Source organism: Emydura macquarii, unplaced genomic scaffold (genome assembly GCF_026122565.2).
Source record: "Emydura macquarii macquarii isolate MOO-44397 ecotype Brisbane River unplaced genomic scaffold, CSIRO-AGI_Emac_v2 contig_320, whole genome shotgun sequence".
NCBI lineage: Eukaryota > Metazoa > Chordata > Testudines > Chelidae > Emydura > Emydura macquarii.
In genome coordinates, this window is record NW_027130457.1 from 4,509,030 (window position 1) to 4,653,208 (window position 144,179).

Genomic DNA, 144,179 nt, shown 5'->3' on the forward strand with positions numbered 1-144,179 from the left:
TAAAACACCACCTGATCGGGAGTCTGCCCTGGTTTTCTAACAGTCTACCCTGAGATACTCACTCACATTGGTGAGCCACTCCAGACAGCATGACAATGATATACTTTTGTAGAAACCTTTCATTAGTTTGGAGAGGTCTTTTTTCCTGGACAGCTGGATTTTCATAGACATAGAGGTTCAGGGAATAATTAAGTACATTTCAATACTTACATACATACTAAATTCAGGATAAGGACAGAAATTTCTGCTTCATAGGTACATGGGCCTCTGTTGATCTGTCTATATCACACTCACTGACTCACACACCCCCACACACCCCGAATTTTGTGTAGCATATAAAAGAATTGAGAGTTTAACATACTAAAAATCATAAAAAGTTAATATTTACTAACAGAGCACAATCTCTGTGATGTGTTCATCTCGCGTCATCTTGCGGGTCAGCTCCCCTAAATAACCCACCCAGGGAACGGTTCCAATCCTCTTCTTCACTCACAAAGCTCACAAAATCAGTACCATGGTAAAGACTCTGCTCCTGTAAACAATCTAACAACCAGTGGAGCAGTAGCTTAGCATAAGTCAATGGTAAATCATGCTATGAATACATTAGTGTTGCTGGTAAGGGTGCAAAGTTCTTTTGCATATTCCCACCACACTGAGGCTGAATCATAATAAATAAACTCACAAAAAGCCACAAACATCATACTTAAAGAGGTTTTCAGGGTCTGTCACTATCCTGGCATTAGTCAAGTTAATCTTCTAGATGACTGTTCTCCACAAGGAATTTAAAAACAACTTTGAGATTTTTCCTTTTGTCCATTTGCAGGGTTTTTGCTTAGACGTAAATACACACCTTCTCTTTCATAGTACTAGGATGTACTGTTTGTTTTTTTCCAACTCATTTGTACTCCAGTGAGGGACTGTTGAGGCCAGTTGTTTCCAGCTGAGGTTCACATTATTGTTTTCTGAAAATAATATCACAAGAGTGGTTAAAGTGCCAGAGTTCGTAAATCTCAGTGATCCCATCCTCTTTGTCTAAAGTCTTCACCAGTTCTAGCATGCTCTCTCTGTCTGACAGTCTGTGCACGGGTCCTGTTGACTTATTTCTGCACAATGTGCACATAGGGAGTGCATTGATTTACGCTCTATGCTGTACAGTAAGACAGGAAAATAGAGGCTTCTTGGAGGTTACACTTTAACTTTGGATATACCAAAGTATTGTCTGATATCCCCCAAATTCTCATACATAATGATGGTGTGCTCCACAGGTACTTTTTAGTCATGTTAACAAAAGGGTAGAGACTAATGAAATCATAGTACTGAATCTGCTCCCTTGCTGTGGTTTGTAATACAGACAAACAACATTTATATTATCCCCACAAAGGGCATCTCTAGGAGCCAAAGGCAGTAGCAGGTTTCTTTCCATGTAAAAAATCACACATGCAGCTATCATTAGCTAATGGTGCTTTCCATTCACATTCCCATATTACCCTCACCTCATAACCCTGTCTTCTGAGAATGTAGTCCTAATTAGGGTTCAATTGCACAAATGTCCATCCATCACATTAAGCAACATGTAGTAATCATTCTCACAGCAGCAGATGGAACAGCTGTGAAAAAAGCAGCCATTGAACTCATTGGCTGCGGGCTTAACAGAAATGATGGCATAACTGGCCCAAAAAGTAGGACCCCACTTTAAGCTCTCCTCCATGCAAAGCATGTTGGATGTGAACTGTCTCTGTACATGCCATGTACATCAACCATTGAATGGAGAGAAAGTAATCTCTCTTCTGTTGATTATGGTGACATTTAATGGCAAAGGGTTATGCTTTGTGATTTTCCAATTAAAACCAACACTTTTCCATGCTCAGTGAGGCTAATGTCATGTATTGAAAGGGTTCTATACATTTAGTCACTATCTCATCATTATCCTCACCTGGTTTTTTAAATGGTCTGCTTCTTTGAAAATACATTTTCATTACTTCTCTTCTGAATCATTCACAAGCCTCTCACAAAATTTCAACATCATTCTGGCAATAATAGCTCAGTTCTTTCTAGAAATCAGTTTCATTCTAGTGATTGAGCTGGTACCATTTCAGAAATGCCTCTTTCTCTCTGGACAAGTGCTCTGCCCCCATCATGGAGCTCACATAATTCTGTGTTGAAAAAAAAAAGTGGAAAATGCCCCGTGATTCCTTCAAATCCCATGGCCTTGCGTAATTTGCTAATTTTTTGGGCACAAAATATAAAGAAACAATAAATCTGATTTCTATGCCCTCCCCCCCCCATTGTCACACAAATTAGTTTTCCACTCTGTGCTAGCACTCCAACTTGCATTTTTTCTTTAATCAACTGTCTAAGGATGAAATAAATGTCCTAACCTTTAGAATTATGGGTAATAAAGGTGAACCCCTTAAAACACTTGTCTATAAAGGTTTGAACAAACTCACTGACACATTCTCCTGCCTTAAATTCTCAAGTGGGCATTTAGATAATGCATGGCATAGACATCATTTGACACACTTACTGCTGTTTCTTGAAGGAATTCAAAGTAATAAAAGATATAATCATCACCCTCTTCTGGAGAGCAAATATTACACATAACATTTGTGGCCATATATGCTGTCAGTCTCCTCGTAACACTGGGGACACATCTTGCTTTTATATTGATTTTTTAATGTTGTAGAAACCATACTTATCACAAAAACTTCTAGTTTCACAGTCAACTGTACGAATTGCTGCCAAAGCTCTGCGTCTTTCTAAACAGGTTTGGTATCTGCAAAATAGCATACAGTGGGGACATCACATTCTTTCCCTGTACACTTCAATGCATTCTGTGCTAAAACATGAACGCCAGCAGTGTTTTTTACAGGCATGGTTGTGTTTTGTTGTGGTACACTTGTACAATTATGCTGTGCATGCTTCGATAGTTAGGACATTGTAATAATGTTTGTTGTGTATCAGATAAACATGATTTTTGGTGCCACTCCCCACTCACTGTAAAAATGGACCATTCTCCTCTTTCGTGATAATTTACTTTAGTAGTCAGGCCTAAATGTCGAAAGATCACACCTCAGACCAAAAAATGTTCAGTTTCACTAACCCCAGCTGCTAATGCTTAGCACCCCCCCTCAAATAGTTGGATATCTGTGGGTTATTAATTTGGTAACTGGGCCAGGGTGCAACTGGCAAAACAAAGTAATTACCCTTGTTATTTAAATAAATAACATGTTTCCTCCGTCTCCTCCCACCCATATACTTTTACTGAATATGATAGTCTTTAAGAGCCTAGAAAGCCTTCCATCCTTGTTTCTAATAATAGTCACAACCAGCCTTAGGGTATCAGTACCCACAATCTTTGCATTGCTCTGAAAAAAATTGTTAATGTTATTTAAGAAATCTGCAGCAAAATGATGGAGGTCTATATTAGCTGTTACCACTCAATAAAGAGATGTTGGAGTCATCATGGGCTATGTCTACACTGACGGCGGCACAGTTGCCACCATCAGATCGACTTATCTGGATCGACTAAGCAGTCAGTGAAGACCTGCTCAGTCGATCCAGAAGTTGACTTACTAAAACCACCTCTAGTGGTGTAGTGCTGCGTCAATTGGAATGCGGTTCCCGTCGGCACAGTGCAGTGAAGATGGTGCGCAGAAGAGAAGCACAGAAGTTGACAGGAGTTAAGCAAGTTCTTTGTGTACTTTGCGTAACTCCCATCGACTGCTGCCGAATAGCAGAGGTAAGTGTAGACCAAGCCATGGATAGTTCTCTAAAAATATTTGCCCACTTTGCAGCAGCAGTCAAAAAAACTAACAGAATGTTAGGAACCCTTAGGAAAGGGATAGATAATAAAAGAAAATATAATGCCACTGTGACACGTTGTACCCTATGTATACCCTTATGGTGTGATGTATGTATCATTCATGTTCACCTTAGAGTGCAATTGTGTATTGTCCAATGAAACATATGTTATGTAAGGTGTTTTTGGAAAACTCATGACATATTAAATATTATTTTTATGCTAGTATATTTCCCGTAAAGCCATATGTATGGATAAGGAACTCTGTCATGTAATATTCCCAAATGTGTGTCTCACATGGCTAGAATAGATCCAGGCAATCACAAAGCTGAGTGAGAGTGCACACCTGGCAGAGACATGCAAACAGGAACAATGGACTGGCCTGAGCACCTGAGAAGGCAATGCTCATTTGGCTCAAGTGGAGGAAATCATCTCCATTGCCGGACAGGGCCAATCACCTGATCCCACAGGGTCTTGAGGAAACTTGTTAAAGGCAGAGGCATCTTCGTCTCAGGAGTTCTTCCTTGGAATCCATCTGCAATGCAACATCAAGGACACTGACAGACCGCCCACAGGAGGGATGCCTGGCTGCAGGAGTCATCTCAGCCAGCCTGCGGGGTAAGCTAACATCAAAGACTGGAAAGCTACTAAAGTGTTGAGTTTAGTTTAGGATACAAGTTATTTTTTAGTTAATTGTGATCGTATCCTTGATTCATATTAATCTGATTTATAATCACTTAAAATCTTACTGTAGTCACTAAACTTATTTGTTTGTTTTATCTAAAACAGTGCATGTGGACTGAGTTCATGTAGAGACTTCACATAGAGTGACAGAGCTAGTGCATATCAATTTATTCAATAGACTGACGGGCAAATGTAATGAGCTTGCAGGGTGCAGCGAACAGCACTGAATCCTATAAAATGGCAGTTCCCAGGGTTGCATCTGGGACTGGGGGTGATTACTGGGGGTCAATCCCATGAATGGCTGGCCAGAAGTGCTTCTTCACTAGGTCAGGGATTGATTACTCGCAGAGGCTGGGCATGGGCTGACCCAGGAGTGGGGGGGGGGTGGGTCCACACAGCAAATCAGAGTAAGTTGGGGCCTAGGAGGGAAGGATCAGGGTGACACAGCTACAGACCAGTCCAGATTGCAGGGGGGGGGAATGTAAAAGTCATTATATAAAGCCATAGTATGCCCACATTTTGAATACTGCATGCATTTCTGGTTGCCCCATCTCAAAAAAAGACAGGTCACTGGGCTAAATGGACCATTGATCTAAACCAGTATGGCCATTCTTATGTTCTTATACAGCATTTAAGTCTTCCTAAAGTATTCTCTAAGAAAAGAGAGTGTGGTTTAACCCTGGAGCATCCAATCATAGCTGTAAAAAATCTTTGGCTCCTACTGGCGTTTCCTGAAGTTCTGGATTATGCAGATTTATTTATTTTTCTTGGATGGGGAAATTTGTGAGCATACCCTTCTCCATGTGCTTTTTACCTTTCTTAAAAGTATTTTTGCTTTTTTATGTTTCTTTGCTAATCTCTCCTGAAATATTTTAGAGACATTGTCCACCTTTTTTTCCTACCCTGTTACCCGGGGTTCTGCCAACCCAAAGCTCTTGGTAACTTTACTCTGTGCGAGTTGGTGTCACGAAATAAATCAAATGGAGACACGGCTGTCCAGCTGATAGATGGACTGGTAGACACAGTATAACACAAGAGTGCTCTCTTGTATACTATACTTTACTTAGTCTAAAGAAGTTACACATATGTGCAACAGGTCAGCAAAAGATCCCCAACTCTCAATAATTACTGAAATTTTGGGTGGCTTTTGAGAGGTAGAGCAACAGCTTTCCAATTTGTCAGTCTTACAGTTGCCGTTGGGGGGAGTCTCAAAATCTGTGTCCAAGAAGAGATCACAAAGAGTCCAAACCTCTCCCCCCCTTTTATCCTTGTTAGTAGACAATAACTTGTCAAGAGAAAAAACTTCTTGGGCAAGCAGTTTCAAAAGCTAATGAAGAGGTTGCCTCAGAGCACTAATTAACTATATGTGTTCCTGCAGAATCTGCAAGTCTTGGGGCCCTGACAAACATCTCCTAGAGGGCATGCATAGATAAGCTTCTTGCTTTTCTACTAAAAGACAGATCCCAGCATGCCCACCAGAGATTTCATGGGGCGGTTAGGGGCAGAGTCAGATAAGGTTGAGAAAAAGGCTCCCTTTCCCTCCTGTTTTAGTCATGCAAAGGCTGCATAGGCCTGAAGAAAGGCCTATCCATTTGGGCTGCTGTTAACAACAAGTATGATATCAATGTTACACTATCAAGTGGTCTCTGGCCCTTTTACTGGTCTAACAAAATCTCCCTGTACAACTCCACCCCTACTACATTTTCAGGATTCATGTCTAGTAAATGCTGCTCTTTCCCATGCACAACTTTTCCCAACCTTACAAACAATTCCTGACTCCTTGTTACCTTTTGTTTTAAGGCATCCCTCTTATTCAGTGAATTTAGTTTTTAAACACTTCAAAAATTAGCTTCTTAATCTTTTCCTCTATTGAATATCTAAGCACTACAGATGCTCTGACCATCTGTTAACAACCATAAACAGGAGATCTTTGCTCACTTGCTACAGTACCCTGGCCTCCTTTTGTAACTGCTGAGGAGTTAGAAACATTTAACCCTCTAGATATTGTCAATTGAACTGTGAATCTGAGTTCCTGAGGTTTATGTGTGAGGAATTCTCCAGAAGTACTGGGATGTTCAAAATCAGTATTATTAACTCCACTTAAGAGCAGTCTATACTTATCCGCCACCTAGCTACCCCCAGAAACCATTGCTGGTTCTGAGTGATTTTCTGTGACTCTTGAATTTCTTAAAACTGGGATTATCTTTGCCTTTTTTTTTATAGAGTGCTCCTGTGAGCTTTCTTCTTATTGTTGCTGTAGTATAGCTAGATGAGCTAAATAATATTCATCAGCTGTTTTAGCAAAAAATTATATCAGTTTAAACAAAATCCTAGTGCTAGTGTTTCTTTACTATGTAAACCCAAGCAGAGTTGTAAAAACTAACACATGATCTTCTCTTTTAGTGTAAAATAATTATCTTTTTAAAAACTTGCCATAATTATTTCAAATTAATTTTGAGAGAGACAAAACCCAACTGTGAGGGAGGTGGGTGGGCAGGGGCTTCTACCCACACTAACTTATTCCTCATCTCTATATAAAATAGCTCCCTAATTACACAACCTGGTTCTTCAAGTAAAAGACAGTAAAGCTTTATATTAAGCAAAACTTTATATTTTAACATATAATACTAGAATATCATTAATTAATAATGGCAACAATTTTTAATGCACTTTCATTTATTTAAATTAAAAACAAACATTACAATACAGTTATTTCAGAAATTAATCAGCATTGGGCTTTATCAGGAACAGTGTATTGTTTTGAATTTGAATGTTGGCTTGCCCAAATCCTAATTAAAAAAGAGAAAAAACAAAACTTTATGATATAGTTCTTTCAGAATTGCAATATTAATCATGTTAGTACACACTGTTTTGTGAGATTCTCAGGAATAATTTGACCAAAACATAGATCTATTCGCATTGAAAAGAGGAAAAAAAAACCTTTACAATATCATTTCAGAGATGCCATATTAGTAAGAACTATAACACATACCAGCTTGTGGATTAACAGGAATAACGAAAATGTCTTGAGTTTGACTTCTCTGTTGGCCTAAATTAAAAGGAAAAACCTTTATCAACAACTATTTCAAAGATAAAATATAATTCTGTAAAATATTAAATAACTTATCAAAATTTGTCACAGCTCCTAGCAGATTTTTGTGAAAATTAAAGGATGATCTCATTATACTATTTAACATAAAATGCAAATGAGTGTGGGATGGTAATGGAAGTGAGTGGAGCTGCGAGCAACTGGAATTAGAGGAGACATCTTAGCCCAGGATGGAAGTATCACGCTGAGCCAAGAGGTACTGGTTAGTGGCTAGGAAAGTCCCTGGGTGAAGAACTTGGGGGGGGCAATTTGTTGATGGGCTGTGGGATAAGTGGGGAGTGTTGGGGAGCTGCAGAGTGGGACTAAGGGATGTTGGGGGGAGTGAGATAGAATGGGGGCATGCAAAATTTTAGATTTTGGAACTTGGAAAGTTGCGCTAAACCTAGTTTTGCAGTAGGGCAGGAATATGTGATGCAATTTAATATTCTGTGATGTGTGATTCCACAACAGGTCCCATGGTTAAAAAGGTTAAAAAGGCCTTTCTGATTGGTTTGACCAGTGAGATATGCAAATTCCTAGGACAGGGGTTTCTGCCATTTGGCTGGTGACAGTCTCTGGGGTGAGATACTTTTTCTCTTATCTGTCTTTTTTTTCTTTCTTGCTTTTAAAAAAAGAATTTCTTGCTGTTCTCTGAAAGGTGGTTGTAGAACATCTATATTCTGCACAATGTCACTAATACTATGGTTATATTTTCTCCCTCTATCACTTATACTTTGTGGCCTTTGTGCAATTGTTTAATCAACTTCAATTAAAATTGTATTAACTGCAGGGTTTTTTTTAAATGCATTGTTTATTTATATATATATAGATATGTCTTTTTTATTCCTGTCATTAATACTACGCACAGTTATTTATAATTCTACTAACTACATATTTAGAATTGTACTAACTGCATTAAAAATATTTTCCTCTTAAAATGAGAAAAATGCATATTGATATATATGTTACACTTCTTTATTCTGCTGTTACTAAGATTTTGTAAATTATTCAATGACTTCATTTTAAAAATGTACTGGCTGCATAACATTATCTAAAAATTCTTTATCTGTATATAAACACTTTTCCTTTATTCCTCTGCTATTAAGTCTTTGAATAGCTGTTTATTAAACTTTATTTAGAATTGCATTAACTGCATAACATTTTTTGTCTCAAATCAAAGAGCCATACAGTCTCTATTTACTTATTTATTTTAAATATCCCTCCTCCCCCATTAGGATAAAATAAGTTACAAACAAACAAAACAACTTTTTTTTTTCACAAAATGGCTAATGGTACCAAAAATGTATGTGTTCAAAAATGAGACCTAGTAGATCATAAAGCAAAAAGAGGCTGTGGATACCTGTCACAAATTATATGATGAGTGAAGGTATAGCTTTTAAATTTTTGTTTACTATATTGACTTCATGAAAGAGTAGTAGATCTGTTCAATAAATCTGTTTGCTTTGTTTCAATTAGACATCAAAAAAACAATATTTTTTACAATAAATCATGGAACAAACATTAAAAATATTATAATGGGATAAATCAACTGGGTGCTACTGTACTAGATAAAACCCTCGGATACTGGAGATATAACAACCCACTTGCACATAATAGATATAATAGATTTATTTCTTATACATGCTTATGGGCTACAGTTTTGTTTCTATAATGTATACTTTCATGGAAGCATTGCTTCCAGTTCCGTAATTTAATTTGAATTGAGTTTTGCCCCTAAGTCAAGGATTCAAACTCTTTTCAACATAAGAAAGCAGCAAGGAATAGCAAAATTTAAATGACTTACTCTTTCAGCAGAGACTTCATTTTCTCAGAATTTACGGGTAAATCATTTAATTAATTTTAAAATGGAAATTAAGAAAAAAGTACCACCCAGTGTCAGTCTTTATTTTTACTTCCAAATATCTTTAAAATTGAATAACAGACTCTTCCAATTTACCATAGGGCTAAAAGTCATTGAAGTCTCATGCACTGGCTACATATAATTTTAGAATTTAGTTTATTAAAAGCTTGATTCTGTTACCCCCTCTTAAAACTGAGTAGAACCTTACTTTATGAATAGTGCTGTTGAACACAATATGACTAACTGCAGCATAAGATTCTGCTTAAGATGAACAAGGCAGGTGAAATCTGACCCTATGAGATTAGAGGATATAGATAACTACATTTTAAGTTTATTTCTCTGACACTACTTCTGTTTTCCCTAAAGGGTTCTGGATCCTGCATTACTTACAAAAGGGGAAACGTTAATTAAATTCAGTATGAGTTTGATCTGCCTTGGCCTGTAGGATTGGGCTTTAAATCAGTAAAGAATGGTTTAAAAGAAAGTAGTATTAAAAGATGTGTACTAAATCTTATTGCCACTTAGCTATCACAGAGTGAGAACATCATCTTTATCTGAATTTGAAAAAAACTATCTTCACACGATCTTTAAACTATTGCCGTTAGAATAATGTGCTCTGCAGAATATTACCTAACTATAGCATCTGTCCTGTTTTCCCCTCCAATAATTATATGGGTTATATTACTTGCTAAATTATTTTTGAAGTAAATTACAGAGGTCTCCCTCATGATCACAGCCTCATTGCATTGGTTATAATCAAAGCAGAATAAAATTATTGCCCCCAAAATTTTATAATTTAGGTAAAAGAAGATGCAACAAACAGATGTTGAAAACACTTTAAAAGAATAAGCGAGGAAAAATAAGGGAAATATTAGTGAAATCATGCACACCTCTATGTTTTCAAACTGTTTACATTTTTAATATAAATTGTAAGATAATATTAAACAAAGATGAACATCAGAAGTCCCTGCTGTCCTACCTATAATCTTCAATTGATTGTTTCCTATAAGCATCATGGTAGAAGTGAGTCTTGAGGAAGGATTTGAAGTACAGGGTATGTGGCCTTAGGACTCACTTGGGGAAAGTGTTCCCTAGTTAATGCATAGCAAGGAAGAAAACATAAAGGTGATGTTGAAGGAGCTGACAACAGAGGCTGTTATCATTGAGGTTGTGAGGGATGCATTAAGGAAAAATAGCAAATTTGTAAGGAGAAAATAATTTGTGAAAGATATTAAAGTTAAGGATCAGAAGCCTGTACCTGATGTGATAAAGAGGGATGCTGTGACGGAATCCAAGAGTGAGAGAGACATGGTCTGGAAGATGAAAAAGAGTGGAGTGAGGTAGATACCAGGAAGGCCAGAAAGGAGGCAGTCACAGTGATTAACTTGGCTTATTAAATACAAGGACAAGAATTTTAGTGATGTGGACAGAGAAAAAAGACTGTATCTTAGAGATGCTATAGAAGAAAAAATGGCAAGATTTGGATACAGCCTGGACAGAGAAGAGGAGAAGAAGCTAGAAAAGCTGGAGAAGAAGAGAGACAAAGATGGCACCGAGATTATAAACATAGATAACAGAGGATATTGGGGATATCAAGAGTGATGGAGCAAGAGGGGAATGGGGTGAGTTTGGTAAGCAAGACAAGGTGTTCAGTTTGGGCTATGTTAAGTTCAAGATGACTGTGAGATATCCAGGAAGAGATAAGAGATTCAAGCTGAAGTGCAGGATTGGATGGAAGGAGACAAGTCAAGAATATAGAGATAGATATTTGAGTCATCAATAGAGATTTATGCTTAATCTTACTTTGTTTTAACAGTAGCATCTATTTAAATTACTATCACCATAGTATCTGGACACTCATCCTAATGCCTTAAATTGTAGATTAATTTGATCATATTTCTATCAGTTCTTCAAAAAATGGGCTTTCCAGGGGATACGAGTCTGTGGTGAATGACTGCCACACAGTAATGAGAGAGTAGGATATCTTTAATGTTGAAGGAGAATTGCCTCAAGAATTGTCCCAGGATGATGAGAGACTCAAGCACAGTTATGGAAATGGAAAAAAGAGGTGCAGATTAATATAGAACTCAATTAAGATAGATAGGAGTGACAAAATAATAAGAAAAAGAAAGGAAAAGTCTAAACAAGACAAGGAATAGACAGAGAAAGATCCATTGTAGGGTATACAAAGATCAAAAACTAAAGCACAGAAGTCTTGAACAAGAAATCAAAACTTATGTAAGTAAATAAAGATGGGACATGTATAAGCAAGGAAAGAGTATATCCAGTAAATATCTCAAACTGAGGTTAAAGAGAGTGAAATATTTATTTGGTAACTGTGTATAATGTCAGTAATGGAGATACCTCACAGGGTTGAGGGGTTCAGTTTAATTCTGATAATCACCCAACTGTCAAGTTTCTTGACTAAACATTTTCCCCAAGCATCCAAGTCCAGAAACCTTTGATGAAAAACTCATAAATACAGGGTCTCATGAATTTGCTGCTACTCCTTTGTTTGGCACAGAATGAAAGCACTACAAGAAAGGCCTTTCTTGTGATATTTTGGTCTTGGCTGAAATGGAGGAAGTGGATCTGTAAACAAAAATGAATTATGAAGAGAAAAGAATTTCTGTCTACTTCAAAACCTTTACAAAATGGTGGTGATGATAATGGTTTGGGGTAAGCTTGTGTGGGTAAGCAAAGCTGAGTATGATGGTCTGCCCTAATGTAAGGGCAGCTCTGTTTCAAAGAGGTTTGAAGTTGGGGGTAATTTTGGATGCCTGATTTCTCGTGGAATCACAGGTGACATAAATATTCTTTAAAAGCCTGTTTTTTGTTCTCCAGGGTCATCTATAGATAAATAATTCACTGAGAATTTACCTCAATTAGAATTAAGCCATTAAAAACAATATTAGTTCTACCATGGTCTGAATTTAGTGGTAGGTATGGAAACAGCTTTTAGAACTGCTAGATGCTGAATTGCTGAGAAACAATCAAATATTAATAAGAAATCCTGCTGAGCCTAACAGAAATAACACACTAAAAATGTGTTTGTAATGATAGTATTAGGTAAGTAGACCGCATAGAAAGTACAATAGTTCCGTTCAAATTCCCCACAGCATCAGACAGGGAGAGGAACAATATACATCTAAGCACTTAAAATGAAAACAGGGACAAAAGATTAGCATTTTTTTTAAAAAAATGTTCAGCAAAGCTACCAGAGTTGTTCTCTTCAGGCACCTACAGTAACAAATAGGTAGCCTGTTAAATAACCAGAAAACCTCATCTATTACATTGGATGTCTTTGGATGAGGGTTTGGAATTCTTTGTATTTAGGTTGGCCCCCTACATGCTTCATTCAGAACATGCTTATCCTGCTGTGTAAGATTATGAAACTTGTCTGGTGAAAGCGACAAAGGAAAGATGATCAGAAATGGTCTGATGGTGTAAAGGTCAGCAATGGATAGCAAAAACTAACATGACCAAAATATCCCATGCTACTGTATTATATACCTTTCATCTTGTCTCACTGAGGAAGAGTCTCTGCCCTTAGAACTGCACTGCCTCTCTAAATCTGTGGAAGGATCTCTAAGTGAATTTCTTACTCAGATATTACAATTGAGGTAGGGGTTCTTACTCATTATTTATAAAAGGCAGAAATCCAAACTCTGTAGAGGAACCTGTATTTCTTCACTTTTTTTTTAAATCTTTCCCATATTTATTTCATTGTCTGTGCACACGAGTGTGTGCCACTGGGTACATTTTATAAATGAACCACCCTATTTAAATAAAGGTGACACAAAACCCTCACAAATTAACACCAAGTCAACTATTTCCCTTCTGCCAGACAACAAAAGAGATGAGGCCTTGAGTATTATAAAAGACCAACAAACTAGGCTCTTGGCTAAGAATGTTCTATCCTGTTTTTCAGTGCCTTTAATGTGTTTATCCCCACAACACCCATGATAACGTACTATCATCCCCATTTTACAGATAGGGCACTAAGATACAGATACATTAGGAACTTTGCCCATGGTCACTCAGGAAATTTGTGGCACTGTGTGTATGTATTGTTCAAAAGAGCAATTAGGCACAGGTCCACAAAGGGACTTGGGCAATGTGATACTCAGTAATCCAATGTCTAACTTTTAGGCTCCTAGGAAATCACAGGAACAACATTGCAATCCACTCTGAGACAGGTTCCTGTACAAAGAACAGGGAGAGAGGTGCCTTAGATTGCGATACAGAAAGCCAGCAGGCTAGAGGAAACACTGCCTAAGCTAGTCAATGGCAGATGCTGGAAAGAGGGGTGTGTGCTAAGCCCCTGCCCTCACAGAGACAGGCACCTAAATCCAGGCTTCAGGGAAGTGCCTAGTTCTGGTAAGAATCCATCAACCAGGGGAAGATAAGCATTTGGCCACCCACGTCAAGTGTGCAGCCTGAAAAAAATGGGGGCTCACTTCCCTTATAACCTTTCACCTAGTGGATAGGCTCTCACCCAGAATGTGGGAAACCCCTGCTTCAACTCTCCTTTCCTCCCTGCCATGGAAAGAAGGTGACTGCCCTAATCACTAGGCTATGGAATATTCTGATTTTTGCTCTCCATTGAAGTTCTTCCATTTTAATTGAATAATTTAGTAGTATGTTGGCCAGAGAAAGAGGTAGAGACACTGTGACGTTGGCTGGATTAGGGGGGTCCTTGAGGTGTATTCAGGAGCTCTGATTACTCCCTTCTACACCAATCTCGTGTTGGGGGGTGTCACACTGGCTGGATTGGGGGGGCATTTATTATATTATTTTACATCAATATGTCAAAATCATAATAATTCATATGAGATATGCCATGTCAGGTACTGTTAGAAAGGCTATAATGTGCTAAGTAAGATGATGATGTTTATGTTCATGTGTTATATGTGTAATGGAAGTTATGGATATGGTTGATATATCTGTATTTCAAATTGTGCTGAGTCTGGGCGACACCCCAGACAGGATGGCTGCAGCACTAGCCTGCTTAATGGCCCATTAAGGAAACTCACAGGTACAATGGCCCAGGGGGAGAAGCCAGGGATATACCTGATGAGTCACCAGGATTTACTCATGTGACTCTGGACTTCAGTTTATTCCTGTAAATTTCCACAAGCAGCATGGCAAAGGCCAAAGGACATAAAAGGCAGCTGCACCACATCCATTTTGTCTCTTGTCTGTCTTTGTCTTCAGTCTTCACCTATCTCTGGATCAACTCATCTACAACTGAACTGAAGCTGTGAAACAAAGGACTTAGACCCATCCAGGTACTGGATGTACACCAGAGGAACCATACAAGCCTTCAAAGTGCACAATTCTAGAAACCTGATATATACAAATGATTTGAAAGTCCATATATATCTGATTGCTTTAATCCTTTAACATTTCTCTTATAGTTTGTTTCTTTCCTTTTATAATAAACCTTTAGTTTTATTTACTAAAGGATGGGCTGGCAGCGTGGTATTTTGGGTAAGATCTAAACTTATATTGATCTGGTACTGTGGCTGACCATTTGGGGTCAGGAAAAACCTTTTGGGTAAAGAGCACAGAGTTTTAAATAACTGGTCTCTTTACTGGACCTACTGGCCGATTGGGAGCCAGAGACTGAAATGCAGTAGAGGGGGCTGTGTATATTTTTATTTTGGCTTCTTGATAACCAGTGTGGGGAATCAAAAGTGCTGGTTGGGAAATCTGACTTCAGTGTCACCCACCAGTGTTGTGAGAATCTGCTCTCCTTTTACAGCCTGCCCTAACCTGGGCATTTTCAGGTGGCTATCCTAGGCACGGACGGGTCACAGACACTATATCCTAGTAGTTAGGGTACTAAGAGAGATGGCTGATCCCTATTCAAATCCCATACGTCCCCCTCCCAGCATATAGGGGCATTTAAAGTTGGGGTCTGTTTGTTAAACTGGAAATCTCTTATATGATTTAGTTCAAATGTGGTAAAAATATTCTATTGCACCCGCAAGCCTCACCTGCCAATTTTTGAGGCTGATATCCCATATGAAATGGAAGTGAAATATTTCACAATTAAAATGGAACACTCTTCCTCCTTGTCTAAACTAAAGACTTATACCTGGAAATTTTAAAATGTCTCCCACCCGCCTCAATGGGTGGGACATTTTATTAGACCAATGATCATTGGCTCAGCTCCTGCAGAAAGCAGGAGAGGAGCATTTGTTAGCGGGGGATGGGGTGATGTAGGAGTGCTCTCTCCCCCCCCAGAGTCTCTAGCCTCTCACTGGCCAGCCCTGGGAAGAAGGGAGCTGAATGGGTCCTCACCCTCCTCTTTCATTAATTTAAACCCTAGCCTTGGACTAAAACTGAAGTCTTTTTCGCTCCATTGCAGAAGGCCTTCCCTCCCCCTCCCTGGGCTGCTAGCTTTGAAGCTTTGTTTTGTGAATTCTGAGTGTCTGAGGGATTGATTATTTTGGAGTCAGGAAGGATTTTTTTTTAATTCCTGTGGGATCCAAATTGGTATAGGCCCGAGGAGTTTATTCACATTCCTTGCAGCACCAGGGAGGCACAGTTAAAATTGAATAGGAATAGGATCTAGTAATAATAATCTAGTAGTACTCGATGTCAGTGTGTCGCAACTTGAGGCTGCTTTCCAGTGCTGTTAAAAGGAATGGGTCCCAGAAGTACAAGACCTGGGATCTTTTTGATAGGGCTTCTGCTCATGGGTTAGAGGAAGATGTTGTGGCCTTCACAGGTTGACATTCCCCCCTTGAGTACTCTCTGTCTCCTTCACAGGGAAGTGTGTATGTGTGTGTGATAGCTTGCTCATCTGAGTCCCAGGGGTAGGCAGAGCAAAGTCTACCCTGAGTTATGGCTTATGTGGTAGGAACTCTGTAATCTCTGCAGTGGAACCTGTTAAAATGCCTGGTATGTGAGACTATGGGTGACAGAATAGGTAGCACGGTCCCACTGTCCCATCATGGTCAGAAAGGGCCACCGGAATCATCTAGTCTGACCTCCTGCACATTGCAGGCCACAGAACCTCACCCACTCACTCCTGTAATAGATGCCAACCTCTGACTGAGCTACTGCAGTCCTCAAACCATGGTTTAAAGACTTCAAGTTATAGAGAATTCACCATTTAGAGTAGTTTAAACCTGCAAGTGACCCATGCCCCATGTTGTAGCAGAAGGCAAAAAAACCGCCATGGTCTCTGCCAATCTGACCCAGGGGACGATTCCTTCCTGATCCCAAACATGGCAATCAGTTAGACTCTGAGCATGTGGGCAAGACCCACCAGGTAGATACCTGGAAAAGAATTCTCTATTGTAACTCAGAGCCTTTCCCATCTAGTGTCCTGTCTACAGCCATTGGGGAGTTTTGCTACTGGCAGTCACCAATGGGCCAAATGCCATTGTAGACATTCCCATCATACCATCCCCTCCATAACTAATCAAGCTCAGTCTTGAAGCCAGTTAGGTTTTTTTGCCCCCACTGCTTCCCTTGGAAGGCTGCTCCAGAACTTCACTCCTCTAATAGTTAAAAACCTTTCCCTAATTTTGAGCCTAAACTTATTTACTTGTTTAATAACATTGCAGCCTGCCCCTGAAAACCCACTCCTGTATCTGTCCTCATTTGCCACCATACCCACATCAATATCCTCAGACTGGATTTAATCTTGCAGTCCAGGACAAAGGCTCAGAATGTGATGAGACTACATAAAATTGTACAATTCCCACTTATTGAAGAATGGGGTTTTTATTCCTTCCCTAAGATTAATAGAATTCTGATATGAGTTATGCCATTTTGATTCTAGGATTTATAATTAAGGAAAAACAGCTGTTTCAGTTTTTTCTGAACCTAGGAAATACAACTAACATAATCCAAAATCCCTGAACCAAAATTACCCCCACTTCTTGGAGAATTTGAAAACCCTATTCTACCCAATGCCAAATGGACAGGACATTCACATCTCTCCATTCCAAATTTTAGCATCTTATGAGATCAGTTGGACAAAAATGGCAACCATTCATTGGCTCCCTGCCCCCATGCATACTCATTCTTCCATCTGTTCCACACAATGTAGGGAAAAATACAGTCTTTAGATACTAGGGCCTTGTCTACATTGGCAATTTGCCACACTTAAAGCTCTCATTAGCCAGCCACTGGTGCACTCATGAATTTTACACTGCTTTCAAGCTGTGGTTACCTACATTAATGCAAATGCTGGCTGTTTACAGTCTGTAGGGGATTGCACCGATGCAGCTACAACGGTGGCTAGTTCTTGATGGCTGAAGTTGGGGCAACACCTCAGTGTTGTGGAGTGGGCATACAGCTACTAGGCCAGATACTCACCCAGCATAAATTGGAATAACTTAATTGAAATGAATGCAGTAGCCTTGATTTACCCCAGTTGAGAATTTGGCCTGGTACAAAGAGTTGAAGACTGAGTGCAATTTAAGCGTGGCTGGCTATCCCAGATGTTACACTCTCAAATACCATCAGTATCAATGCATTTATGATCATATTATAGTCTATCCTGTACATTCTATTCCCATACACAATTCCTTTTATGGAACTTATTTTCTCACTATATCTTGTGCAACCTGCCCGTACATATCTAATAGAATTTCTCTCGTATTCCAGCTTTGCCTCTATTTAAAAGATAACATTTTACCCTGTTCACTTTTAATATATACTACATCTAGTCATTAATCCTGATGTAAATGCTGAGAAATTACTGTCAAAACAATATTTAAATAAGTTGTATGCATTAACATTCTTCACAAGTTTTATAAGTGTCAGGATATAATTAGAATGTGATTTATGTTTGTTACTGAAAAATACAAATATTTACTCTTAGTATGTCTGACTTCACTATTCATTTATAATGATTATGTGTTGATATCAAAGGCAAACTTGACAATGGCATACAATATGATGAGAGGGAGAGAGAGAAGAAAAATGTTTGTATAAAGGAATCCAGCCTCCAATAAATAAACATATCTTCTTGTGATATGTCCCAGACAAATGCAAAAATGACAGCTTCTTTATCACTATGGAAAGGACTCAACATTTTGATTGCAAGGGGAAATATTAGTATGCAGGAAAAGATTGATTAAAAACTCAGTATAGAGGGATTTAAGCTTGTGTAAGATGCCAATATTGATCTCACAAATGCAATTCAGCTGGTCAGATAGGAAATCAGCTGTTTTCTGTGCAAAGCACAACATTTAATTTTTTCATGTTAACATTGTACTGTATATCTGGGCTCTCTGGACTTGATTTCTGTTTTACATAATAATTGGAAGGTAAACACTTTGCATAAATTGTTAAAAGGCCTTTAAAAAAATACAGCCATACATATGGTGGAAAAGCACTTTGGATCAGATTCTGATTTCATTTGCAGTGGTGTCAATCCAGAATAAACCTACTAGAGCCAGTGGAGTTCACCCTTGTAACCAATACACAAATCTGTGTAACTGTGCAGTGTGGCATGGAATATTGTATGTCATTTTGTACTAAATAAATTATTTTAAAGTAGCTGTGGCCATAGGAATAAATGACTTGTGGGAAAAAAAACCCCCAAAAACAGCATTGCAGAAGTTAACATAAAGTTTACATAACATATAAATCTGTATACAACGTAACACATCACAGGGCAGGCCAGGGAACTGCTATTTTTTTCCTAAACTTTCTAAAGGTTGTTAAACATTCTAGATGTGTTGTACTAAAAATTCATTGGTTTTGCAAAAAAGCATTATAGATGAGTACGTATAGCTAACGCAGTGCAAGATTAGCATGTAACCACCCGAAGCTATCATTTAAAAAATAATTGTGATTTTTTTATAGTTACTTGTTGCAGAGGATTTTTTACATTAACGTACTGGAGTTTTTTGCTCCCCTGTAAAGACCATACAAAAATGCTATTTTTCTTTATTCATTTTGGATTATTTAAGATAAGCCACTTGTCAATGAAAATTTTAATTTTGTTTTTTATTTGACAAATGACCATACTGTTTTTGATTCTTAATGCCTCCATGTGCAGGCTAAGGGCAAAACATAAACTAAATAGCATGCCTCTATCCTGCAGGAGATGATCATCATCAGTTTCTCCTCATTACTTCAAGATATGGGTCATTTACAAAACAAAACTGGAAAAATTCTTAGGAGGCTTTGTTAAAATCCACTAAAGGGGATTGTTTTTTTCTGGAGAAAGTAGACAAAAATATTCTCTTTTATGGAATTGTATAAATATAATGATAATACAACATGTCTTGTAGCTGGTGAAAATAGTGCTTAAGACATGCAAAATTAGACTGGATAAATCAGCAGGAAATGTATGATACAAAACAATTGTCCATTGCGTGGGAGATGGATAACCCAAGAATAGAGATACCTGAAAAACTTCCCCATGAACTTGGCCCCACTTCATGTTAGTGGGGTCTGCATTCTCCTCCTACCAGTGAAAAACTAATGCATGGCCACAAATGTTATGTTTTCAAAGCACAAAGAGCAAAACATGTACTTAAAGTTAGGGGAATTTTTTTTTTTGGTTTAAAGAAAAGAACAATACGAAATTTCTGTCTTAATCTGTAAAACCCTCTTTTTCTTGAGTCCTCTTACAGCCCTGTCCCCAAGCAGAGAAGCAGGCAGATTTCTTGTATTTAGAGGTGCAGTGCAAAAAGTTATAGCTATATGTACCCCCACACCAATCAATCAGTCCTAAGAAGGTTCTGTAGAGGCAGAGCTGCTAATTCAGTGATTTTCAACTTTTACCATTCCAAGATCCTCTTTTCCATATCCCATTATTTCATTTAATCATTTTGTTGTGATTGTGGGGGCCTCAGGTTATGCTGCACTTCAGTCCCTGCTATTCCCTGCCTGTGGCACATAATAATCTACTTTCCTGTGGATATAACACTTTGGTTTCATTTTGATTGTTGGGTTTAGTGTGGGGTTGTAAGAGTGGTCTGTGATAAACAGTAGATCAAACTTGAAGATCTGGCTGTCCCTTCTGGCCTTAAACTGTATGACTATATCCCTAATCTGACCAGGACTTCCCTTTCATTTAACAATATGTGAAGCCTCTGATACTTGTCTGGGAGCTCCCAGATTGAAAATCCATGATCTAACTCTGTGTCTCCACCTTTACAGGGTGGCAACCCTTACTTGATAAATCTTAAAGCCAGATGGGACCATTATGATCATCTCTTCTGACATCCCATACAACACAGGCCAGAGAAATTGAAGTGAAACATTTTCTCAGCATCCCATACATTTACTGTAACAGTAAAAGAATATATCAATGATAAGAGTGATAAGTCTATATCATTTGTCTGTATTATTTACTTTGCTATAGATTGTAATACCACTCAGTGTCTTCTGACCCTCCTGGTTGCCATTCATGATCCCCCTGGGGGTTGCAACCCACCACTTGAGAAACACTGCTCTAACTGAAGCAGCAGGGACTGGCCCAGTGTCAACTCCAGAGAGTTGATTCTGTGGTACCTGATTTATATAGGCCTCATGAACCAAAATCAGCAGGGTTCATGCACTCCTACTTAATGGAATTTTAACTGCTATCTTTTAGGATTCTGTTAAGAAAATTATAATTTGGACTGGTAATAGGTGTCAGGAAGCATTTGTAATCTGTCTGGAGTATTTATAGGGAAATGATCAACTTGGTATCTAGGTGCCATTTGTGTTTATATATTCACCATGCTAAAACTAAAACATGATGAAGCAGGCAAAGTAAATTGTATCAAAATTGTTCAATTAAATGGCTTCTTTATAATCTGTTAGCAGATGAGCATTTAAATCAGTCTTCCATCCGATTATTGTTGATGGTGTAGAGGTAAGTTATTTTTAGTGCTTATCGTACTTTTCAGGACATTTTCTAACTTATTTCCAGTTTTTACAGCAGAGTTGAATATCACTTAAGGCAAAAGAATACTCAATGAGAATCCATGTGGAGATGGAATATCCTAAACTCAATTAATAAAATTAATGCCTGTAGGGAAATCATCGAAGTCGGTAAATTACATTAGGAATTAAGTTGGCCCATTATCTTGAACCAAAGTTCTTGTAGCAGGCAGCTTTGATTGATGTCATGAAATGAGAAAGAACTCAATCCAAAATTCCCATGTGGAGAGTAAATATGGCAAGAGGAAATCAGTAGTCCAACAAGCTCAGCTCAACACTTTGTTCTCTACACCTAAGAAAATGCTGTTGGGGGGGATGTAAGGTCTTCGATCCCTCAAGGTTCTGGAAGAAGTAATATAAAGCTAATTTACGAATATGTTTCAAAGTCAAGCTTCAATCTTTTTGCTAACAAACAGTCCAAATATAGCAGGCCTAAAGCAACAGTGTTATACCAAAATATCTCCCAGTCAAACTGCTCAGGTTCCATGCTTTTATTTTTCAACAAGACATTCATGTAGAAGTCATTAAAAGGAGCTAATTAAGTTGTGGTGCTCATTTTTAATATGACTTTAGTATTGGATACAGACAGAAATCAAATTAAGAGTTTCATTAGGAGTAAGTTGGACCCAGGAAATTAAAATATTCAAGTCTGTGGTAACTGGGGAATGTCGTTGCATTCAGATAACACAGACATCTGTTTTGCAAATATTTGTAGCTTTATTTTATGAGACTACACATTAGTAATATTCACATAATGAACATTAATAATGTGCAGCAATAAAAGTTCTCATGTGATTAATTTGATTTACTGTATCCTCTGGCTTCATAATAGTGGAAAATTCATTAAAAAAAACACAGTACCCATTCTATACAGTACTGTATTCAGAGAAAGTTTCCAGTTTCAAAACAGCTCAACATGTCCATTTGACTACACACATATGAAGATGTTGTTGAAACTCGTAATTTACATTCCATGGGAAAATCCAGCATTCTGAAAATTCCTTTTGTCCTGACAAAGAACAAAAAAAGGCATAATTTCCAAAATTTCCTTTTGGAAATACTGAAGGGACCATTATGATTTTACTGTTTTGACTATAATATAATATAGTCAAGACAAAGTGGATTAACTTTGTTGAAATTAAGCACTACATAAATCTTCTTAGAAATTTGAACACAATTGATACATTCCTCTGAAACATTTTGATTAAATCAAATCCCAGTGGAACAATGTTTCATAAGAAATTTTTCGACCACCTGTACTTGTAAATCAAAAATCACAAATCTATAATGCTGAGGCACAGCGAGGATTACAAACACAGCAGAAAAGTGGCTTAAGGAAAAAGGAGACAGAGCATACTTACAGTCGATACACTCAAACATTTCTATTTCTATAATATGGAATTCCTCTAGGAACAGCAGAATATTTTGAAACAGTAGAAGATTTTAATAGTTCCCATTGGTCACCTGACTATAGTGAATTTCTAGCCCTCAGTATTGTGGAGAAAAGCTTGAAAATGTAACCCAAGGGCTGGTCTACACTGGCAGCGGCAGTGAACAGGAGATATGCAAGCTAAATAATGTAGCTTACATGTCTCCCATCGACGTACTTACATTGACGTACTGCAGCATCTTCACGTCTCCTGTCGACTCAGTTGCTTGATGGACGTGAAAGAGAGAACTAGCAGCCAAAATCTCCCCTTTTTTAACATCTTCCTTTGCCCCCCCGCCCCAGGGTCAGGTGACCAATAGTGTCTAAGCATGGATCCCTCCATGTCCTGAGTCACATAAGCATCCCCTTAACAATGCTTAGGCTAGTCCATTGTTCCTGCATGAGCTGGGTTGTTTTATGCATAGCTTAGTGAGGTGTGAACAACTTCTCTGCATTTGGATGGTTTTACTTAGATCTGCCTCAAGCCATGAGAAACATATTTGGGAATATTATGTACGAGACCTTCATAATCACACATCTGGCATTGCAACAAACATACTACTATAACAATAATGTTCAGTATGTCATGAGAATTCCTAAAACTCCTTACCTGACATACTTTGCAGTAAACAATACACAGTTACACTATAAAGGTGAACATGAATGATACACAATCACACCATAAGAGTGTACATGGGCTGCAGTGTGTCACACACACACTTGAGTTTTCTATCACAGAAGGATGAAGAGTTAAGATCTGAATCTGTGGTACCAGAAGTCTAGGATTGCCAAATCATAAGTGCAGACCATAGGACTACCTAAATTTTCAGGATACTCATTCTGAAGTAGGAATCCATGAAGTCTGCATGGTGTCACGGGGCCAGCCCTGATGGCTATAGGAGGGTGCTCGAAGGCATATATATCAGTCCCAGGCTTACCAAATCCCTGTTCCCTGGGTAACACAGCCAGGGTCACTCCAGGTTAATTGGGTCACCTGAAACCAATTAAGGAGCTTGCCAGAGCAGGTAAAAGCCTCTGTTTCAGGCAGGCAGGGGCAGCTGAGAGGGAGTTGAGTGGAGGAGCAGAGCTGCTACAAGGCTTGGAGCTAGTGCAGGAGCGGAGCGGAGCGGCTACAAGGCTTGGAGCTAGGGTGGGTGTTGTGACAGCACCCAGCCATGGAAGTGAAGGAGAAGCCATCCAGGCAAAGCCAGGGAACGCTGGCCCTAAAAGTCTGAAGGAGGACCACAAGCAGGAGGGCCGTGGACAGGCGACCCAGGGAAGATAGTAGCCCATAGACTAAGCTGTTTGAGGCTACTCCTTGCAGGGTCCCTGGGTTGGGGCTCAGGGTAGAAGGCGGGACCCCCCCCCCCCCCCCCCCGCTCCCACCCAGCCACACACCGGCATAGCCAAAGGGAATGCAGACCCATGGGGCCAAACAGGCCCACCTCGCCACAATGGATATAGATAAAAGAAAATGTATTTTTTGTAAAGAAAATATTTTTAATAAAGAACAGATTTGGGAAACCTTATAATGTATGGATTATGAGCCCAGTCTAACAAGTCATACTAAATTTAACAACCTTTTCCCAAGAAAAGTTATCAGCCAACAATGATGTAAATGATGGATTTCCTTGTCTGGCAGTGAGAAAACAGAAGTAGCACTCTAAAAATGTATGAATTGGTGAATGGGCATGGAAATTGCATATACCTGTATGAACAATAATGATAATAAATACAGCCAATGTTTTCCTGCACTACAATCCTTTTCGAAAGACATAGAGTTGCTAAGAAAGGAGAACTGAATCAAAATTAAAGCACATACATACACAGATGTTTATACAAGAGAGCAAAAAATAGCACATATTTATCCAGACTAGGGTCAGCAGATAGCAAGTGTGAAAAATGGGAACGGGGTGGAGGGTAATAGGTGCCTATACAAGAACAAGCCTTGAATATTGTGACTGTCCCTTTAAAATATGGTCATCCCAATCCCACCCCAAACAGGGGGACACTGTGACTTTAACCACACACACACACACACACACACAAAGGTTGAGTCCTTGAAATCTATCACAAAAGGTGTTCTTATCAATTCTGTGCTTCTGATTTCTCCCCCAAAAAGAAAACAAAACATAGCAACACATTGCAGTGATACAGTAGGAGAAAACTGACAGCCAAATAATTACAAAGTTCTGTTGAACTGATAACTGAAGCTCTGTTTCTTGCTGAATCTTATAATCTCTCCAAACATATGGGGTATTGTGCTGTGCCTTTTCCAAAATGGATAGACCGCATTCTATTGCATAAACTTGCATTGTAATAATGCATAGCACAAGGTAAAAAAGGACAATACCAGGATTAGTCAACTAATTCACTGAAAAACATTAGGAATACATTTGCAAAATTTGTGCTCACAAAGTGCATGCACATGAGAAAACAGGCAATGCACAGGGAAAATACATTTTGTGCAATTACCCATTCTGCATAAGTAATATATATTTTGCTCGTGCAATTGCCATTTGTTAAAATTTTCTTAATTTATGCTAAAAATATACATTTATTGGGCAACAATGTTGACTTTCATTGATTTATATATAGTAAATGTACAGGTCTTCTAAAATATCAATGATTAACATTACTCACTCAGATTATCTTCACACATTATTTAGTTGTTTTCTGTATTATCTTTAGTTGGAAATAAGTCACTTTAAGAAAATGGCAGTACATAAATAGTGATGTGCAAACCAATTACTTTTTTTTTCTTAAATGCATAAATTAGAGTTGTGAAGAGATCAGAAATTATGTTTCATGGAGGTTTTAGAGATTTAGCAATTTGTTTTTCTGCCAATTTGGAATGAAATCTGAGTATTGTGAAATTCTCTGTAAAAATAAAATTGTGGAAAAAATTGATTTGGATCAATTGAAATGTGTTGACAAAAATGTTCCATTTCATATTTTGACTTTTTTATTATAATTTAGAATACAAAATAAAAATTTCCCAACAAAATTTCATTTTGAAAAGGAAAAAAAATCAAAATGTTTCATTCTGAAAGAGTTGAAATGGGATGTTTAAAAATTGTCACCATTTTCCCCCCATTTTTTCTCCAGACCAAAAATTTGCCATATTGCACACAATTTCACAAATCATTTGAAGTCAACGTAACTGCTTTCTCCAGTGGACAATGGTTCCACCTAATTTTTATGACCAGCTGTACTCATCTGACAGAGGACATTTATTATCTCCTACATGGCAAAGTCCTTTCCTAAAACCTGGCAAACACTTTATACACATACAACAAATTCTGTTCAAGAAACAAGTAATTAAGTCATTCCTGATGTCTGGCTGTCTGGAATGGCTTACAACCGAGAGTGCCAACCTCAGAGCAGACTTTCAAAAGCAGACACCACAAAGTATGGTGCCATGGTGGCTAAACAACAAAGTAAAAGAAGCAGTTAGAGGCAAAAAGGCATCCTTTAAAAAGTGTAAGTTAAATCCTACTGAGGAAAATAGAAAGAAACATAAACTCTGGCAAGTGAAGTGTAAAAATATAATTAGGCAGGCCAAAAAAGAATTTGAAGAACAGCTAGCCAAAGACTCAAAAAGTAACAGCAAAAAAAAATTTAAGTACATCAGAAGCAGGAAGCCTGTAAATAACCAATGGGGCCACTGGAGGATTGAACTGCTAAAGGAGTACTCAAGGAAGGTAAGAGTATTATGGAGAGACTAAATGAATTATTTGCATGAGTCTTCACGGCTCAGTATGTGAGGGAGATTCCCAAACCTGAGCCATTCTTTTGATGTGATAAATCTGAGGAACTGCCCCAGATTGAGGTGTCATTCAAGGATGTTTCAGAACAAATTGATAAATTAAACAGTAATAATTGACCAGGACCAGATGGTATCCACTCCAGAGTTCTGAAAGAACTCAAATGTGAAATTGCAGAACTACTAACTGTGGTGCGTAACCTATCATTTAAATCAGATTCTGTACCAGACAACTGGAGGATAGCTATGGTGTCGCCAATTTTTAAAAAGGCTCCAGAGGCTATCCCAGCAATTACAGGCCAGTAAACCTAACTTCAGTACCAAGCAAATTAGTTGAAACTATAGTAAAGAACAGAATTATCTGACACATAGATTAATATAATTTGTTGAGGTACAGTAAATATGGTTTTTGTAAAGGGAAATCATGCCTCACCAATCTCCTAGAATTCTTTGAGGGGGTCAACAAGTATGTGGAGAAGGCTGATCCAGTGGATATAATGTACTTAGATTTTCAGAAAGCCTTTGACAAGGTACCTCACAAAAGGTTCTTAAGCAAAATAGCAGTCACAGGATAAGAGGGAAGCTCCTCTCAGTAACTGGTTAAAAGATAGGAAACAAAGGGTAGGAATAATTGGTCAGATTTCAGAATGGAGAGAGGTAAATAGTGGTGTCCCATAGGGATCTGTACTGGAACCAGTACTGTTCAATGTATTTATAAATGATCTGGAAAAAGGGTTAATCAGTGAGGTGGCAAAATTTGCAGATGATACAAAACAACTCAAGATAGTCTAAAGCAGAGAACGACGAGTTACAAGGGGATCTCACAAAACCAGGTAACAAAATGCCAGATAAAATTCAATGTTAATGAATGCAAAGTAATGCACATTGGAAAACATAATCCCAACTATACATATAAAATGATGGGGTCTACATTAATTGTTACCACTCAAGAAAAAGATGTTGAGTCATTGTGGATAGTTCTCTGAAATCATTCACTCTGTGTACAGTGGCAGTCAAAAAAGCTAACAGAATGTTGGGAATCATTAGGAAAGGGATAGATAATAAGGCAGAAAATATTGTATTGCCTTTTTATAAATCCATAGTAAACCCACATCTTGAATACAGCATGCAGATCTGGTTGCCACATCTCAAAAAAGATATATTGGAATAGGAAAAGGCACAAAAAAGAGCACTAAAATGATTAGGGGTATGGAAAAGCTTCCATATGAGGAGAGATTAATATGACTGGGACTTTTCATCTTAGAAAAGATATGACTAAGAGGGGATATGATAGAGGTCTAAAAAACCATGACTGTGGAGAAAGTATGGAAGGAAATATTATTTACTACTTAGAACACAAGAACTAGGGGGGTCACCCAATGAAATTAGGCAGGAGATTTAAAATTAACAAAAAGGAGTATTTCATCACACAAGGCACAGTCAATCTGTAAAACTCCTCGCTAGAGGATATTGTGAAGGCCAAAACTAAAATGAGGTTCAAAAAAGAACTAGATAAGTTAATGGGGGATACATCCATCAATGGCTATTAGCCAGGATAGGCAGGGATTGCTGTTTGCCAGAGTCTGGGAATAACCAATGGGATGGTTCACTTGATGATTACTTGTTCTATTCATTCCCTCTGAAGCACCTGGTATTGGCCACTATTGGAAGATAGGATATTGGGCTATATGGATCATTGATCTGACACACCATGGCCGTTCTTATGTTATATAGTCTATAAATACATTTCACCAAGCCAAAAAACAAATGTCAACTTCCAAAGTACTAGAATAGTCTTATAACAGACAATCCACTTGGACACATCACTCTATCTTGCCATCCAGGCAAGATGGACTATGTGATACATGGTCACTTCCACCAAAGATGACAAAATATTCAGGTTGCTCCCAGTCACAAGAGACCAGTCACTTAATCCAGATCAATTTGTACCTTAGAGGTCACAAAAACAACTCATGTAGCCAATCCTGTAATAAACTAACTAAAGGTTCGTTAACTAGGAAAAAGAAATAGAATTATTTACAGGTTAAAGCAAGCAGGCGTATATATGCACAAGTTTCAGTCTGTGATTGACAAGTATTGTTTAGATAATATTTAGTACTGGCTTCATATATGTATAAACATGAATAAAGTAATACATTTATGTAAAAGGCAGACAGGGAAGTTTTCCTGTCCCTGGAAAAACTGATATTTCAAACAGTTTTCCCATCATGAATTGGGACAAATATAGTCTTAAAAATATTTGCAAAGTGACAAATGAAGGGAAAAAAAGCCAAAAAAACAAGCAAACAAAAAACAAGCCTCACTTTGGATCAAAATATTCCTTTTTTATTTTAACCTTTATTTTTTCATTTGCTATAATTAACTTACATTTTGATTGGAAAAAGTTGTTTTGTCCACCCCAAAAGTGGAATTTTTCATTTAAAAAGTGTCAGACTACAAGGCTAACATTTCTAAAGCTTTTTCAACAAACTTTTGAACCGAGAAATTCGTCAAATATCAACTCTTTCCCCACATATTACAATTTCAATGAATCTGCATTTTCTGATGAAACACTTTAAGAAAACACCCCTGACTAGCTTTAGTTGTCCTCAGATTGCAGTATTATGCAGGAACATTGGATCTGAGAGAGCGAGAGACAGACATTCATATGCTTGATTAGCATAGCCAACAGACTGATGCCACTAGCCAGCCAAAGAGCTATCACCTTCTTGATGATTAGACCCTGTGTAAATCATGTAGGAATGGATCTTGTCTGTTGATTCTATTCTTAAGGGGGAAATAAATCATGTGTGCAGTCATCAGAAAAAATCCTAAATTTATTACTCCAGTAAAAAAATGAAGAAGCTATCGGAGCTTGAATGGGAAAGTCATCAGTGGGCAATTTACTGTGCTGCTTTTTGCAGTGATTGACATTATATAGTTTGATATTCAAAAAGGAATGTTCAAAACAGAATTTGTAAAATAGGATTTGGTAAAACAGGGAATGTTTGTTTACTTATACAAGATTAAAGCTGTTACCTGCAGCAGAGCATTGTCCATAACAGAAAAAAAGGAGGAGAGAAAACTCTGATATTAATGTGGGTATAAGAAAAATCTACACACTTGATTTTTGTTAAAATTGAGAATAGAAAAGGAGTTTCATTGTGTGACCTACCAAGAACCATCCTCCAAACATCAGGGAATTAGCAGTCAACCTAGCAATGAAAAAACGGTTTAGTTCATTAGGACAGATTTGACTCAGTGCACCAGCACCTTCTACAAGGAGAGGAACACAGTTCTGGACGCTTATGCTGACCCAGCAGTGATCCATATTATAGTTGCTTCTGAGAAAGAGGAACATAAGGATATAGGAGGGGCTTTAAAGCCACTTCTAAAGCTCCTACTGCTGGACACCATGTGGGATGGGAAAAGAAACTGACCTTATTTCAGATCAAGGTATATAAATTATAATTTATTTACTTCAAGCAAATGCTATAGCTATTACTGATGACTATAATAGGTATTTAAAATATAAGTGGCAACTGTAATGTCAGAAACACTGCAATAAGAATGTAAAGAAAGTTTGTTTGTTTGTTTTGAATAAATAAAAGTGTCTTGAATGCCTCGAGGGGATAGATAATGGGATACCAAGCCTTTATCTCTAGTATACCAACTAAAATCCAGCCCGGGTATTGGTGAGTCCATATCATCCAGGGAGAGCTCACCATACATTATCCAAAGTGATAAATATATTCCTCTCTCTATATATATTCCTCTGAAATATATTCCAGCCAGCTTTTGGGACTGAAATGTGGATGGGAATAGGCCCAAAGGGATATGTGGATTGTGTCGAAGAGAGGAAGCAATCCTTATGCTTCTCTGGACACAGAATGATGGTGATTGGTAGAACTTGCATGGGGGAAGCAAAGGTAAGGAAAGTTCATTGCATTGTCTCCCCCTTTGCACCCACAAAAGAGGCAGAGATTGGCCCTTAATGAATGACAGAAAATAACTAGGAATGTACAGAAAACAGAGATGTACACAGCTGACGTCTGCAGTGTGTAAAATACCAGAATACTATTCAGAAACAGTGTGGTGAGAGATGGTGTACTCCACTGAGATGGAGGGTTCGTGGTTTGAGATCTCGGTGGCGAGAAAAGAGCAGTCAGGCGAGCCAGTGCCCACAAGATCTGTTTATTTAAGCTGCTAGTAATACAATTCAGGTGCTTACCACAATGAGCGAGGGAAGCCCCATTTCTCCCTAAAAGTGAGCTGCACCAGGCACGGACCTACCATGTAGCACCGTTGCGGCCAACGGGTCTATGGAGAGCTTCACTGCAGTGTGCCATCTCTTACCCTGATATAACCTTCTCCCTCATTCTAACAATCTGCCCATTGGTTACTTCTTAATTCGTTAAGAAATTGGTTGCTGGCACCTGTTTTCCTTTTTACTATTGGTGTTTTTTCAGTGCCCAATCCATTATAAGCTGTGGTTACTTGTTTTTGTCTTTAGCTACTTCAAACCAGTTTTGTGGTTAGCACACTTCTGCTTTATCTTAAGTTCATATCTAGGACATCTAGGATATCTAGGCCTAGTCTTGCCATTATGCCGTATTCATGTCACGATGTCTTCCGGGCCCTACAGATGGAAAGTTACGTATGATCTATATATTTAGATAGACAAGGTGGGTGAGATAATATCTTGTATTGGACCAGTTGCTATTTTTTTAAGAAGATCATGTCTTGCAATCGTTACAGAACATTTCTGAGGGAGAGAAGGGAGGCAGCAGTTTTGGACTACTTTATCCAGATTTTAGGAACAGTTTGAAATGGTACCACAATAAAGATTACTCTAGGAGGTCAGTAAAAGGGCTGGTAGATAAGTGGCTGAAAAAAAAAACTTGTTTCAGAGATTGAAAGTAGAGGATATTTTGAGTGGAAGCAATTTAAGATGGAAGGAGCCAGGAGGCAGAATTAGTTGTATACCAGATCAGTGTTTGAAATAGGTGTTGTTCACTTTGGGTATCTAATGACCTGGAAGAGAGATTCTTCAAAGAAATGACCAAATTTACTAATAGTCCACAATGGTGGGTTGAAAGTCATTACACAGGAGTAGAACAATCACGTTCAGCATAACTTGGAGATAATAGGAGCTGAACACAAAACAATAGAAGTCATTCACTTTCTTCTACAGTAAGATCATTGAGAATAAGTCTACACTGCAATGTAAGCCCAGGGTCCGAACTCAGACTCAAGCTTAACCCACCTCCCAGGGCTTGGACCCATAGCTCCAGAACCCCACAGGGGTAGATGATCCCAGCCTAAGTCAAGCCAGGACCCAGGGCCCTATTGCTTTGTAATATAGATGCAGTTGTACTGAACTCATGCTCTGGTAGTCTGCCAAAAGTATTTCACAATTCCATGGTCTAACTTTGTCTTCTGGACAGTCAAGTTTCCTCCACACTGCACCATGAACAAAGGGCCAGAGCAACTACATTTTGGGAGGGCATTAGGAAGACTGGGATATGGGTGGTTGAACTCAGTTTAGATTCTGGAGCCCCAGGATTCAGCAATTCCTAAGTGGGGGATACAAATGAGTGTAGACACTCAAGCTGTAGGTTAACAAACTCAAGTTCTACTAACTCTGGGCTTGCTTTGCAGTGTAGACATATCCTGAGACTAGAGTTGAAAAACCCAAAAAAATACACTGTCCCCAGGTATAAGCATTTAGCTAAGGAATAACCCATGGTAAATGTAGATACAATTCTAAAACCTTCAGTGTTTTGGGCAGCAGTAACACAAGTAATGACAAAATATATGCTTTTATTACAGTAGGCCTTGATACGTATATGGAGACTGATCTTATGTTAGGGGCTGTACAAACACAGTCCCTCTCCAAATTAACAAGGCAGATAGGAAGTAGCATTAACTCCATTTGCAGAAGGGGAACTGATGCGCAGAGATTTAGTGACTTTTTCAGTGGCACACACAGTTGATGAGCAGTGTCAGGAATGGAACCCAGGCCTCCAGAGTTGCTGTCAGTTCATGAATTGTCCAGCTATCCTTCCTTTTTTGAAATACAAAAACAAAGCAGAATTTTGTTATAAGGCTAGATTTAGGAAACACTTGTTTTCATTGTTATATCTGATGGGTAATTACTTCTGCAGCCACAAATATTGTGCTTATGCACAGAGCAAAAACTTCATCCTGCAAAAACATAGGAAGCCTACTGGTCCTTTTAGTACTCTTGCAGTGGCCATAAGGGTGCTGTTCCTCCTAAGGACATAGGAATGATTTCCTTAACTCTACCACCACTTGCTGCTAATCTGTTGCTGAAGGAGGAACTAATATACTCTCCCCCAATAATGTGAGCAGAGATGTGCAAAATTCATCAGTTTCAACCCACAGGGTGAGAGTGGGAACCTCTTTATAAGCCTACACACTTACAGGTTTGTATTGTTTTGAGCTTCAAGCTTGAACAAAACCAAGACACTGAAGACCCCACTTTGTCACGATTGTAATGTCCTGTCCCTTTAAGTGGGTGCTCTTATTCCTCCCTTCCCAGTGAAAAACTTCACCATTTGTTTTGGTGTCAGAACAATAAAGCCATCCCAGCAAATAGATACAAATGGAGCTGATTTAAACATAGCTATCTCCTTCTCTGTGAGGTCCAAATATAACCTTGGTGACACGGATTTTCTATCTCATGAGTGTCCAGTGCCTCTATGGCCTGTACAAAAAAAAAAAAGCAAATGTATACATTAAAAAAATTGTGTTTTGGGGGGAGATCATCTAGAGGCACAAAGTGGCATATTCCTGCTTTTTGCTTCAGGTATAGCCTGCATTTAGAGAGGGAAAAGTAGGCAACCAAAAGCTGAACAAGAGGAGGCTGCTACAGACTATTGCTGGTTCAATGAGACAGAGCAAGTGAAGTGAGATGAGCAATTTTTGTTCTCATGCAAGTTAGGAAGAGAGACAGACTTTAGCCTATCCCGAGGGTCTACACCCACCAGAGGGAACCCAAGTACAGCCAAAAGGAGTGATTCTGCAGTGAAGTATAGAGCCAGCAATGGGAGATCAAGCAGAGATAATTCACTGTAAACAATTGCAGACAAAAACTGCAAGACAAGTGGGGGGTGAGAAAAGGGGGGGAAATTTCCCTATCTTAGAAAAGACATCCAGGAGAGAAAAAGTTCAACAGCAGAGAAGTGAAATGGTACCTTTTGTTGGGGAATTCGATGAACACAGAGAATCATGGGTGGTATACCTTGAATGTTATGAGCTATTTGTAATTTGCAATTCCATTCCAGATCATAGAATCATAGAATATTAGAGTTGGTCATCTAGACCAACCCCCTGCTCAAAGCAGGACTAACTTCAGCTATATCATCCCAGCCAGGGCTTTGTCAAGCCTCAGCTTAAAAACCTCTAAAGATGGAGATTCCACCACCTCCCTAGGTAACCCATTCCAGTGCTTCATCACCCTCCTAGTGAACTTTTTCCTAATGTCCAACCTAGATCTCCCCAACTGCAACTTGAGACCGTTGCTCCTTGTTCTGTAATCTGCCACCACTGAGAACAACCTAGCCCCATCCTCCCTGGAACCCCCTTTCAGGTAGTTAAAGGCTGCTATCAAATCCCCCCTCATTCTTCTCTTTTGCAGACTAAACAAGCCCAGTTCCCTTAGCCTCTCCTCATAAGTCCTGTGCTCCAGCCCCCTAATCATTTTTGTTGCCCTCTGCTGTACTCTCTCCAACTTGTCTACATCCTTTTTGTAGTGGGGGGCCCAAAACTGGACACAATACTCTAAATGCGGCCTCACCAATGCCGAATAGAAGGGAATAATCACTTCCTGGGTCCTGCTGGCAATGCCCCTCCTAATGCAGCCCAATATGCCATTAGCCTTCTTGACAATCAGGGCACACTGCTGATTCATATCCAGCTTTTTATCCACTGTTACCCCCAGGCCCTTTTCTGCAGAACTGCTGCCTAGCTCGTTGGTCCCCAGTCTATAGCTGTGCATGGGATTCTTCCTTCCTAAGTGGAGCACTCTGCACTTTTCTTTGTTGAATCTCATTAGATTTCTTTTGACCCAATCCTTCAGTTTGTTTAGGTCCTTCTGTATCCTATCCCTACCTTCCAGGGTATCTACCACTCCCCCCAGCTTAGTGTCATCCGCAAACTTGCTGAGGGTGCAATCTACCCCATCCTCCAGATCATTAATGAAGATGTTGAACAAAACCGGCCCCAGGACCGACCCCTGGGGAACTCCGCTTGTGACCGGTTGCCAGCTAGACATGGAGCCATTGATCACTACTCGTTGAGCCCTATGCTCTAGCCAGTTCTCTATCCATTTTATAGTCCATTCATCCAACTCATACTTCTTTAACTTGCTGATAAGAATACTGTGAGAGACAGTATCAAAAGCTTTGCTAAAGTCAAGGTATATCACATCCACCGCCTTCCCTACATCCACAGAGCCAGTCACCTCATCATAGAAAGCAATCAGGTTGGTCAGGCATGACTTTCCCTTGGTGAATCCGTGTTGACTGTTCCTGATCACCCTCCTCTCTTCCAAGTGCCTTAAAATGGATTCCTTAAGGACCTGCTCCATGATTTTTCCAGGGATTGAAGTGAGGCTCACCGGTCTGTAGTTCCCTGGATCCTCTTTCCTCCCTTTTTTGAAGATGGGCACTATATTTGCTTTTTTCCAGTCCTCAGGGACCTCCCCCTGTTCCCACGAGCTTTCAAAGATAATAGCCAATGGCTCTGAAATTACCTCAGCCAATTCCCTCAGCACCCTCGGGTGCATTGCATCCGGCCCCATGGACTTGTGTATGTTCAATCCTTCTAAATAGTCTTGGACCTGTTCCTTCAGCACTGAGGGATGTTCGCCTCCTTCCCATTCTGTGCCACCCAGTACAGTAGTCTGGGAGCTGATCTTGTCTGTGAAGACAGAGGCAAAAAAGGCATTGAGTACCTCAGCTTTCTCCACATCCTCTGTCACTAGGTTGCCTCCCTCATTCTCTAAGGGGCCCACACCTTCCCTAATCTTCCTCTTGTTAGCAAAATACCTGTAGAAACCCTTCTTGTTCCCCTTCACGTACCTTGCTAGCTGCATCTCCAATTGTGCTTTGGCCTTTCTGATTTCATTCCTGCTTGTTCGAGCAGTGTTTTTATAATCCTCCCTAGTCATCTGACCAAGCTTCCACTTCTTGTAAGCTTCTTTTTTGTGTTTAAGTTCGCCAAAGACTTCTTTGTTAAGCCAAGCTGGATGCCTACCATATTTGCTATTCTTTCTGCACATTGGGATGGTTTGCTCCTGTGCCCTCAGAAAGGTCTCTTTAAAATACAGCCAGCTCTCTTGGATTCCTTTCCCCCTCATATTAGCCTCCCAGGGAAACCTGCCCATCAGTTCCCTGAGGGAGTCAAAGTCCATTTTTCTGAAGTCCATGGTCCGTATCCTGCTGTTCTCCTTTCTTCCTTTTGTCAGGATCCTGAACTCGACCATCTGATGGTCACTGCTGCCTAGGTTGCCACCCAATTCTACTTCCCCTACCAAATCTTCCCTGTTCATGAGCAGCAGGTCAAGAGAAGCACGGCCCCTAGTTGGTTGCTCCAGCACTTGCACCAGGAAATTGTCTGTGACACTCTCCAAAAACTTCCTGGATTGTTTGTGCTCTGCTGTATTGCTCTTCCAACGGATGTCAGGGTGATTGAAGTCTCCCATGAGAATCAAGTCCTGTGAACTGGAAACTTTCCCTAGTTGAGTAAAGAAAGCCTCATCTACCTCATCCTCCTGGTCTGGTGGTCTATAACAGACAACCACCACGACATTACCCTTATTGTTCTTGCTTCTAAGCTTAACCCAGAGACACTCAACTGACTTATCTCCAGTTTCATACTGGAGCTCAGAGCAATCATAGTGCTCTCTTACATACAGTGCAACTCCTCCGCCCCTTTGCCCCTGCCTGTCCTTCCTGAACAGTTTATACCCATCCATGACAGTGCTCCAGTCATGTGAGTTACTCCACCAAGTCTCAGTTATTCCAATCAAGTCGTAGTTCCTCCTGCTTGTTTCCCAGGCTTCTTGCATTTGTGTACAGGCACTTGAGATAAGTAGCCGATTGGCCTACTTTCACAGTATGAATCGGGAGGCCTCCCCTGCTGCACCCTCCTCCTTCTGCTTCCTTGTGGTGTCCCTCTTCCCCACTTACCTTCAGGCTTAGGTCTCCATCCCCCGTTGAACCTAGACAAAGAGTTTCAACTTTGCCAATAGTGATGGGCCTGAAGGCATCCAGACTTGATCGTCTCCAAGTATGCCTGAAATTGCCACATACACGGCAACTACTGCAACAATGCAGGAACATATTTATCCTACCCCATCAATGATAGCAGAACAATATTGATTCCATCAGTGACAACAGGAAAATGGAGAGTCAGTAGCACAGTTCATTGCTACTCTAAGGAAATTGTCAGAGCATTGTCTATTCAGACAAACATTAAGTGATGCTCTGATTGACCAGTTTGTCTATGGACTTCACAGTGATCAGAATCAGGAAAAAAAGGAATCAGAAAAAAAGAAAAAGATTGTATCAGTGCTTACATTCAAGAAGGCTGTTGAAGTAGCTATTGCCATGAAAACTGTAGAGTAGGATTCTTTGGAACTTAGTGCGAGCTAAGAAGTTAATCTCCTGGATTGGGGACAAAGAGAACCATGGTAATATAAGAAATTTGTGTGGCCATTTTGCACAAAAGATGCTAAGAAGGACTGCTGGGCATGCCAGATCATTTGGAGGAAGTGCCAGAAGAAAGGATACATCTATATTCTGTTGCACAACTCAATGGCTGTCCATAACTGTACACCCAAGAAGACACCTATGAAGACTGCATCTAATAAAAGGACAGAAGTTGGAAATTCATAACATGGAAAAAAAACCAAGAGCTTTAGTGCCACTGACCGGGACATAGCACTGCACATGTTTTCAGAAGCTGGAGTCAGGGATGGCATCTGGGTTACACCCTTGATCAAAGGAGTTCCTACAAGAATAGAGCTAGATACTGAGCTGGCATCTCACTGATTTATGCATCTGCCTATCACCTCTGGAAGTTCCTCCACAGTTTTGAAGCCTTATATTGGAGAAAAATTAGTTCCAAAAGAGATACTCTAACTTAAGTTCAACTAGATGGACAAATACTCATTTTACCTTTGTATGTGATTAAAGGGACATATCCACCATAATCTGGCAGATCTTGACTTGAGAAACTGAAGATGAATTAGGCTGAGAGGAAGGCAATCACAAAAGCCCCTCAACATTTTCAAGAAATAGTGAACAGCAACTCCAAAGTTTTTGAAAAAAGAACTTGAACAGATGAGCAACGTGTCAGTTAATCTAAGTGTCAATTCTGACAGCCAGCCAAAACATTGCAAGCCCAGAATTGTGCCTTATGCTTGGAAGCCTCTGGTAGAAGCTGATTTGGACAGTTTGGTGAACATTTGAGTCTTGTCACTGGTTTCACACAGCAAGTGGGTTATACCCGCCATACCAGTGATCAAGATGTTTGACTCCATCCAAATTTGTGAAGATTTCAAAGTGACACTCAATGCTGTTTTATGTGCAGAGCAGTGTCCACTACCTCATATTGAAGGTTTGTTTGATACTCTTAGTGGAGGACAGTATTTCAGTAAATTAGATTTACTCCTATAAATGGAGATTGTGAAATTTGTGAGATGCTTGCTCATTCAACAAACAGAAAGGCTTATTTTCCTACAACAGGCTGCCTTTCAGTATCACATTGGCACCTGTCCTGTTCCAGAAAGCCTTGGATGAGATTCTGAGGGAACTGAAAGGAGCTCTGTGCTATTTGAATGATATCTTCGTTACAGGAAAGGATAAAGGGATCATCTTCAACATTTGGAGGCTGTCTTGCACTGTTAGGAAGACCATGGACTGAGAGTACGTTCAGACAAATGTGAGTTTTTCAAACATTCAGCTGAATACCTTGGATGTGTAATTGATCCTGAGGGCTTAAGGAAATTGCCAGAGACAAAAAAACAATTATTCAAGTGCCACCTCCAGAGAAAGTGTCACAGTTCCATTCATTCTTAGGACCGCTTACTATTACTGTAAATTTCTGCCTAATCTAGGGCCAGTATCGACACCTATAAATCAACTGTTACAAGCAAAAAAAAGAAGTTGAAATGGTCTAAATAATATGAATGTGCATTTAAGGAAACAAAGACACTGTTGACATCAGCCAAAGCTCTTACATACTTTGATGTCTTGTCACCATTGCAACTGGATTATGATGCTTCACCATATGGAGTTGATACACTTCTTCCCCATATTTTTCCTGATGGAATGGAGAAACCAATTGCCTTCACAGAATTAACACCCACCACACCTGAAAAGAACTATGTGTAAATAGAATGAGAACTTCTAGGCATTACTTTTAGATTTTGGAAGTTCCAGACATATATGTATGGCAGACATTTTACCTTGCTGATAGATCACCTCACATTGATTTCACATTTTTGGACCAAAACATGGAATTCAGTCATTAACTACTGCTCTTTCCCCCACACTCCAATAGGAGTCTTAGTGAGGACTTGCAACTATTGATGTGGACTGAAATGGGTACCTGGAAAACTTTTAAAATGTACAGGACCTGTTTCGTCCAATGATATATGGACCAGTTTCAGCCTCGACAAGTACTGAGATCTGGGCGTGTTCCAGTAGGACTTTTTGTTCCTCCAATTGAGCCTCCTCCTGTTGCAATTCCTAATTTTGATGACTTGTTTCAAGAAATTTTGATACCAGATCCAGTTGATTCCCTATCACCAGCTATTCCTGTTGTTCAGGACAATGCCTCACCACCATCACATTATCCCAAGAGAGTACAAAAACCAGTGGTGTGCATGAACATAAGTTGTTTAGTTAGCAAGTTGCTATTCCAGAGCAAAATAATCTCTTGCAATGTAAGGGTCTGCAATAGTCCATCTGCAACATTTAGTTAGGTTATACAGTGTTTTATGTGAGCCATGTAAATGATAATACATGAATATTTGGAAAGTATTTTCAAATAGGGTGGAGGAATGTTATGTTCTGTCTCTTTAAATGTTTAGGTGATCTAGCTAGGAGCCTCACATTCATTTTGGCTTCTGTTTTTCAGCCATAAAAAAGCCACAACAATACATAGTTATATTTAAATCAGCTCCTCCTGTGTCTATCTCCTCTGCTGGAAACAAAAACCACAATGCCCATGTGAAGCTTACTAAGGAATCCTTGCACCCTTGAGGAGTAATTTGGGTATCATTTACATTTCCTATCTATATATACTGCATCCCTTGTCTCTACCCTCAATTTTTAGATTGCATGCTCCTCTGTGCAGGGATCAGACCTTCTCATCTCATGGGCACACTGCTGAAAATAATAATTCAACATGAAATTTGGCTTTGTCTGATTTGGAGTCCAAACAGCACAGAGTTGGAGTTTCACAAGATTTTCACACAAAGCTATAAAAACATTCCAAGACTGCACGTAAAGCTCAGCTCAGGTGCAATGAAAAGTTTGCAAGTTTCATGTGGTGTTTATCAAAAGATCGGCATAGTTTTGGTTATGAAGAAGGGCTGTCTGGCCTATAGCTGCATTTGATTAGAAGACAGTATGGCTAAACTTGCTATGGGAGAAGTGTGTGTGCGTTTAAAAATCTCCTTATAATATTGTGATGTATATTTTTTTCCCTTTAGAAATCTGAAATTAGTTTAGTTTTTGTGCTTTTTAGGGGATGTGCTTGATACTAGACTATGGCATTTTCAGTACAGTTGTGCTAATGCAGGGAAAGCTCTGTTGCTTTTCTCTTTGTTAACTTAGGTGTGAAGGAAGCTTTAATTTCCTTTACAGCATGCTCTTGTGATTCCATAATGTGGCTCAGGCTTGAAAAGGTCAATAAAAAAAGGAGAAAAAAAAGTTGTTTATTTTTGTAAGTGCTATAATGTCTTAGGCTAGGTGAACTGATTTCATTTGTGCTGCATTTGCCAGGCCGGGGCTGCAAAATCATTTATCTTCAAGTTAATCAATAGGAGAGAAAAGAAGAGAAAGAAAACATGTTACTGTTTGAAATTTCTGTAGGGCCTATGGCTGGGCATAAGGCACAGTTGGGAACATCAGATGCTATCTGCCACCAGTTTCATTTCACTGCCAACAGTGTAATTTAGCCATAAGTTAACAAATAAGAATGACTAAAGCAGTATACATATCTTCTGCATGTGATCACTAATTTCATTGCACCTTGCACAGCAAATCACAGCAAACAGGCATGACTGCTAAACCTGAGCAAACTGTCGGACCTTAACAGCCAAGCCAATAGAAGTTTCTATTCAATATCACATCTTTTTTCTTGTTTTGTTTTTTCTGTGTCCTGTTGAAGTCGTCTCTGATCAGCTCACTCCCATAGGCTAATAGTTTGCAACAAAGTCCAACCGCAAAAAGAGCAGAAAATTATGAACGAAGTAAGTTGCTACAGCCACTCCTGCTGGTCCTAGTCTCAGAGGCTCTCCATATTTCTCTGGTTCACAAAACTAACATTATTAGTAGAATCACTTTGGATGCCACTGATGCTCTGCTGCACATATCTGAGAAACTACATTGAAAGACGACCACCAAGAACAGCAGGCATATTGGTGTTGAGCTGGCTAACAATCTGAAGAAAACCTGTTATGTTGTTGAAAGCCACAACTGCTAGACCTACACACTTGTCCTTTTTTACTTCATGGAAGGAGCTCCTAACAACAGGAATTGTAGTCCAATGGTTATGTAGTAGCTTAGCAGCCAGGCTATTATGGTGCAATTCCTCTGTAACACTAAATAAGTCACATAGGCCTAGATCATCAAAGGCATTTAAGCACCTAATACTTATTGATTTTAGTGGCAGTTAGGTAGCTAAAACACTTATGAGGAACTGGGCCTTAATGTCTGTCTGCCTCCGTACCTCATCTGTAAAAATGGGGATAGTAGTATTGCTCTACCACACTGGGGTGTTGTGAGGATAAATATATTAAAGACTGTGAGGAGCTTGGAAACTATGGCAATAGGAGCCAGATGACCCATAGATAGAACAGGATAAATATTAGTTGTGATTATGCCATCAAGAATTTACAGTAGATTATATTATCTAACATATTTGGAGTTCAACTGAATAACTTTCACAGTTCTTGCCAGAACTTCATTTCAGTCAATGGGAAGAAAAATACTATTAATATTAATTAGTACAAGATTTCATGGTAAGTCACACCAGAACTTCTTTAGCAACTAACTGGGCAAGTGATGTGTGCCATTATATATATATATATATAATATATAGTATAGTCAGGCACAGACCCAGAAATCCTGTATGAATTGCTTGACATAGTGCATATGTTCAAAGGAAGGATCTGCAGCAGCAAACAGCCATTGCAAGAACTATTACCTATGTTCCATAGTTTGTAGATGCTCAGATATCACCACAATGGATGCAGTATTAAAAAGTAAAACCTAAATAGAATAGAAAATTACAGCTGTACTCTCAACATATCAGAACTGATCCTGCTGAAGAATACATGATATGTTGGTTGCTTGACTGAGGGTTGCTCTGTATTTCTGATGTTGTTCTTTAGAAATAAAAGGGAAAGAATATTGTAGTCAAACAGCATTTCATTCTTCCCTGCTTGCTTTCACTCATATTTCTGTGCTTGTGTTCTCTCTTGCTATGGCAAAGGTGTTGAAAGCTGACAAAACCAACAAAAGCTCAATCCTGCACCACTGATGTTCATGAGCTAAATTCTGATCTATTACACTTTTGTAGATTCACAGTAACTGCATTTGCTTCCAATGATTTACACAGGTATCAAAGCATAATTTGGTTCAATGAGAGCTTTGCTGTCAACTTGAATATGGACAGGATTGCATAATCTAAAGTAGGAACTGCAGAAAATACATGTGGGTACTAAAAACACAAACTTAATTGGTTTTCCAGATACACAACTCTTATTAGCTATTTGGCTGTGAGCATATTAGGTTACTATAGCCAAGTTGTTTTGGAATAGTATATGTTCATGCTTAAGGAAAATACTATTCTAGCTGGCTCCAAATCTAAGAACCAAGGGGCATGAACTTTATATAATGAAGAGTTACTCAGGATTGATAAACTCATTGTCACTGTACAAAATATGAGAGAACAGTACATGTACGCAAGGGTAGCTGAGCGGGGGATTACTGAAGAACTGAGCCCATGGAGTGGAACATGTAGCAGATACACGTGCTCCATGGCCAATATTGCAGCCACCAAACTGATCCCAGACAATGGCTGTGACCATTGGATCCATTTTCATGTGGACCCACTGGCTATGCCTTTGCTCCTCCCTAGCCTGCATGAAAACTCTTTTCTGTGTTGGCTCATGTAAACAAGGAGCAAAGCTCAGCTCCTCAGTCACCTTCCCATCCACAGAAGTTTTATTCTACAATCTGCTTTTGGCAGAACATATCCCATTTCCTATCAAGAGCCTGACATCATCATTTGACACCATTCAACGTTAACCATTTAAGCTACGTAAGCACTCTGAAACATTCAACCTGCCCCCTCCCCCCCAAAATACTGCCCATATGTCCTTCTGGATGTCTGCCAAATACCCTCACATTTCAGTTACATCTTGCATTGTACCACAGCCACTACACAAAGCCTTGTGGCCCTGCAGTGCACACTCAACATTGTGCTACCCCAGGAGCAGTTAATTCAATTTGCCTTGATTTGCTGCTTTCACGCTTCTATCTGAAATGTGTTAGAACTGCTGCTATCACACTTTCATCTGTTAGTTGCGATACTGAATACCTGAAGTTTACAGTTTTAATTAACACTGCTACTATATTTGAAATTGAGGGAATACCAACTTAAACAGCACTGTATACGGTCTTTAGTTTTATAGCATGCACCATGCTGTACAGTTGTTTACACTTCATGAATCCATTTCCATGTATGTATCTATCCAGCTATATAGTACAGTATAAATATTGCTCTAGTAAAATGTAACACAAATAATTTAGAGAGCACAAGCAAACATAAGGATTCACTATAATTGACAAATGTTCTAAATGAGGCATGGGACAAATTCATGTAAACTTGTGTGAGCCTCAAGTAGATCTTGTAAATTTAGTTTGGATAAAGATTTCTTAGAACAGGAGAGAAGGATTTTAGCCATTTTCACACAGGCTAAACTTCAAATAATTGCTGTGGCCTCTTTTGGAAGCCATCCTTGAAAAATTACTCCCTGCCATCTCTTCAACAAAATAACATCACTGTCCAAGACAACAGGAGAAATTTGCATCATGACACAAGGAAAACATTCTGCGTTTAGTTTTCATGCTGTGAATAACTGAATCTTCATTTGTCATGGTATGCAAATGAATCAATGGTCAAGTTTTGGAGTGTAATGTATACTCACAACAAAACTTCTGCTGTTATCAAATATCTCAGGCTTTGTTTTGTTCTTGAGTTACCTACAAAAGATACTTATTTCTGAGCCACAAACATTAATTCCTTTTATATTTTAAGTATAAAGACATCTTAACATCAGGTTGGGCTTTTAATTTTTTTTTTTTTTTTTTTTTTTTTAAGAAAAAACAATAAAAAAACCCAATTAATCTTGACATATCTTGTTAAATAAATATTGTACAAACACTATTTCTTGCTAAAAGTTCCATGAAAATGCTACTGAAAAAATAGTAAAATCTGTGATATTAACACCAAAAAATAATGTTTATTAAGGCAGGAGAAAAAAAGTTTACAGGACTTGGAGAGAATAAATGTTAAAAATAAAATAATGATCATGGGCAACAAAAATTCCAGTTTTTGTTAGGTATACACATTTCAATTCAGTGCTTTAATTTCACTGAATGGTTAAGGCACATTTTTATATGTAGGAAAGTGTACATTAGGATCTAATTTGTGAAGAGAAATATTAACACACTAGGAAAAGAGACCAAAGTTATTCTGTGTGTTTTTATTTTGGAGCTGCTGTTGGAGAGAGGTAGAATACAGTCACAGCCCTCAGATCATATTCTGACACCAAGGTATAGTTCTTTAAAATAAATCATATATTCTGTTTTCTTAATAGATAGGGCTGTAGATGAATATATCGGTTGAACACAATATAACAGTTGGGAAACTTTTCTAGTGTTTAAGTGTTCTGCTAAATAGAAAGCTTTAAAATGTTTCTGCTGGCAGAAGGACATAACACTCATTACTGTTTCAAGGATTATGGAGAGCAGTAAATAAGTGTAAATGCACTCTTTTTGGCAAATCAAACTCCTAATTCAAATCCAACAGAAATTTATGGAAAACTAATTTATTTTAGCAAGATTTTCAGCCTATACTCTATATAGATATCTGGAAAGCACTGGTACCTTGATGACAAGCATTAATGGAGTGTTTATCAGATGATAAAACACCATCATTAATGTGATCCTCTTCAGGGTAATTCTGCAATTGTATTGTTTTCTGCAAAAACAATATCTTGCAATAACTCAGCCAGAAGTAAGAATTTGCGAAGGTCATGCAATTTACATGTGTCACAATCTGAAAATATGTTATAATGGTGAGAAATTCAGTCCATAAAATCAGCCCCTAAAAACTGCAAAGGTCAGTTACATATTTAGATATGTAGGGTCCAAATTAAAAGGTGATGGGAGATACAGTTTACTTATACAGTTTACTTACTTACAGTTTACTTAAGCTGATAAGCTTCCAGTGTAGACATCAGCATAGCTATATCTCTCAGGGTGTGAATGCTTTCATTGACCTAGCTACTGCCCCTCGGGAAGGTGGATTAACTATATTGAATGTCTACACTGAAGTGCTACAATGTGCCACTGCAGCATTTTTAAGTGTAGACATATAAGTTAATTTAAGGAGTTTAAGATGGTGTAATTTAAATGCTGAGCAGCAGGAAGAATGTGTAAACTAGAAGAGGGTGTAATTTATAAATTGCTACCACTCCTTGAAGTAAACTGGATTTCCCTGTGCCCCTCCTGACTGCAGTTAGGCGTCATTTCTAAGGTCATGTCTACATTACAGAGTTATGTCGACGATCATAAGTCACTTTAATAACATTAGCTGACCACATCCACACACCCCTCCTTTTGTCAGCTAAATAAGTCCACAGTCATTGCTCTTGCACTGACAATGAGAGTGTTTCATCGTGAGTGGCTATCCCACTGTACAACTCGCCTCCCTCTGTCATCCTGTGCTGCTCAGAGATATAGGAATAGATCATGGTGCATCAGGGGGACATGATCACCATCCCATGATGCAGTTCTTTCCATCACATCATTTTTATGGGCATCTGACTTCATTTCATGCCATTTTTGAATAGCTCCTGTAAACTGTGCACCCATCATCTCTGCTTGACAGCATGGATACTGAGCTGCTGACCATTGTGGTGCTGAGCATTATGAACACAACATGGTTGGTCCTGCAGTATTTCAGGAGCTGCAAGACAGAGAGTGAATCAGTGATGCCTGCCCTGCTGTCTGCCATGGAGTCAAATAACTCAAGATTTCTGCTGGCATTCACGCAACAGTTTGCTATGGCAGACCATCTGTACTGTGTTTAGGAAACAAGCATTGAGTGGTTGGATCCCATCGTGATGCATGTATGGGATGATGAATAGTGGCTGCAGAACTTTCAGATGCGCAAATGCACATTCCTGGAACTGTGTCAGAAGCTCGCCCCAGCACTGCGTCACAAGGACACCAGAATGAGAGTTTTCCTCACTATGGAAAAGCAAGTGGTGATCACTGTGTAGAAGCTGGCAACTCCTGACTGCTACCCATCAGTTGCAAATCAATTTGGAGTTAGAAAGTACACTGTGGGTGTTGCCATGCTGCATGTGTGCGGAGCCATTAATTGCCTCCTGCTAGGAAGAACTGTGACTCTCGGGAATGTGCAGGAAATAAATGATGGCTTTGAGGCAACTGGATTCCCTAACTGTGGTGGGGCACTAGATGGAATTTATATTTTAATTCTGATCTTGTGACAGAGTACATCAACCAAAAGGACTATTTCTCCATGGTCTTGCAGGTGTTTGTGGGTCACTGGGACCATTTTATTGACATCAGTGCAGGGTAGCACATGATGAATGCAACTTTTAGAATGCTGAACTGTATAGAAAGCTTTCTTTCCAGACTAGAAGATTCCAATGGGAGATGTGGAAATGCCCATTGTGATCCTGGGAGACCCCACCTACCCCTTGTTCTGGTGCTTCATGAAGCCTTACACCAGGAACCTGGGAATCAGCAAGGAGCACCTCAACAACAGGCTGACCAGGTGCCAAATGACCACTGAATGTTCCTTTGGTGGATTAAAAGGTCACTGGTGCTGTCTTTTTGGCTGCTTTGACCTCAATGTGGAAAATATTTGAGTGGTCATTATGGCCTGCTGCACTCTCCATAATATTTGTGAAGCAAAGGGGGAAATGTTTCCCCAGAGGTGGACTGCTGAGGCTGATTGGCTGGCTGCTGATTCTGATCAGCTAGATACAAGGGCATTAGAGGGGTGCAGTGGGAGGCTATTTGAATCAGGGAGGCTTTGAAGGAGCATTTTGACAATGACTCCCAGTAATGTGTTTTTATATGATGAATTTGGCCAGACAACGTTTACTTGCAACCTTGAATAACCCCTGTAGTGCTTGCTTCCTGAGCATTAATTGCAAGGAGCAAATATTCCTACCTATAGCCACTGTTTTTCAATGTTAGCACTGAGCGAAGTACGTATTTCACAAATAAAGACTCTTATTTTCAAAGATTAAAGTTTAATAACAGGATCAACCACAAACTTTTGGTCAACCAGGGGACATGATAAAGAACAGTCTCGTGGTTAGGGCTTTCAGTGTAACTCCAGTTTTCATTTGGCTTACTGTGGGGGAACAGGAACACGCCAGGAATGTGATGGCAACATTTGGGGAGGGCATGGGCCAAAGTTTTGTAGTGGCTGAAGGGATGGCTTGGAATGGATGTGCTCAGATTGAAGCTTAGTGAGGGACTTCAACATTTCTGTCTTGCCCTCCAGGAGCTTTATCATCTGCTCCTGCCCGTGTCCTTTGCTGACTATCCATTCCGAGTCTCTCATTGATTATGTCCCTTCATGGTCTTGTTTCGCTATGTGCTGCATCTGTTGACTGCAGCACTTCGCAAAACATATCTTCCTTATTCCTCCTGGGTCTGCACCTTATCGGTCAGAGGTGCTCCATCGGTGTGGAGGAGTGTATCTTCAAGGGCACATCTGCAGAAAGCGAAGTAAAACAACGAACAAAGACAGTATTGTGAGTGCGCACACAGCTGTGAATCACAAAAGTTACAGACACCTCTTTCTCACTGTTCCTTAGCCAGCATACAGGTCAGTGTGAGTCCCAAATAGGGAGAGTTTGTGGAAACAGAGGGTGCACAATGGGAAATGGGCAAGAAGGGACAAAGGGTGATTTGCAAAGGGAGTTACTATAAGTGGCTAGGAGCCTATTCTGAATATTGGTACCCTTTTCCACAGGCTAGGGCAATCAAACCCGATCTCTCAGTCGTAAGGGTAACCCAGGATGAAAGGTTGCATCTCCTGAATGTGTATGGCTTAAGACTGGCTCCATATGCCACTCATCTGTGTGCAGCTCTGCTTTCTTCAGAAATAATTGTCGGGTGTCATAATAAAGTTTCCTACAATGGGGGAAGAAATAAAGCAGCTCTCCCAAGGAATCTTCGGCAGAGGATTGCAGAATACTTACAGGAAAGTTTCCTAGATATCTCTATGGAGGATTCCTGGGACATCCCTGTGTACATTAACAAACTTTTCTCCCATGGCCCCAAACAGGCGCTGTTCTTAATTTCTGTCCCTTATCCCTCCTGTACCATATAAGAAAGTACATGAGAGCTCAAAATCCTCTAACCTTGCAGTATCAAAGCAAAAGAAGCACTTATAAGAGCTATCTTCCTCTCCTGCATCATGTATACCAGAGCCGGAGTGCAGGGACTGGCTAGACCGTTCCGGAGTGGAAAAGAAGTCCTGACTCACTGCACACAGATGACCCTGCAGTGTGCTCCAAATTGTCCTCCAGCTCCACTTCTTTATCCAACACTTCCTTGTCTAGGTTGAGTCCACTTGCTGCTGCCTCCAGTCCTCCTGAAGTATCCATGGGGCTTCTGGCAGTGGAAGTGGGGTCACCACCGAGGATGGTGTGCAGCTACTTATAGAAGCAGCATGTCTTTGGCACCGTACTAGAGCAACAGTTGGCCTTCCTTGCATTCTGGTATGCCTGCCTCGGCTCCTTGATTTTAGTACAATGCTCCTGAGTGTCCCTCTCATGCCCCTTCCTTGAATACCATTTGCAATCAGCCAATAGATATCAAAATCCCTATGGCTGGTGCAAAGCTGTGACTGCACAGCTTTTTCTTCCCATATACTCAGCAGATCCAACAGCTCTGGTGTGCTCCATGCGGGACAGTGTTTGGTTCATATAGACAGCATGGTCAGCTGAAAGATGCTGTGTAAACTGTGCGCATCAATCAAACAGGAAGGGGAATTTCAAACATCCCTGGGCCTTTAAATGGGGGAGGAGTGCATACCTTCGGGGCAGCAGAGTTCAAATTGCTGACCAGAGCGGTCACGTTGGGCATTGTGGGACACTTCCTGGAGGCCAGTTAGGGTGACATAATCAAGCATAGTGTCTACACTGATGCTGCATCAATCTAACTATGTCACAAAAAGCTCTATGCCACTTGTCAAGGAGGTTTTATTTTGTCGGCATAGCAAGGAAGTTACATCAGCAAGAGGAGTATTTCAGTGTGTACACCTCCACTGTTTTGTCAACAAAATGTATAATAATTCTGTAGCATAGACAAGGCCTTAGAATCCGTAACTCTAAGAATCAAAGGCCTGAAGGGGCCATTGTGATCATGTAGTCTGACCTCCTGTATAATAAAGGCCATAGAACTTCCCCAAAATAATTCCTAGAGCAGATCTCTCAGAAACACATTCAATCTTGATTTAATTGTCTGTGATGGAGATTCTACCACGACCCTTGGTAAATTGTTCCAAAGTTAATTAATCTCACCATTAAAAATTTATGCCTCATTTCCAGTCTCAATTGTCTCACTTCAGCTTTAAGCTACTGCATCATGTTATATCTTTCTCTGCTGGATGAAAAGCCTGTTATTATACATTTGTTCGCCATGTAGATACTTAACAGATTACAGTATATAATCCCTAAGCCCTCTCTTTGTTAAAACAAACAGACTGAGTGCCACAAAAGGCTTGTTTTCTAATCCTTTAATAATTCTTGTGGCTCTTTGAACTATCTCCAATTTATCGACATCCTTCTTGAATTGTGGGCACTATAACTGAACAAAATATTCTAGCAGTGGTCACAGAATGCCAAATACATAGGTAAAATAAATTCTTTATTCCTATGATAGTTTCCCCTGTTTATACACCTAAGGACTGCATTAGCTCTTTTGGCCACAGTGTCCCATTGGGAGCTCTTATTCAGCTGATTATCCACTACAACAGTGGTCTCCAAACTTTTTACCACACACCCTCTTGCCCCTGTCTGTTCCCCCATGGGAGCTGGCCCAGACCCTGCTGTGTCCCCCAGAATATTCTTCTGCACCCCCCTAGGAAGGCGCGCCCCATAATTTGGGAATATCTGCATCACAACTGCAAAATCTTTTTCAGAGTCACTGCTTCTTTCTTCCTAGATGTACACATTTACATTTATCTGTATTAGAATACATACCTGTTGCTTGCACCCAGTTTACTAACCAATCCACATCATATTGAATCAGTGACCTGTCCTCTTTGTTATTTACCTTATTCAAATGCTCCAGGATAATGTAGCATTTTCCTATCATGCCTTCCTTACACCTTAAATATTCTTTCATAGCTCCGTAAAGTGAATGTAAACTCCTACTGAATCAGAATGGTAGTGTTTTACAGCTACTTTGCACAGGTGTGAATGATAAGACAATGTGAAAGAGAGAAGAATCCATCCCCATTTGTATCATGCATGTCATTTCTCTTATGCTCCCCCTCCACATCCATCCTGAATAAATCTTGTTATTCATAAAACCATTTGAATCCTAGATGGTTTGGAGGTAAAGTTGCCACACAAAGGTTAATGTAGATAGATGTCATTGATAAAGTCACAATGAGGAAGAAAGACACATTTCCCTAACTTACCCCATTCTTCTCTACTTGTTCTTGTACAGTAGCAACTTTGAGAGACACAAGCTAAAATCTCCCTGTGGGTGTTATTGGTTATTGAGCGTTCAGGTTATCCTCCATGAATTACATTTTTCAGGTTACTTTGATCTGCCCACTGTGACTATCCCACATAAGATGTTACACATGTGCCTCCCCAGTCACTGTAACATCTTGCATCTTGTCAGTAACTGTCTCTCTTTCCTAAACCTGTCCAGGATTCTAACTTAAGTACTTTTCACTCCCCATCACTGCAGTAGCCAAATAACTAACAATTTTTAAATGTATTTCTTCCCATAACACCCACATAGTGATATATTTTACAAGTGGAGAACTGAGGCACAGAGAAACTAAGTGACGCAGGACATCTGAGGCAGAGCAGGGAAGTGAACTTGGGTCTCCCAAGTCCCAGGCTTGCACTGGGCCATCCTGCCTCTCTAATGACCCTTTTTACATCTTATTTCTCCAAGACTTCCTTGGCAGGGTTATCTCCATATAAATTGTTTCTCAGTCCAACTCTGCTCCCCCCTTAATCTCCAAGGTAATTGTCTGTGGGTTGAAGACATGAATTTGTGATGCTAATTAAGCTTCTGTATTGTTCTGTTTAAGGTGTCAATTTGACTTTTTACTGTTCCTAGAGTAAAGTGTTTCCTTTAAAGAGCTGATTTCAAGGGAACATACAGTAACTCATACTTTTCTGTAATTCCATTTGAACATTCTTTCTACCTCTGTATCAAATATGAATTAATGACAGATTAAAATCAATGTCATCTACTGGGTGTCCTAATTTTATGCACGTACTGCACCCTCTGGCTTATTGCTTTTCTTACTATACTTCTGTCTTTTCAGCAAATGAGTTACACAAGCATAGACTGTCTTACATTAAGGCTTAACTTGCCAAAATTAGAAGTAATGTGGTGGGGAGGGGATTGTAAATTACATAGTAAGGGCATCTGAGGGTATGTCTACACTGAAATTATCACCCACAGTTGGACTGTGTCACTCATGGGACTCGGGCTAAGGAGCTGTTTAAGTGCAGTGTTGATGTTCAGGCTTAGGTTGGAGCCTGGGCTCTGGGACCCTACTCACAATAGCATCAGCAAAAAGGTAAAACTGGGTAGTATAATTTTATGTGCAATACTCTTTCTACAGCTCCATTTTCTCTGTACTCTAAAGGCTCCTTTATCTGAAAAGAGGGGAAAGAAATAATTTACAAATATAGCTCTAAGGGAAGAACATTTTCTGCCACATGTCCCTCTCTTTGGGCCATATTTAGCCATGGTATAGGTGTCTTTAACGCCATTAAAATAATCAGAAATGTGCCATTTTACTCCAGGGTTCCATTTAGCCCTTTAGCTTTTGCAGATCTGTTCATGTGGATCTGGCTCTGGATGGGGTTATTGACAGACATATTGCTGGCATATGATTAATCCTTGACTTCTAAGTATGATCCACTATGAGTTTATGTGACTAGATCAGAGATGCACCTCTCTCTTTTTGGTAGCCAGAATCAGGATGGATTTCATAGTCACTCCTATACTGGATATAATCATAGATCAGCTTAGTTACTGAGATAAGCATCATGAAAGAAATAATACTTCGACTGAAATTACAGGCTCCAACCAGCTTAACCAACATATTAAATACAGAATACACTGACTTGTATTTCATATTTGCCCTTATTTCTCATATAATATACATGCCTATTACAATCACCCAACTGTGATATAAAGTACTGGATGCTTAGGCATCTGTAAAATCTCAGCCAGCTGACTTGTCCTGAGAGCAACAACTTTGAAGTCTATATCCCTCTCAGACTCAAGTACGTACCACTCCCTACCCTCCATTGCAAGGAGCCCTCAGTCCATTTTATTGAATAAAAATCAATAGAGTCCATTATTATATAAGACTTATAATTACACATAGATTCAGTAATATCAGGTAAAGGATATACACCTCATTGATAGGAAGGATGGTCCAGTGTTTACTATCTGAGTATGTGATTTGGGAGATCTGAATTCCGTTTCTGTTCTGTCACAGACTTCCTGTGTGACTTGGGATGGGATCCACATAGGCACTTAAGTGTTGCAATGCTGAGTGTCATGAGGCCTGGAAAAGGTCACAGGAACATTGCAATCCCCAAAGCCTGAGTTAGGCATCTAGGCTTCCCACACAGTGAATGGGGAGACATTCAGACTCATAGATTTTAAGTTCAGAAGGGACCATCATGATCATCTAGTCTGACATCCTGCACATTGCAGGTCACAGAACCTCACCCACCCACCCTTTAATAGACCCTTAACTTCTGGATGAGTTATTGAAGTCCTCACATCATGGTTTAAAGACTTCTAGTTTACAGAGAATTGACCGTTTACATTAGTTTAAACCTGCAAGTGACTGACTCATGCTGCAGAGGAAGGCAAAAAAAACCCTCAGGATCTCAGCCAATCTGACCCAGGGGAAAATTCCTCCTCCTCTTCTTCTTCTTCTTCTTTTTCTTTTTGTTCAAGTACGGGGTCTGCCTCTGGACACCTCTATCCCTCAGTTGGTGGAATTTTATCCCACATGTTACAAGCCACTCGGAGAATGGCATTCACCAGAACGTCTTGTGGCATTCTGGTGCCATGTCTGAAAAGCATAAGATGCCGTCTTTGGACAATGGCCCCAGTAGTCTGTAGACTGGAGCCACCATAAGTGTCTGCATTATGAATGAAGTTGTTTCACTTTATGCCAATATACGACATTGAGATTTTGTGTAGGAAGCCTCCAGCTTTGCCCACTCTGAGCGGCATAATATCCATGTTTCACAACCATACAACAGTGCAGTGAGGATACAGCTCAAACAGATCCTGAAGTAGGTTGTCTTGCCAAGATGATGTTGATTCCATATTCATCTCTGCAATACCAATTGGGTGAAGAACCTCCATATGAGAGTTGGTGGAAATGGTGAGTATAGAACCTAAATCACAAAAGCTGGAGACTGCTTCATTATTAAAAGAGATTTGAATTGTGAATGTACCCTACCCTAGGTTTTGCAGCTTTTTCTTTGACCACGAATCATGGAGACCGACTTTGGCTAACTGTTCCATTTGCTGGCGTGCCTCACAAAACCTGTTGGGGCTCTATATTAGGAGAGCAATGTCATCAGCACAGTCAAGGTCTGTGAGTGAGAGATCACCAATCTTAATGTCTATGGACCTGACGGAATGCTGCATTATGAAATCCATTTCCCGAAAAAAGAGTGCATAAGCCAAGACACAACCCTGCCTGATATCATATACTGATTTAAAAGGTGCCAACATCCTATTCCCAAGAGGTACATTGGCAGTGATTCCATTATACAGCATGCTAATCAAGTCCAGCAAAGTGGTTGGGAAACCTATGCCATTTAAGGTCTTTCATAGCGTGACTTGGTCAACTGAAACAAATGCAGCCTTAAGACTATGCTATGTGCAGGGGATTCTTATGCTCACAATGTATCTCCGAGAACAAACAGTGAGCCAAAATGGTTCCAGTGTGGATATGTTCCTTGTAAAGCCTGACTGTTAGGGCTGGTACTTCTGATGTAACAGGAGCTCCAAACATGCCAGAAGAACATGCACCAACACCTTCCCTGCCACGGACAACAAGGTGATCGGTCCATAGCTCTTATATTCACTGCACAGTCCATTGCCCTGATAAAGCAAGATCACAATACAGTCCTTCCAAGTGTTGAGAAGGTTCCAGTTTTACACACAAAGTGAATGATGGCCAGAAGTGATTCCGCTACAAGGTCAAAAGCACATTTTAGCAGCTCAAGGAAGAGAGGGATGCCAGCTATGCATCCATTTTTCAGTTTTCAAATGGCACTCTTCACTTCATCCAACATTGGTATGCCAGTACAAATGTCTGCATCCAAAACCAACGGCTGCCAAATTGTCCAACTCTGAGCAAGCAGTGGCTGGAGTGTGGTTCAGGGTGCCTGTCTTAATGTTCCACCCAGCATGAGAGGATGTCATCATCCAATTTACAGGACAGCCTTGGCTGTCATTCAGGATGCCATTCATAGTGACTACCTCGACTGCTGAGATTGCAGATTGCACAGCATGCCAGCTTTAAGTCTTCCCTGGCTAAGTTGAGTTCAACTTCATCAGCCATTTGTTTATAATATGCCTTGCGATCACAAAGTGCCAGAGCATTGAGTTTTGGCTTCAGCTGATTATGAGTGCTCTTATTGCTGCATTGGTGTGCTATGGCCTTCAATTAAATTGTCTCTGATAGGCTCCTCTGATAGCCAAGGTCAATGTGCTGGGTGCGTCATCTGTTTGGTGGATTGGTAGAGGATGGAGGTGAACCGAGACCAGGTGACCTCGATGTCATCTGGCAGGTCAGTTAGAGATGAGAATCTATTTTTGACATTGATACAATTCCTTCCGACCCTAAATATGGCGATCAATTTACCCTGAACATGTGGACCAGACCCACCAGGCAGATATTACAGAGAATTCTTTCCTGGGTAGTTTCCCAGAGCTCTCCCCATCTAGTAGCCTATCTCCAGCCCTAGGGACTTTTGCTACTGGCAGTTGCTGATGGGGCACACTGCCATTGTAGTCCGTCCCATCATACCAGAGACAGACATCTTAGAATGTGATCCAAGCCAGCACTCTAGGCAGAAAGCTGCCTAAGTCAGCCACTGAAAGCCATGTCAATGAAAGGGATGTGTGCTAAGCTCCACCCATCTCTCAGAAATAGGGAACTAACTCTGGGATGCAGGGAGGTGCCTAGTTCTGCTATCAATCCATAAACCAGAGGAAGATAGGCATTTGATAGTCTCCTAAAGTGTGTATGGGCTCCAAAAAAAAAAAAAAAATGGCCTGGAGGAAGAAGGAAGACTTGCCTTAAAATGAATGGTTAGAGTAATCATCTGTTATGTAGGAGACACCCCCCACACAACATTTTAGGTCCCCCACCTCCCAAGGGAGAAAAGGAATTTGAACAGGGATCTGCCACCTCTCAAAAGTGCTGTTTTGTGTGAACTCCCTAGAGGGGCCCAATCTGGTAGGTGTCCTCCATGTAGTATCTTCCTGCCTCCCTGCTGCCTTCTCTGCCACTGATTCCAGCACCCAGGAAAGGCTCTGGCAGTGAGGAAAAGGCTGAGCATTTCCTACTGCCTTCTCCCTGCCAGAGTCTTTCCTCACTGCAGTGAAAGGCTTTGGCAACAGGGAGCTGCTGAAGCCTTTCCCCTCAGCCTTTCACTGACGTGTAGCTACACACTGCAGTGTGGACACTGTGTGCTTGTCACTATGGTATGTAGTTACAATTAAACTACACATGATGGCCAGCAGTGGATAGTGTAGACACAGCCATATTAAAAACAGTAAAAGAACCTGCATGCATGCTAATAAGTTTACCAGAGTTCAGCCCAATTCCAACCAGGGCTCCGGCAGGTGAACAGTTCTTTAAACCCCACATAGGGGTTTTCTTGTAGTCACAAATTCATAACCCCCTTAGCTTGCAACAAGAATGTCCATGAATCTGCAAGTCACTCTTTTACACAGTTTGGGTCTTCACATCACAGGTGATAAGCAGACAAAGGTCTCCTCCTCTGGGCAAAGTTTTAAAAGGCTGAGTATTTGCATAATGGGGGGAAGGGGTAAAGAAGGGCAGGAGAGGAAGGTTACATTTGCATACACCTACCTGTAGAGATTTCCTGGGAAACTCACTTAAGAGTTCACATTTTTTTAAATAGTCCTTTGAAACTCATAACACTTCCTAGGATTTACATTAGTGAGATCTCTCCTCTAGAGGTGTTGCATTAATCCCACAATAATACATAAATATTTGCATTTTTAAGGCAATGAACTCCCAAGATATTTACACTTAATTCAATAAGGTTTATCCAGGGTATTGCAGGAAATTGCCACATCTGTTACTCCTGATTTTCACAGGTATAACTGAAAGGAGAAACAGGTCATTGTTTGCAGCGTTCCTCTTTGATTTCTGGCTAGGATGCTCATCTCCTGTCATGCACATACTTTAATTCTCACAATTTACTAGAGAGTTTAATGTAAAGATGAATCAAAATGCATTTCCTGGGGAATTTCAATACCTATTACCTTGAAATTCTTGTCCTTGTCACAGTGATTTTGTGCAATTCTCCTCAACTGAATGACTCCTTCCACACAATAGGTGATATTGCAACTATATATTATATATGATTTTGCCTTACTAAATTCCTTCCCTTTTTTAGAATTCCTGTGAACAAAGGATAATTCAGCTTCCCAACATGCTCTAGAGGGTCCTTTAGAGACTTCTCGATTCATTATTCTCAGAAGGAGATTTGCTTAACCTATTATAAACCATAGAAGAGTATTATATTTGCCCAGAATAATCATATTGCCCAGCAAGCATAAAGGACTAACTTCCATGTGACTTTTTATACAAATAGCCCCAGTGAAGTCTGTAGGACTACACAAGTAAAACAAGTGGAATTTGCCCAACAGTGCAATGCAGGATGACATGATAACCTTAGATGTACAAAAATGGGAAAGTAGATGCTAAGGACTAGATTGTGCCTTTAAACCAAAGTCCTGAGCAAGGGGTATCACACCCATGGTAGCTCAGGGAGGAATTTGTGCATCAGTTAGACATAAATCTCCTGGAGCTTTCCAGGCTGCACAAGCTACACCACTCTTTTGGGATGTTTCTGGACAGCTGGCCTGGTGTAAAAACTGGGACCTATCCCAGTTGTAAACTCAACTGTTGTAAAGTAGGTGAGAGTCTATAAAAATGTTCCAATCACCTATAACAATAAATGTAGATAAGGAAAAAGGTACAAAAGGGAGACTGCCTAGATTAATCCAAACAAAAAGGTCTACTGACATCACCCAAAGGCTGTGTTGTCTGTAAAACAAGAGAGGATTGGAACCTGAAATGAATGGACCAAAACTAAGCCTAATCGGTGAACAGAATAATTAGGGGATGGGCTATTCTGCCCACCAGACCCCCTTTTGGGGTCCATAAAAAAAGAGTTGAGGGGGATCGAGTGGGGAACAGATTTTAGGGGAAAGGCCAGCAGGTGTATTTTTCACTCCAGAGACCCTGTCCTTCATTTGTAAATTACAAGGATTATATCATGAAACCCAGATCTCAGCACACCAGTGGGGATGCCTGGCCATCACTTCTGCACTAACGAGGACCCCAGCCTGATATGTGTAAAATCTTGCTTTGTCTTCCCTTCCTTCATGCGTTCCCCTCACCCGCCACAAAACATATAAATACTGTTCTAATTCTATCCTATTTTCCTTGCCCTTTCACCTGAACCCGAAACCAACTGCACTGCACAGCATTAGCACCATTGTATGAGATGGGCCATCCAGCAAGGCCCAGCCTGAGAAGGACTGGGGAAGAAGAGGGACCTGACAAGACCAGGCAGATATCCCAGACTAAGGAAGTGAGCCAGGCTCCTAAGTAACAACTGCTGTGACCAACCTGCCAGCCCAGAGCATCCTGAGAATATCAACAAAGTCATATTTCTCCCACCTTGACTACCTTATCTCTTCTCTTCCTTTGTGTCTCTCTGGTAGTCACTTTTCCTGTCTTTGACAAAACGTGCACAACTCAGAATTCAATAGTCTAACCCGGTCTTCCCCACTAAGAAGGATCACTTGACAAAAAGAAAATAACCAGTGTCCTCTCTGGAAAAAAAAAAAAAAAAAAGGTTTTGATTATGTTTGTTTTGCACAACCACACTATTTCATAATGCTTTATGAAATTCTCTGTCCTGTGTATCCTAATCAATATGCTTCCAAAGTTTGGCATGAAGTTTCTAGTGTTTGCCATGGAACTAAGTATGTTGATGTGTCTGTGTCTGAAAACTCCAGACCATATTTAGTGTTGTACAGTGACAGGTAATTAGCAGTTAGCACCTTTGACTCTCTGGGTCCATTTGCTCCATTGAAATTAACACAACGGGTCACAGGTTGCAACCTCTTTAGGGACATCATGCATTCTTTCTGAGGGAGCTAGAGAGTAACTGGGACTACAATGGTGAATGACATTTGTTCGCCCCTCCGTGGCATTTCTCCCCATGCACAGGTCAGTCACCATCAATGGATTTGATTAATCTCCTATTGGAGCCATGGGAATTGTGCATGGGAAAATTCAGACGCAGGTTGTTTACTTAATGAATCAGAAAATTCTATAAGAAAAAATAGCATTAGGTTCCAATCCTGCTGCCATTTAATAACAATGGGAAAAAAATCTCATTGTTGAACAACGGCTTGATTTGGCAGTTATGTTTATTTTATATGCAATGTTATTTTACTGCAATGTAATAAATCAAACAACTTGGGAATTAAAAATGTCTAATAATAAAAATTGGACTGTGACTCAGGTCTGTATTCAAATTCCCAGCTCTGCCATAAATTTATGGGCCTCCCAATTAAGTCTCAATCTCTGTGCCTTGGTTCCTTATTTGTAAAATAGGAATGATACTTTCTCTGATCCCCTGCATGTCTAGTATATTTAGACCAAGTCCTTCAGGAGAGGGGTTGTTTCTTACCGTGAGTTTAGTACTAGGACAAACATAATGGGGCCCTGATCCTCTGTTTAAGCTTCTAAGCACTACTGTAATATAAATAATAAGTGATCCTGAAGTACTACTGTAGTTTCAAAGAAGGTTTCTCTGAGTCCTGTGTATAAAGAGTAGTAACAGCAAGAGTGGAATTGATTAACTCAGAGGTGCAAGCATAATCATCATTATGTATTAATTGAGACAAATATTTCATGTACAGAATATAGCAAGGTTTGGGGGACTATGATTTTAGGTCAAATGTAAGAGAAAATATACAATCTTAACAACTGGTCACAACACAACAAACAAAATAAATCTGTTAAGATCATGTTTTGCTTTCACTATCAATGCATCAGATACAGGAAATGCACATATACAGACAACACATCATAATCATCAGCTATAGTCTCAGGACCTTCTGTTCCAAAAAGACCCAAAAAACCAAAAACAAACAAACAAAAACCACCATAGGCTAAAAGAGTATCACTAGTTGGCACAAGTAAAGCTTTCTTCTTCTCCTATAGGCCTGGCAATACAAGGCACTGGTGAATGCACACTGACATAGCTAGAGCTATGTGACTTTTGTAATGAAACTAAGTCCCAGGGACCAGGGCTGGCCCTAGACCACATGACACCCCAAGTGAGGAACGTCTTTGGCACCCCCCTGCTCCATTTGTTAAACTTTTGAATACCTTATTTTTTGTTGCATTTGAGCCCATTTCACAACTTTGATGCACAATTTGTATGCATGATTTATCCCTGTGTTATAAGACAATAAATTTGCACGCTAGGATCTATAAATCTGTATTTAACAACAAAAACAGCACTCTAAGCCTGGTGGTCTCCAAACCTGACACCCCAGGCAGTTGCTTGTCCCTAAATCTGGCCCTGCCAGGGACTTTGCTTCTTGCATGTGCTTAACCTGGCACCTATGTGCTGTCTTGAATAGGTAGTCTTCCTGAAATAGGGCTGTGGTGATCAAAACCATAGAAGTATTATATTGAATATTTTATGTCAAGGGATCATTAAATGTGACCAAACAATTAAAAAAACACATTAAGAGTTTTTTTAACCAATTATACCCTAGCAATGCAAATATAGTTTAACTAAGTGTGGACAGTGATTTATTTAGGAAAATAAACCAAATAAAATTAGCTTAAAATGCAAATGTGCAGTGAATACCACAGTTCAGATCACCTAGCAGCAGCAGCATGATGGCTGTGTTTATTGAAGTCAGTTATTAAAATTATGATTTTGTTTGGTTTTGATTTACCTCTTAAGTACTTTGCATGTATTTATCCTTTTTATAGTGTGTACACAAACACACACACACACATACACACACAATATCAAGGATACATTGTTATAATGTTGAAAATGGTGTGTTTTAATTAGTTATCAGCATGAAATACAATGATTCGCAGGAAATAGTTTGTCACTCTTTTGGCCCTGGAGTAACCAGGGTTGCAGTTTGTGCTTGATTGGATTAGTGTTAATGACTTTGTAATGCTTGTTTGCATCTTCCTTCATTTGCTACGCTTGTCAGGAATGCCTCCTTCAGATTCGTTATATCGCTCTATTTTAGGAAGATTACTTTCTGCCAATTAATTTGAAAAATTGTTGGGTGCCTTCAAATGTGGGCAACTTGTATCTACAGGAGAACAGGTTTAGTTATAAAAAATGAGTGTCTCAGGATAAATTTCAAACGCAGTGAAACTATGGAAAATCTATAGCCACCTATGACTTCACAGTTGTCAATATAGTACCTGCTGTGGCCACTGGGAATTTTTAGACTCTTGCAGAGAGAGAATCCCAGAGCAAGCCCTTACTACTCAAGCTGTAGGACACCCTCAATTCAGTGTTAGCAGAATAGGCCCTATGACACAGATGGTCAGTTCTAATCAGCCCCTGTAGAGGGCAGTGCTAGGTAGTACCAGTTTCACTTTAATACTATGGCACGGTGGTGTCCCAGAGTTGCAAAGATTGCTTTACCTGTGCACAACTCATTTCTGGAACACAGTTTCAGATTGGAAGACTTTTTAATGCAACCCTGATTTCCACTCCACACAACCCACATTTCTGAATAAAATCCTTGAGTCAAAATTCTCACAAGTAACCTCTATGCAGATTCCCTCACCAGTAAATCAGACGTCATATTTCAGTTGTAAGACTTTGAAAAATTGTGTGCATGTATTTGTAGGGGGAATTTATTCTTTGAACATTGTTCTAACTCTTTTCTCCACTCAAACCTCAGGAGCCATTTACTACATAGTACAAACTTAAAATGTTTTAGACTCTGGTCCTCAATAAGAACTAGTACATGGGACTCTATTTACTGTATTTGGATATGAACAACATTTAGTTATCAGTGAAAAGATTTTTAAGTTTCCATATAAAACTTTGGTGGGAGATTCCACAGATATTATGACTTCTGTGAGAGGACGTGCAGAAGCTTGGAGCGTGTAAATTTCTTGAAACTAATACCTGGGGTTGAGGAAAGTTACCAATTTCCAGTAGTGCCAGTGTCAATTGAGGTGTAAAGATAAAAATTAGGTGAATTTTATTTTGGGAATTGCATCTCTGTATGAGGTGTGTATCTAGGTTTGTTTAGAGAGGTTGCACTAGAGTGAAAGCAACATGTATTAGAATCCCTTTTGATGTCTCCCTAGGCTGAAAATGCAACCCCTACAACCTCAAAGGCTGAGGGGGAGAGGGAAGGCTTTGTCTGGTCAAACAGGAAGAAAGTGGTCATGGCTCTTTTAAGGTTTCCCTCAGAGCTGGTGCTAGTCATAAGCAGACTAAGGGCTCCCCATTTGCATTTTTAGTATGTGGTGTGTGTGTGTGTGGTGGTGGTGGGGAATATTTCTGTTTAGGGCCCCCTAGTGGGCTAGCAATGCTTCTGGTTTCCCTCCACCCTTTCAGACTAGGAGGGGAGGCAGAAAGGGTAACATCTGATCAGAGGGCTCACCAGAGAGACTCAGATAAGTCATTAATCTTCTGTGGACCAAGGAAAAGGTAGATATATGCTCAGTCCCACTGGACTGAGCCTTCTCTCACACCTGGATCAGCAACTTCCATTCCTAGGATTAGCACAGGACTGGGTTTTGTGGTCTGCTCTGGGCACTTTTTGGGACTGGGAAGAGATTTTTCCCTCATGGTCAGACTACCTAGGGCAGGGTGGATTTCGTCCCCCATCCTACACACACACCTTCACTATAGCAGCTCGAGGAGTGAGTGGGGTAGATTAGGAGGTATAGTTTGAGCTGATGCAACTTGGCAGTAGTCCAGCACAGGTACTCATTCCAGAGGAAGTGCGGTTCCATGACAAACTGGAACTGGAAGTGGGCTTAGTAGGTATCCCCTAAAGAAGCTAGAGAACAGAACTGGGGCTCCTAATGTCTCGTACAATGAAGAGACGAACCCTTTTCTCCAGCCCCTAAACCTCCAATGAGGTGAGTGGTTAGGTCCAGCAATGGGATGGAACTAAGTCTGTAAAAGTGAGGGGGCTGACACCAGCCATCCACCAGGTGGAATTGAGTGAAGGAAATATGATCTGGGCTGTATGAATTATTGCTAGATAGTTCCCAGATGAGTTAAATAAATAAATAAAGTAATTAAACCACATCCCTCACATCTTGTGGTTCTTCCTGTACATCCAGGATAAAGGGGATGATGCTCTGAGAAATCTATTTTAGGATTATATATTCCATACATGGTATCTGAGCACTTTTTACATAATAATAATATTTGCTAACAATTTTATTTGTATGGGATGTGAGGCCTGGGAGTGATGGGGATGAGAGGGGAAGTCATAGGAAAATGGTCAGAGATCAGTAAATAGCAAATGAATTTTGTTTTTAGATCTGCAACAAGCATATGAATCTTATAAAAATACACCATCTAAAAAGATCCAAACAAATATTCAAAGACATTCACTTGTCTGACTGAAATCTTTAATTTTCAAAACCCTCAAAGGAACCTTCAGCTTAAAAGTAGATCACATCTTTGGAAATAACACGCAGCAATTTAAAATAGAATTGGCACCCCGCCTGGGGAAACACATGTACTACCTTATCAATGTAACAAAGAAATCCTCACCATCATATTGATGACTCTATGGAAAGTAGGTTCTACTTAGCTGATCACCACAACATGATACAGAACCTACAGTGTTGCTTAATTGACTGCTAAGAGTGGTAAAGATCATGCTGCTGCCTCAGTCATTACTCCAGATCTTCATAAAAATCACTTTGGCAAGAATTTCTCTCCACTGTTCATGGTTTCCTCTGAATTCATAGTAAGTCATTGAAAAAGCAAAGGAATTTCATAATATTACATGTGCATTCCTAAAGAAATATTAGGGCTGAATGGGTTTTGCAGGCGTATCCTTTACTGTTTAAAGGTTCACATTCCTGGCCACAAAGATAATCATCCAGTTCATTCAAGTGGCTCCTAACAATAAATATCGCTATGGTGACAACACCCCAAAGCAGAGGAAATATTTTAAAACAACAGACTTCTGGAAGCACCAATTTTGCAGCAGCAGCAGTGTTAATGTGTTCAAGTAGTTTACTTGTAGATATAACATAACAGATAATATCCCTTTCTTACTTGTTTATTATGGGTTTATTCATGTGACTGAATCAAGTCAGTGTGTGTTATGTGTCCCCTCTGTTCTTCATCTGTTTGTTACAGCCCTAAGCCATGGAAGTCTTTCGGACATGTGTCTAGCTCCTGGTTCAATCTCTAGCATTGGCCAAGATTGTGGCTATCACATTAAGACTACGCAGGGCCATGCTACCCTCGGGGAGCTCAGAAAAGAACTCTGCCTTGTGATTCACAACACCCTCATAAGCATGCTCAGATGGTACCCCCCCTTCAAGTGGTGCGACTGATTCTCCTCAGAACTCCATGCTGCCTGCATCAAACTGGAGAGGCAGGGTGGGCAGGGATGAGACCTTAACTGCTCCCAGACCCACCCAGCACAGGGGAAAAGGAGTTGACAAGTGACAGAGCCACTGATGTTTTGCCTTTTTAGAGTGGTCACAACAGAACAGGCAGGATCACTGTGGGACTTATCCAGGATGACTTACTGATCTAATGCAGCTTCAAGCCCTGCACACTTCCGGTTCTCCCTAGTACTGAAATGGCTGAACTGCTGCAAGCACAGTTAATATAATCATCATGCTACTGATATGGATTGTGAAGTGTTCAGAATGCTTGTTTGCATGTGGCATGAAGGCTGGGATTTTCATAGGAGTCTTAGGGGGACGACAAAGATAGTTATGTCCACACTGCATCTGGAAGCATGACTCCCAGCCCAGATAGACAGACACATACTAGCTCTGCTTGAGCGAGCATGCTAAAAATAACAGTGTGGATGGGGTTGCCCAGGCTAGTCAGCGGAGTACTAGCCCGCCATACTCAGCTGGCTAGCTCCTGCTGCCATGTTCACACTGCTACATAGGCTAAGGCTCATTTGATGATCAACTCTGATGTGTTTTACAAATATTGCTGAGACCAGCACTAGTGGCAGAACTGCCAGAGTTCTCTAGCTCAGCAGGGATTTAGGGCCTAATTCTATGAGGGGTTCAGCACCTTTTGCTCCCAACTGCTGAATTACATTACAATGCAAAACTGTATGTGTATTTTGCAACAAAATAGGGGTCTTATAATATTCTTACTCAATAGGTAATGAAAAAGAGAAAGGAGTCACCAGAAAAATGAAAAGTAGTATAACTCTGTGTTTCTCACCTTTTAAGTAGCAAGTACCCTCTAATTTCCGAACATTTTAATCAGTACCCCAACACTCCATTTTCCACGGGATTTTATATTTACAGACTAATGTGTGCCATATGTTGGAAGAAGGACTGAGTATATAAGGCTGTGATATGACAGATGTCAGATCTAGTGTGGGTAGGGTTACCACCTTTACAGCAGGGGTGCACAACTCAAGTATGTACCTGGGCTAGAGGTAATGTTGGACAAAGATAGGAAGCTTTGAGGGGCATGCCAATGTTGGGGAATATAAAGTGACACGCAATGCGTGGCGCACAATTTTTTTTTGCCATCGATTTGAGAGGACTGGGAGCTGGGACCGGGTGGGAAGCGGGTGGCTGCAGCCTGGCTTCCCCAGAAGTAGGCGGCTGCCACCCGCCTCCCCTTCACTGGGTTTTTCTCCGGGTACCCTCTTCCTGTGTCTTGCATACCCCCATGGGTATGCGTACCACAGGTTGAGAAACTATGGTGTAATTGAACTATTACTCTAAAATAATAAATATTTTAGTAAGCTTTAAAGTGAAAAGTAGGCAGAAATATTGTCACAAGAGTCAAAACTTGATTGAGCAACACCTAGTTAGAAGATACCTCTGATCTTCAAATGTCCTGTCAAATCCTGGATAAGCACCAGTTAAACTATAACAATCCATAGACAATACACAAGGGATATGATTATCCTGGAGTATTATGGCATTAGTGGATAGCTTTGTTCTAAAGCACCAACTCTTGTAACTATTGTTTAAGCACTTGATTTGTTAAGTTAGTAGAAGAGGATTGTGTACATACACAGAGGTAAAGAAAACAATTAAATTGTGACACTAAGTGTTTTAATTAGCCTCGTGTCTGTCAATGTGCTTCATTATTTTAGAAATGCAGCTGAAGCAATGGACTGTTGTATTATGAATATTAATGAATTTTTTAGATGTAAGGCTGTTTATTTTCCAGAATCAACTCTAAGCCAAATCAATATATTGCTTACTTTACAAAGGGTGAAATGCCATTCAGTTTTTCTAAATATCAAGCAAGCACATTCCATTAAAGGTTTGTGCAATTTCCTTCTGGGGGAAAAAGTACATCCAAACCTAGCAAACTTTATATTTGTACTCGTAAAGCTTTAAAAACAGCCTTAAAAAAAAAAAAAAAAAAAAAAAGTAATGATAATATACTTGCCTGCTGAGGTCTTGCATGCCAAGTTATAACATGCAGTGAAATCAGCAGTTGAGATTTTTGAAAAGTTTTAGTAAAAATATTTTGCACTCTTTTTAGTAAAAAGACAACTGACAAACTTAGAAAACTGCTTTGATGGATTTATACTTTATCCAAATGTTCTAATTTATCCCATGCACTGAAGATTTAGGCTTAGAATGGGGAGGAATTTTCTTCTAAATTGTATTCCTAAAAGGATTGTCTCTCTGTAATGGAATTTGGATTATACATGGATTACAAATCCACAGTAAACTTTTTAATTTCAAATCTTTGTTAACCATTATGTAAAAACATCAGTGAAATTCTAACATCTCCATAGGTACAAAAGTCAAAATACAGAGCTTAATATTTATCTATGATTTTTTCAAAAGCACCAGTAATCTCCAGGGTAAATTTATAATTTACCTTCAATGATCGAAAGCAGTGAATACGTTCAAAGACATAGGTATATGGATAAGGGCCTCTAGCATGCAACATTTTGAAAAACTGAAGAAGTGAGGAATTATTGTTTGAACATATTTCCTTGACAAATATAAACATTACGTACAGGTTTTGTGTCTAGTAAATGACCTATTTCCCCTGGTATTCATTTGACTGGAATGCCTCATTGAGTTACATAGCTGTCTCTATCCTAAAAAGGTTCATTCTGCAAATAGCTAAAAGTTATATTGTCAGCACATGGTTTGAGCGCCTAAACAAGTAAGAAAATAAACCAAGTAAATAAGTGATAGCCAAAATGTAGATATAAGATCAGCAAAGAGTGACTGTAACAGGCTTTTCACTCACCCCTGGCACATCCCCTTGTGGCTGGAGATCAGATCTCATGTAGTCTAGTGCCCTCTTTTGTCACTTGCTTGCCTGACAGCCATGATTTCAGGTGATTTCTCTTTGAGATTCAGCACTTGTCTAGGACACTGTTTAGTCTTCCTTTTCCAGCATATCAAAGTCTCTCTGGACCAACTGTCCATCCACCATCCCAGGCAGTCCTACCTGCCACTTCCCTGTCTGTACCACTTCCCTAGAGGCTGGTAGGGGAACCTGGGCCCATCTGCTATTCTGGGTTCCAGAGCAGGGACCATATAATCATCAGCCACGGTCTACAGTTTGAATCCTTGCTGCTTCTTCCTACTCTGACTTCCACAGGCTCTCTTTCCCACAACTACTCTGGATAAACCACTTCCATCGGGGATAGGATCCCAGGGTTTTACTCCACCTTCGGTTTCCTCCTACCCACCTTTATGCCCAAAACTGCTTGTAGATTCTCTTTCTGCAGCCCTCTTCTATCCTCGCCTTCCTGGTTTTATATAAGTCTAGCCTGCTCCTGCCCAGCTAGACTTCATCTTCAATTATTCAGGCCCAATTCCACCCCAGCTACAAACTATAGGGTTAACTGGCCCCTTCTGATCTACCTTAATTCCTTCAGGGATGGTGTGGGGTGAACACCCTCTCAGTGACTTTTAACTGAGACAAGCTTTGCAGAACTTCTTTTTGACTTATACAGTAGATCTGGTGCCCTTAGCTGATTTTGTAAGTATGATTCTCCAGAGCTCTTACTTCAGAACCAAAGTAAGCAGCTAGAGTTTCAAAAGAGTTCAGCACATTGGGATCAAGGCATGTACTGTGTTCCATACATTTATTTTGTACTCAGTACAATGACCAACTAACTGAGAATACATGTCAAGTTTTGTAATGTGGTAAATGTATAGTCACAACAATGAAAAGGGATCTGAAGAAGACTAAGTTGGAAGGTCTATCCAATGGCATAGGACCCTCCTCTTGCCTGAGTTTTTATGCCCTTTAGAAATCAATATCTGTCCCACCTATGTATAGATCTTAAAAAAATAGCATCCTACCACTCTGCTCAGGAAAGGCATAAAGTAAGGGGAGTACTTAAAGCCTTTGTTTTTAAAAGGAGGCTGTACATTCTGGATGCATCCTGACATTACTGCCTAGTTGCAGCTACTTTGCCTGAATGCTCATCAGGGCTCACATACTCTTCTACTTTTATAGGTAAACAATTCTACATTTATCCCTCACATGCATGCACACAGTAAGCAGTTACATCCTGTATTCATGGGAATTTTTTTTCTCTTAAAAAATCCAGGTTGCCTGAAATTGAAATATTGACATATAGTAGAATCTTGAGATTGGGTTGCATTGGCTATATTTAAAACTGCACTCTTGTGTCTATTAAATTCTTGGCCTTTCTGTTGAGATTTTTATATAAATAAAATAAATAAGACAACTAAGTCACACTAATATCCATCACACTACACATTCACAATAATACTGTTTACGTGACAGGTTTATTTGTGCCAGACTACTTTTATCAGCTCAAAAGGCTTTGCTGTATAATAATTGTTCAATTGACATAACAATCAAAATTGATAGGATTTATGATCACATATTTAAACTGTAAAATAGTAAAACAAGAATTTGTTATCCATCAGGGAGCAATCAGTTTATACAATGACCACTTATCACTCAGTCTATATTTTAATTTCTAATTTTTTATGTATATTATTCCTGTCATAATCCATTAATTTAAATATGGTTTATAAGTCAATAATATCTGTTGGAGGCCCAGTACAATTTGAGTTGCTTGACAACTGTCCTACAGGCCTAGCATAGCTTCAGTTGCTTGCTTGGCTATTCTGACCCCTGTAGCATGACATCTTCCAGCTGGCAGAGATGAATAGGACTACTAAGTAACCTTGCAAATGTCTCAGTTTCTGCATACCATGGCACATAACAAGGCAAAATACACAACATGTATGCTTGCAGCTGCACATAGATAATGGTGATGGGAACAACAAGTTATCCTTGAACATCTGGGGATACATTTTTTCATTGCCAAGAAGCATATTTTTACACCACCCCTCCTATCACCAGATGTTGTTTTGATGACCCCAATTATTATGGTGAGAATGGAATGTAGTTAAGGGTGAAAACCCAGGGTAGGTAATTAGCATATATGATAATGAGTAGAGAGGTAATTAGGTAAAAGTTATTTATGGAAGAGTATAAGAAGTCACTACTTAGATAAAGGGGCATGCTCCATCAACACCTAACTCTGCGGGAGGTGCTGCCTTTCAGACCAGAGGCCACTGACCCCCTGGTGGGGCCTTGAAGAAAGCCATTCCTGTATACAGCCTTCTGAGTAACTGTTTAGCTCTGCAGATTTAGTGAGTATGATATATTGTAGTTAATTTTAGGTTTTGTATTCAACTATTCTATTCTATAGAAAACCTGGCACATTAAACCTTATTGATCTGCAAATCGGCCGTATCATGTCTCACTGGTATTCACTAAGTGTCCAGTATTAAGAATATCCTAGAAAATGGTTGTTACCATAGTTAAAGGACTGGTTTGTTATTGCTTTAAACAACTTTCTCCTTTGACATAGGCTATTAATTAAGAAGCTATTTTTTACATTCTGCTAAAACACATTCAACGAGTTACTGCTAAATAAGAGACAAGAATGAAATCAGGTTTCAAAAAAGCTATTGTAGCTATTTTATTATGTACATTTGTATAATAGGAAGAGGTTAAAATGTATCTACAGTTGAGCTGATGAGTAGCAGATATTGGTGCCGAATCTTTTGCCATTTAAAAAAGAAAATGGCTAAATTCCTTTTTTGTGCTTCAATGGAAGCGAGCTGTTGATTATTAGAAAACAAAATGAGGGATGGGGGCAGAATGAGTTAACACTTTCATCTCAGGAGTTCAAGTTATGGCTGAAATCTCAAGTGAAAAGGATCTTATTTAATTACAGTAATGTCTAAAGGAGCAATTGAAATTGGATGTATGTTGTCGTAGGGTCTGGCTCTCGGTATGCATTTGTACAATGCCTAGCACAAGAATTTACAGTCTTAACAGAAGAGAGAGAAAGGGTTGGATAAAAGTAATGTTATTGCAGTTGAATAGCTAGGGTGCTGAGACACTGAGAGATTGGAGCCCAGATCCACAAGGTACTTAGGTGTCTAAGTCCCAGTTTGCCTTTAGTGAACTCCCACCAAACCCTATAGGAACCTAAATTCACTCAGCACCTATGGTTTTGGGCACTGCTGCATTACTGTAAGTCAGGGGTGTCAAACATCCGGCCCATGGGCTGGTTATGGCCGACCAACCTTTTTGGTCTGGCCCCTGGTGGCAGCACGCACTGCTGCGACATTTCGCGGCGTTGTACTCTCTGCCAGAGAGTACGACGCCATGAGATCTTGCAGCATCTCAGGCTGCGACGAGATCTGTGTACTCTGGCAGCAGCGCGTGGAGCGCTGTGTGCATGAGACACAGCGCTACAAAAGTGCCTAATATTTCGATTTATGGTATGTATGGCCCACTTGAAGTACATTTAATTCAAATCTGGCCCGCCATATCAAATGAGTTTGACACCTCTGCTCTAAGTATTCAAACACCTTAGTTCTAAAGCAATCCACAAACAGGGGGGAAACAAGCATTTGCTTCCCTATCTCATGTGCAGGGCCCAATCTGGTATGTGTGTTCAGAGGTTGAGTGCCAGATCTGGGCCCATTCAAAATCAGGCCAGGTGGTGGTGATGCCTTCACCCACCTTATAACTTTTAGGTTAGCGCATTCAATTTTCCCCTCTGCCTGAAATGAAGATCGAGTGCCATAAACCTGATTTCATGAAGTGTTTTGATTGTGACAAAACCACATATTCCAACAGAATTCAGTTATCTCATGATTTTTCTGAGCAGTTCTACTAATTCCTATAAATTTTTGAGTTGATACAAGGATGGTACCCTGTAAAGAGCTTTTATGAAGTATGATTTGCTTTTATGTTTATTTCATACAGCACTGACAGTACTGAAAGCTACTGAGGCTGTTAAAATTAATCTTTTGTGGTAGCATCTTGTTTTCATCCACTGATAAGCTCAGAACTTCTCCTTTAGAGATGTGATTTCATGTGCGTATTCTCAGCCCAGAGATGACTATTTTTGTGTTTATTTGTGTAAGTTTGCATATCTCAAAAATAGCTACCTGGATTTTGTCAAACAGGAGAAAACAAGCTGCATATATCTTTTCACAAGGCCTCCAGAAGGACAGCAGTCTTGCCAGCTTGCAACATCATACCTGAAAGCCATGCAAACAGTGCCTAATGGGCAGCGTTTTCTTGTATTGAGGAATTTCTCATCTAGGGGTCATTTCCTCTACACAGAAAAGCCTGAATCCTGAATGCTTCCTGCCTTCTGCTCCAGCATCCCAATAGTCTTATCTAGTTTCTTCATTCTCCCACTGGGTATGAGCAAGGATACAAAGTGGGAAAGGAAGGGGAGAGTGTCAAATTAGTTCTATCTGCATCTTTTTTAAACTTGGCCAGTTGGATATTTTCTAAAATGCCTCATATGGATCTTCTACGTGGCAAATGATGACTTCTTATAAGCTCGCTCACATGTGAAGTTCTTTTCTGATAATAGATTATTTCTTGTTTTATTTAGACGAAATAAGAGGTAAGAGTTCTTTCACTGACATCACACCATGGGGGGAAAAAGAGATGTCAAATTTAAGTATTTGATGAAAAGACCAATGGGGTCAATCATACCAATACTAACAACCTTGTCTTCTGGGATGCTAAAAACAATCCCAATAGTTTATGTGTAAATTAGCCACCTCATGGAGTTTTATTGATCATCATGACTTTATAAATATTGAGAATGGCAGAAGAGTTAAATAGCAGCTTCCTCGTTGCAAAAAGATACTGTGGAAAGCTTTGAAAGTGATTTTCCCTGCAGAGAAGAACCCTGAAGAGACTGACATACAGTGAAATCAAGGAATTCTTCTGAACAGTGCATTGTTTCCTATAGGAAATAATCTTGCAGAATCTGGCAGATACATGCTGGTGTTAGATGGTAAAGAATATTAAATGGTGAAAATATAGTTATATTTTACAAAGAAGAAATAAAAACAAATTTTTTTTCTACAGCACCAGCAAACTCCAACAGATATGATTTCACAAGCTTCTTAACATAAGAATAATACAGTGTTGGATTAATCACTGTTCCCCAAAAAATGAACAGTGTAGATTCAGTTGTTGGACCACATTCATCCCTGATGAAATTCCAATTAAGTTAATTTACTTATACCAGAATTGTTTTGGCTGCCTGTATTCATGTCTCTAAATTCACCTTGTGGTGCTGGTGTTTGATGATGATGATGATGGAATCTCACATCAATGTTGATGTCTGGGGATTCAGCAAATATTTTAAGTGAATACATATATGAGAGCAAACATATGCAAGAACTGCAAACACAGTTATATGTGAGACAGACAAGGTTGTCTATGACTATTGCAAGCTCTTGTCTCTTTGCCTTGCACTACCCACTTTTTCCCCCACAGATGGTGTTAATGCACTTTTGCTTCAAAGCAGTTAACGGCATCATGACCAGTCTGCTGCCACCTTGCTCTGTTGTGGGTCATTGTTTCTCAGTTGTTGGAGGCAGCCTAAGATGCTTACAAATTTGACTTCAGTGCATCTTTATATATCATTTTACTGGCCACCATGTATCACACTTTAATGAAAGGTTTATTTTTAAATTTAGTTAGACCAGCCAAAGACTCTGGACACTCAGATTGAAACCTGGCTTCTATAGGCTTCTATCAGTAAATTTGTTAGCTCAAGCTAAATTTAGGCTACGGCTACACTGACGGCGGCAAAGTCGCCGCCATTAGATTGATTTCTCTGGATCGACTGAGCGGTCAGTGAAGACCCGCTCAGTCAATCTAGAAATCGATGTACTAAGACCACCTTCACAAGTGGCGCAGTGCAGTGAAGATGGCGTGCAGAAGAGGAACAGAGAGTCGACAGGAGTTACGCAAATCTCAGAGGTCAGTGTAGACAGGGTCTTATATAAGCCAGTTTTTAACTGATAAAAGAATATCCACAAAGGGGTCTGAAAGTTTTTAACAACATTAGGGTTTTAAATGATTTTTGTTAAAGCAATGCAACTTCTGTTTGTAGGCAAGACCTCTGTCTAGATTATCTGTTCTAGATACATGTTTAAACCAAAGCATTTATAAATACTGAAACATTGAGAAATACAAGAACATTTACTATTAAATTAGCACTCAGTTAAAGAGGTTCTGTATGGATTACTCTGCACATCTAAAAGTAAGCAACACAGTCACTGAAGCATCAAACATTCCTTTGGCAGTTCATAGAGATGCAGTACAATTGAATTTATATTACTAACTTTACACAAAGTTTAAAAGCCTTAAAATTCTATATTTGCATTTTTTAAAAGCAATATTGTCATACTGAATCAAAAATACTTGCACTAGTAACTTCAAGTTTATTTAATTTAAGAGCTTAGACTACTTGAGAAGATGGGTGCTTATTTTTATAGTTGTTTACCTTGGGAATAGGAACATAAGCACATTCTTTCAACCTCTGCTGAACCTTATGAAGATTTTGAGATGTCTGACAGACTATGATTTTTCCCTACAAATATTTAAATCCTCATGAGAAAAATAATGTGTCCCATTTTGGTATTCTTACTTTAGATTTTGAAAAACTAAAAAGCACTCAGAGAGGAGCAAAAAGAATGATTTAAGGTCTGGTAAATATACCCCATTCAGTGAGAAACTTATATGAGTTGTCAATTTTATTAAAGAGAAGGTTAAAAGGTGACTTGATCAGTCAAAAATACCAACATGGGGTAAGATTGTTAGATTAAAAGAGCCCTCTATCAGAAGACAAAAAGGCATAACAAGGTTCAAGGGTTGGAAGTTGAGGCTAGACCAATTCCAAGCTGAAAATAAGGTAAACCATTTTAACAGTAATGGCAATTAACCATTGGAATATCTTACCAAGGAATGTGGGAATTCTCCATCATTTTAAGTTATTAAATCAAGACACTCTAGTTCAACTAGAAGAGCTTACAAATGGTATATATTCCTCTGGAGTTTACTAACCATGGAAGGACTCCTGCAGGGTCTGTTTTAGGGCTTATCCCATTTGCACTCACATGCAATTCTCAGATTTAGTAACAGACTAGTTGTTCATTTCAATGGAATATGTCCTTGTGTTCATGACCCAAGGCTATTGAACTAGATATGTGCAGAATTAGATTTACTTTAAAATAAATGCTGGGAAGAATAAGTTTTCAATATAGAATCTCTCCAAGGTATGTTTGTTTTCATTTACAGCCAGACTTTTTTTTACTGTATATTTAGAGTTCATATTCAGGTTGAACAGATCATGGTTACTTTAACAGAGGAAACTGTCTTTGCTTTCAGTGCAATTTAATGAAAAACAACATATACAAAAAATGTAATGAGTATCCGAAAGCCTTGTAGCACAACAGTAATCCATTTTAGAACCAGCGGTACACTTTGCTTTCTTTCTATCTATTTCAAAATGAGTCACACTTCTACATTCATCATTAGTTCATGTGTCAATTTCACAAGATGTGGCAAAAAACAAAATCCTTGAAATGTTTATTGAAACTCCAAATAAGCTACATGTTTCCAGAAGGAGAATGAGATCAATATCTCCAGGAAATCAAAATCTGTGCAGGTATACACAATAAATGATTTGTTACATTTTGGAATGATTAGCTGCCAAAAGCATAAACTAATACATCTGAAGATCTATCTTCCATTAAATAATCAAAACGGACCACCAAAAACAAACAAAAAAAAACCCCCAACCCTCACATCCTGTGATAAACTGAAGAGTAAAGAGAAGTGATTTAACTACAGCAACATGACTCCTTTATGAACTTCTATCAACTGAAAATTATACACAGTAAAAGGGACTTTGACAGATAAGAGAACTCCTGCTGCTAAAGGTTAAGTTCCATCTTCCATTCTAAGACATTCTCTGCCATCCCACTTTTCTTTGAACTGTTCAAGGTTTTATTTTTTTTTCATTTAAAATTCTCCTGCTTGATCTCAGTCCCAATATGAATTTATTTAAGAAGCTGGGACAAAATTGGCTCAACCCCTGGAAGAACAAACACAAAATTTTCAGTGAGAAACTAAAGAAACATGTGCTGTCTTCACAGACTCACAAATGGCTCTGGTTCTCATCAAAGAAAGAAAGACATAATTTCGATAAAATTGGTTCTGTAGTTTTACAGCACACAGCTAAATTAAGACTCCTGGATTATAGGACTGCTCAGTTAACGGTATTTCTAATTCAGGCAAGTCAGCTCAGGTATACTGCAATTTAGCTGCACTTTTTCCTCTCTAAGTAACCTGCACCCCTGTTTTTCTTCATTTTCCCTTTTCTTCTTTAAAAACAAACAAAAATTAGAGTGAAGGCATTCCTGGAGATCCAACCTCTTTGGCATGGAAACTAGGTTAGTGTCTCATTGGGAGGGAAAGGCATATCCCGAATTCTGCAGTATCCTCCACCCCAAGTCAACCCTCTGCCCTGTCAATTAATGCTGTAATCCTGTGGGAGTTTGCATTAGATAGCTGGTCATAGCATCAGAGGAGAGATTCCTCTTGATGGCTAGAAGGAAGGAAAACCCACAAAATAATTCAACATGTCAAAGGAGTTCTTGCCTGCACATGTCCTGCGCCAGTATGCACCAGACCAATATGCTCCCCACACATCTACAAAAATTCCATGATCATCCAATACATAACAGCTAAACTGATATACAACCAAAAGCAAGAATGGAACTAGACTTTGTTCATAACCATTAATGACAAAGAGGGGAAGGATATTAACAGTGGAGAAGGAGCTGGAAGACACTTAGGGACTGTCTGCACTTGAAACGCTGCAGCTGCACCACTGTGGCACTTCAGCGAAGACACTACCTATGCTGACAGTAGGAGTTCTCCCATTGGCATAGGTAATCCATCTCCCTGAGAGGCAGAGAATTCTCCTGTTGACTTAGCGCTGTCTACACTGGGGGTTAGCTGATTTTAATGGCATCACTCAGGAGTGTGGATTTTTCATATCCCTGAGCAACATAGTTACACCAAGCTAGTTTGCTAGTGTAGACTAGGCCTTACTTTCACAAAGTCTTTCGTGGGTAGTGGCCTGTAACCTGACGGCCAACACTAGTGCCTATTATCATCATCATCCATTATTTCATTCAGCTTAAACACACAAACCAACAAAAAAGTGCTCATCCACAGCTCTAGAGGCCCTTTCAATTACTTGAAAGAACAAATCCTTACAAGAATAAGCCACTCATCATCATAACAAAACTGAAATGCAACAGAATTAAAGTAATGAACCAATAACTCAAAGCAACAAAACATACCCCACCTACCTGACCAAAAAAAATTCCATATAGAAGAATCAATGGCCTTTGCAGTGTTCCCTCAAAGGCTATTTTGAACCAGTGGGAGAAATTCCCAGAGACAAGGGACCCATTGAAGAGAGGCCTGCCAGCAAGATCTTCTGAATTGAGAAGACTCCATCACTTCCACTGATTGCAGCTCATATGGAAGCCAGGTGATTTTGCATGTCCTAAAGCCATTATAAACTCAGCCTGGAAAGAATTGTGAAGATGAAACCTTAAGTGTAAGTTAACTAAGTTTTTGATGTGTCAATCTCTGCCTTTGGTTTTCTGTTGTGCCCATTACAGTAAAGCAATGAAAAAAAATCAAATTAGATCTGCATGGTGATTACCATGGTGGACTTTGCTAAAGAAGAACTGCCTCACTGTAGAAGGAAAAATGTAAAAAGGAGCAGGTATGAATTCAAATAATACCACATTAACTGATAATAATTAAGTATCCATTAGTATTTGTATTATGGTAGCACCTAGCACTCCCACTGAGATCCAATCCCCATTGTGTTGGTGTGACAAAGTTCTAGTGGTAGCACTCTGGTCACTGAGGTTGCTGCAGCACAGACAATGCTGCAGGCTTAATTGGAAGCAATTGAGCAGTTTCTGTTGGGGGGATTACTGACACCTGGTTAATTACTGGGCTAATGAGACAATTGACTCTAACTTTGTGGATATGTATTTGGGAGGTGTGACCCGTCCCGTGCCCAGGGTAGCCCCCTGAAAATGCCAAGGTCAGGGCAGGCTGCAAACAGAGAGCAGATTCTCCCAGCACTGGTGGGTGGCACAGAAGCCAGACTTCCCAACCAGCCACAGACTGTACTTCTGAATCCCCACAGAAGCCAGTACACAAATACACACAGCCCCCTTTACTGCATTTCAGCTTCTGGCTCCCAAATCAGCACTGGGTCCAGTAAAGAGACCAGTTATTTAAACTCTATGCTCTTTACCAAAAAGGTTCCCTCTGACCCCAAGGGGTCAGCCACAGCACCAGTTCAATATAAGTTTGGATCTTACATAAAATACCACGCTGCCAGCCAATCCTTTAGTAAATAAAACTAAAGGTTTATTGTAAAAAGAAAGAAATAAACCATAAGAGAAAAGTTAAAGGATCAAATCAAATCAAATACCTACAGATGATTGTAAGTCCATATACATCAAGTTTCTGGGAGAATTGTGGAGTTGCAAGCTTGTACAGTTCCTCTGGTATACATCCAACACCTGGATGGATCTAAGTCCTTTGGTTCAGTTGCAAAATGAATAGATCCAGAGGTAGGTGTGTCTCTGCAGATGGACAGGAACAAAGACAAAATGGATTCTGTGGCTTGGCCTTATATACCCTCTGGCCCTGGCCATGCGGTCTTGTGGAATATTACAAGAACTAAAATGGAGTCCAGAGTCACATGGGCCAATCCTCGTAAACTCTTCAGGTATGCCTTTAGTTTCTTCCTGGGCCCCTTGCATCAGTGAGCGTCTTAATGGGCCGTTAAGCAGGCTATTGTCCTGCCGCCATCCTATCTGGGGTGTTGCCCAGGCAGCACAATTTGAAACACAGATATCTCACATATATCTATAATTTCCATTTCACATATTACACATGAACATAAGTATCATCATCTGACTTAGCATACCATAACCTTTCTAACAGTACCTGACATGGCATATCTTACATGAATTATTATGATTTTGACATATTAATGTCAAACAATATAACAAATGCTCTCTCCCCCATCTATCCAGCATGACAGGAGGAACAGGAACTCACAGGGAGCTGGGGGAGATGAGAAGGCGGTGTGTAAATAAATCTCCTCCTGCTGTATACCTGTGCTAGATCCAGCCCGGCCTGGAAATAGTGCATTAAACGTACACATGGGGAAAGGGAAGCAGCCGGGGTGTGTCTGTGACTGAGACACCATGAAAACAGGCTAGGCAGCAATGCTCACTGGGTAACTGGAGAAGTGGATATTACACAGTAAGAGACAGTCCTGGCCCTGAAGACCTTAGAAAAAAAGCCAGACAAAACACAAAAAGGTGGGAGGAGAAAATAGACAGATGACGTGACTTTCTAAAGGTCACACAGGTCAGTGGCAGAGCCAGGAATAGATTGCAGGTCCTTCCAAGTCCCATTCCGGTATCCCAGCCACTGGACCTTACTAGATCAAATGTCTTTCTCTAAGCTTCAGAGACTTTATGGTCATAGTCACAAAGAAATCTAGATGTTGTGCCTCCTTCAAAGCACGATTCTAAAGCAAGGGCAGGATGTTAAGAAAACTACATAAATGTAAAAAAACAAAGCCTTTTAACATATGTAATTCATTAGTCAGAAAATAGATTTAACAATATTAGAGGTAGAGACTGTGCTAAAGGAATTGTTACAGATATTTCAGTTTCAAATGAGTACTAAAGGTACAGATATAGATTCCAAGCTATTCTGTATACTTCTGCATTGTTGGAAGGACAAATATGGGTATCTCAAGTGAAAGTTCATGGCTTTTTTTATAAAGAAAGGAGGCTGCTTTGCTTCTGTGATAGGGTGCTCGGAGAGCCAGGCAGCCTAGTGGTTAGCAAACCTGACCTCCAACCCCTTGTGTCTCTGTCAGGGAAAAAGGGCTGCCTGATTCCTGACCCTAAACTGTTAATCTTCTGCACATGGGCCTCAACCCTAAGTGGGCATGGTAGATGATCCAGGACCTCCCTCTTCACCAGATCCCAGCCAGGGCCCTATGGATAACAACACTGGCAGGGTCCATCCTGCAAGGAGTCTAAGTCTGTTATCCTGGGCTACTTCCTACTTATATGTTCCTTCAGCCACATATGGACCTCACCCCTTAAGGGGCTGTGGTAGGGGGACCTGGCCCTCCCGCTATATGAGGTCCCATGGCCCTGGAGTTCAAATAGTTAATCACTTAACAAAAAGAAGCCAGATGAGCAGGGCCCTGCAAGACCTGCTGGCTCTTAAAGGGGGTGTTGGTTGGAGAAGGTGCTGCACATAGGACTTACCCACTCTGGTCCCCATTCCAGCTCACCTTTCTGTTTGGTGTTCCTAAGAAGGATTCACTTCTCCTGCAGCCTGTCCACCTCCCTTTGCCCTCACTTCTGAGCTTCCTTTTGACCCACTCCTCCAGTCAGAGCATGCTCAGCAGGCCTGGAGGGGCTGGGCTGACTGGGTCGAGTACTGCCTTTTAACCCCTTCAGGCCCAGTTTGTATACCCCATCACAGCCTCTAATGCACGTAAGCCAGCAAACATGGCATAAACTGATAATTGTGTACTAGCTCAGTTCCCAGATGAATTCTGAATAGGCCAGCAAGCCTTAAATAAAAGGGTTTTTTTGTTTTTGTTTTTGTACAGCACATTGATGAGAGCAGTGTAATATTCTCCACATGCAGGAAGTCATGGGGAAGTTTATGAGGGTTATGTTATAGGACTGTATTAAATTCATCGTTGAAGGTAAAGTTATTCACTATATCACTGTGAAATATTGTTAGGGTCCCTCTCTTATGCATGCTATTGTAGTTAAGCAATGAATCACAATAAAGCTGGTGTCACTATGCAGTAATTCACATCCAATGTGTTAGGTACAAGGCTGAAGGTCAACAGCTACAACAGTACTTAGGCCTGAATTATTACATAATACATTCAAATTTAGAAGTGCTTTACTGTAATACATATATCAGTATGCATATATAGAATACAGAATTGGGTGTGTGGAAGCAGAAGGCTTTATTGGCATATTTGGGACAACCTCATTACTTGTGAGTGAATGGATAACTTTCTTGACCTTTTAAAGGGTGCGCAAGGAAGATAGAGCATTTTTTGCCTTAAATTATACCAGTAACTCTGGATTAACTGCAATATGGATTAGCTTCAGTGTAGTTGATGGAATTAATGCAGAGTTAGATCAATATAAACTGTGTGTCCAACGCAGTTTATGAGCAAAGTGAGAAGTCAGAAAATGAATACAACATCTCTCGGCTGACTACAATCACTGCCATGTGAACCTTTTGGAAAGCTGGACCTACAACTGGTGGCACTCCAGTGTTGTTGATTGGAAATCTGTAACATCTTCAGGTGAAATAAAAATGGTTTCTTTTACTGAATTATATAAATAATACAAGCAATAGAGAATCTCTTGTTATTTCTGGAGTAATTTCAATGTATAGTATTCTGTGCCTACTTTTCAATGGGAACATGCAGCAGAATTTTGTACTGTATTGTGGAAGATATCAGGAGAAAGCTAAAGCTTTCGGCAACTGGAAAGGGGAACTTCAGGATTCAGGCATCTATGAAGATATGGGGAAAGGTTTTGGACTGTGGGATAAGTACATTAGCTGGTTATTTCTTCTAAAATGATCATAAGTGAAATAGTTAACTCCAGAAACATAAAGTAACAATGACAACATTTGCCCAGTTAAAAATCCATGAAGCTATATGGATCGGTTCAAATCTCCCAGAGCTTTTGTTTCAGACTGTGTGCAGCTTGAGGAAGATAGCACTGCATTGGTTTACATTCTGTTTATACTTTCTTTGTTTCTAGCCCTTATGGTTGCAATTTTTTTTACATTAAATCTAAGAGTCTGAAACACAATTCTACTGCATGGAGTGGATTACAACACAATGTGTGGCCTATTAAAACAAATGTTTCTAGTTTTTCAGAATAACTGCACTTGGAACATTGCATTCAGTTCTAAACACACATCACTAAAAGAGATTGACTAATATTCATACTAAATTTCCTTTTTCTTACATTTTATCCCATTACTTCCAGTTTTCGTCTTTGATAAGTACCAAGGAGGGAGTAGATTTATTAAATATGTTGATGTTAAAAATGTAAGAAAAGGGAAATTTAGGATAAACATCAGTCAATCTCTCTGCAAATGTTATAGATAGCAATTTCCCGACTCAAAAAGTTTTGTATCTTACACAGGGGAAATTCTGTATTAGACTTTGGGCTTGTCTACAATTACCTCCAAGATTTGGTGGCAGTCGACCGGAGTTATGCAAGCTATGCAAAAAACTTGCGTAACTCCCGTCGAATTCTCTGCTTCTGTTCTGCATGCCGTCTTCACTGAACTGCGCTGACGGGAACCGCATTCCCATCAATGCAGCACTATGCCACTTGAGAAGGTTGTCTTAATACGTTGATTTCTGGATCGACTGAGCGGGTCTTTACTGACCGCTCAGTCGATCCAGAGAAATCGATCTGACGGTGGCAAAGCCGCCACCAGTGAAGACCATAGCCTTTGTCTTGACAGATAAAGAGAAACTGATCACAGACCTAATAATTGATAACTTAGGTACAAGTGATCATGACTTGATCATATTTATAATGTGCAAACAGAATAAAGACCAAATCAATGACATATATATCTGGTGCTTTAAAAGGATCAATTTCACAAAGCTGAAAACAATTATGAACCAAATCAGATAGAAGGAAGTATTTAATCAGAAAAATCTGATTGATAATTGGGAAGTGTTTAAGAACATTTTACCAGATGCCCAACTCCACAATTGAAGAAGAAGGCCATATTGGTTTAAAAAAAAAATGACCAGGCTTAGAGGCGAATTGAAGGCAACTATAAAAAAATTAAAAAGTAATATATTAAAAAAAAAGGAAGTGGGGGAAAGTTGATGTAAATCAAGCTAGGAATTGTAGAAAATTGATAAGGGAGGCAAAGAGACACTAGGGGAAACCATTGGCCAACAGAGTTAAGAACAAAATGGAATTTTTAAAGTATATATTAGGAACAGAAAGAATCCTAACAATGGTATTTATCCATTTCTATATAGAAATTGTAGAATTATCAATGATAATGCAGAAAAGGTAGAAGTGTTCAGTAAATATTTCTTTCTGAATTTGGGAGAAAAAAAAAACAGATAATATAGTCATATATGACAACACTTTGTCCATTCCAATAGTATCTCAAGAGGATATTAAAGAGCAGCTACTTAAATAAGACATTTTAAAATCAGCAAGCCCAGATAACTTGCAACCAAGAATTTTAAAGGAGCTGGCTGAGGAGCTTGCTGGACTTTTAATGTTCATTTTCAAGAAGTTTTAGAACACTAGAAAAGGTCCAGAAGACCAGAAGAAAGCTAACGCTGTGCCAGTATTTAAAGAGGGTAAACAGGACCCAGGTAATTAAAGGCCTGTGAGTCTGACATTAATGCCAGGAAAAATAATGTATCAGCTGAGATGGGACTTGATTAATAAATAATTAAAGGAGGTAATATAATTAATGTCCATTAACATGAGTTTAGGGAAAATAGATCTGCCAGACTAACTTAATTTTTTATAAGATTATAAATTTGACTGATAAAGGTAATGGTGTTGATGTAATATACTTAGACTTCTGGAAGACATTTGACTTGATTCTGCATTTTGATTAAATAAATCGAATGATATTACATTAAAATGGTACACATTAAAATGATAAAAAGTTAGCTAACTGATGGTCTCAAAATGGGGAATCGTCACTGAATGCTGTGTTAATAGTGGGGTCCCCCAAGGATCAGTTCTTGGCTCTACCCTATTTAACGTTTTATCAATAATGTGAAAGGGAACATAAAATCATCACTGATAAAGTTTGCAGATGACACAAAAATTGGGGGAGTAGTAGATAATGAAGAGAACAGTCCCTGATGAAGAGCCATCTGGATTGCTTAGTAAGTTAGGTGCAAGCAAACAATGTATGTTTTAATAAGGATAAATATATACATCTAGGAACAAAGAACATAGGCCATGCATACAGGATGGTGGACTCTATCTTAGGAGGCAGTGGCTCTGAAAAAGATTTGGGGATCATGGTAGATAATCAGCTGAACATGAGCTCTCAGTGCGATGCTGTTGTAAAAGGGCTAATGAAGTCCTTGGATGTATAAACAGGGGAATCTTGCATAGGAGTATACATTTTATTTTATCTCTGTATTAGGCACTGCTGAGTCCATTGCTTGAATATTGTGTCCAGTTCTGGTGCCCATAGTTCAATAAGCATGTTGGCAAATTGGAGAAGGTACAGAAAAGAGCCATGAGAATGACTAAAGGCTTAGAAAACATGCCTTATAGACTCAAGCAGCTCGATCTGTTTGGCTTGACAAAGAGAAGGTTAAGAGAAGACTTGATTACAGTCTACAAAGATCTACATAGGGAACAAATATTTAATAACCTTAAGTAATCTACAACCTATCATAGAAAAATATAATGACAATGACTGGAAAATTGAAGCTTGACAAACTCAGACTAGAAATAAGGTGTATATATTTTTAATTACTCTGTTAACCATTGGAACAATTTACCAAAGAATCTGGTGGAGTCTACATCATTGATTTTTTTTAAAATCAAGATTGGATTTTTTTTTCCCCCTAAGAGATATACTCTAGGAATTATTTTGGGGAAGGAGGTCAGACTAGATGATCATAATGGTCCCTTCTGGCTTTGGAGTCTAGGATTGTTTTCAGATTTGTTTCCAGATGACCTAATTGGTCCTGACCTTCTCTAGCTTCTGTGAATAGCCTAGTATGTCCTGGTTTCAGCCTAGCTAGGAATATTGAGTGGAACAACATCCTTATATTATTTTTAATACTTCTACTTCTGGTCTGTACAAAGACCAGAAAATGCACAAAACACAAAAATGTCCAGAAACATATACAATTAATTTAGCTTTCATCAGCTTCTGTCCTCCCCCCTAAGATCTAGTTCACATTCTGAGCAAATGTTCCAGGTTAATACACAAACACTCCAAACTTTTTCACTAATCCCTATTTGTATTATTCCTTCTGTCTTCCTTTAGTCAGCACCAACAGCAACAGGTTGAAGAAGTGCAACCTGCCCCTTAGAATTATCTGCTCTGTTCATGTCATTTTGCACTCACATATTATCTACAGTAATCTTGCTTTTATTTTCCATGACGCCATATCCTTTTGTTATTTTTTTCTTGTCTTCCTGTATTTATCATCTGGAATTGCATACAAAAGTGGGCCCTTGTAAATGCTATGATGATTTCTACTTTTTCCACCAGTGTTCCATTTTAGTCACATCAAATCCATAGCTGCTGCTTCTGCCTACATTAGTGCAAAATCAATTATTTAATTTAGGGCCTCCTTCTGCTTTCCTGGAAGTCAATGTGAGTTTTGCTGTTAGCTTCAATGATAGCTGAAACAGGCCCTTATTAACTAAAGTTTGGTCTTTGATGGGCACATATAGTACACTCTGGTACAGATTATGGCCATTTGCAAGATGTTGGAGAGTGTAAATATCTGCTGCCTAAGAAGCCACCCCAGCATGTGCAAGGAAAAAGCTGGGCCATGACCTCTACATCCTTGAAGCACAACCCTTCCTGGAGCTCCCGGTGAGAAGATGTGACTGCACGCAACTCCCAATTCAGGTTGGTGGCTAAACACTAAAACTGAGCATTTATGAACCTGTGTAATATTATGAACAAGTCTATTCTTGCTGATAAGAATATTGTGGGAGACTGTATCAAAAGCTTTGCTAAAGTCAAGGTATATCACGTCCACCACTTTCCCCACCACCTTCTGCTGAGAACAGGGAATTGTAATTATCCTTATGCACCCGAACAACAACCAGGAAAAAGCTATTCCAAAATTAGCTAAAACACATAGGGCCTCTGCCCTGCACCACATATTCAGGTAGAAAGATTAAGAACCTTCCATCCATTCTTACAACTTTGCACAATGGCCCACCACATTTTATATTCCTCGTGCTCCCATCATAGTGAATATGCAGTTCCCAATGGGGCTAGGATCTAGGTGGGGTTGAGGGGCCTGCTTTGCACAGTAGGACAGTCAAGAAGCAAAGGGTAGTCTGAACTGCTTTAAGGGTGTGAGCAACAGATGTGTTCCCCCTTTGTCATATTCACAATACCTCCCAGAGCTCCTGTTCAGGCACATCTGTCAAACCCTGACAGACACTATCAGAGCCTTCTATTCATAACATATTTTCTGTTCTGCAACTGTGTTCGAAATAGTATGTGTCCTTTTGCATTTATCAACTTTCAGAGTATTTAGGGGTGTGTAAAAGAATGAGCTCACTGCTGGTGTGCCCTCTTATGGCAGGCATGGCATAACAGCTCTGTCCTGGCCAACACCCCTTGCCAACAGTTGCTCCAGTCCTCAGGTAGTTCGTCTCTTCTCATGACTTGGACTTCCAGACAGATCATGTTTAATCCCACCCCTTCTGGGGTAACAGAAAGGCCAACATAAACACGTCTCATCCCTTCATCCTATCTGCCACCTTCAGTTCTGGACCCAATGATCCATACACCCTTTTCTCCAAGTGTAGTCCACGTCCCTTTCTCAGGGGCTTCACACCACCATACCAGTCCTTCTTGCACTTATTCCTACCAAGATTTTCCCTGGTCTTTGTCTTCACCCTGCAAAAGCCTTTCTGTTCCCTTCAGGTCTCTTCATTCCCTACTACCAGAAATGTGACTTCAGAGTTTCTCCCTGCAGCCCCTTCTTTGTCTTTGTTTGTTTTTGGTGGAGCAACCATAGGTGCTGGAACTAGCAGTGCTGACGCACACCCTGGCTTGAAGTAGTAATAACAACCCAAATACAGCACCCCCACCGTAAAACTTGTTCCAGCACCACTGGGAGGAGCCTCATCATATGAGGCTATGACCACCACTTCTTTCCTTCATTTCTGGCCAAGTGTTTTGTTTTGTTTGTTTTAATATCCTTTCACTCAGTCTAGTATCATTAAGAAAACACAGCAAGGCTTCTTTTCTTTTTTAAATTGCACTATTCCATTTTCCCGATATTCTCACTAGTCCCTTCAGGGAAAAAATCTTTGATTTGAAGCTGACTCAATTTTGCCGGCAAAATCAACATGAATACACTGCCAAGGGTTTTCAGGCCAGTCCCATCGGAGTGCTAACTGAGATGTGTTCCTCACACTCTGACATGAAGTACAAGCTCTTGCCTTCTCTTCAATGGCACTGTCCAGGCCAGGCCACCAAAAGTAGCTTTGTGCAATTTCTTTCATGTGCACTATTCCACAGTGACCTGAATGTTGCTGTTCTAACACCTGCGATCTCAGTAGTGGTGGAATAATGACGCGCATTCCCCACAACAAGCAACCAGAATGGATTGATAACTCAATCCTCCTGGACAGGTAGGGAAAAAGATTGTGTGAGATTTGACAGTCCCGAAGAGACATTCCAGGCATCACTAGGTCCATATCTTGGGACACTACTGGGTCAACACGAGTTGCCCTCCTTACTTGAGTAGCAGTGATGGGTGTGTTCTCTACCTGTTCAAAGTAGAAGATTTCTTTCTAGCGAATATCTTGATGATTAACTGGTAAAGGCAATCTTGTGAGACCATCTCTGTTGCAGTGCAGAGTGAATCTCCGATATTTAATCTCATATGTTTATGTGGAAAGCAACAATGCCCATTGTTGCATACAACTATCAGCCAATGGTGGAATGCCTGTCCGTGGTCCAAAAATTGTTGTTAGAGATTGATGGTCAGTGAGAAGTGTGAAATTCCATCCAAATAGGTACTGGTAAAATTTCCGGATTCCGAAAACGATTCCCAGTGTTTCACGTTCAATTTGGGCTTAGTTAGTTTCTGCCTTGCTTAAGGTGAATGATGCAAAAGCAATGGGTCTCTCCTCTCCAGAAGGCATAATGTGTGACATGACTACTCCCACACCATAAGGGGAGGCATCACAGGCCAACTGTAGAGGTAAGGGCAGATCAAAATGAGTCAAAACCTCTGAATTTAGCAATGTGCATTTAGCCTTGTTAAATGCAACATCACAGACTTCAGTCCACTTCCAGTCACTTGTTCTGGCAAAGGAGTTCATGCAGTGATTTTAGTAGAGCTGCTAACTATGGAATAAACTTTCCATCATAGTTCAATAGCCCTAAAAAAGAGTGAAGTTGGCTTACGTTTTGAGGAGGAGAGCTTCCACAATAGCCTTGACTTTTGCAGGAGCCTTACAAAGGCCAGTAGCATCTATGATATGTCCCAAATATTCAACAGAGGGCTGGAAGAATTCACCTTTGTCTTTTTGGACTCGTAGACCAGTCTTTGCAGGGCAGCATCCAATGTTCTTAAAGTGATCCTTCTCATTCTTCCAGCGACCAGGATGTCGTCAAGATAGCACCGTACTCCTGGCTAGCTCACTATGACTATTAAAGTCTCTGCAAATTATGAATGGGTTTTTGATATTATTAACTTATTTTTCCAATTAAAAATACTATTTTACATGGATTATAAACATTATCAATGAATCTATGAGTGGGTTGTTTCTTGGAGGGAGGGATTTGCCTAGGAATCTCAATAGTATTACATTCAAAACTTATTTTCTGTGCATCCATTATGACATAACTGAGTCCCTCTTATTTATAAATATATAGAGCCCTTCCTCTAATAACGTCTTGATTCCTTTGAGTATATCATGTCCTGGTAGACTGAACACAAGTTTGCTTATTAGCCATGTTTCTTCTACATATATTACATCAGTCTTTTTTCCCATTTCAAAGATGGCTTTCTTAAATTCCTGTCCATGCATTATTAAACTATGTATATTCCAGCTAAGGATCATTAAGAGCATGTTATTTAAGATGTATTATTACCTTCATTTAAAATCACGTGGAAGCAGTCTATCAATAGATTATCTAACTTTAGATATTTTTCTGCTGCTTTTGCTATAATTTTAATCCTTTCTGTGTTTTCTCCATCTGCAAGGTGCAGCTAATAACCTCTGTAATGAACACTATAAACTCCGCTATACCTACAAGCAATCCATCATTCTCCTCTCTCACCAGAGATGTGTTTTGTTGTTTGTGTACATATTTTTCTTTTTTCTCTTTTCTGCAGAGGGTACCTTTTGGTAGCCTCCACATATGATACCATATGAATTACTTTAATTTTTTGTAGCTTGTTTTGCTACTGCTCATCGTTTATATTCTGCACTGTGCTTTCCCCTGCAATTGCTGCATTTAGATTCTGTTCCTTCTACACAGTTCTGATCTGAGTGATTTCCACCATATTTACCACACCCTGGCAAATGGCTGGTGCATGTCCAAATTTTTTATAATTATAGTACCTTATCGGGGAGGTGGGTGTTAGAGGGGGGGGGATATATGGTGTAACCCAGAAAGATTGATACCTCATTTGGATCTTATCCAGAAGTGTCCCACCTGTACGTGTTATGCAAGCAACCACGATGGCTATTTTTCTTCTTCGCTCCTTCTAAATAGCCATTTAACAAACACCTATTTTCACCTATACTCTTTTTAATATCATCCTCAGGCAGTCCTAGCAGCACTCCATACATAACCCCTCTTTCTTTCTCCAGGTATTTAGGCAGTTGACACACAACTTTTATTTTCTTAAGGTTACAATTTTGAGAAGTTTTTCAGCTTGCTCCTTATGTGTACATTCTATCAATATATCTTCACCCTGTGTTCTTTTAGCTCATTGTGTGTCAACAATGCTTCACTTCAGGGGGTTAATATCTCCTATTTTCACATCATCTGTCACTGATTTCACAATTATGAAATGCTGACTTTTATCCTATTCTTGTTTTTTCATGTCCATGCATTCCTCCTTCTTCAAATCCTGTTATATTTAGGGATTTTTTTCTATTCTATGAGTTCAAATTCCAAGTTGCGGAGGGGAATGTTCTTTAGTGGTTACAGACCCTTCTGCCTCCTTTCCCCCTGAGTCTATCATCTTCTAGTTTTATCCCGACTGCCCCCGTACCTGCCTCTGTCCCATTCCATGCTGCGCTCCCTCTAGCTCCTTCCATGTCCCACACCCTCCTCTTACCCTTGCCCATACACACAGACTCTGTGGAAGCTAGCAACCTGACTGCTACTGGTCAGTTGGGAATCAATTCGGAGTCGGTAAATCAACTATGGGAGGAGCTGTGAAGCAAGTGTGCAGGGCTATCAGCAGACTTCTGCTAAGAAGGGTAATGACTTTGGGAAACGTACAGGACATAGGCGATGGGTTTGCCGCAATGGGGTTGCCAGACAGTGGTAGGGCGATTGATAGGATGCATATCCCTATCTTAGCACCGGACCACCTTGCCAGAGAGTACATAAACCGAAAGGGATACGTCTCAATGGTGTTGCAGGACCTTGTGGATCACAGGGAATGTTTCACCGATATCGATGTGGGGTGGTCTGGAAAGGTGCATGATGCATGCCTCTTTAGGAACTCAGGTCTATTAAAAAGGATGCAGGTGGGCATGTTCTTCCCTGATCAAAAAATAAATATTGGTGATGTTGAAATGCCAATAGTGATCCTGGGGGATCCTGCCTACCCCTTGCTCCCCTGGCTAATGAAGTCCTACACCGGATACCTGGACAGCAAGAAGGAGCGTTTCAATAATAGGCTCAGCAAGTGCAGAATGCTGGTGGTGTCACACTGGTTGGTGTGTGGGGGGGCATTTGGTATATTGTTTAACATCAATATGTCAAAATCATAATAATTCATGTGAGATATGCCATGTCAGGTACTGTTAGAAAGGCAATAATGTGCTAAGTAAGATGATGATGTTTATGTTCATGTGTTATATGTGAGATGGAAATTATGGATATGTTTGACATATCAGCATTTCAAATTGTGCTGTCTGGGTAATGACTCAGACAGGATGGCTGCAGAGCAATAGCTTGCTTAATGGCCCATTAAGACATTCCCAGGTGCAATGGGTCCAGGGGGAGAAGCCAGGGATATACCTGAGGAGTCACCGGGACTTGCCCATGTGACTCTGGACTCCATTTTGGTTCCTGTGAAATTCCACAGGCAGCATACCTGATGAAGCACCAGTACTGGCTCATGTGACTCTGGACTCCATCTTAATTCCTGTAAAACTCCACAAACAGCATGGCAATGGCCAGAAGGTTTATAAAGCAGAGGCTGGGGAATCCATTTTGTCTTTCAGTTGGGATTCAGCTTCAGCTACCAATCTACCTCTGGATCAATTCATCTGCAACTGAACTGAAGCTGTGAAACAAAGGACTGAGACCCATCCAAATACTGGATGTATACCAGAGAACTATACAAGCCTGCAAACTCCACAATTCTTCTAGAAACCTGATGTATATGGACTTTTAATCATTTGTATGTATCTGATTACTTTAAGCCTTTAACATTTTTCTTATGGTTTGTTTCTTTCTTTCTTTTTTATAATAAACCTTTAGTTTTAGTTACCAAAGGATTGGCTGGCAGCATGGTATTTTGGGTAAGATCCAAACTTATACTGAATTGGTACTGTGGCTGACCCTTTGGGGTCAGAGGGAACCTTTTTAGTAAAGAGCATAGAGTTTAAATAACTGGTCTCTTTACTGGACCTAGTGGCTGATTGACAGCCGGAGTAAAGGGGGCTGTGTGTATTAGAGTACTGGCTTCTTGATAACCGGTTTGGGGGAATCAGAAGCACAGTTTGTGGCTAGTTGGGAAATCTGGCTTCAGTGCCACCCACCAGTGCTGGGAGAATCTGCTCCCTTTTTACAGCCTGTCCTGATCTTGGTATTCTCAAGTGGCTGCCCTAAGCACGAAAGGGTCACAGGTGGAATGTGCATTTGGCCACTTAAAGGCAAGATGGCGCAGTTTGCTCACTAGGTTAGACCTTAGTGAACACAACATCCCAACTGTTCTCTCTGCCAGCTGTGTGCTCCATAATATGTGTGAAACACAGGAGGAAAAGTTCCCACACGGTTGGGCCATGGAGGCTGATAGATTGGTGGCAAATTTTGAGCAGGCAGATACCAGTGCTACGCTGAGACCAAACCGTGGAGCGCTATGCCTCAGGGAAGCATTGAAAACCCATTTTTGCAATGAACCGCAGTAATGTACGTCAGTCAGTGCTGTGCCTTTCCTTTTCATCCCTCACACTCGCACAATCGTTCCCCTCCCCTTCTTTCCCTGCCGACAATGCCCAAGCCCTCAATGAATAAAGAGTAATGTTTTTTAAAGCAGAAAAGTTTTATTGGTGATCCATTACAGTGGGAGGCAAGAATGATAATTTAACACTCTCATAAAGCTGCTTGGGCATCCAGAGCAAAGTATGACTGTAGGAACAGCAAAGCACACACATTCCCAGTTCTTAAAGGGGCCATCACCTCTTTCTGCTTCCCTCCACCAGTGTGGAGTGGAGCACATACTGCATCCTGTTCAGCTTCCTCCTAGAGTGCTTGTGGGGGTGGAGGCTGGGAAACAGCTTGTTGGTTGAGCGTTTTGCAGGGGCTGCACAGGGAGTCTGTCCTGCCACTGTTCTTCCTGGAGCTCTACCAGAACCTCAGCATGTTTGACTGATCCCTCATAATACGCAACATCTCCTGTTGCATTGCATGCTCCTGCTTCTGGGCTGATTTTCTGTTTGCCATGTCCACGTTCAGTTTTTCTGACAATGACATCATCCAGGCCCTGAGCTCTGTGTCAGCAGCCACAGAGGCATTCATTAGTTCATTGAACTTGTCATCCTGAGGTTTTTTTTCCGCCTTCTAATCTGGGAAAGGTGCTCTTCAGAAGTAGAAGCAGGGGTGAAAGCCCAGGTATCCACTGTAAGGAAAGCAAAGTACAGTTCCATTGTGATCTGGGCCCATGGACGAAAAGAAATGTTACAATGTAAAAAGAACTCCCCTTTATATTCATATGGCAAAGTCACACCTGCATAACAATCTGTATCTATTGCATGGGTCAGAGTGGCGTTCCAGCCATGGTAAGTAAGGGGCCTTTGCATCCATTATAGGGAAGTTTCCATAGCACTAAACTCCCCAATCCACACTTAATCAAGGAGCAGGATCGTTGGGCTCCCCTTTACCATCCCAAATACAAGTTTGGGAGGAGGTGGTCCCAAGGGATTGGAGAAGGGTATGGGTGAAGAACCACTGGAGAAAAAATAGGGAGCACCCGTTCCCAGTTGCCTAACATCCGTGCCAACAACGTCATGACTAGGAATTATCTGTGTTGGGGCCCTGGACACCGTTCATGGCAGGGGAACAACACGCAGTGACTATACTGTTCGGGTACTGTAAACTTGAGCCATCTTTCCTAGGTGACGATATGTGATATCAGTCTCCTGAGGGTAACACAGACGGAAAGGAAAGATTTGCTGCAAGCATCTGGATACAGGCCTGGCCCTTACGCTGCTATACTATGTTCCAAAATGATGCCTGCTCATTTAATAACAGAGTGATGGGAAAAAGTGTCCCACCATGGCAGAAGAAATAAGGCTGTCCTCCCCAGAAACCTTCTACAAAGGACTGCAGTGTGCCTACATGTACGTTTCCTGGAGATATCCACGGAGGATTCTTGAAGCATCCCTGTGCACATAAATAATCTGTTTTGGGGGTAATCCCCTCTTAAGTGGACCAACATCCAGGAACCCCATCCCCACAAAAACACAAACTCCTTTATTTCAAGAAATAAGAAGGTGGACTGGGGTTATAATCACAGAAATGCAATTTGCTATACACACTCACGAGATGTGCCTTCCCCAGCATCAGTCACTCTGTCCTGTGTCCAGCTGGGCTGCTCTGCTCATTTATCCTGGACTAGGATTCTGTGGAGGTATCTATGCTGTATGGTGATACAGTAGTGGGGTCACCATCAAGACTCGCATGCAGCTCCTCATAAAAGCGGCATGTCTTTGGTGGTAATAAGCCAGAATCACTGTTCTCTGACTAGTTTTCTGATATACCTGCCTCAGCTCTTTGATTTTAACACAGCATTGCTGTACGTCCTTGTTGTGGCCCTTCTTCATCATACCACGCAATATCTTCTTGTAGATATCCAAATTTCTTTTGCTGGCTTGGAGCTGAACCAGAAGAGACTCTTCTCCACACAGGCTGATGAGATCCAAGACCTCATGTCGACTCCATGCTTGAGTGTGTTTGGAGCATGCAGTCGCCATGAACAGTTCAGCTACAAAGCTCTCTCCACGCTGACCAAATAGCAAATGTGAATTCAAACTTTCCCGGGGCTCCAGGGGAGGGTCTGTTTCCTGTTTATATGGCCACAGTGAAGCAGCGTGCAAATGTCCAGAGTGGTCACAAAGGAGCATTATGGGATACCTCCCGGAGGCCAATGATGTTGATTTACATTGCGCTCTGCCTACACTGAGGCTCATTCGATCCATACAATTCAACTTCAGCGCTAAGCCACTTGCGGAGGTTGTTTTATTAAGTCGAATTTTACCGCTATTTAGGTCTGTGGAACTGACATGCCAGTGGAGATGCATACTTTATGTGGTGACGAAAGTCACATTCCATTGACCTACACTGTCAGTGTAGACCAGGACATAGAAATTATTTGATTTGCTGTCTCCAAAGAGACAAAGCACACACCAGCCTTTTTATGTTAGCTGAAGAAGCACTTTAATACACAACTGAGATTATTTTCTAATAAAACAAAATAGAAGTTTATTAACAAAGAACAAAGATTTAAGTGACATTAAGCAAGAGAAAAAAGAGAAATGTATTGTTACGAATAAAACAAAATACACATGCCAAATCACTAAAATGTAATCTTAGCAAATTACAGTCTTTGCCTAAATAGTTTTCTTACAAGTTACCAGCATCTCCAGGCCAGCGGACCCAATAATCACAGAATCAAAGGGTTTTGTTCCCTTTGTGCACTAAGTGATGGATAACTAAAATGTCCTTTGCTCCCCTTTATTATCCTGAGTTCATTGTCTCTGCCTCAAGAGCCAGGAAGGATTCTTGGGATGCAGACTCTGTCCCCCAGTATGCTCAGTAAGATGTTGCTTGTTAGCTTGATGGCTTTGGTTATTGTGTATGGAAATGTACTTCCATTGTCCTCTGCCATCAATCAAACCAGTTCACCAAACAGGTGAACACTCATTCCACTGTCTAGGGCATGCTGGGTTTATGTACAGCCTCCCAAACACATTTTGAGAACGTATTTCCAGCACACATATATGTCTTTGTACACAATCTGTACAAACAGCACACAGTGATTTTGGGGATTAATGTGTCACCAGTTTACATATGATACTTTACATGTCACTTTTTAGATCCATATGACAACAGTGTCTTGGGGTGTGTGTGTAATAAATGTGTCAGGCCTAATACAAGTTACAGTATTTTCGGCCCTCTGCCAGATGACAATGAGGAACTCCCACTTATGTGATATCTCTTGATATTCTTCTCATTATGAACTCAGTTTGGTCTGCAACTGTAAACTGTGGGATAATGTCTGAAATTCACATCTAGAGAATGTCAGTCAATACCAAGGCAACATAATTGATAAAGGAAATCAAGCAGTAGTATCCAATATTCCAATTTTATATTTTTAAAAGGTAATACCTCAGACAGTGCAAGTGCAGGGATTCAGCTGACCAGCTTTAGTCTCTGTTGGTTATAGATGTATATTAGACTTCCTGAAAAAGTTTGTGGTGAATCCATCATGCCCAGGTTCTTTGCCTGACAGAATGTGCCTAATAGCCCTTGCTGACTTTCTCTAGAGTAATGGAGCTTTCTTCTGCTTGACATATTGATGCCATCACCCAGTCAGGTTTTAATCATGCTAAAAATATTTTCCAGATACTGCACTGCATTCAGTTAAGCCAATGCACAACCCATATACATGCATTCATCACAAGCAGGTTTGATTTCTCTTTATGCAGCCTTCCTGTAAATACCCTACATTCTCTCCAGTGGAACTAAGATGTATTCAACAGACTCTTTACTGGGACTAAATTTTTTTATCATGTCTTTCTTCTTTGGTGCTCTGTTACTACCAAATTTTCAATGTAACAGTTTTTGTATTTGGACTTTTAGTTATTAAAGCTCCTTTTTCCTTGCCCTAACTTATCTGCTTCTCCTTACACACCTGCCAGATCTCTTACACCTTACAGTTATAAGATACTTTACATTCATCCAAGTCTTTTTGCCCGCTGCTGACTGAGAACTTCACACTGTGCCTGTTCTGTTCGAAGTGTTCTACACTTGCTTACAGCAAAATGTGACCTCAGATGCTCCCATGTGGCCCCAATGACTGCAGTGAAATCAATGCATTCAACAGTAGAATTTGGCCCTTAAGTTATTCAAATTTATTTTAGTATTGCCTTTAGGTGATCCTATTGTGACTGTTGTACCTCAAAATAGCACCCCATATTCATCATTTGTGTATGGTTGTGATGTTTAATACAAAGCATGCCTTGTAAGGTATGATGTGAAAGGTCATGATCTGCTGAAACTCATTGTTATATCAAAATATGTATATCATTACTGTGTATGAAGTTATGAGATTTTGCCATATGGTTGCTGTTGAAATATGTTGTGAGTTTGGGAGATGCCCACTGCTAGCTCTCCAGTGACCATAACAATGGTGACCCACACTCAAATGGGCTTTAAGCAACCATCACAAGCCATTGACCATCAGGGGAATTCTAAACAAGAGACTGACAATTCTGTAAATACAGTTGTGCAAGCACCACGTAATGAGAATTGCTCAACTCTGTGACTCAGCAACAGCCAGCAGGACATGGCCTGGCCAGTATCCTTCCTGGGATGTGATTTGAGAGTATAAAGTAAAGGACAGTGGCATCCTAACTTCATCTCTCTCCTCTTCCACCTACTCTAAAGGCAACAAGGAAAAGATTGGGAAGACAAAGACTTCAAACTGAGGAGACTGCTCCCAGGCTGAGAAGGAAATTCAGCCTATGCATTAAGAACAGTAACCTGCTTGCAACATCCAATGGGGTGAGACAAGCCATTTGATTCAACTCTTGCTTGAAAAGTTTAGGATTTAGAATGTGTGTTTACTTTTTATTTTCTTAGGTAACTATCTCTAACAATTATGCCTACCATTTATAATTAAAATCTATCTTTCTGTAGTTAATAAAGTTATTTTGATATTTTATCCTTACCAGTGAGTTTGTCTAAAGTGCTTGGGGAATCTGCTCAGATTACAAAGGCTGGTACATTTCCACTATCCTTTGACAAAGTGACAAATTAATTTATGAGCTTGCATAGTTCAAGAGAAGGTCTTGAGCAGTGTAAGATTGTACATTTCTGGGGTGCCAGGCTGGGTGGATTTGCTGATGTTTCCTTATGTATGGTTCATGAGTGGCTGAGAGAGCATTCATATAACTTAGCTGGGTGTCTCTCTGTATGTTGGTGGCTGAGTGATAACAGCACCTGCAGGGGTTGGCAGCTTTTTACTTCCAAAGCACTGTGAGAGACAGTTCAGGCTGCAGAGTTAAGGCGGCACAGTCCCAGGTTGTATCCCAGGGATCCCGTCACACTTATGTACTACATAATTTCTCAGGAGGCTTTTAGTGAGAAGGTACTCAATCCTGAAATCTCCTTGCATAGTTTGTGTTGGGTGAACTTGTAGAACTGGTCTCTTACATTAAAAGTTCAATAAATTTTCAAAGGCTATTCAATGCACTGCTAAAATCTCACTTTGAAATTTTTAATCCTAAATTGCCATGCCAGGTTGTTTTCTCTGGCAAAGACAAACACAGTATTTGCTTGTGCAAACTACATTTACACATGAAAATCACTTATTTTATGCCTACCTACCTGATTTGCATGAGTAAGTATGCAGCTTGCACTCATAAGTCAAAATATTTGGTTACACAAAAGTATGAGAACAGAGAAAACAGGTGAAATTTTAGAGTCCATTTTTAACATTTGGCACTATAAAGGAGATTATATTATTGCTTTATGCACATATTTTAATATCTAGCAAACTGCTACATCTCTACAATTACATTCTTTCTGTATTCTCTATAAAAATAAAGTGACCATGGGGGACAAATTTTTAAAAAAATTATAGAAATATGCTTTATAAAGTAATATTTATGGGGTGAGGATCAAAGCATAGAACAGGGAAAATCATGGTGTGACTAAGATATCATATTAATTTTTCTAGAGAAATGAAATATGCGTTTATGGACAATATATTATTTAGACTCATAGACTTTAAAGCCAAGAGGGACCATCATGACCATCTTGTCTGATCTTCTGCACATTGCAGGCTACAGAACCTCACACAACCATTGTTGTTAATCCAGAACCTCTAGCTGTGTTAATGAAGTTCTCAAATAATGATTTAAAGATTTCAAGTTACAGAGCATCCACCATTTGCTCTAGTTTAAACCTGTAAGTGATGTGTGCCCCATGTTGCAGAGGAAGGCAAAACCCACCAATCTGGCCAAGGGGAAAATTCCTTCTTGATCCCAAACATGGTGATCAGTTGGACACTGAGCATTTTGGCAAGACCCACTGGCGAGACACATGGGAAAGAATTCTCTGTAGTAACTCAGAGGCCTTCCCATCTAGTGTCCCATCACCAGCCATCGGGGATATTTCCTACTAGCAGTAGCAGATTGGCTATATGCCATTTTAGGCAGTATCATCCTACTACCCCTCAATAAACTTATCAAGCTCAGTCTTGAAACCAGTTAGGTCTTTTGCCCCATTGCTCCTCTTGAAAGGCTGTTCCAGAACCTCACTCCTTTGATGGCTAGAAACTTTCACCTAATTTCAAGCCTAAACTTGTTGATGACCAGTTTATATCCATTTGTTTTTATGTCAACACTGGTGCTTAACTTAAATAACTCCTCTCTTCCCTGGAATTTATCCCTCTGATGTATTTATAAAGAGCATTCCTATCTCACCCCAGCTTCCTTTTGACTGAAACAAGCCAAGCTCCTTGAGTCTCCTCTCCTAAGGTAGGTTTTCCATTCTCTAATCATCTTAGTAGCCCTTCTCTGTACATGTTCCAGTTTGAATGAATCTTTTTTAAATATGGGAGACCAGAATTGCACACAGTATTCCGGATGAGGTCTCATCTGTGCCTTCTATAATGGTACTAACACTTCCCTATCTCTACTGGAAATACCTTGCCTGATGCATCCTAAGATTTCATTACCCTTTTTTCACGGCCGTATCCCATTGGTGGCCCATAGTCATATTGTGATCAACAAATACACCCAGGTCTTTATCCTCCTCTGTCACGTCTAACCATTAAGTCCCCAGTTTACAGAAAAAACTTCTTGTTGTTAGTCCCTAAGTGCATGACCTTTCACTTTGCACTATTAAATTGCATCCCATTTCTATTACTCCAGTTTTCAAGGTCATCCAGATCTTCTTGAATGATAATTCAGTCCTTCTCTGTGTTGCCAATACCTCACAACTTTGTGTCATCTGCAAATTTTATTAACACACTCCCACTTTTTGTTCCAAGGTGATTAATAAAAATGTTAAACAAGATTGGTCCCAAGACCGATCCCTGAGGAACTCCACTAGTAACCTCCCTCCAGCCTGACAATTCAGCTTTCAGTATGATCCATTTAACACATTGTAAGGTAGAGGCTGGCCTCAAGCAATTACTTGTCATTTTGCCTTTAAGCTCTTGATTTATTTTGGTCTTTGGACTATGTTTGGAGCCTTGAAAATACTATCTCTGCATTTTAGGGTCAATTTGTGCCCTCAGATCCCTACTATACACCTTTCCAAAAGCAGAATCTATTCCCTTAACTTAGGGTTGGTCTACACTGCAGCCGGCTGTGGATGGAAGATATGTAAGCTACATATGTTGCTTGAGCATCTCCAATTGACATATTTATGTTGATGTACCGTGATGTCTACATGGCACTGTGCCAATAGGAGATAGGCTGCATCAATGCAGCCTTACTCCTTTTAGGGAGGTAGTCTAATGGTGTCAACTGGAGAGCCCATCTCCCATCAATTGTGCGGATCTACATGACCTGCTCAGTCGATCCCGCTGCATCATTCGCTGAGGAACCTGCATTGTTGACAAACCCTTAGTGTTGAACCCTTTTATAACAGAGTTGACATTTTAAAGACCTTCCTTCTCTAGATTGGAAGAAGTTTAAAATCTATCAAAACCATCATTTTTTCAAAAAGAAAGCCTGAGAAGTCTGATTGTACAGTGCTGATACATACAAGTAAAAGTGAGTTCAATCATAATTTGCTGCAATAATGATCTCAAATTGTTTTAAAGGGGATCATTATTCTTCTACCTTTGCTGTCTATTGTAGTCAGACTGTCTATTTTTCTGCTGCTCAGTAACTTGGTTAACTTCTTCAATGATTATTAGAATAGAAGATGTAATAAAGTATTAATTTTGATCTGCTGAAGCAGAGTCTCTTTTTACCTAACTCTCAATTACTCTTTATTCATAACTAGCAGTAGGAGGTAAAATATTAATTTCCTTTTGTTTAAGAGGATACATAGGTTTCTGTTCTACTTTGCTTCATAATTATCATTGAATCAGGGAGTGAAAGATGGAATAGACCTATACAATCACTCAGTCTATCCCCTTGCAAATACAGATTGAAAGTTGCCTTAGTAAAGGACTGAGAAATGTTGAGTAACGACATCATGATTTGGCTCAGTATTAATAAAATGTTGATATAAAATGTAACACCCAGTAATATTTCTATAACCTCTCCCACTAGAGATACCTTTGAAAGCACATATGATAACATCTAGGTTTGCAGATTCCACTGGCTAGTTACTCAGGTACAGCAATAGATATTTGAAATGGCAACAGGTTAGCATGCAAAGGGGTAAAAAAAGAAGAGCTGGTTACATGTGTGAAGGATTGATAATAATAAGAGAACAGATATCTGGTTTTGAAAATATCGCATACATACAGCATGTCGTCTCCCACTGTCCTGAACAGCCTCCATCTGGCAACCTGAAATTTTTCAGAGGTGAAGATCTTTGCCTGCCAAGTGCTTGCACTCTCCCAGTAATCATTAGGTCTCTTACATATTGATCAACATTCTATCCTGATCACAATTCTGCTTTGGAATATGAAAAGGCTTGTTTTTTTCAAGTGACTAAAGGTGTGAAGTTATATGAGATATGTCCCAAACAAAGATATTAACACTTAAGGGATCTTTAAACATGATTAACTCTATTTATGTATGTATGTATGTATGTAAGATTAATCAGTGAGAAACTGTGAAAATTGGTAAACAGTCCTACACAAAAATACATTATGGGCTTGATCCAAAACTCACTGAAGTCAATGGGAATCTTTCCATTGAGTTCATTGGGCTCTGGATCAGGCCCTCGAGGACATGCAACCAGTGTCTAGAATTAAGATTGTACCTTACCTTTTTATCTCTATTTACTTCGTTTCAACTTATGTGAATGATGAAGTCCTCTGGAACCCTTTGAAATCGTGTGACTGTCCTGAAAAATCTGTCTCCATCTACTACTGCCATCAAGAAAAACACACAATTACATTTTAAAATGCAATGCATGTCAACTTACCCATATTTCTTCACTATAAAAATAAGATTTCGATAAATACATTAATGTGTGGTTTCACTGTAGATAATTTATGTGGATCTCCTGCCATCACATGCCAAATGCTATTAACAAATGAGAGTCAGAAGTATAAATCTTAAATATTTTGTGTTTAAATCATCAGAACTTAGTGCTTATGAAAAGGAGAGACTAATGGTACTGCTTTGAGCAACAAGAATAGAATGGGCAGGTGGTCACACAACTCTCCCCGTGTACAGCAGTGCTATTGAATCTTAATCTTGGCACTGCTTCCATTCCATTTAATCCTGCCATTTCATAAAGTAGAGACTCCAAACCATATTGGGTTGTGCCAAACTGTACAATGGTTCTGAAAGGTGCACAAGTGGGATCACACCATATTCAATTTCATTTGAGACCTCAAGTGAGGATTTGTTTCTAAGTTTGCACAAATGAAAAGCAACACCTGCCCCATTCTCCAACATTGCATCATTTTAATAAGAATTTGAGGATAATTTAAAACAAGAAAATAGTACTGCCTAATGAACATAACCATATGCTTAACAGATGGAGCAGAGTTATAATACATGGACACTGAGCAATCTAACTAGCTGGTGGTATCTCACAAATCAACCTAACAAACAAACTTCTGACCCTCAGGAAAGTTAAAATTGAAGATGGGCCCAAAATAAAACTCCATATCTAAACACTCACAAATTTTGGAAGAGCTAAGATCTAAATCTGACACTCAGTCCCACTCTAGCTTTAATTTTGTCTGCTCCTGTTTAGATATATGCTGAGGACATCAGGAATGAGAAAATTTATAAGACATGGAGTCTCCCCTATAGGCATCAGACAGACCCAGCTACACAAACCCCAGAAAACATGAATAATTCTGGGAGGTAAATGTATCTGCTCATAAAGGACTGTATATGCTAAAGAGCATAATTAGAGATAAACAGTATGTATTCTACTATGTGTTCTTGTTATACATCACCTATGTGTAAAAGACAAAGTTACATAAGTAAAACTCATCTAGTACTTAATAAACATTCAACTAAAATGCATCAATAGTTAATCACTCCTAGCTGAGGTCTTTCAGCTAAGGTAAATATGCTGAAAGTTGAATAGTAGTTGAGCATCTTCAAAGGGGGATGAATGCTTGCAGTGTACCATCACAAGCAGATGAGTGTAGGTTGAGCAGTTAAGTGTTTTCACTCTTTGATTCCTAGATAATTAGAGAGTGAGCTGCTCTTTGCACTTGCACTTCCTATCAGGCTACGCCCTGCCTATCTGGCCACCTGGTAAAGCCTTTTTCCTCTCTGAATCCCTTAGAAAACAGTGGGTTCAGTTTTAGCTTTCTACATGTGTTACTGGATAGACTAGATTGGTTAAAAGCAGCTGTAAGTGTGCATGTGAGTTGTATTTTGATAGAAATATAAAGCATGGAGATCCAACCTTTCCACCAAATTTGTTTTGTATAGATACAAGTTTGTTTTGTGTAGACAGAAGTTTGTAAGAGTGTGCCTGTTCAGAAATGTGCAAACTGAGTGTTAGACAAGGACTCCAGTTCAGTACTAGCAATCGCCCGTTACAAATCAGTGCTGCATTCTGTTGTACGTTCGCTAATTAAAGTCTTAAAGTTTCAACTCACTTTCAAGTAATGATCAGCATGTAGCTCTAGTAGCGACATGCTATTTACAAACAGCGGTGCACTCTATTCACGTTTACTATATGGACAGTCATTCACGCATTACAACGGTGACGTACAGGTAAAGGAAAAGATGATTGTGCATCATATATTGCAGTCTCATGACACTAGATATATTACCCAGAATAACAAGATAATGAATTATAGAACTAAGGGTCTTCAAGAAAGTTACCCTGGAATAAGTCCACGTTCAGGCAGGGTACTGTGGGCATAAGTCTCTACTGCATTGGCTCTTGTGTAGTCATTTATTTGTGCGAAATGAATGTAAAACACAATGCATTATTTTACACCTCAGATGCAAGGGACTGCACAAAAACCAGGCCTAATATCTAAAGAAAACCAATACTGCCCTACATTTGTTTAGCAGACTTGGTATACACTACTGAAAGTTTCAGAATTTAATATATTGTGTTAATGTTCCAAAACTAACCACCTAACCATATGCAGAATCTTATATTTGTCCATGCCATTGGTCACTTGTGTGTGCACCTACCCATTTTATTTTCACAAGTGTGCAATATGCACCAATGCATTCAGCCCATTTGGAAGATTTGGCCCATATATGTTCTCACTTTTAAAGAAAGAGCATTAGACTAACAGCACCAGAAACTGGAACCTTCCCTAGGCAATGGCAATGGAAATATTCCCCAAACAGACCTACAGATGTCTCCACCTTGTTCCTGAGGGACCAGCTTTAGATTCATGCTGACCTATTCAGTTCTTGCCTTCTGTGTAGAGACTATGAAAAATGCCATTAGGTCCTTATTATTGTAATCAGAACCGTACTGGATCACTGGCTTTGGGCCACCAAATTATTTCACAGAGTTAATCAGAGATTAATAACTTTCAGCTTTTGGCCAGACTTGTACTAGTGACCTACTGCTAAATACTCCATACCCATTACCAATTTCCTGAACCATCCAGTCCCACTGTTTCACTAATAGTCACCGTATAAATGAGAAATGGAGAGTTATTCTGAAATTCTGACTCTGCATATTTTCCTACAGGGGAGATAGTGTGAAGGGGGTTGGTAAGGATCATTTTAGATCCGATGAATCTTTTGACATACTGCCAATATGGGGAGTAATGGAATCAATTCATGACCTGAAGTCAGTCCCTGTATGGCACAAATTGCTGACTCAACCTAGTTAAACATTATTTTTCAAGTGAATTTATACCATTTGCCATTCTACTAGCTATTTCCTTGTCATACTACTGAATTCTTAATGAAATAGGAAAGAGGCTATGAATCTCGGTAATAAAATATTTGAATACAGAATGCACAACTTTATTTCTACTAAAAGTTAATGGACCAAATTTAATACTGACCTAACTCCACTTAAGTTGAAGACATGCCAGGTCTTAATTTGTGTTAATGGCTTTTTCTCATGCCAATGAATTTATTTAATGTATTTAAGCAGCAAATATCTGCCCATGCTGTCACTATTGTCACTTATTCTCCCTGTTATTCATGTTAAAGCCATTCACAACACATTGTTTTTTAAACTAGTTTTCATGTATGCATCTAGCACAGGTACAGTGAGTGCCTGGTGATTTAGAAAAGTGCCCTTGTTTATTGAACTATGATTTTGTGATAGACAGTCACCTCTGGTCAGAGTACATCTTGGAAAAAGAATGTTCAAGGATCACACATTTTTTTGTTAATGAAGTCTGAAAAATCCAGAGAAATGGCCCATAACTTTATAATGACCAGGGATAGTTTATAAAGAATTAATGATCACATGCTCAACTTGTTCCATTTCAAACAGTGATGCATCGTGGAAGCAATTTGCATTCAATTAATTTGCTAATTAAGAAATGGCAGTTGCTAAGGAGTAAAACTCCTGCTTAATTATCTAATAAACAAGCACAAAAACATTTCAAGTGAACTAAACTTAGAAAAGAATATTTTTCTTTGTGAAAAGAACTGACTAGAACGTAAAGACTCTCTTTTGTGTTCAGCAGGAAAAATAGTCAACTGTGTGGTTGACTTTTGTTTGTCTTGTTTATAGTCACCCAGATTTTCAAATGGACATAGGCAAATATGTACGCTCACTTTTCTGTAAGGCCTGTATAACACCACAAATCCCCTAAAATGCATTCACAAGCTGGAATTTGAGTGCACACAGACGGATGTGCAGCTGCAGCCACAAATTGCACACATACATCAAGACATTTCATGCCTAAAATACATGATGTAAAATATGCATATGCAGTTTTTCCTGGGATCCTGTGAAAATATGTGACAATATGTTCGTTGGTTCCCATTTCTCCTCTGTGTTTTTTAGGCCAAGCTATATTCAGTGGAAGATATCTCTGCTCCAAATCTTAATATGTGTGTAGATGCCCATCATCAATTTTATAGTCAAAAGGGAGAAGTGCAGCAGTACATAGAGTGGATTTCTACATAATAAGTGCTGTCACTGTGGGAGAAATCCTGGTCCCATTGAAGTCAATGGCAAAACTTGCAGCAATTTCAATGGAGGCATGATTTAACTCTTACTTTTGTTTGTTTTTTCTCTTGTTTCATTGTTGTTGGAAAACAGACAAAGATGTACCTATTAAAAGAATCCTTCCTGGTAGACTGGTTGTGACATCCTCCACGGTGCAACCTGAACCACTGAACTGCTATGTCACCTTAATTCTCCAGTTTAGGTTATTTCTTACACTGTTCTGCTAGTGAAAAGCAGCCTCTCAAGGCCCTGCTCACACAGTCATTTAGCATGTAAAGGCACACCCAGCAAGGTTACATGAATGCTCTTCCAGCCACTCATGAACTAATATAGGGCAACACCTGTATATCCCTCGGTTCTGTCTTTTCACCCCAGAAATGTGCATCTTACACTGTTCAAGCCCCCTCTCTCCCAAACAATGTAAGCTCATTGAAAGTTCATCATTTCATCAAAGGGTAATGAGCGTTTAACAGCCTTTGTTAACCTGAGTAAAGATTCCACAAACTCTTCAATCAAAACACAGTGTTTTAGATAAAAAAAATAAATTAAGTTTATTAACTAAAGAAAGATTTGAGTGATTCCAAGTGTTTAAGGCATAAAAGTCAGAAATGGTTACAAAAGAAATAAAATATAGAATGGCAATCTAATTCCTAAACTTTACCAAGCTAAACAAGACTTGAAGCATGCAGCTTTCTCACCTCACTATATGCTATAGGCAGTTCACAGTTCTTAGATTGCAGGTTAGATCTTCTTACAGCTTGAGACCACTCCTCTAGTTCAATGATGCTTCTTTCTCTTTCTAATGATCTTGCTCCCTTGAGTAGAGAGTAGGGAAGGAGAGGTAATGGGGGATGTAGGAGAGTAAAAAGTTAAAAGCTGGACAAGTGGTCAGGACTAAATTACAGGGAACAGGGTCAAGGCAAGGGCAAACCTTGTTTCTGTTAATTGGTGTGAATTTTAGTTAGAGTCAGTTATCTTTCTTCTTCTCCTCCCTTCCTGGCCATCTGCACAGGGGATGAGTCTATTGCCATTTCTGTGCAAGGCTTTTTTGGTGGGAAGAAAGCATTATCCTCCTTCTCCCCCTGGCATGCCCTTGCTTCAAAGAATGTCAGTGTAAATTGTATAGGTTTTAAGGTGATGTGCCTGCCCTCTGTATGGTAATCCTGTAAACAACAAGCAAGGGCGGGTATAATTATATTAATTATGTAGTTGTTAATATTCATTTTATAGGTGTCCATGTAACCAAATAAGGGTCTATGGGGAGTTGCTGGAAATGTATTCCGTTACATAGTGTTATGGATAAAAGGATTGTAAAGAAACCCCCTCGTCACTCACTCATGGTGTCGAGGTGGAATGAGCAAGCAATAAAGGGTTCTGTCTCCCCAATTCACCCCCGGGACACCCTGTTTGGTTATTTCTAACAGGGGAACCATTACTTCTTATTTTATACCCTTCTCCTCTCCTTCAGGAACACCCCTTTGCCAAGGTGAAAACAATCAGTCTTTGGTGTATGTGGGATTCTGAATGTCTTTCAGGTGAATTATAAATTTCTTCCTCACACCTTCTGCGTAAGTGACTTTTGAAGCGTCTTTGGGGATGACATGCAAAGCCTTTGTTTATAGTTCTTTTGTTGTCTCTAAGGACCTACTCTGTGGGCATTCCCCAGGCTCACAATTTGTTTCAGTAACAAACGTATAGCAAAGTCTCATAACTCCATATACAATGATGATACACACATTTTAACAGGACAATTTCAGCAAGATTATGACTTTTCAAATGCTACCTCATAAGGTATACTTTGAACAAGTTTCTTCATAATTTTGAGACAGTGGTGACCATAATAGTATAGATTGTCACACCACGGATTTGTCAAATTTGCTTCTTTTCAAAGGTGACCTAACATTCAAAAAGAGAGTCCAATTTCTCCAACTAAATAAAACTGAAATCAGTGTTTTCAAAAGTAATAATACTATAATGCCTGTTCTGAAGTCCAACTAACTCATGTCATAGATGGCCAATACTCAGAGATACTTCCTTCTTAGTTACCAGATGAGTGTACTGTAGACAAAGTTATAGGAGAGTGCTAAAAAGTTAATTTTAAATTGAACCCTTCAATGGAATCCACTTGGTTGCATATGACTATTTCCAAAACAGAATTGTTAGATAACTGGAAGCATCTGGAGACTAGTAACGGGATACAAAGCCATTGGAATCTGGTTTAGGTTAGTAGTGACCAAAAAACTTACTATTGCATAGCCTACTCTGTGGTGGTGGCCTCAATCCACAACATAAAAGCTGCTATTGTAGCTTTTGTTTATTATTTAAAATGTCACCAACATTATATGAATTAAATAAGCTTGTAAACTGAGCTACCCTCTCACATCCCAGAACATATTTAAATTACCTTGCCAGGGCAATACAACTAGGAATACTGTACTTTGCAACTAAAAGGCATCATCCAGGGCTGTCAGTTTACTGCTATTCACCAGCACTAAGTTTGCTTTGATACACTAAATTAATAACTTAGCTTCACATCATTGTGCCTTACTTGAGCGCATGAAGCTTTATGTAATTTTTACACTTTTTTTTTGTCTTAAATGTAAAAATAAATATTTTCTCATATTAATCTTTGATTGTAATCCCTTTGAAGTAGGGGCCATCTCTGGTATATATTTGTAAGTATCCTATAACAATGGGGTCCTGGCCCCTAGGTGCTACCACAGCATTAATTATAGAAATGCACAAGCCAAAGAACATTGTAATAAGGAAATCAGCTGCCATCAAGTCTCAGATAGGAATAGGAAGCCAAATTAAATAAGTAGAGAGAAGTATAAAGGGGATGGATGCAGTCTATTTTCTGTGCTCGCCAGCTCCTTAAGAAGCTATTGTCATCAGTACTGTTCCTCAGTGAAGCTAGTCAGTGTTTTAATAATGTCTCTTTCTGGGCAACTTAGTCCCATTTCAGGCAACTTTAAAATTACCCTTCTTGGATTTAATTTCACACAACTCTGATTATCAGCCAGACTAGTGAATAGAGTATTTCCTCTTTTTCCTTGCTCTTCCCGTGATGGCAGAAAGGAGAAAAAGTGACCTAAAATAACAAAAAGTTTGAGTGGAGATTCTTGTTATACATTATTTCCAGAATCATAGAATATTAGAGTTGGAAGGGACCTCAGGAGGTCATCTAGTCCAACCCCCTGCTCAAAGCAGGACTAACCTCAGCTATATCATCCCAACCAGGGCTTTGTCAAGCCTCAGCTTAAAAACCTCTAAGGATGGAGATTCCACCACCTCCCTAGGTAACCCATTCCAGTGCTACACCACCCTCCTAGTGAAAAACTTTTTCCTAATGTCCAACCTAGACCTCCCGCCCTGCAACTTGAGACCATTGCTCCTTGTTCTGTCATCTGCCACCACCGAGAACAGCCTAGCCCCATCCTCCCTGGAACCCACTTTCAGGTAGTTAAAGGCCGCTATCAAATCCCCCCTCACTCTTCTCTTTTGCAGACTAAACAAGCCCAATTCCCTCAGCCTCTCCTCATAAGTCCTGTGCTCCAGCCCCCTAATCATTTTTGTTGCCCTCCGCTGCACTCTCTCTAACTTGTCCACATCCTTTTTGTAGTGGGGGGGCCCAAAACTGGACACAATATTCTAAATGCGGCCTCACCAATGCCGAATAGAGGGGAATAATCACTTCCCGTGACCTGCTGGCAATGCCCCTCCTAATGCAGCCCAATATGCCATTAGCTTTCTTGACAACCAGGGCACACTGCTGACTCATATCCAGCTTTTTATCCACTGTTACCCCCAGGTCCCTTTCTGCAGAGCTGCTGCCCAGCTCGTCGGTCCCCAGTCTATAGCTGTGCATGGGATTCTTCCTTCCTAAGTGGAGGACTCTGCACTTTTCTTTGTTGAACCTCATTAGATTTCTTTTGGCCCAATCCTCCAGTTTGTTTAGGTCACTCTGTATCCTATCCCTACCCTCCAGGGTATCTACCACTCCCCCCAGCTTAGTGTCGTCCGCAAACTTGCTGAGGGTGCAATCTACCCCATCCTCCAGATCATTAATGAAGATGTTGAACAAAACCGGCCCCAGGACCGACCCCTGGGGAACTCCGCTTGTGACCGGTTGCCAGCTAGACATGGAGCCATTGATCCCTACTCGTTGAGCCCTATGCTCTAGCCAGTTCTCTATCCATTTTATAGTCCATTCATCCAACCCATACTTCTTTAACTTGCTGATAAGAATACTGTGTGAGACAGTATCAAAAGCTTTGCTAAAGTCAAGGTATATCACATCCACCGCCTTCCCTACATCCACAAAGCCAGTCACCTCATCATAGAAAGCAATCAGGTTGGTCAGGCATGACTTTCCCTTAGTGAATCCGTGTTGACTGTTCCTGATCACCTTCCTCTCCTCCAAGTGCCTTAAAATGGATTCCTTAAGGACCTGCTCCATGATTTTTCCAGGGATTGAAGTGAGGCTCACCGGTCTGTAGTTCCCTGGATCCTCTCTCCTCCCTTTTTGAAGATGGGCACTATATTTGCTTTTTTCCAGTCCTCAGGGACCTCCCCTGTTCCCACGAGCTTTCAAAGATAATAGCCAATGGCTCTGAAATCACCTCAGGCAACTCCCTCAGCACCCTCGGGTGCATTGCATCCGGCCCCATGGACTTGTGAATGTCCAATCCTTCTAAATAGTCTTGGACCCGTTCCTTCCGCACTGCGGGATGTTCGCCTCCTTCCCATTCTGTGCCACCCAGTGCAGCAGTCTGAGAGCTGATCTTGTCTGTGAAGACAGAGGCAAAAAAGGCATTGAGTACCTCAGCTTTCTCCACATCCTCCGTCACTAGGTCGCCTCCCTCATTCTCTAAGGGGCCCACACTTTCTCTAATCTTCCTTTTGTTGGCAACATGCCTGTAGAAACCCTTCTTGTTCCCCTTCACGTCCCTTGCTAGCTGCAACTCCAATTGTGCTTTGGCCTTCCTGATTTCATTCCTGCACGTTCGAGCAGTGTTTTTATAATCCTCCCTAGTCATCTGACCAAGCTTCCACTTCTTGTAAGCTTCTTTTTTGTGTTTAAGTTCGCCAAGGACATCTTTGTTAAGCCAAGCTGGACACCTACCATATTTGCTATTCTTTCTGCACATCGGGATGGTTTGCTCTTGTGCCCTCAATAAGGTCTCTTTAAAATACAGCCAGCTCTCTTGGGTTCCTTTCCCCTTCATATTAGCCTCCCAGGGAATCCTGCCCATCAGTTCCCTGAAGGAGTCAAAGTCTGCTTTTCTGAAGTCCATGGTCCATATCCTGCTGCTCTCCTTTCTTCCTTTTGTCAGGATCCTGAACTCGACCATCTCATGGTCACTGCTGCCTAGGTTTCCACCCACTTGTACTTCCCCTACCAAATCTTCCCTGATTGTGAGCAGCAGGTCAAGAAAAACACGGCCCTTAGTTGGTTGCTCCAGCACTTGCACCAGGAAATTGTCTGCAACACTGTCCAAAAACTTCCTGGATTGTTTGTGCTCTGCTGTATTGCTCTTCCAGCAGATGTCAGGGTGATTGAAGTCTCCCATGAGAATCAGGCCCTGTGAACTGGAAACTTTCCCTAGTTGAGTAAAGAAAGCCTCATCTACCTCATCCTCTTGGTCTGGTGGTCTGTAACAGACACCCACCAGGACATCACTCTTATTGTTCTTGCTTCTAAGCTTGACCCAGAGACACTCAACTGACTTATCTCCAGTTTCATACTGGAGCTCAGAGCAGTCATAGTGCTCTCTTACATACAGTGCAACTCCTCCCCCTTTCGCCTCTGCCTGTCCTTCCTGAACAGTTTATACCCATCCATGACAGCGCTCCAATCATGAGAGTTATTCCACCAAGTCTCAGTTATTCCAATCATGTCGTAGTTTCTTGACTGTGCCAGGACTTCCAGTTCTTCCTGCTTGTTTCCCAGGCTTCTTGCATTTGTGTACAGGCACTTGAGATAAGTAGCCGAGTGGCCTACTTTCACAGTATGAATCGGGAGACCTCCCCTGCTGCACCCTCCTACTTCTGCTTCCTTGTGGTGTCCCTCTTCCCCACTAACCTTCGGGCTTAGGTCCCCGTCCCCCATTTATCAGTGAATTCATTGCTTTAGAGAAGTGTTGAAATGACAGGCATGGAGACAAAAGTCTTCTTTTTCCACAGAACAGGTAAAGATGACCAATGGCAAAGCAAGTTTCTCTACACTGCCAGTGGGTCTCAAAACCAAGATGGGAGGGAATGTCTCTAGGGGTGAGATGGTTACTCTAATTCAATCTTCATGTCTATTCATTCGCTAGTTGTTAAAAAGGGGCCAATTGGGATACTGGTTTTTGTGGATAGTGGAAATTTGTCCATTGGGTTTAAACCAATTCTTTCCAGTATAACCACAAGGCAGCCACCAGATATTTCCACTCACTATTGACCTGAAGTAGTTTTGAACTCAGTACCATACTTGGCATCCATTTTGAACCCAATTTTAAAACTTGGATACCAAAGTCTAGGCACATAAATCCATACATAGGTACGTCAAATCCTACTTAGGCATTTAGAATCTATTGGTGTAATTTGGGGAACCAGTAGTGCTATGAATCCATAGACAAATAGATCCATTGCTCTGATCCAAAACTTAGCTGACTGACTAGAACTGAATAAAAACCAATGAAAAGTTTCAACAGAAATTTCCACTGAAGCACATACCATAGATAGACAAATCCATTAAGCATTTAAATAACTTTAGTATGTATATTTATAACTACCTTTCTTCTGTCTTGTCACTCACAAACAGGGCAGGACGAATAACTGATTTTTTGGTTTGGCCAGCAAACCAAAAAACAGAACAAATATTCAGCTCCAAAAGTGTGCTGAATTTGTCAGCAAAGTCTGGTTAGCCTCAGAAAAGTAGTGTGTGCGCATGCATACATCCATGTCATAAAGCCTTTAGTCCAGTGGTCAGGGCACTCCGATTTTGGAAGACTTAGGTCGGGATCCCCACTCTGGACCAGGAACTTGAATTCAGATCTCCCCCCCTCACAGTTGAACAGCCTAACCACGAGGCTATAGGCTATTCTGGGATGGAGGTTACTCTCAGTCTGCCCTATTGAAGCTTTTCCGCTTTGCATAAATACTTAAATATTTATTGAAGCAGAGATTAAACTCAGGTCTTCTGTCAGCCAGGGGTGTGCCTTCACTACTCACCTGAGATGTAGGAGATGTCAATTCAAATCCCTCATCTGAATCAGGAAGAGAGAAGATTAGAAACCACATTTCCTACCTCCCACTGCCTTAACCAGTTGTCTAAAGATTTGTTTCTCTCTCTCTCTCTCTCTTTGGCCAAAAATATATTTAAGTATTTATACAAAATAGAACAGCTTCAACAGGAGTATTTGAAAGCACACACACTTCTCTAAAGATGGCCCTGAAAAACTTTTTTCCATCAGAAACAAATTGGGTCAAATTTGCAAACAGCTTCAGGTCAACCGAAACTGCATTTTCTGATGAATAAAGCTATTCTCCTGCAGAGTTCCCCCAGCTCTACTTGCAAGTCATACAATAAATGCCTAAAACTACTCTCTCTGGAATATCTCTCTGCTTCAGTGAACATAACTTCCTTAATTAAGCTATATAAAATATGTACAACCAGTCTTATTAACACTTATCAAGCCACCATAAAATGCATAGTTAGAGAAAAATGATTATATGGACAATTAATGCCAGTTCAGTTTTCTGTTCAGTGCTAATGCTTGCACATACAATTAAACAGAAGTATGAGTTAAGTTCTCCCAGAAGACTATAAGCTTAATGCACTTTTTGTAAAATAAAATTTAACATTGTTTTGGGGGCAGCAGTACTGGTAGTTGTCTTTCATTCATTAGTTTTACAATTCTAATGATTATTTTCTCTTAAAACACTGCATCAAGCATTTCCTTCTCAACAGCAAGGGGAGAAAAGATTTATTTATTTGGTATTACTGTGCCTCTTAGCTACATAGGCAAATGCTAACACTGTCCTAGCTTTTGTTTCAACAAAATACCTAGTGTATTTTTAATACCAGAAAATAAAATAGCACAGAACATGAATATACTAGTAAACTTACACTCTGCCATCAATACCTACTTTATCTCTGTATTTATACCTACTTTATCTACTGAACATTCCAAACTGTAGTGTGTTGCCAAGATGGAGAAGAGCCCAACGGTCTCCAGAATGGCAGGCTGCCACTACCTTTTCTTCCCTTTCTGCAACCAAATGCTCCGCACACTGTCCTTTTTGGATCACAGAAGGCACCAGCTGTTATTATGAATTTGTTTTCAAACCCGCAGCAGAAAAGACTTCATCAACAAATTGATACTATGCCAGAACATAACTACGCTTTCCAGGATGATACCAAACCACACACCGTGCCAGGTGAAGATACCCTCTGTGAAATGTATTAGTGTACATACATAGGGTATTATCTAATGCCCTTTGAAGTCAGCGGAAAGACTCCCATTCACTTCAATAGATATTTGATCTGGTCACTCAATCTCAGTATAAGGCTGACCTACAGTTGAAACTTGAAGTCCTTACTCACTTTTTAGTTAGTTCTTATATCTATATTGAATTATTTGTTATTTTTATTTCTTATGTATTTTATCTTGCGCTAACAGTATGCTCAGTGTTATAGAAAGCACAGAGCAAATCACAGTCTTTTTTCTATGGAACCTATCTCTATAGGTTTTTATATTGGTGCCCATGATATATAGATTTACCATCAGATTGGACAGAAAAATCAGTTCAGTCACAGAATGTCAGCAGAAGAAACTTGTGATATTTTTATGCAACTTTCCATTTCCCAGTTGTGACCAGGACTAGATGCAGAATGATCACAAAGCAACAAGAAAGGCTGTTCTCATCTTTTGAATGAGAAACTCTCTCACTATAGCTGGATTACTGGAAATTGTGTCTCTGGGTTACATAATATTCACACATATTTATAAGGAGAGGCATTACAGGCATAGATCAAAGTTCACTGTGTATAAGGTTGTTTTCTCTTTTCTTTCTTAATGAAAAGAATTAATTAGAAAATCAAAGATATTTGACATCCATTTCTCAAAGGGAGGAATGTTTCTCAGTCTCTCACACACCAGAGGACTTTAGAAAGAGCAAATATTTTGTCTATGATATGTCATGAATAAATATTATCGGTTTCATTCCAGGGCATTTTCTTCCACCACAGAATTTTGCTTTTCATGAAGCTTTCTAAAATGTTAGGGTTTTTTTCAAACTGTAAAATTCTTACGTTTCAAAATATTGCATATCTAATATCAAACTTTTCATGTGCATATACCACAGGCAGTTTTAAAAATCCTGTATCTGCCTCCCCACTGGGGAGAAAGTGGGCCCGAGTGGTTTTACATGGTAGCATAATGTTCTCAAAGTCTGAGCCTTTCACTGGCACGGGAAAAAGGTGATCTGAAAATGAACTTAAAAAAAAAAAAAATCAGAACTGCCAGCAAGCGAAGAACTTTAAATGAAATATATATGTATATATTATCTCAAACACACACACTATGTCATTATAATGGCAGATTTGAATGACTTTTCTGGTGATAAGACTTTGAACTACAGCTCTCACACTGTTACCAGATCATTATTGATTATACCTGGCAAAACCATTGATTGTCAGACAAGTGAATCAACTCAGATTGATTCAGTGCCAACTAAAATTGCACTTCATTCATCAAATTCATGTTCATTCCTCAGTGCTGACTGATAAATAAAAGCACGAGCTATGAAGTGCAGCAAAAAATGTTGAGCTATTTCAAATCATTTACAAGGATGCAAGGAAATTGCTCCTGTGCATACTATGGAAATGTGGCCAGTGAGTCATAGTTAGTAAATACATTTTGGCGTATAACCAACTAAACCTGTAGTCACTGATTATTCTTCACACTGAAATCCTGTCATATAAGGGTACAATTTGCCTATCACTTTTAAATCATCAAAAGAAGACACGCTCTACTACACTCAGTAACGACCTCTGTTTGAATTCAGATACTATGCAGTAAGTTTAGTGCACATCTGAGCAAAGAGAGGATACATGGGAGGAAAAAAAGAGGGTGCCAGTGAAGGTGGGGAGAAGGTCATTATAGCTGGCTAATCAAGATATTATAGAAGAGATTTTTACTAAAGAGAGAAGGCAAACAAAAAGCTGGTCTGTTAAGGGATCATCCTGTGTGCTAGATAGTTGGCCCTGATAAGATCCCTGTGAGTCACTGTTAGTGCAAAGTAACCATAAAGCTGCCTTGGCTGGGGATTTCCTTGGTAAGGAATGTAAAATATAGAGATCTTTATCTTTAATGCAAACCATGTCAGCTGCTCTTGGGTAAACCTAAGCCATGACCAACTAGTATGTTTTTAAATACCACTTGTCCCTGTCAATCATGTGTAATATCCTACATTAAAAGTGTATAACACATTTCCTAAGATGATTCAATTTCTCATGGCAGACATGACAGATATGTGCTCATTTTTTACAGAGACTTGGTTCCTCTGACATTATCAGCAACACAATTTTCACTTTACGAGCATTAAAAGTTAGGAGCCACAATACTGGACTTTTTAAAAGCTCCATCTTTTGATAAGAGAACAGCTGTGACAGAGCGCTCTCCTGCACTGAACGATGACTTGGCTTCATTTGGAGCTTTTGGGAAGGTTTAGCTTGCCACTTAATTCACAATATCATAAGAGCATTTGCCAAAGTAGCCATAACTGAGCCTTTAAAGCTTTCCCCTCTGCTTGCTTTTCAGTTTTAAAAAATTCAGAACAAATCTAGAAAACATCCTATATATTTAACAAAGAAAAATACAAACACCCTTTCCCTAACCATGATAAGCTTAAACACCCTGTGCACAGGCTAAAGACAGATATGGTTGAACCACTGAGTTTTCTGAACATTGCTACAGGCTTTAGGTTATTGTATGCTACCGCACATATTTGATATAAAATAAACAGTAAAAAATAAGCTCCAGTTTTTTTCTTTCTGTATTTTGCTGGTATGTTGGTGTTAATGTAGAGTAATAAGACAAAAACATGTTATCATACGGTTCAAGGACCTGGAATGCATATGCTGAGCTCATCAACACAGTATCTTTGTGCTTTACAGAATGAAATACACACATACTGATCATTGTTTTGTCTCTCCCAGAATGCTGCAAGATTTTATTACTGAAAGAAAGATATGCTGAAGTAGTGAGCTTTATATGTCCACTAAAGGGGTGGAGTTCATGGCATTTCTGATTTCCTTAGGGAGAGAGATCTATAGTTGTGGGCTGGTTTCAAAGACGACCCTGTCTCCTGTACACAAGAGTCTCACTCTTGCACAGTAGAATGCCCCCTTTATTCTAAGGGGGCATAACTTATTTTGGAAAGTCATTCTCACACCGAGAGAGACAGTCATCTTTTGAGTAGCTTAGCAGAATCCCCTAGAGAGTTTAAAAGATTAGGATGAAAATCCTGGCATGCAAAAGGGAGCCTGCATAAAGAGAGGAGCAATCAAGGGGAAGCAGGCATTTCTAAACAAACCATGCTGGTGAGCCTACTGGCTGCTTCATTCTGAATCAGTATTTTTTTAAGTTTTTAATTTTTTCAAGATCAGGAATTTCATTCTGAGGTAAAATGGATCCCAAAAATCAAAGCTGGAGATCACAAGGGAGTGGCTTACCATGGTCAATCCCAACAGGATGGGATGCAGTCTGCTGACCAACCACAGAGAGAAAAGAACATTTTTCACAGCCTGCCTATCTGGGTATCCATAGCACTAAGGAGTCCAGAAGAACCCTGAGGCTTGTGATAGGCAGGCAGACACCCTCAGTAGAAACTGAAGTTATGGTGGTACCATGTGAGTCAGTATTTCACAGTGCCTACTCCTCACCCAACTGACACCATCTGCATTCTCATGCACAAAGTGTCATATAGCCAAGGATGTACAACTCTGCAGTTGTTTTCAGTAACCGTTGCACAGTGCTCAAGTTTTTTTCCACTGATTAGTTTCTATTTATATATGGGTGTAGTTATCCTACGGAGCAAATCCCTGTATCATGGTTTGCAATTGCCTCAGAACTTATCATCTGTATGTCAACAAACGGCTGTGTCTGTCATCATTTCATCCAGCCAGCAGAAGATAAATGCTTCAGTAGAAGGTGCAATAACATATCCATAGCAAAAGGTTCTTCCTATCTTAATCATTTAGATTACCTGAAGCAAAAGGATTTATATCCATTGCAAACATTTCTAATGCTTGGTAACATAAATATCAATATACTCATTATCCATGTAAGTGTCTAATCCTTTAGAAAACCCTGGTCAACGCATGGCCTCCATGATATCCTGTGGCATTAAGTCTGACAGGTCAATTATGTAATGTGTCAAAAATCTCTTTGAATCATTTTAAATTTGCTGCCTTTCGATTTAATTGACTGTCCCTTTGTTCTTGTCTGAGAAGAAAGGAAAAACAGGAGTGCCCGGTCTACTTTCCTTATGCCATTCATTATTTTTTATATTTCCATCCTCAAAGTTCAGTTGTGGTCAGCCCTAATGTGTAGTCTCAATTCCATATGCAATAATAAACAACTTGCCTCAAATGTATGAAGCCATATAAACACGGAGCTGGTAGTGATCCTTATATATAGATCGACTAACACTTACCAGTATAAAGGATTCTTGCCACCTTTTCTTGAGAAACTCTCACTCCCAAACTGTTTGCAGCAGAATTGATATCTGGCATGAGGAAAGCACTCAAGCTACAGAAACTCCTTTCCTTTCTTCCATGAAATTTTCTCTCAGCAAAATCCAAATGGAAACTGTTAAAAATCATCAATTCCTTCTTTCACTTGCATTCCTCAGGAAAATGTTATCAGCCTCTCAAAACAAGAACAAACACTTGAACTTCCAAAGGCCAGGCTGACACCAACTGCCAAATTAGTAGCAGCAGTGTAGCTGCTGCTACTATAATGGGAACAGCTGAGGAGCTGTTGGAGTGGGTGGGGTGGAGAGGGAGAGAAGCAGGCTGGGTTCCACCACCAACATAGCTTGACGGAGCACACGACCCAAAAGGCCTGTACCCCTCCTTGGAGGCACCCTGTGGGGCAGGAACTGGGCCAACAACACCCTACCCACGCCCTTCTGCATATGCATCATGAATACACACCACTTTTTCCAAAGGAGACCTGCCTCATTCAGCAGACAGATTGGATGCATAAGGGAGCAGAATCAAAGGCTGCATGGACAGCCATAAATCTAGCATTTCCTAAATGTTTGATTTACATCCTGAATAATGTCATTTTTAGTATATATTTTCTACATAAATATACACACATATATATTCACACCGTACTTTATAAACAAGAAGCACCTTGACAGCCTGCACTTAGTAATATCTGTAGTAGAAAATTAGTAACTAACACAATCACTGAGTTTTTGAAATCAGTGTTAGTTTCTGAGGAATTCTGGAGGAAATATTAAAAAGACACAAAAAATAGCAGTCAAACTGCCATTTGTTTCTTTCAAAATCTTCCCACTATCACTGTAGCTATTTGTCATAAAACTTTAACAAGAAAACAGTAGAAATGTTAGTGTTTGTGGGTGTGTGTATATACGCACACCCACAAACACTAATTATATTATAGCAATAAAAGTCTTGTAAAACAACAGGACTATCCTGAGGAATTAGTGACCATCTGGAGTTAATTAACTCTCAGACAATTATGCCCAAGAAATGTCCCATACCTCATTATAGGTAATGCACAACTAGGAACCACTCACATTTTTTCTGTGATATAAACATATTCAACTTAAAACCCTGTTCCATTTCATAACAGGATGTTTTTTAATTTGTTCAGAAGAGAGCCACAATATTTGAATCTGTTTGCTTGTATCCCCTAAATATTTCACAATTGAATAAATCTCCCAGCTAGTCATACTCAAATTAGCTGGCAGTATATTTGCCAATAACTTTAGTTCTGGATAATAATAGCATTCAGTTACCAGGATTGTCAGAGGAACAGGCGAGTCAGTAACCAGAAAACCATAGGTGATCGAATGACAAAAAAGAGTTAACTTTTCTTTATCTCCCTGCTTTGTGTGATTTCTGGGAGTAAGGGACTTGAATAACTCAACAGTGTTTAATTAGACAAGCTGTAGGGAATGTAAATTCTAAAGCTTATTAAAATTAGCTTCTCAGGGAAGCTTGAAACTAAAACTTGTCTTTCTTGAAACTTCTCTCACAACACAGTATGTGGCATAAAATATATTAATTCTGCTCTTGTTTATTATTTTGATAAATAGCAATGAGGAGCAGTCATTGATCTGATTTTTCTCTTCTCTTGTTTTCTGAACTAACTGGAATAAAATTGAAATTCAAAGGCTTCATGCTCAGGTGGATGCCTTCCAGGGTGCTGTCAGAAACACACAGATTACACACTAGGTTGCAGCAGGTAACTAGCAAAACACTTTTTTATTATTTTTTTTTTTCAAATTCAGACAAATGGGACTATAGATGCACAGTGCAGTATACCCATTCCACAGGCTCTTGACATCTGCACTTTTGCCAGCACTGCAGAGTCCCAGAGCAAAATCCACCCTCACCCTTGTTGTCTGTCTTATTTAATTAAAGCTGTTTTTGTTTCATTAGCCATGCTAAGGTCCAAACTGATTTACTTTGGAGTCCTCCCATTGGAGGCATTTAGCAGATCATCCCACTCCTTTATCAAGATGCTGCTGGGTTTGTTTGTGGAAAAAAATCAAAGCAGAAGTTATCCCAATGAAGTCACAAACATGACAGATGAGAGGGAGCAAAAATCAAAGCAACATTTCCAGTTTGGGTTTTTTTGTTTATTACTTTTTGCTTATTTGTACTGCAATCATCTTGTATTGACGACGAAAAGGTGCATTTCGCAGGTCTCTGTGGAGTGGCGAATGAGAGCATTATTCTCACAAAACTCAGACTTTGAAGACTTCAGTGCAAGCTGCATATACATTGACAAAAAAAAATCAGAGATTGTTGACAATTTGTTCAAATTTTTATTAGCCCACGTGCAGCCAAAAGTAAAAAGATGGAGAACAGCAGAAAAATCCAGCTTGAGAACCTGCCAGAAAGAAAAGTGTTCATATAAGGTAAAATGCACCAATGTGCAGAGACCCAGAATAAGACCCATACCCCATTTAACTCACACTTTAGTGTTACATTTAGTCTATACACAGATTTTGTAGTGATCTAACTATTTCAGGTAGGGTTTTGGGTTTTTTAAACCAAAATTCTTATACCAATGCAACCCCACCCATTATAACTTATTCTCCCTCCAGTACAGGAATAGCTACACTGGTATATCAATTTTATATAGGTATAACTCCATCTGAAATGAGGGGTTGTACTTAATTAGCTTTACCAATATAAATAAAGTGTTAAAATTTGTGTTTAGATAAAGCTTTATTTTGAAGGCTTAAATCGGACACGGACTTTGTGTTGGCCCTGTACACGTACGTGAATAACTCCCTTGTGGGGATCATTACTGAAGGCCATCTAGTGCATAGCACTGCTCCAACTATCAACCAAACATCTGCAAAACTGCCTTTTGTGGCTGCAGAAATGATTACAGACTACCCTATATTGTGTGGTATGGCTTTTGAACTCTTGTTGATAATTAGTTGAGCTTGTGGTGTTTATTTTTAGTATGCAATGGATATGTTTTCTGCAGGACATGTTTTGACACAGATTATTTGTGGACTTGTTTCCCTGGGGCTCACAACCACTAAACAGTACACTGTGAAACTTCTTTGTGTGACAAGACACTTGGATAATTATATTTAGGGCAGCAGACCTGAAATGAAGGCATTGGGATTGCAGTTTATGGTCCATATTTGACTTTTTTGTTTTGTTTTAGCAATATTAAGAAAGTCTTGCCAACCCTGAAAGTTTTCTGTGCAAGATTTATTCCCTTCTTTTGAATTAGAGCAAGTATATTGGCTTAAAGGAACCAGCTCTTGCATCAAGCTTTGCAAGAGACTGTAGGCCAGCACCCCTGATCAGATTACAAGGAAAACTAAAAACCTCATAGCCACAAACCAACCTTTTTTTAATCTGTTCAGGAGTGAAAAGATGTTTGGTTGTGTGATACAGACAGCAGTTTAGCGTGCCAGCTACAAATACTTGCACGACACTTTGCATAAACAGGGATAAACACACACCTGAAATCAGACATGCAGTCCAAACAGAGCTTTTTCCTATCTAATCTAGCATTACAGGATGTCACTCACCTGGTGAGCAAGTCACTTCACCTCTCTGTTTCATTTTCCCATCTGTCTAATGAGGATAATGATATATTCCTATCTTTTTTTAAAGCATTTGTGCCATGTAAGTGCTAGGAATTATTATATAGTTAACTATTAGTCATAACTTGGAGTATAGAAAGCAGAATGCTGCTTTGATTACAGTAAAAGCTAAATGGAAAAGAGACACAGAAAATATAACACAAATTAAGGGCCAGCTTTTGACTCACGCTAAATTAATCATGCACTGCTTAACCTGCTCACATTAAGGATCACAGCTTCAGAGCAGGGCATTAGGGTAAAAAGCAGGAGCTGCAGGCACAATACTTTTTCATTTACCCATTTTGTACCAGCCAGCAGAAGGGAGAAAGCACATGCAGAAAGTAAGACACACCTTTTTCAAGTCTGCTGTAAACTACACCCCCGTGGAGAAAGGAGGGAGCAGTGAAAGTCTCTGAATTGAACTAGGTTCTCCAGTTATATCCTGGATTTAGAGTAAAATCACAAATCTAACCCTAAACCTAGTGTCACATGCTGAGAATGGGCCTGTTTCTAGCACCTTTACTGACCCTAGATACTTGTTTATTTCATGAATAGTCCTTTTGAAATCAGTGGGGCTATCAAAGGACTAAGATTCTACTTATTGTAAGGGTGGGAGAATCTGTGGGAGAATTTGGCCCACTGTGAGTTGAATTATAGGTTTATTCTCATTTTGCCCTCCAGACAGGTACCTTATATCTGTCACTTACATATTTGCAGAAAGAGCTGCTGCCTAGTATAATTGCTGTGTTCCAGCTCTTGATTGCCGTGGTAATTTCTATCTCTGCCTCATTTGGGAGGATTTCATGATCCAGAGTGGGGGTGTATCTTAAATTCTGTTGTTTTGCCAAGATGAAATATTATTACAAGTGGCCTCAACCCCGACCATCTGACTAAAGATTTTACGTCACTACATTTTATTCATTAAAAATATTTTATATAACTGACTCTTATCCTTACTTGTGGGTGTCAATTTTCCATCTGGGTTCTATGTTTTCTCTGCATAAAAGTTGAAAAATAAGTATCTGGGATACAATCCTGTACTCACTGAATTCAGTGGGACTGAAAGTTACATCTCTGACTCATTGGGATCAAATTCACAATGAATTAGTTTGCTTACATAAATGTCACTGGAATACACTGGAATGTTAATGGAATACAATACAATGAGAATCTTTGGGTAAAAGGCACTTCCCACTATTATCTGAACAAGATCAGCTGGTCCTTCATCTAAAATAGTAGATTAAAGTCAAGTGTCCGATCTGAGCACATGAACATAAAAGTGGTCATACTGGGTCAGACCAATGGTCCATCTAGCCCAATATCCTATTTTCCAATAGTGGCCAATGCCAGGTGTTTCAGAGGGAATGAATAGAACAGATAATCATCAAGTGAGCCATCCTGTTGGCCATTCTCAGTCTCGGGAAATCGGCAGTCCCTGCCTATCCTGGCTAATAGTTATTGATGGAGCTATCCCTCCATGAACTTATCTAGTTCTTTTTTTAACCCTGTTATAGTTTTGGCCTTCACAACACACATGTACATATTACATGTGAATGAATCCCCCTGGAGTCTAAGTACAGAATGCAGCCTCTTTGATTATTTCAACTACAATCCTACCAGCATATTTCAAATATGGGACTTTTGGAAAATGTCTGGGAGCCTTTTCAAACACCAAGCATTTCACTGTCTCATCTAAGTTTCTTTCTTAACCATCATCTCAACTGTTAACCTAGCTGAAACTGTAAGAATCTTTGAGACTAGAACCTGGGTCTATAGAGCCTGGGCTAGGCGATGGTCCCACAGTGCTACTGTAAGGCTATGCAGAGGCTCATTCAATGACCACTGTGAAGATTAGGCACTGCAGGAAGTACCACCCAAATGTTCCAATCTGACAGCACCCTGTGGTCTTCTGATTGGTCATCTTCAGTATTTAACATAGAAGGTGGCCCAGGAAGTTTTTTGGGCAGCCAGGTAGTGTCCTAGTTTACGGTGACTCCAGATCTCACCTAGCTTGCTGATATCCAGTCTCAGACCCCAGCCTGACTCTGACACTGACTCTTGCCTACTGATTACAGCTCTAGCAATTACTCTGATCCCTGCTAGCTCACTACCACCATGTGGCTCTCTTTGACTTGTTGACACCAGCCCTGCCGTGACTGCTAGACCAAAAACTACAAAAGAAAAATAACTTCCATAGACATGTACTGTGCACTTCCAAAGAAATGATAGATTTATTTTTATTTTTTCAAAAGATCTTTGAACTTTCTCTCTTTTCCCTCCTGTAATTTAATGTTGTCTGTGATGTATAGGAAACATTGTCACATCTCTCTCTGCATCGACCATTATGCGACTGACAGAACACATGAGTAATGTTCCACACCAGACTTCATTATGTTAAACATGATCTGATCTTTGTTAGCACTGCACCTTGTTTCTTGTAACAGCTTTTTTCCCTCATCACAGCTTTATGATTTGATGTTAATAAACATATGGTACAGATATTTGAAGTGTTCTGTGTGTTTGCTGTAATTGTGTTTTATTCAGCTGCTGAAAGCGACTGTGTATTAGAATGAGGGATATCTTGATTTTTAGATAGCCATGCTTCAGTACAGGAATCAGACCTTCCAATTGTCCCCCTCTTCCGCCTCAAAGGTGGGGAGAATTTGTCTGGGCTAGTGGGATAAATAACCTTGAGTTGTCATTATTATTATTACCCTCACTACCATGCCATGGAAAAGATCCTGTGAATAGGGGAACTAGTGGTGAATAATCAGGGAAATGGATGGAATAAGTGCAAACTGACACCACAGGAAAGTGAGGGATGAATGACACTTACAGCTACCCAAGTGGTTCAGTGTGAATCCCATAAAGAGATTGCTGAGCTGGCAGGTGGGAATGTGTCATTGATATTCTGAAGGGCTAGAAGAGGTGGAGGAAGGAGAATACAGGGTTAGCAGGGAAGAGACAAGCCCAGACTGACTGTAGGCCTCTGTTTTTAAGGTCAAACAGTGAGAAGAAATGTTGGCTGTGCCAGACATGGGCTAGGTCATATATAATTGCCTAACCCAGAAATCAAAGTGGCAGGCAGAGTCAAATACATGGGCCCTTGCAGCAAATCCACATAACTGGGAACCAAGCATAAGGGTTCTAGGAAATAGGTGCTGTCACTACATATCCCTTGATGGATACATACCTTGTTCGACACTGGTGATGCTGGGTCACTAGTACAGCCCTTTCACCCTTCTAAACTTCCTCTCAGGACACTTGCATGTAAATATTGTGCGATCCTGCCTGCTTTTCCTAACTCTATTTGGAGGTCCTCGCAGATCTCTTCACAACCCACTGTATGATTACAGTTCCAACTGCTGTGTTTGAAAAAATCACTTATTTACTTAACTACTTTAAGATTTACTTAACTACATTAAACTCCACAATATCGTTCAATAACCCTTCTACTCCATACTCTTAGATTCCACTGCCAGGAGGGACAACTGTGATCATCTGTTCTGATATCCTGTATAACACGGGTCATAGCACTTTCACATATTCCTTTTGAACTAGAACATATTTTTTTAGAAGTAACATCCAATCTTGATTTAAAAATTACCAGCTATGGAGAATCCACCAGAAATTTGATAAATTGTTCTTACTCACTGTTAAACATTTATACATTATTTCCAGTCTGAATTTGTCCAGCCATTTAATACTTTTTTCTACTAGATTGAAGAGCCAATTATGAAACATTTGTTCCCATGTTGCTTACTAAAGTGTGAGCAACTCACTCCTTAACATTCTGTTTCTTAAGCTAAATAGTTTGTGATCCTTGAGTTTATCACTATAAGGTATGTTTTCTAATCCTTTAATTGTCCTTGTAGTTCTTCTTTGAATCCTCTCCAATTTATCATCATCATCCTTCAACCATAGACACCAGAACTGGACATGGTATTCCACCAGTGATTGCACCAGTGCCAAATAAAGAGGCAAAATAACCTTTCAACTTCTACTCAGGACTCCCCTGTTTATGCATCCAAAGTTTGCATTAGCCCTACTCTCCACAGCTTTGCCCTCAGAATCATGCTCAGCTGATTATCCACCATGACCCTCAAATGTTTTTCAGATTACAGCTTCTCTGGATAGAGTCCCATATCTTGTAAATATGAGCTACATTCTTTGTACCCACATATGTACATTTACATTTAGCCATATTAAAACATATACTGTTTGATTATGCCCAGATTACAAAGCGATCCAGATTGATCTGTATGGATGATCTGTCCTCTTAATTATTTAACAGTTCCCCCCATCTTTTTGTCATCTACAAACTTTATCAGTGATGATTTTATGTTAAATAGCATAGGGCCAAGAACTGATCCTTGGGGGGATACCACTAGAAACATTCCCACTTGATGATTTCCCATTCACAACTGTATTTTGAGAGCTATCAATTAGCCAGTTTTTAATCCATTTAATCTGTGCCATATTCATTTTCTAACATTCTTGTTTTTAATCAAAATATCATGTAGTACCAACTCCAACACCTTTCATAAGTCTAAGTATGTTATATCAGTAATATTACCTTTATCAACCAAACTTGTCAAAAAATAGATATCAAATTAGTTTGACAGGATCTATTTTCATAAACCTGTGTTGATTGGCATTAATTATATTACCCTTCTTTATCCATTGAGGTCTTTGAGACTTTATCCATTGAGTCAGCTGCTCTATTAACTTTCCTGAGATCATGTCAGACTGAAAAGCCTATAATTACCTAGGTCATCTTGTTTATTCTCTTTAAATATTGGCACAGCATTAGATTTCCTCTAGTCTTCTGAAACTTCCTCAGTGTCCCAAAAATTATTCAAAATCAAAATTAATATGCAAATATGTTCCTCTGCCAGATCTTTTAAAACTCTTCGATACAAGTTATCTAGACCTGTTGATTTTAAAATGTCTAGCTTTAGTAGATGTTGTTTAATGTCCTCTTGTTTAATACTAGTGGAATGGAAAGAGTGGCATTGACATTATATCATATGGCTACATAATCTGGCTTTTATGCATATACAGAACAGAAATGTATTTCACACAACTGTCTTTTCTGTATTGTTATAGATAATTCTACTATTTCCATTGAGTAAGAGATCAATACCACTGTTCAGATTCTTTTTGTTCTTAATACACTTCAAAAACTCATTATTGCCCTTAAGTCTACTGGCACAAATTTCTCCTTATGTCTCCATTTCTTCCTTATCAGTTTTCTACAGTTCCTAGCTTCTGATTTATATTCATCACTATCTGCTTCCTCTTTCTTTAATTTTTTATATATTGTTTGGGTTTTTTTGTTTATTTGTTTGGTTGAGGTTTTTTTTAAATAACTGCCTTAACTTCCCCTCTACTCTAGGTTGTTTTTTTAAGCATGTAAAGGTCCCCTGGTGTGGGCGGGGCCGACGGACCTCCCTCGCCATCAAGCTTCAAGGGAGGCCACACCTCCCAGCGCCTGCACTCTTTGGGGAGTTCTAACAAAAAGAGGATTGACTCCAGCCCTTAGCAGGGTGACCCCCGAGTTCCGCCTTAGGCAGGGCAGGGCAGGGAAGGGCAGTAGGGAAACAGTCTCTAGCCTGCAGATGGGTGAGAAAAGAGCCCAAAGCCCAGCCTTTAGGCACGGCATGGCAGGCAGCAGAGAAACAGTCTCTGGCCCTTAGCGGGTGATCACCCTAGGTCGGGGTAGGAAAGGGGGAGAGGGATGCAGGCCCACCCAACTCCACCGCATCCCAGCCCAGGGCCCTGGCAGTGATGGGCTGTCCCATCACTGGGTCAGTGGGACTCCAGCTGAAATACACTGACTCAGCTACATGCCATAACACAGCTGGATGGATGTCTGGGTTCCCTGGGCTTCTTCCTTCCCCCATTTCCCTAGAGTATCTGGTCCCTTGAGTCACTCCCCATATCCTCAGGATACTCTGCCCAAGGGAAGTTCCAGATGGGGCCTGGCAGGCATCCGGGGTCAGTGGAACCGGAGACCAGTGTTGGCTGCCTCCCGTGATCGGGCCCGGCTTGGCAGGGCGCTATGGATGAGGCGGAGGCTCGAGTGTTGGCAAATTCCGAGCTACTGTGGAGGTCCCTGGTGCTTGGGGAGTCTCGGCTGCTAAGAAGTCCTCCATGAGGCACACTGTGTCACTCAGCATGGCAGGGCGGTGGCACATGACCCAGGTCTGTCCTCTAGGTGGCAAAATCTGGAGGAGCTGCTCCGTGGCAATCTGGTCATCAACCTCTGTGGCCAAGTGTTGGTCTGGCTGCAGCCACCACCAACACGCATCTTTCACTTCCTGGGCTGTGGCTCGGGGCCGGGCTCCGGCGGTACGTCTTCCCCTGAAACCAACGCCTATAGGTGTTAGGACTAATGTCTAAGGCATCCAAGATCGCAGACTTGTAGTTGCAGGCATGCTTCTTGGAGAGGGCCTGATAGGCTGCCTGTGGGATTCCCTTCAAGTAGGGGGCCAACAGGGTGGCCTACTGCATGGGGGCCCAGCCCGCAGCCGAAGCAACACGCTCAAATGTTATCAAAAAGGCCTCCAGGTCATCCTCCAGCCCCAGATTGTTGAGGCGGAGCGGCATTGGGGCCTCAACTGGGGGCATCGTCCCTCTAGCGGTTGAGCTGCTGATATTGGGCAGCAAGGCAGTCAGCTACTGGCATTGTTGTTCCTGCTGCTGTGACCCCAGTTCCCAGATTAGCTGCTGCTGCTGGGCCCCTAGGGACTGTACCAGCTCCTGCTGCTGCTGAAAGTGGGTCACTAGCTGCTGCCATTGCATTAACTTTTCGAGGTCCATTTTGGCCTGTTGATACAGGGAATGGCTTTGCGGGCAGCCCCCTTGTCATCAAGGGGTGAGGGCTACCTGCGTTCTCCACCACATGTAAAGGTCCCCTGGTGTGGGCAGGGCCAGTGGCCCTCCCTCGCCATCAGTCTCCGAGGGAGGCCACACCTCCCAGCTATAAAGCAGTTCACAGACTTCTTGCTTGATTGTGGCTTTTGGGGCATCTAGTAAAATGTTCTTAAACAATTCCCAATTATCATTCATATTATTTTGATTCAATTCTTTTTTCCAGCTGATTTGGTTCATAATTGTTTTCAGCTTTGTGAAATCGGCCTTTTTAAAGCAACAAATATATTTATTACTGTTTTTACTGTATTCTGCTTACACATTACAAATGTGATCAAGTCATGCTCACTTGTTACTAAGCGACCATTAATTTTTAGTTCTGTTACCAGTTCCTATTTATTTGTCAAGACCAGGTTTAATATAGAATTTCCCCATATTGGGTGCAACATTTTTTGAGTTAGTAAATTGTCATTTAAAATATTTAGAAATTCCAATGATGTGTGCCTATTTTCTTCCCCATCTGTGTGAGAGCTGAAGTATTCACTAGATTTGATCCTGTAATGCAAAGCTCTAAAATATCTTTCTTCTGGCAAAGAACTCACCACAAGTGGTGGACCTACATCATAACTTTGCCTTAATAGATTGTTTCAAAAGGAAATAGCTGTCTCAAGAGCAGCAGGACAGTCATGCTGATATTGACAAAAGAGAAGCCATGCTTCTTGGAACTGATCCAGAGGAATTCACTGGAAACTACCAAAATGAAGGGCATGCAAACTCAGGGATCTATAGAATCAGTGATACAAACTTACTCCCATGGGTGACAAACATAAAGAGATACTCAAGTCTCCATAAAGACTAAAGAGTAAATTAAAAAAAAAAAAAAAAATGGAGGCAAGGAATGCAGCCAGCTATGCAGCCTCCACAAATGAGAATAAGAAAGACATCTCATATAGAGAGTTTGCATGCCCTGACTGCCAACTCAGAGTAATCAGACCTCAAAACCAGGATCATGAACTGCCCGAGATTCAAATATGAATAACCGATGGAGAATCAAACTTTCTTCTATAATGGAGTGATTGCCTTGGGCTTGGCATCCAATGTGTCAGTCTCAGAATACCACATAGTGACTGAACCATAACATGAAAAATTATTCTGAGTGGCAGCATGAAAATGATCAGAAGCTAAAAATGCCACTCAGCAACAGTCATGCTGAGAGAAAGCAACAAAGGAGCAGCTCCAGGGCATAGAACTGGCCTCCCACAGAGCGTGGACAAAGTGGGAATTTGCACTCTGGGTTTCCTCTCCATGACAACCACAGACAGATTCAAAGAGCCTCAGAAAAAACCTCAGGAGCTTGCTTCTCCACCCTACAGATGATAAGGCAGGTACTTCCCTTACCAACAAAATGTGGGGTTCACACGGGTCATAGTGGAAGCACAACCATAGGTGGAGCGTTCTCCTGATTCTTTGCTTCTGCTGCTGAGTTGCAATGTAGCTGATATAATAGGAGTGGCAGAGGGGTCCAAATTAGTCTTTCACATCTGAACTAGCAAGATGAATGGGTGACCAAGGCAATATCCATGAATGTGCAGATGGGCTAGATCAGTGGTTCCAAAAGTAGCCCATGGGGTCTTTCAAAGTGGCCTGCAGCTCCTCTCCCGCTGGCTGCAGAAGGGAGCCACTGCCTAAGGAATAAGGTGGAACATGTTGCCGTGGGGATACGAAACTGGTGCAGGCTCCTGGCTGCAGCCATGGGGATGGGAAATCAGCACCTCCCTCCCCCTGGCTGTGGCAGGGAGCACAGAAAAGCACTCCACCTACATCCATAGGTGCTGGGGTCACTGCTGGAGCCAGAGGGAGGGGAGCACTGATCTCCCATCCCCCTGGCTGCAGAAGAGATCCACTGTCTAGAGACCCAGGTGGAGCACATGGGGCTACAGGACCCGTGCGGTTTTCCTGCTGTAGCCAGGGGGACAGGAAATCAGCAAGGAGGCTGCTTCCATGCTGAACTCCTTCCGTCTGGCTTCAGTGGGGACAAGAGGGCTGCTCATGGAGACTGGTGGCACTTTAAGGTTGTAAAAATGATATCTGTGGCTCTCGAGCCAAAAAGGTTGGGAACCACTGGGCTAGATCCTGCAAGCCTTATTTTTATCATCAGTCCCAATAGTAGCTCATGGAAGGATTTCAGAAGTGAGCCTTTCACACAGTTCTGACACACAGTCACAGCTTGAACACACAAACAGGTACAGCTCCTTCTTGAAGTTCAAAGAAAAAGAGGAAAGCAAATTAAATTGCCCCAAACCAGATACACAATCAAGACAATAGGCTCATCAGGAATTGGGGGAAGCCTGAGCACCTTGTCAGCAAGGTAGAGGAGAGTGTGTGCTTGTGGGAGTCCCCTATCACAGAGAAAGAGTTGTCTCCTAAATATGTACAGCAATGTCATTCTACAGGCACAAATCCTTAAGCTTTAGCAACTTCCTTATTGATTAGAGAATAATGGCTCAGCCAGCATGGAGTTTAATTTATTCTGAGGCAGTGGAGCTGGAAGTGTTAACAGATTGAAAGGGAAAAAAATCTGTTATTCTTGAGAAAGCCTTAAATACCTTGTAATGGAACCAGAAGATCTGGGACAAAAGGTGGAGATAAAGCCCCATTGAGATGAGAGCTGGTTGGGTGCACAGAGCAGGATTGAGACATGGATTGCGAGGTCAGTTAAAATACAGCAGCCTGATTGACCAGCAGCAGTTCAGAGCGGGTGTCACAATTCTGATGATCTCACCTCCCCAGTATGTTCTGTCCAGACCTATCTCTGCCTCACTGTTGAGAGGCAAGGAAGAAGCAGCTAACAGCCTGCTACCCGAGCTCTGCCAGTCCTTCACCAGTCAGGCTCTTTCATTGTTAAAGGTGGGCCCGCACCAAAGAATTCTGATCCAGATCTGGATCTCACCCCTTCTCCCAAAGATCTGAGATCTGGGGTTATGATCCGTGCCCATCTCTAAAAGATAATATGGTGATAAAGTTACAGCAAGTGCTAATAGATTTAAAGCTAATATGTGATCTTCACCTCCATAGGCAAGTCCAATGAGTTTCTTGAATATATTAAGAAGGGATTACTACAGACCACCCTCTAGCTCTCCTTCGCTCTCTCCTAGTACTTGATGGAAAGAGATCACATTGAGTGAATTGTCATTAATACCAGGAAACAGGGTGGATTAGATCCCTGTTTCAAATGTAGATTTCAAACATCCCAGAGTCCAAATTAAACTGAATCCAGTATTATAATGTAATAGAAATCAATAGTACTCTTTTCACAAAAGTTCTTTCCAACCTGTCTCTTTCCCTCTTACTCATCTCTTGTGCAGTTTGCCATCTCTGATCTTCTCATTGTGATCCTTTTCTTCTGTTTCCAAATTTCACTTTGTCTCTGTTTCCTCTCCATTTTTTGGAACATTTCTCTTGAATCTACATTCTAAGCTCTTAGGCCAAGACTGTCCCTTACAATGTGTTTATAAAATGTCTAGCACAATGAGATCTCAAGTGAGACCGGGGTCTTTAGGTGCTCTCATATTACAAACAATAAATGCTAATAATAATATAGATAATGGCTGGGTAGGTGAACAGACCCAAATAGTGTATTAGGAAGAGAGTTCTATAAAAAATATGTCAACTTAGCAAGTCAGCAGCAGTTCAAAGGGAAGATATCATTAAGGTGTCACATTAGGGATGAGCTTATCTTTCCATTACTGATTCATGTTCCTGCCTCTGGGTCTCATGCTAGGAATCTAGTATAGTCAATACCATACAATACAGTTGAAAGTTTTAGCTCTAATAATGACATTTCTTTCAACAGGCACCGCAATGCAGAGAGAAAGAAAATGCCAGCCAGACACTACTGACCATCTGGGAAGCTCAGAACTTCTAAATGAAGAATGTTTGTTGCAAGTGCAATCACTGTCACCATCACCTACCTCACGCTCTTCCTCTTCACCATCATTTCCACACATGAAGAATTTTTTAATGTCACCAGGGCATTTCATACAAGGATGTGTTTGGTCATCCTGGCAGCATTTGGAAAAGCATATTCCATTTGGCAGAATTTGCAAAATACAGGTCCTTTTTTGTTTGAATGACTTTCAGTGTGGCAATGATTCCATATGTTAGAAGACGGTTGCACTATTTTTGTTGAGAGAGAAGAAAAAAATAATCGGAGTTCCTCCATGCTAGGTTCCTCCCATGGATCTTAGGGTCAGGCTTTCACCATGCCAAGTAATGCCTATGCTACAGCAGCTGATATTGACATGAATGGAACTACTTGTTGAGTAAGGTATTGCTCAAATTGAAAAAGCATGGCACAATCCATTGCTTCCATGCCATAGAAAGAAAATAAACCTGTTTTGTTCCCACAATGTGAACACTCATCTTTCTGCAGTTGAGATAATAAGAAAAATCAAATTTCATGCTTCAGGGCTTCAGCCAGTTGCCTACACAGGGATCTGTAAGGATTTCTTTTTCCTCCCCTAGTTCAAAATTGGGCAGATGATTTTTCCTCCCCATCCTCCTCTGAAATATTAAATATTTGCTGCAGCTGGAAGCAGAACAACAAGTTATATGGTCTGATACACGTAACCAAATGCAGCTGTTGCAACTGTGCCACTCTTGCTCTCAAATTGAGTTATACCAATCACCAGATTCAGGGTCAGAAAAGAATTTTCCTCCCAGTCACAATAGCTGAGATCTTGGATGTTTTTTGCCTTCCTCTGAAGCATTGAGCAGGGGTTGACTGCTAGGATGATCTAGGAACATCACACAAAAAATATTCCTGCCATTGCAGTGGCCTCAGATATGATTAGCACTTTTGTTCTTCCTGTAGATCACAATTTAGTCTTGTGAAGACTCCAAGTTTTACAATAGAAATGGCTCCCACCTGAATCACTAGGGTGGATTTGGCTCAATAAAATTATTTTGGAAAAATTACAAAGTGATTTGTGTTTTGGTCTACACTTGGGACTTACGTGCATTTGTGGTACTTTTCATATAGTTGAACCACAGACTTTGCATTTAGAATTGAGATGCTGTGGCAGACTGTCCTTTCCGGTGCAGTCGCTGGGGCCCTCCCTCGGGTTCTGGCTCTGGGGGAGGCCACAGCGCCTTCCAAAACAAAGGGGAATTGTTAGCTCTCTCTCGTGGGTTTAGCCCAGCCCTCCGGCGGCAGGCGAGCAAGCAGTCTATCGCTCTGACCCCCAGGCAGGGCAAGCAAGCAAGCAGTGGGATCCGCCTCTCCAGAGCGATAGGGAGGAGGAGGCTTTCCCGGGGTGGCTAGGAAAGAGGGTGGAAGGGGGACACAGGCCCACCCATCTCCACTGCGTCCCAGCCCAGAGCCCTAGTAGTGGCAAAGGCGATGCCACTCAGTCGGCAGGGCTCCGCCGCAACACGGCTATAGGGTTTGCCCTTTGTCCCAGCCACTAACTATGGCTGTCCCTGGGCTACTTCCTCCCCATATCCCCAGGTACCTGCCTCCTCAGGGTTGCTGGGACACTCCATCCAGGGTAGGCCCACCAGTCCCTCCTCATCCACAGGCAGCAATGTGGGGAGCTCCTCCTTGAGGGGCAGATTCTCTGGGTCATTGGGCGCAGGGAATGGCTGGGCTTCTGGCAGCTCATCCAGGTCCTGTCCCAGGTCAGGGGGCTCAGCGGCCGGCAGCTCCTCCAGGTCCCATCCGGCCTCAGTGGGTATGTTCCACCCAGCTTGTTCCAGGGCCTCTGCCCAGTCCTGGGGCTCCAATGGCTCGGTCCAGTCCCAGGGTTTGGGTACCTCGGCCCAGTCTCTCTGGCTGGGTTGCCTGGTCCAGCTCCTTGAAGGCCCCACCCAGTCTCCAGGTCCGGGTTGGGCCGGGGGTGGTCAGAGGCTCTGCTCTGGCATAGGCCTCTGCCGGTGGGGCAGCACATCTGTCTCCAGCAGCAGTCTCTCCCAGACTGAGCTCTGGGGCCGGTCCTTTATACCGCCCCTTCCTGTAGGGGCTCCGCCCCACCGCCGCTGGTTGGGCTGGCCGGGCAGTCCTATCGCGGCCTGGTCACTCTGTTGCCGGGCAGATTTGTCTGCTGGGCTGGGTTTGGTCCGCTCAGGCTTCTGGGGCTCTCCCTCAGGTTTTGGCTCCGGGGGAGGCCACAGCGCCTTCCTACAGATGCCATTTATCCTTTCAATAGCTGTCTTCAAAACGGGCTGGTTGAAAATTCCTCTGAACTAGAGGGAACGAATGGTGACTACTCGGAGAAATGGATGGAGTCAGTGCATGAGACCCTGGGAAAAATGTGGGATGTACAACACTTAGAGCTATCCAAGATGGTACCGCACTAAGATCAAACCTAGACTCCAACAAAGAGACTGTTGAGATGGCAGGTTGGAGTATGTCAATTAGAATCTGAGAGTGTGCAGAGGAACTTAAAAGCAAGGTTATCAGGGCAGAGACAGACACTGATATAGTGACATGGCAGGGAGTCCACAGTCCAGACTATCTCTAGGTCTCTGTTCTTAAGGACCAACAGATAGAAGAACTTAAGTCTGTGCCAGACATGGGCTATTTCTTACATAAGTAACCCAGAAAGCAAAGGGTCGAGTAGAGTCCAAGACGACTGCCCTTGCAGCAAATCCAGCCAGAATTAAATGCTGCCTTCTGTACTAAGAGTTACTGGACCTACAAGTATTGGTTCCCTGAGTTTAAAGATTATTGATCTGGCAAAGATGTTAAAAAGGTAAGAAAGATTTATAATGAGACCTCCATTTTGAGGACCCCTTAGCACATGATCTGGAGAATCAAACCACCATCAACTTTTCCTTCAGGATAGGTAAAACAAGGATAGAGAACAGGATAGAGAACAAAGTGGCAGAGCACAACACTGAGGCACTGAGAGCTTCTCAGACATAGGCAGAATGGACCTTACAGACCAGCCAACATCTCCTTCACACTGTTACATGCATAGAGGGAGGTGTGCACTGATTAATGACAAGGCATATGAGCAGTTATGCCCTATCCAAACTAGGCAGAAGTAACTACATTTTCCCAAGAGTGGAACTCCAAAGACACCCATCTCTAGGGTAGTGGAATTGAGTGTTCCACGTTGTCTATTGTTAATAAACATGGCTATAGGGATTCAACTGTGACCTTGTGGTTCCTTCATATTACCTTTGTTGTCTAAAAAGGAAAGACACAATACAGTCCAAATATAAGATGACTCTACAATGACAATAAATCATGCAGGGAGTAGCAGACCTAACCACTGCCTAAACGGGAAGGTTTATTTCCCACTGCAGCAAGATTTTAGGAAGTTGGTGTTGTCTAGATCTGTGTAATACCTTACTGTGGCACCAGAGATTTCCCTATTTTTTCCTCACACGTGCCTGTTTTTTTCCACAACAATGTGAGAGCTCAGCTCTTGCTAAGATTTGATCCTATAGTTCAGGACTCTAGTGACTGTTTGTCATGGCAGAGAGCATGCCGCCAACAATGGACCTTCACCCTGGAAGCATCTGTCTGAAGAGCAGCCAGGCAATCATGTTGATTTTGCTGGCTGAAGAAGAGAACCCTTGCTTCGTGACAGCAGTCGTGTCATTCAAAGGGGTTAGACTAGAAACCACTAACACAATGAGCATCCCAGCCTCAGTTATCTATGTAGTGAGTGATAAAGACTCAGCCCCAGGGTAACATACACATAAAGAGAGACTCTCAAGTCCCCAGAAGTCCTCAGTGAGACCTATCAGATCTAATCTCAACCCAAAGGAAAATATTTATTTCCCACGTCAGCAAGATTTTAGAAAGCTGCCTTTTTCCAGCAGTTGCCAGCCACTAAAGTTAGATCAGGACTCTAAGGAATACCTGACTGTGGCACCAGAAATTGCCCTATTCTTTCCACAAGTGGGACAGCTTTTCTTCACCTTGAAGCCTTGCCAAAATTTGATCCTGTAAGGCTCTAGCGTCTGTTATGGTAAAGAACATGCCACCAGCAGAGAACCTTCACCCTGGAAGTAGCTGTCTCAAGAGCAACAGGACAGTCATGTTGATTTTGATGGCTGGAAAAGGCGAACCATCCTTAGATTATAAAGCACAAATTTTGTGGCCATCCCAGACTCAGGAATCTACCTAGTTCGGTTTATTGTAAACAATGTAAAAATTACAAGCCATGGCTTTAAATCCTCAGGTTTTTCCTGGTCCTATTTGCAGGTGTGGGGTATCTGTAGGGAAGCGTGTCATCAGTCGGTCTGTTGAGAGCCTGCCTAGCACAAAGTGGGTTGAACTGTGCCCCTCTGTTCTAGGAGCAGCCTAATTTGTCCCTCACTGTTGTTGTATTTTTGTACGTGATAGTTCTGAATTCTAAGAAGTAAAGTAGTGTTATGCTGCGCCCTTCCAGGCAAGAATATTTTATGTTTTTTATCTAACTTCTGTATGTGTATGCAATGAACATGAGAGAAAATGCTGTCAAAGGGTTGTTGTTTAAGTTTGAAGATAAAATGACTTAAAATAGCATTATGGACAGTTTCCAATTTAATGGAGGGGAAAAAAGCAACATGTATTTCAGAGACTTAAGCATTATTTTTATGCAGATGTTATAGAAATACACTGGCCCCATCATCCCATGCCTGGAAAGAATAGCCTCAGCAGGGGGTGCATAAGATGACGACACAGGTCAACACCTTTCACAGAATTCAAACAAAATGGAGGGAGCCATGGTTCCACTGTTTAGGGACATCACACCAGCAGAAGCTGTGGTTCTGTAATAAGCTGCAGTGCACGAAGTGAGGTAAGAAGAGGCATGAATGCCTGGGCTTGCCACAGTATACCACCACAGCACACCAAAGGATATACCAAGAGGCAGCCATCAGTGCCTACAAGTAGGAGCCACAAGACTAGTTAAGTGATGGTGGAGGAGTTGGGTTTGAAAGCATGTTGTGTCCTGGATGAAAGGATTTGCAAGCAGTACCATGTCACGGAACTGTATGTGGGGGAAAATGAACAGACATCTCATCCTGCATACTTTGTTAATTATGTGAATGATATAATATTGATAAAGCAAATAGATATAGGAGAAGCAGTGTTTTATTTCTGACATGGTATACTCAAATAAATAAATAAATAAATTAAAAAACCAGGGAAAAAAAACCCCATTTCCTTTGTAAGATTAAGAGAAAATAATGTGCTCTTACAGAATTACAATAAAGGGCAGACAGGAATATTAGTCAGTCTCCCTACCATTGTGTCAGTTCACCATTAGAGTTAATTGTAATGGAAGAAGATGGCTCTCCACTTTTGGACCTGGCCTCAGTTGACTATATGAGCTTAAATTGGATTGGAGAGTGGAACATAACATGCCAGACAGAGTGGGGGCATTGTCAGAAAAGTACAAAGCTGTATTTAGTACAGACATGGGTTTGGTAAAAGGCATAACAGCCAAGCTGGTTGCATTTGACAAGGCTATTCCTACATTTCTGAAAGCTAGATCTGTGCTATATGTGCTGTGAAAGCTTATGGAAAAGCAATTGGATGAATAATTTCACCTGTGGGGTTCAGTGAACCGACTGCACTAATTGTGATTTTTTGCCAAAGTGATGCCAGCATAAGAATTTGTGGGGTCTATAAAATCAGCATAAACACTGAGCTGGAATTGGACCAATTTCCAATTTCTAAACCGTAAGATTTATTTGCAAAACTGGCAGGGGGAGTGAAGTTAACCTGACCATATTTGTTCTCAGCCTATCAGCAGGTAGTATTGGTGCCAGATTTTTTTCTTCTACAGCAAACATACCTAAGGGGCTATTTAGGTATGAAAGATTACTTTATGGGTAGCCGGCACACCTGCCGTGTTTCAAAGAATAATGGATCATCAGGTACTGCAGGTGGTAAATGGTGTTGTCTGTTATTTGAATGATATAGTAATAACTGGAAGGAATATTTAAAAAACCTAGAGGAGGTTCTGAAGATATTGCACAATATGATTTTAAAGTTAACAAAGATAAGTGTGGGTTTTGCATAGTTATGTTTTTTGTCCTAGAAATGCCTCATCTAACCCCTTCTCCTGATTTTGTGGACTATAGTAGACTCCTACCATGAGATTGCCACTGGGTTTTTTTCTCCTTTCTCCAGAGGTTATCAATTGGTCTGCCTCTGACCTCCTTCTGGACCTCAGAACAAATGAATACATTCTTGATGCATAATGCAACACCTCCTCCCTTTTCCCTTGCCTGTCCTTCCTGAACAAGCTGTACCAATATTCCAGTCATGAGATTTATCCTACCAAGTCTCTATGATGCCAGTTAAGTCATAATTTTGCTTGTGTACTAAGACTTCCAGTTCTTCCTATTTATTCCCCATATTCCTTGCATTTATGTACATATTCTTTTTCCTAATAACTCACCTAAATCTCCCTTACTGCAGATTAATACCATTACTTCTTTTCCTGCCTTCTGTGGACAAGATCATGACAGATCTGTATCTTCAATTTGATTTTCAAGAACCAAACCAAATTCGGCTTTTGATATCAGTCCTGGATGAAAGGATTTGCAAGCTGTACCATGTCACAGAACTGATTTCAGATTTGGATCTTTCAAGGACTTTCCTCCCTTCCCTTTTTCTTTTTCACATCTCTTTTTGCATGTGAATTAAATAAATAGCATGTAGGCTTTTATTCCCTTTTTCCCATTCCAGTTTTTCAAATCTTCTCTAACTTTGCAGCAAAAAGTAGAGTGCCAACAGGAAACATGAAACTGTCTCTGCCACTCTTTTTTGACATTTTCAACTGTTGAAAAGTTACAGTGGCAAAGCTACATCGTTTCCTTTTTTTATTTTTGCTACTCTAATTTGTCCAGACTTGGAGAAGTTTTGAAAAGTTACAGAGTGGGGAAAAAAAAAACCTAACCCCCTAAACAGCATTCATTCAATTGCATGGAGTGGCAAAAATGGAAAAGAAGAATAAAGAGGATGAAAAGAAAATCTGAAATTTAAAAAAAAGGTTTTAAAAACTGGAAAACGAAAAAAATCAATTCAAAACTAAGTTATTTGGTTAGTTTAATTTCAAATTCTCTTTAAAAATAAGTTTTTAATCAAAATGACATTTTTACACAGAAAATACTGTTTTCAATTCAATCCTATTTTTTTGACAGAAAAATATTTCGGGTGAACAGTTTCAACTAGCTGTAAAGGGAAGTGGAGAGGAAATTTCTATTCATTCTGTGCTCTCCTGTTGTATCCTTGACTTCTGTGGTTTGTTAAATCACACGGTGATAATGATGCTAACTGGTAATGAGAAAAAATCATAGTTACCCAGATAGTCGTTTCTGGAATAAACCATTTATATCTTCCTTTGTAAGAGCAGGCTACATAATTTGGGAATTTGTGGCCATGTCATGAAACTAGGAGGAAAAATAGGATCAATCTTACTAAAAAAACATGTGCCAAACATGATTCCGTGCCAAAAGGTAAGAGTGTTGGTTACGTGATAGCAATCCCAGCTTCTCCAAGAACCTACAGAGAGGTTGAGCTTTGGAAAGAGGGAGGGTAAGGCTTAGGCTGGTTCCATATTGGGGACAAGGCTGATATGGCACACATGCACTCTTCTGCCAGCCTTAAATTGCAGAGATTACCTGGGAAAGGTCATACCAGTGTGAGGTATATTATCTTTCCCACAAGCCCACTTGGCACTGGAGAGCCAACCTTTAAGGCAATTCCTTAGGGCAGCTGTAGCCAGGGAAGTCTTTATCAGCCAGGGTGGGTAGGGGAACTCCAAAGTTTTGGGGCCAGTGCAGATTGAAGAATCACTTCTCAGCTTCTGGCAGGCTCCATAATAAAATGCACAGGAAGGCACTAGTAAACCCTACCCTCAGAACAACATGGGAGAACTTTCACAAGGAAAACCTTGTGGAGTTCCTCTCCTTCCCGCTGCTCCATTGATTTTACCCACAGGTTCAAGGCTGGTTTCAGGGGAATATTTTTCACTAATGAATATGCCCAATCTTGCTATTTTTCAAGTAATTAGCAAAGCTCTAATTCAGTTCAAAGGGGGGCAGGACTGTTTTCACTAGAATGGAAAATATTAACATTAAAGAAAAGTATCTGAGATTATGATTTTACAGGCATTTCCTCCTTGGAGACACATTTAATTGTTTCAATACAAACCAGTACAGAGAGGAGAGGTTATAAACCTGGCAGTGCAAGAATGGAAAAAAATGGATCAGAAATACATGTAAACAAATGTAAGGAAAAGAAAACCCACAGTGGTTTAAGGTAAGATTTAGACAAAATGTGACTAGCTAGCAGTTATGTCTTTTCCTTTTATTCCTTTAGTTTTGTCTACTTTACAATGTATAGCAGCTCAGATTATGAGAGGATTTTGTGTTCTCCAAAGTTAACTCAATTTATATAAGGGGGAACAGGATCTAGGCTAATTCTAGAATTGCCAGTGCAATAATTAAGGACAGTATGACTTAGCAGCAGTGCAAGCATATCAATCCATGAAAGGGAAAGATAGGTGCAGAAAGGGAGCCCAGGGTGAGATGAGGCCCTTGGCACAATATGACAAATTGCATGTGTGGTGCAAAATGATTTTAACTGATCGACCAATAAAGGACAGCAAATGACCTGGTGCTATTGAGGGTAAAAGCCTGCTATGATTTTAATTAATTTACTTTTGAGAAGTTATCTATTGATTTCTAAAAGGATCTCTTAAAACAGAAATCCTAGTCAACAATACAGCACTCACTATTTGTGTTTCTATCATCCTCTAAGAAGCACAGAAAATAAACCATACAATTTTGCATATGGCAATTATTGCAGAACATTTATACTAGCATGTGTGTGGTGCATTTCTATTCAGACGAGGCATTTGTTTCAGTCATTATGCAGGAAATAAAATTTCCCTTCAACGAGGCCTGAAACGAACATGTCATTTGAAGAACAGAAACAAGCCTTATTGTATAAACCTAGAATGATGCCTTACAGGCTTGTTATTTTCTCCTATTATACTACAACTTTTCTATGCTTTTCAGTGACAGGTAATATTCATAAAGACATAGGAAATAGTACATTCCAACCCTAGGATATTAACAGAGAGCAAATGTGCACTTTCCTTCATACTGAATTGCTATATTTTTACAAACAACCATTCAGTAAAATATATGTATATTAAAAAGTAGAAGAAACCCTAAGAAGATTTTGTACAGAAAAGCTATTTCTGTTAGGTTGTCATAGAGTTGTTATGAGGAGGACAAATATCAGCTCAAAGATTAATAATTATGCATTTTATCGTTATATTTGTTCTTTGACAGTTATTACTTTTCTTCAAGCTTTTCTCTTTTGCATAAAACGCCTAATATTCCATCACATACCAAATCATATTAGACTCTTATGACACCCTCCAAACAAAAAATCTCCATCTTTCCCCCACATGTGTTTGATTTTTCTTATAAAAAGAAATAAGAAGTAATAAGAAAACAAGATACTGCTCCAAATCCTTGGGCACAGCTTTTGTGCACCTGCTGCAGCTCTGGAGAGTGAGGGATCGGAGGAAAAGGTGATTTTAAGCAACCTTTGCTTTCCTCCATTTCCAGGTCTGCTGTACAATAGATACTTCCACCCTGCCTCCCCACCATGCATCATGTGGAGCAGCCTGGAACTTGCTTTTCCTTTCCCTGGCTGCCCACATCCAAGGGAGCTATTCCAGCTGGTGAGGATCACTGGGGTGAAGAGATGGCTTGACTACACTCCCACTCCCAGGTGCTCAGAAAGGAGTGGCTTAAGAGCCACTGTGGCTGCTCTATACCACTGAGGATTCCCCTAGACGGGGGAAATACTCAAATGACCTACTTAGTTGGTTTTATGGCTCTGCTGTGAGGACTGGCAAAAAACAACTGTGGCAGGCCAGCAATCTGATCCATGAACTATAAGAAGCCTGGTAAATAGCATATGCAGCAAGAGCAGGCCTGCAAAACATATGGTGATTTAAAAAAAAAATGTTACTAAGAAGAACAGGATTTAGCTGATAGTCTGCCATCTGTCTGACCTGTCTGTGTTTTGATATTGCACCAAAGACTGCTATTTAGATTAGCTTCCAAGATAGATGGAAAAATAAACCCTTAGAGATCAACTATGAAACAATCTGTGCAGGGGGGAAATTTCTTTCTAAACTCTTTATCCAGAGATTGATTTATCCCATGAAGCATAAGATTTTTTATCTTGGTATTATTTTTAACCTGTCCATTCTTATTGTGAATGTTCTCGTTACCGGTACAAATGTCTACTCTTTGTTTGAATCTCACTCAGTTTTTGGCAATTTTTTGGGGCTATGACTTTCATAGGCTAAATATGCATTGTATAAAATGCATTTCCTTTTCTTACCTTTCAGTTACATTGAGTGTCTCCTTGAATGTATATTTTAGGAAAAGGTAATTTGCCTTTTCTATAGCATCCATGGTTCTATACAGAACTCTCATGCCCTTGCTTATTTCTTCTCTTAACACAGTATCGGTCTTTTCTATCTCTTTCCTCACATTCAGCTGTTCTTTGCTTCTTGTCCCAAGTCAGCAATCTTCCCCTATTCAGCAAAACATTGGCAAGATGAAAGAAAATAGATTTTTGGCTTTGTTTTGTTTTATTTTTAGTCTTTCAGTTACAATCATTGTAGGGGGTTGCTTGTAACAAAGAAAACAACATTTTTAGCTGAAAGAGTGATTTTCAAGCTGACAGAATCTCTCTCAAAGCTAGTTTAAAAGGAATGTTCATTACAAAGTTGTATTATGTCTTCTATTTGTGTGTACACTTAATTATCATAACTACTAATGTCACATTCTATGCTATCAGGTTACATTACAGAAGAAGAGAAGCGTGCCATTTGATTTCTCCAGATCATACGGAAAGAAACAGTCATGCTTAAATGTATTCACCTCTATAACTTATAGTGGTGTTGTTTGGAGAACAATGCATCTGTGGTTTATTCAGTTATTCAGAATATCAAGTAGAATTTACATATTCCATTTTATTTTCATCTCATAATTTAGAGTAAATTAGTTTTTCACTTCTTACATGAGTAGGTCTCCTAGGTATCCTTTTCTCACCTACTATGGCTGGCATTACAGCGCTGCATTCAGACGTGATATTAGGTTCAAGCAATCTCTCTCTCCAAAATCATGTTGCATAGGTACATTTAATAAAATCACATTACAAAAATATTGATATGCCTTGGTGTGTCTTGTTTGTGCCTGCACTTAAAAATCATTCCAAAGGGAATATGAAAGCCAGTGCATATGGTTCAAGTGTAACTGTGTACAAAGTTTGCATGTGAATTAGAATGCAGAAGCAACATAGTCATCTGTCCACAAAGTCCTTTCTTATCTGCTTGCCTGAAATGCTATTGGATTAGAGAAAGCACGCAACACCAGAAGAGAAATAGAACAAAGCGTCTGGTTCTTCATTGTCACAATAAAAAATAAAGTATATAAAGAGGTCTTGCATAATAAACCTGCACTTCCTAAACTCAAACAGTTTCTCAGCAGTCTATCAACCAGTCACCAACTCAGCTTCTTCCCCAATTCTTAGACTAAATTAACACCAACTAATGCTATAACAGTTCTCTGACAGAATTTCATGACTCGAGTAATGTTGATAAAATTTTGGACAAATCTTTGCCAGTAATCACTATAGAAATCAGTAATAAACTTGAGTGCTAATAATGTTAGATTATGTTAATAAAATGCCAGACTCCAGGTTGTTTACTCTACTTTAGTGGCATCTTATTCCATAAATAGTTCTACTGAAGTCAATAGGATTCAGTGTAAGTAAGGGTATCAGAATACGGCCCAGTATGACTGGTTCATAAAAATCAAACTGCACTGGAAATATTATTTACTTGTGA

General features: G+C 40.2%; 1 long non-coding RNA gene across 3 annotated transcripts; it reads right to left on the bottom strand.

The window, feature by feature from the left end:
- Window positions 1-7,149: 7,149 nt before the first annotated feature.
- LOC137167196 (uncharacterized) lies at window positions 7,150-117,949 on the bottom strand. 3 transcript variants are annotated; one of them, XR_010924049.1, is made up of 3 exons: window positions 117,751-117,949; window positions 7,476-7,532; window positions 7,150-7,272 (listed from the first exon to the last, which is right to left on the bottom strand). It is a non-coding gene; the product is annotated as an uncharacterized lncRNA (long non-coding RNA). The 3 variants fall into 3 exon arrangements; XR_010924050.1 differs by lacking the exon at window positions 117,751-117,949 and adding an exon at window positions 100,725-100,815; XR_010924048.1 differs by lacking the exons at window positions 7,150-7,272; window positions 7,476-7,532 and adding an exon at window positions 32,348-32,604.
- Between the last annotated feature and the right edge of the window lie 26,230 nt (window positions 117,950-144,179).